This window comes from Asterias rubens, chromosome 10, assembly GCF_902459465.1.
Source record: "Asterias rubens chromosome 10, eAstRub1.3, whole genome shotgun sequence".
Classification (NCBI taxonomy): Eukaryota; Metazoa; Echinodermata; class Asteroidea; order Forcipulatida; family Asteriidae; genus Asterias; species Asterias rubens.
Genome location: NC_047071.1, coordinates 3533321 through 3674265, shown reverse-complemented (window position 1 = coordinate 3674265; position 140945 = coordinate 3533321). Strand labels below are relative to the sequence as shown.

The 140945-nt window shown below is 36.8% G+C and overlaps 13 protein-coding genes and 3 long non-coding RNA genes across 20 annotated transcripts in view; 7 read left to right on the top strand and 9 right to left on the bottom strand.

The window, feature by feature from the left end:
• Window positions 1-17285, top strand: part of LOC117295730 (insulin-like peptide receptor) — a 28666-nt gene extending 11381 nt beyond the window's left edge. Inside the window, exons 6-18 of one of the 2 annotated variants that reach the window (XM_033778449.1) lie at window positions 558-769; window positions 1505-1675; window positions 2018-2204; window positions 8354-8652; window positions 9098-9351; window positions 10063-10216; window positions 10530-10641; window positions 11489-11562; window positions 13000-13207; window positions 14485-14629; window positions 14909-15198; window positions 15313-15447; window positions 15630-17285. In XM_033778449.1, coding sequence (XP_033634340.1) covers window positions 558-769; window positions 1505-1675; window positions 2018-2204; window positions 8354-8652; window positions 9098-9351; window positions 10063-10216; window positions 10530-10641; window positions 11489-11562; window positions 13000-13207; window positions 14485-14629; window positions 14909-15198; window positions 15313-15447; window positions 15630-15966 — 2578 coding nt within the window. In that variant the 3' untranslated portion in view covers window positions 15967-17285. Of the gene's footprint in view, window positions 1-557; window positions 770-1504; window positions 1676-2017; window positions 2205-4958; window positions 4992-8353; window positions 8653-9097; window positions 9352-10062; window positions 10217-10529; window positions 10642-11488; window positions 11563-12999; window positions 13208-14484; window positions 14630-14908; window positions 15203-15312; window positions 15448-15629 lie in introns of those variants that run through there. The other variant, XM_033778450.1, reaches the window with a different exon arrangement.
• A 6295-nt stretch (window positions 17286-23580) lies between these two features.
• On the bottom strand, window positions 23581-37329 carry LOC117295472 (N-alpha-acetyltransferase 35, NatC auxiliary subunit-like). The gene is made up of 16 exons (XM_033778141.1): window positions 37239-37329; window positions 36278-36354; window positions 35779-35875; window positions 34875-35064; window positions 34088-34255; window positions 32861-32971; window positions 32607-32657; window positions 32070-32153; window positions 31234-31369; window positions 30499-30677; window positions 29705-29941; window positions 28990-29088; window positions 28180-28358; window positions 27814-28021; window positions 26989-27252; window positions 23581-26513 (listed from the first exon to the last, which is right to left on the bottom strand). Exons 1-16 carry the CDS (start codon window positions 37301-37303, stop codon window positions 26373-26375), a joined length of 2286 nt encoding a protein of 761 aa, XP_033634032.1. The 5' UTR covers window positions 37304-37329; the 3' UTR covers window positions 23581-26372.
• A 152-nt stretch (window positions 37330-37481) lies between these two features.
• Window positions 37482-39644, top strand: LOC117295268. The gene is made up of 3 exons (XM_033777823.1): window positions 37482-37756; window positions 37973-38091; window positions 39074-39644. The coding sequence occupies exons 1-3, from the start codon at window positions 37648-37650 to the stop codon at window positions 39296-39298; spliced, it is 453 nt and encodes a 150-aa protein (XP_033633714.1). The 5' UTR covers window positions 37482-37647; the 3' UTR covers window positions 39299-39644.
• A 2369-nt stretch (window positions 39645-42013) lies between these two features.
• LOC117296020 lies at window positions 42014-55916 on the bottom strand. 2 transcript variants are annotated; one of them, XM_033778861.1, is made up of 18 exons: window positions 55734-55916; window positions 54736-54951; window positions 53774-53869; window positions 53355-53436; window positions 52833-52962; window positions 52213-52384; window positions 51544-51739; window positions 51015-51188; window positions 50568-50670; window positions 50040-50130; window positions 49505-49625; window positions 48588-48714; window positions 48185-48305; window positions 47114-47465; window positions 46576-46710; window positions 46016-46136; window positions 43965-45383; window positions 42014-43623 (listed from the first exon to the last, which is right to left on the bottom strand). In XM_033778861.1, exons 2-18 carry the CDS (start codon window positions 54879-54881, stop codon window positions 43541-43543), a joined length of 3669 nt encoding a protein of 1222 aa, XP_033634752.1. In that variant the 5' UTR covers window positions 54882-54951; window positions 55734-55916; the 3' UTR covers window positions 42014-43540. The 2 variants fall into 2 exon arrangements, with proteins under 2 accessions (XP_033634752.1, XP_033634751.1); XM_033778860.1 differs by having other exon boundaries at window positions 54736-54892.
• Window positions 55917-56157: 241 nt separating this feature from the next.
• LOC117295277 (succinate dehydrogenase assembly factor 4, mitochondrial-like) lies at window positions 56158-57851 on the top strand. Its single transcript, XM_033777833.1, has 2 exons — window positions 56158-56258; window positions 57014-57851. Exons 1-2 carry the CDS (start codon window positions 56165-56167, stop codon window positions 57322-57324), a joined length of 405 nt encoding a protein of 134 aa, XP_033633724.1. The 5' UTR covers window positions 56158-56164; the 3' UTR covers window positions 57325-57851.
• A 1606-nt stretch (window positions 57852-59457) lies between these two features.
• LOC117295366 (semaphorin-1A-like) lies at window positions 59458-80042 on the top strand. Its single transcript, XM_033777973.1, has 19 exons — window positions 59458-59634; window positions 64454-64563; window positions 66506-66663; window positions 67999-68073; window positions 68865-68966; window positions 69242-69347; window positions 69832-69975; window positions 70328-70473; window positions 70763-70871; window positions 71166-71223; window positions 73780-73930; window positions 74326-74524; window positions 74966-75048; window positions 75660-75841; window positions 76297-76334; window positions 77021-77140; window positions 77441-77617; window positions 78072-78169; window positions 79479-80042. The coding sequence occupies exons 1-19, from the start codon at window positions 59618-59620 to the stop codon at window positions 79536-79538; spliced, it is 2133 nt and encodes a 710-aa protein (XP_033633864.1). The 5' UTR covers window positions 59458-59617; the 3' UTR covers window positions 79539-80042.
• A 756-nt stretch (window positions 80043-80798) lies between these two features.
• Window positions 80799-83989, bottom strand: LOC117295365. Its single transcript, XR_004519682.1, has 2 exons — window positions 83651-83989; window positions 80799-83612 (listed from the first exon to the last, which is right to left on the bottom strand). It is a non-coding gene; the product is annotated as an uncharacterized LOC117295365 (long non-coding RNA).
• Window positions 83990-84222: 233 nt separating this feature from the next.
• LOC117295777 (probable 39S ribosomal protein L24, mitochondrial) lies at window positions 84223-88377 on the bottom strand. Its single transcript, XM_033778526.1, has 6 exons — window positions 88292-88377; window positions 87242-87634; window positions 86951-87046; window positions 86313-86416; window positions 85293-85429; window positions 84223-84746 (listed from the first exon to the last, which is right to left on the bottom strand). Exons 2-6 carry the CDS (start codon window positions 87452-87454, stop codon window positions 84610-84612), a joined length of 687 nt encoding a protein of 228 aa, XP_033634417.1. The 5' UTR covers window positions 87455-87634; window positions 88292-88377; the 3' UTR covers window positions 84223-84609.
• An 847-nt stretch (window positions 88378-89224) lies between these two features.
• On the bottom strand, window positions 89225-91854 carry LOC117296032 (multiple epidermal growth factor-like domains protein 10). 2 transcript variants are annotated; one of them, XM_033778881.1, is made up of 4 exons: window positions 91335-91854; window positions 90798-91031; window positions 90076-90203; window positions 89225-89798 (listed from the first exon to the last, which is right to left on the bottom strand). In XM_033778881.1, the coding sequence occupies exons 2-4, from the start codon at window positions 90986-90988 to the stop codon at window positions 89668-89670; spliced, it is 450 nt and encodes a 149-aa protein (XP_033634772.1). In that variant the 5' UTR covers window positions 90989-91031; window positions 91335-91854; the 3' UTR covers window positions 89225-89667. The 2 variants fall into 2 exon arrangements, with proteins under 2 accessions (XP_033634772.1, XP_033634773.1); XM_033778882.1 differs by lacking the exon at window positions 91335-91854 and adding an exon at window positions 91259-91325.
• LOC117295550 (stimulated by retinoic acid gene 6 protein-like) lies at window positions 91748-101171 on the bottom strand. Its single transcript, XM_033778247.1, has 20 exons — window positions 101073-101171; window positions 100629-100714; window positions 100204-100346; window positions 99818-99950; window positions 99676-99724; window positions 99300-99441; window positions 99110-99179; window positions 98818-98873; window positions 98639-98700; window positions 97502-97652; window positions 96691-96766; window positions 96452-96527; window positions 95833-95881; window positions 95053-95176; window positions 94149-94268; window positions 93781-93944; window positions 93447-93669; window positions 92968-93124; window positions 92335-92456; window positions 91748-91868 (listed from the first exon to the last, which is right to left on the bottom strand). The coding sequence occupies exons 1-20, from the start codon at window positions 101169-101171 to the stop codon at window positions 91748-91750; spliced, it is 2223 nt and encodes a 740-aa protein (XP_033634138.1).
• Window positions 101172-102574: 1403 nt separating this feature from the next.
• Window positions 102575-113985, top strand: LOC117295830 (stimulated by retinoic acid gene 6 protein-like). Of its 2 annotated transcripts, none has more exons than XM_033778600.1 (20): window positions 102575-102973; window positions 103587-103689; window positions 104236-104321; window positions 104904-105046; window positions 105787-105919; window positions 106249-106297; window positions 106509-106628; window positions 107089-107195; window positions 107582-107640; window positions 107938-107999; window positions 108253-108403; window positions 108613-108688; window positions 108807-108882; window positions 109202-109250; window positions 109551-109668; window positions 110019-110150; window positions 110434-110597; window positions 110976-111131; window positions 111407-111594; window positions 112376-113985. In XM_033778600.1, the coding sequence occupies exons 1-20, from the start codon at window positions 102933-102935 to the stop codon at window positions 112706-112708; spliced, it is 2346 nt and encodes a 781-aa protein (XP_033634491.1). In that variant the 5' UTR covers window positions 102575-102932; the 3' UTR covers window positions 112709-113985. The 2 variants fall into 2 exon arrangements, with proteins under 2 accessions (XP_033634491.1, XP_033634492.1); XM_033778601.1 differs by having other exon boundaries at window positions 111407-111604; window positions 112376-112503.
• Window positions 113986-114781: 796 nt separating this feature from the next.
• Window positions 114782-120785, top strand: LOC117296177 (armadillo repeat-containing protein 6-like). Its single transcript, XM_033779063.1, has 6 exons — window positions 114782-114984; window positions 115677-116333; window positions 116897-117042; window positions 118751-118882; window positions 119140-119277; window positions 119630-120785. Exons 1-6 carry the CDS (start codon window positions 114864-114866, stop codon window positions 119837-119839), a joined length of 1404 nt encoding a protein of 467 aa, XP_033634954.1. The 5' UTR covers window positions 114782-114863; the 3' UTR covers window positions 119840-120785.
• A 99-nt stretch (window positions 120786-120884) lies between these two features.
• On the top strand, window positions 120885-125317 carry LOC117295712. The gene is made up of 2 exons (XM_033778428.1): window positions 120885-123138; window positions 123450-125317. The coding sequence occupies exon 2, from the start codon at window positions 123455-123457 to the stop codon at window positions 125297-125299; it is 1845 nt and encodes a 614-aa protein (XP_033634319.1). The 5' UTR covers window positions 120885-123138; window positions 123450-123454; the 3' UTR covers window positions 125300-125317.
• An 878-nt stretch (window positions 125318-126195) lies between these two features.
• On the bottom strand, window positions 126196-133563 carry LOC117295549 (MAM and LDL-receptor class A domain-containing protein 1-like). The gene is made up of 13 exons (XM_033778246.1): window positions 133542-133563; window positions 132864-133013; window positions 132072-132263; window positions 131685-131825; window positions 131200-131336; window positions 130647-130728; window positions 129842-130003; window positions 129175-129437; window positions 128700-128781; window positions 128281-128397; window positions 127672-127803; window positions 127277-127393; window positions 126196-126504 (listed from the first exon to the last, which is right to left on the bottom strand). Exons 1-13 carry the CDS (start codon window positions 133561-133563, stop codon window positions 126218-126220), a joined length of 1884 nt encoding a protein of 627 aa, XP_033634137.1. The 3' UTR covers window positions 126196-126217.
• A 2998-nt stretch (window positions 133564-136561) lies between these two features.
• Window positions 136562-137164, bottom strand: LOC117295394. Its single transcript, XR_004519684.1, has 3 exons — window positions 137023-137164; window positions 136784-136868; window positions 136562-136647 (listed from the first exon to the last, which is right to left on the bottom strand). It is a non-coding gene; the product is annotated as an uncharacterized LOC117295394 (long non-coding RNA).
• Window positions 137165-137944: 780 nt separating this feature from the next.
• Window positions 137945-139163, bottom strand: LOC117295530. Its single transcript, XR_004519688.1, has 3 exons — window positions 139129-139163; window positions 138335-138413; window positions 137945-138017 (listed from the first exon to the last, which is right to left on the bottom strand). It is a non-coding gene; the product is annotated as an uncharacterized LOC117295530 (long non-coding RNA).
• Window positions 139164-140945: the final 1782 nt, after the last annotated feature.

Sequence of the window (140945 nt, the reverse complement as noted above, 5' to 3'; positions counted from 1 at the left end):
TCATACTATTGACTAATTTTAATATCATTTAACCCTTGAACTGTTTTCAAAGTCCTGCCCGAATGTTATAATTATAAACTGGTATACTACAACCAGTTCATGTTATTTGAAAGATAACAATACACTTTTGTTTAAAGACAGTGTACACTATTGGTAATTGTCAAAGAGCAGTCTTCTCACTTGGTGTATCTCAACATATGCATAAAATAACAAACCTGTGAAAATTTAAGAAAAAACACCCTTGTCACACTAAGTTGTGTGCTTTCAGATGCTTGATTTTGAGACCTCAAGTTTTAAACTTGAGGTCTCGAAATCAAATTCGTGGAAAATTACTTCTTTCTCCAAAACTAGGTCACTTCAGAGGGAGCCGTTTCTCACAATGTTTTATACCATCAGTCTCTCCCCATTACTCGTTTCCAAGTAAGGTTTTATGCCAATAATTATTTTGAGTAATTACCAATAGTGTCCACTGCCTTTAATGGAAATTGTTTCAAGAAAAGAAACAGATGGTTTTGTGTGTTACTAAATATTGATGTTTTTGTTTGGATTGAGCGTAGGCCTCATAAGAATGTAACAGCTTTAGACGGTGAGGATGCTTGTGGGACTAGTATGTGGCAATCAGTTCTTGAGAAAGCAGAGAACAGGATCGCCATTGTGGTTGGATTGGAACCTTGGACACAATATGCAATATTTGTACGAGCTTACATGATATCATCGGCTGAGCAGGGAGCTCAAAGTGAAATAACTTACATCACTACCAAGGAGGATGGTAAGATCTTGATATCATTTTACTTTATGTCCTTCCCGAACTGCTCCTCGCCCCCCCCCTTCCTACCCCTTCACCCTCCCTCCTCCTTCCTTCTCACCTAACCATCCTTAGTCATATCAAGCCCAATTTCATTATTCTGCTTACCAACAAACTCTATGCTTAAAATCACCATCATCCGCTTAATTTGCAAGCCGCCGAACTTCTGCATTAGCTTTGTAAGCGGGGAATGCCTAGTAGCGTGGAGTACGCACGCACACAAGCATGAGTTCCCTGCTTACCTGTAAATATGCTTGACAGAAGCACAGAATTTCCTGCTTCCGTAAGGGCTGATTCTTTGCTTACGGTAAGCAGAGCCATGAAATTGGGCCCTGTTCACAATTTGACGAAGCTACTAAACAGAAAACAATATCTGAACTTATTGGATTGCTAATTCCAATAAAAGAGATGTTGTCAACAGCTTACAAACCAAAACAAACCTACGATTTGACCAGAGTCTTTTTCAAATGTTAATATTTTTTGATGATTACCAACCAAAACAACCCTACGTTTTTACGAGAGTGTTTCTCAAATGTTAATATTTTTTGGTGATTACCAACCAAAACAACCCTACGTTTTGACGAGAGTGTTTCTCAAATGTTAATATTTTTTGGTGATTACCAACCAAAACAACCGTACGTTTTGACGAGAGTCTTTCTCAAATGTTAATATTCTTTGGTGATTACATTTTGTCCATAGAACCAGGACCACCGTCTGACCTGAGAGTCCGAGCTAACTCATCCAGTCAACTCATGATTTCATGGCAACTTCCACAGAAACCTAATAGTAACATAACTGCATACCAGGTACGATGGATCAAACAGGAGCTTGCACTCAATCAGTTCAGAATGAGAGACTTCTGCAGAGAAAGTAAGTATTGACCAAATAGTGACCAAATATTGGCTAGTACAGTAAATAATATTAATAATAATAACAACCCGTTTTTATATAGTGCTTTTCACACCCGGAGAGCGTCCCAAAGCGCCCCACATTATTACCCCTGGTCACTGGGCCTTATTTCACTCATTAAACCATCTCAGCTCCATGGTGTGGAGTGAATAAGTTTGCTTTTCTGAGAGTCTTTGGCTTCATAACCAGAATAATTGAAGTGAAATGAAATGAAATGAAATTGACACTGACACTGTAGATACCAGAGAGCGACTACATCCTGCACTGACACCTAATGAGTTAAGACGTTATTTTGTTTTGTAGAACCACCAATGTTACAGACTGAGTTCATCCCTGAGCCAGATGAGGAGGACTTTGACATGAATAAGACGTGTAAGGAAGGATGTTGCGCCTGTCCTAAGGACAAAGAAACACTCAAACGAGAAGAAGAAGAAGCTCGCTTTCAAAAAGAGTTTGAAAACTTCTTACATAACAACGTCTTTCATCAGAGGTAAGAAAAACAACCAACGTCTTTAAAAGTTTTGAATTTTGTTGCACGTTAACTTCAGCTCTCTGTTGAGCAATAGCAGGCAAAGTTTTCATCATTAGCAGCAAGTTTGAACAATCAACTTAAGGCCCTTTTTTGAAACCACAGCTTCGACTCAAGATTCGGTTTAGGTTAGCTTGGCCCTGCGTTTTTTTTTTTACAATTGCGCGTGCTTTGCCCTGTGTTTTTTTTTTTCTTTACAATTGCGCGTGCTTTGAGTATGCGTTCAGGTCTTCAGATGAGAGAACGGGGCCTGAAGCCAAATCCAAAGCTGAAGCCGTGGTATAGAAAAGGGCCTTAAATATCTTCCAAGTCTTTGTGATTTAAATAATAAGATAAAGATCAATCTTACCTGCAATTGGTATTACTTAAGATGAAGATTCTCAATAACAAGGGGTTCTCTGTGGGTGTAAAGTAACAACATTTAGTGAGAAACTTTGATAATGTTCATTCATGAACGAGTACCACTGCACTCCTCTGGAGGGATGTACTTATTGAACATTTAGTGAGAAACTTTGATAATGTTCATTCATGAACGAGTACGACTGTACTCCTCTGGAGGGATGTACTTATTGAACATTTAGTGAGAAACTTTGATAATGTTCATTCATGAACGAGTACGACTGTACTCCTCTGGAGGGATGTACTTATTGAACATTTAGTGAGAAACTTTGATAATGTTCATTCATGAACGAGTATGACTGTACTCCTCTGGAGGGATGTACTTATTGAACATTTAGTGAGAAACTTTGATAATGTTCATTCATGAACGAGTACGACTGTACTCCTCTGGAGGGATGTACTTATTGAACATTTAGTGAGAAACTTTGATAATGTTCATTCATGAACGAGTACGACTGTACTCCTCTGGAGGGATATACTTATTGAACATTTAGTGAGAAACTTTGATAATGTTCATTCATGAACGAGTACGACTGTACTCCCGGGAGGGATGTACTTATTGAACATTTAGTGAGAAACTTTGATAATGTTCATTCATGAACGAGTACGACTGTACTCCTCTGGAGGGATGTACTTATTGAACATTTAGTGAGAAACTTTGATGATGTTCATTCATGAACGAGTACGACTGTACTCCTCTGGAGGGATGTACTTATTGGAAACTAGATAGATGATGCATTGTCTTAATATTGCCATCCAAAGAAAGTAGTTTTGCACTTAATAAGAAAATAGCAACAATATTGTTGTTGGGTTTGTGTCACCATTGTCATGTCTAGGCACACTCTAAATCATTTCAGCTAAATGGCATCTAACCATGGATAACATGACCTTCTACCATTGCACATTGGGTTCACTGCATTTTTCATTTTCTGCAAAGTTTTTTTAAAAAATAAAACGAGTGGGGAAAAGGGACTTCTTTTTCTGCGGTGGAAAGCATTTTCTGCAAAGTTCTTCAAAAAAAAAAAAGTGGGAAAAGGGACTTCTCTTTGGGACATTCTGAAACAACCCTGGTGGTAAAATTCCCTTTCCTATCTCAGTTTGAATCACAATAACTTTTATTAACAAATATTGACCTAACACTATCGACCATGGATATGATTCTACCCAATTTAACCACTCTCTTTAACCACAGGTACTTACAAACTAATAATGTTGTGTTATTTGTATCCCCTCCCCTCCCTAACTAAGCCATGCATAGCGTTGTCAATAAATCATTTCATATGAAGTCTCTAGCAACAAAGAGAGGCTTACTAATGCTTGTAGGATATTCCAACCACGTTGGAGTTGGAAGCTTGGTGTCTCATTTCAAATTCATAATCACAGTCATGAATCAATACATTGACTCGGCTCCCTGCCTTACCCATGTTGACTGATTGATAAAGCCGGTTACCAGGGATTTATATTGATTATTAGGAGTTAATTATAATGTGTTTGGATACATTTTTTTTTAACAAGTTATTGTTGTCTATTTAAGCAAATAATGTAAACAACACAGTAGGAATTTGTTACAGCTGTTTTCAACACTTATTAATTATGGTAAATGATGATGTTGTTGCATTTTCTAAAGAAAAAACAAACAAAAAACAACATTCACAGAACCCTTTTTTTTATAGAAAATTAATGCCTTGATAACCTATTTTTAATATTCATGTTTTAGACAAGTTAGAGTTTGCTCTCATCCATGATTTGATGTGCATTGAAAACTTCTCTTTACTGACAGAATTTTTTTTATTTCAGAATCTCTAATTCCTTCTAGATTTTCTTATAATTCTTTTCCTGTTTGGAGTTTAAGTTAGGATTGAAATCATTCAACTTCATTTGAGAACCTTTTTTACCTGTCATTCCCGGAGATAATGAAACTATATTTGGTGGTAGTGTATGTTACAGTTACATTTCAACATCATTGGTTGATTCATCATTTGAGATCCCACAATCCTCATCTCCTGATTCTACCACAATTCATGACCCTGGGTATTCATATTAAATCTGAGTCAACGAATGTAGGAACTTATTATAGCACAATCAAATTATCAACATATATTGTGAATTTTATTCAACTTAAAAAAAAAAAAAATCAAAGACTTCATAAAAGCTGACTAACAGTTTGAAAAAGATTTTAAATTTAACAATTAATCGCTAACAATTAATTGATAACTAATCAGTGAACAACCTAACAGCTTCACCTTTTTTCCTCCTGGGCTTCATTCCTTCCCACCCTTCATCCACAAACCTCTACCCGTCATGTTACTATTAAAGGATTTACTTCAAGTTTAACGAATCAAACACAAGGTAAGGTTAAGGGTCACTATATCATGTCAACGGTCATTGAGTTGCATCCTGTACATTGAATGGTGTAGTCTGGTGCAGTATGTTGTATTTACATCAGAAGCCTTGAATGACAGAGCCATGCTTTTTTTTGCTTACCATTTTTTGCTGAATGCTTTGTATGTAATGCCTCGCTGTTGTTGTTGTCTCTGGAAGGGTCTCGCTCATTTGCATAACTTTGCATAACTTTGCATGTGGCCAGTGCAACACCTGCATGATATAGATGCACCCATTGATGATCAAGGAATTCCTACATGTGGTTATATTATTATAATGACTGTATTAATATAATGGGGATTAAAATTTGTTGAGATACTTGTTTTGACTTTGAATCAACAGGGACCTTCCTGACGACTCTATTTCTCATGACGCTTTCTACTATTACCATTATTATGACAATTAAGCTTTCAAAAAATTTCCCATTATCAAAACAAAAACTTTCCTTCCCTTAACTTAAAACTTTCAAGACTCTTTATCTCAAAGCACATCTGAATTTATAAATTCAATATTTTTGTTCCTTTTGTGCATGGTCGCACTTACTTTGAAGACAACTAAATCTATACACAACTTCATAGTTAGTCAGTAGTTGATCTTTTGTTGATTATTTCTTCTTTTTTTTTTTTAAAGACAGTGGACATTATTGGTAATTGTCAAAGACTAGTCTTCACAGTTGGTGTATCTCAACATGTGCATAGAATAACAAACCTGTGAAAATTTGAGCTCAATCGGTCGTCGAAGTTGCGAGATAATAATGAAAGAAAAAATATCCTTGTCACACGAAGTTGTGTGCTTTCTGATGCTTGATTTTGAGAACCTCAAATTCTAAACTTGAGGTCTCAAAATCAAATTCGTGGAAAATTACTTCTTTCTCGAAAACTACGTCACTTCAGAGGGAGCTGTTTCTCACAATGTTTTATACCACCAACCTCTCACCATTACTCGTTATCAAGAAAGGTTTTATGATGATAATTATTTTGAGTAATTGACCAATAGTGTCCACTGCCTTTAAACTGTAGTACATGTATTCTAGTTTAATGCCTGCTGATTCTGGTTTAGGTTGAAGTGTGTAGATAAAGTTGAAAGGGTGTGGGTAACGAGCCCTTTCTATCAAATCCATCTCCCATGTCACATCAGCCGCTGGTTTCACAAAACTGTGTGTGCGTCCACGTGTGCAACATTTATTGACTAAGTTGTTCACCACCTAAAATAAATCTTGCAAAGTTTTGTGATGCTACTTGGAAGGGAAGGGAGTTAATTGCTTAGGTAGCAGAGGAAAGATTCTCCTGCCAGTGTCACGCTATGTAGGGATCGAATCAAAGTTAACTAAGAGAGGTTCACGGCAACACCATGTGAAAATCTCTTTTGAGTAATGTTGGCTCTGTGAAAAGATACAAGGGCTAACTATTCAATGTCTCGATCAGTTTGCTCTGATCATCTTCAGGAGAATGCTATAGTTTGTATTCTTCTTGAAGTCTGAAACTAGTTGCCTGTGAAGAGTCACATGTGACATGGCCCTTACTTTCTTGCATTCGCTAAACACACCATTGGTTAGTGTGCTGTTGAGTTATGCAGTTGGTGCCATGTGAAAACTGTAGACTTTGCAGGAAGATCACCAGGTGTTACCAACTAGTGGTGTCTCTATGGATGTGTGACTATGATTAACTTTCACGGCTAGTTATAGTAAAGAAGCTTGACAAATATAGAGGCTTGACAACAATAGAAATAAATCAATTTAGAGTTTAGAATGTTTAGAATAATTGTTTTATTTTGGTTAGAGTTAATACACTGGATTTAGTAAAAGGAAAGCTGTCATTTTTTTAAAGGAAATATTTAGACCTGATGGATAACTGTGACATTTTAAAATAAACTAAAAAAAAAAAAAAAATTGAACTTGCTTCATAAATACTAAAGTTGTGTGTGGTTGGAACTTTCGGGCAGTCAGAAATGGATACAAATTTGAAATTGATTTTTTTTTTGAGAGTTTTGAAATCAGATTATTTGTCTCCAATGCTATCTTTTCCTGAATGATGAATTTTAGCTGGAATCTTGACCACAAATTTTGTTTGTATTTCAAGATTTCCTGCACATCAAGTTCCAGCTGTCATAGTTAAAAAATTTGAGTAAATAACACAAACATTCTTGTTTACAAAGTCACATTTGTGGACAGCAGTTTTCCTTTTAAATGATAACTGAATGCAGATACATACATGTATCTAAATAGTATACACATAATGAATGTTTATGAGTGCAATGGTGCGAATATGTTCATGAGTTGAAAGATGGAATGTTCTATTCAACGAGGCGGAGCCGAGTTGAATGGAACATTCCAGCTTTCAACGAATGAACATATTCGCACCATTGCACGAATGAAAAACATTCATTATTTGTTTTATATAACATCCAAGTAGAACTTTGTCATTTTGATTGAAAGAAACAACTTTCAAAACAAACAATTTCAACTGTAGAAGCCGAATGCTAGTAATTTTACTATGCCTTCTTGCAGTAACACCTGCTGCGTTACCAAAGACACGCGCACGCAGTGCTGTTTTTACTCAGCTTTTTCGTTCCATCCGAAAAGTACCATTGCACGCTGGCAGCGTGCCAGCGTGCAATGGTACTTTTCGGATGGAACGAAAAAGCACGGCGAGTGACTCAGCGTGCAATGGTACTTTTATTTGCTATCACGTGACGGACAATCCTCCAATCAAATGGCAAGGATCTGCTTGGGTGTTATATAATAGGGGATATTAGTTTGTAAATACATAGTAGGGGATATTAATAAATAGTTATATTCCTTTGGTATAGTTATTATCAAATCCTGTAGTAGTAGTAAAAACCAAAACCACCCATTATTTAATATTGATTGTCAATATACATGTATGTTTTAAATATTTCAATTGAGGGTGTGTTTTTAAACGTCAATGCGTGAGTGAGTGATTATGTAATGCAATATATCGCACCGCTGTATACTTTTTTATTGTACTGCACTCTTTCACTTGAGCTCAATTCATTCAAAACACTCGACTACACATTTATTGGATTTAAAACTGTGTAGTTTGATGTCTGTATGCATTGAGTATATGGATACTAAACAAGTCTGTTGTGTTTTGTGAGAAGCAAAGATATCTGTGTGAGATTGTATTGTCCCAAATAAGTTTCTTTTATTGCTTGATTTTCCTTCCCTCCTGAGACAAAGCTAAAGGTAATGTATTACTTACAGATGTACATTCCGTTTGAGTTTTCATTCCTTATTAACATGTTGATTTCTTGAGTGTATTTTAACATATCTTGTCTTTCTTCACTCAAAATTTCTCATCTCTTCCTAGACCTGGTTCAAGAAAACGTCGCCGTCGTGATGTCCCAGATACTCCTAGAGTGACCCTTCCATCCCTGACCACCCCACCCACTGCTGGACTAGGCAACGACAGTACGCCTAATCTAAAAGCTCCTATGGGTACCTCACCCGCCCCTACGCCCTTAGCACCCAAGGAAACATACGTCTTAGACACATCAGTGGTTCTGAATGATCTTGAGCACTTTTCAGAATATATGATAGAGGTCCGAGCGTGTAATAGTGAGCACTGTGGGCTGCAGATGGCAACGTTTGGGAGAACGTTGGCAAACGGTGAGTAAGACTTCTGTCTTGATCAGGAATGGAGGGAAACGAAGTAGGGCGGTTTAAGCAACCTGGGCCCAATTTCATGGTTCTGGATCCCGCCAATATCTGCGCTTACGACAACCATTCTACACTTACTGTGCAAGCGCTGAATTTCAGCGCTAGCTGTGAGAGTTACGAATGCCTAGTAGCGTGGAGTACACACGCGCACAAGCAAAACTTCCCTTCTATCCTGTGAAAGTGCAGAATTCCTTGTGTCCGTAAGCACAGATTCTTTGCTTACTGTAAGCAGAGCCATGAATTTTGGCTCCATCTCCACGGTGTCACCGCATGTTATGTTTGTTGCCTTGCCACCTTTCAAATCTTCAAGTCTTATTTATAAATTCTCATTATAGAGTTTCCAACTGCAGTGAAATCTTGTGTTTAACATCTGTGTGTTTTATTCTGTTCTTAGCTGAAGCTGATGAAATCCCGTCCCCAGTGACGGCTAACTCCACATCTAAGAATCCAAAAGATCGCAGCGTCAAGTTGACATGGGAAGAACCAAAGAATCCTAACGGCATCGTCATCGTACATGAGGTGGAATTCTCTAAGGTGGATAACACCCCCAAACAGGGTAGTAACTCCATTGAGGGTATATCAAGCAGAGATGCCAATGGGGAAACTATCTCAAACGAGGTAGAAAAGAAGATTGTGGTGCAAGATACTGTGAGTATTTTATCAGTGAGAAATATGGTTTTTGTCGGGGTTGTTGCAAGATGTGCAATTAAAACAATGCTTTAGAAATCATATTAATTTATTCAAATATGTGCAGCAATTGTTAATTTATGCTAATATATTCACTTTAGAAGCATTGCATTTTGTGTTGATGTGATTCAAAGGTATAAATTTGTGTTATTTATGATTGTTGACTAAAAAAATAAGAAAGTGGTAACTATCCACAGGTATGAAAACTCATCAAATTTGGTAAAGATGTATGGCATAAATTGTATCATCAATTTTCAACTTTGTGAACTTGATTTTTACCAATTGTTCATATTTGTTCACATTTCATATGAATTGTACCCATGTAATATGATTTGGTTTTACCCATACACCAATATGTGTGAAGCACTGTATACACGTTTGATTCTTGTGGGAAAACAAAACCCACCCAGGTATATTACTCGGGTGAGATTCAAACCCAGAACCTTTGCCATTCTAGATCAGGTGTCTTTCCCCTTGATCACCGAGCTAGCCCGATGGATAGAGGCAGTTCCAATCCTATCCTTTATCCATGCTGAAATATTACCATGTCATAAATCCATGTTATTCCCAGTGTTTAACAGAGCATCAGTTTCTCAAGGATCCAGGCAGTTGGAAACCTATCCTTAATTCATGCTGAAATGTTAACATCTATTGTATCTATGTTGTTCACAGTGTTTAACGGAGCATCAGTTTCTCCAGGATCAAGGGTACGAATTGAAAGCTTTAGATCCAGGGAATTATACGGCTAGAGTTCGAGTCATCTCACTCGCTGGAGAAGGACCATGGACTGAACCGGTTTTATTCAATGTACCTGAACCTCTTAAAGGTGAGTGGAATCCTTCAGCAGCAATCTTTGTTTTCTGTCAAGCTACCTTTCATCGTGTTTTGAGATTGTCCCTGGCTGGTCTAGGACCTGGTTTAAGTCGCTGGCTGGTCCGGGGGTGGATTTCACAAACAGTTAAGACTCTAGTCTTATCTCCTGTTAGGACGAGTTAAACTTGGCACTAGCAACACGTTTCTTTAATAACTTTAAGATTCCTCGGATTAGTCCTAAGTAAGGACTATCTTTGTGAATCGACCCCAGTGGTGGATTTCACAAAGAGTTAGGAACATTGATAATTTTCTTGTTGACTTTTCAGAGAAAATCAATGATAAAGAGTCGGGTCTGGGTGCAATGGGAGCTACTATTGGTGTGTGTGTTGCTGTAGTAATCATCTTGGTATTCTTCATATGGTTACTGGTTAGATGGAGGTAAGACAACTGGGCATCAAATCATTAAACAAGAGTGTCAAGATTTACTATCAGCAAAGATTATAGAGCGCCGCAAGGCGCAAGATGTGGAACTCGGGCTGAAATGTGAAATCCCACTGGACGCCATTTCGGCAAGTAACTCTTTTGATACAACAATAGATCAGTGCAGATCGGTGCAGACAATGACCATTCCTATCAATGGGAAACAAAACATTCACTTGCTGAAATGGCGCCCATGCGTATTTCACGTTCCAACAATAGATAAAGCTTCAGTTCCGCATCTTGCGCCTTGCGGCGCTCTATAATCTTTGCTATTAGTGAATAGTAGGCTGTGTTTGAATTGGCTCTGGCTACAGCTAAGGGTGGATCATGTGTTGTAGTATAGGATGTCTTTAAATACACTCTTAGCAACAGCCATAGCTGTAGCTGTCACTAGGGATGCAGCTCAACATTTCAACATTGTCTTTAACAAAATAATGTAGTCAATTAATTTTTGATAATTAATTAAGTTGTTGTCACTGGTATTGATTATGTATCATTTAATAACTCTGCTCTTCAAATCCTTTCCATTGTTTTGTTGTCGTAGATGTACATAATTGTTGTTATATTTTATTGAGATTTTTCTGTTTGTGCCATTTAGAGTGTAGAGTCTCTTTGACGGACACGTTTTCTGGCAATCCATTGTTCTCTAGCTTGTCCAACGTTATTATTTTTTTTTTCAATTTTACTGTTTACTTGCCCAATTAATGAAATATTTTATGGTGATTGGGTGCCCGTTGTACGCATTGCAATGAAGATAGTTGTAGGATATGGAATGATTATTTATCGATTGTTTTTTTCTGATCAGGTACAAGAAGAACCAGATGCCTGATGGTGTCCTGTATGCCTCCGTCAATCCTGAATATATGAGTACCAGTGACAGTGAGTACCAACTAAATTTATTATTAATAATTTATCCAAGGTCGGGGAATAGAGAAGTGTGGACAGACTCGCAACTTTGCGTCGGATCAGCAGATTTCCTCTTTTTTATTTTCAGTTTTACCATTCGAAATTGAAAAATACTGTACAAAATCATTGACATTTTGTTTGTAATTTCCTGTTTTTTTGGTGAAGTAACAGTTGTATGCGTGGGCTTGAGCTAGGATCTAAATTGTTTGTTTACTTTGTTTCCATGACAATGCCTGTCTAAATTGCTCGTTTACTTTGTTTCCATGACAGTGTACGTTACTAATGAGTTTGAGTTTGACTGACTGAGTTTGATCTAAATTGCTTGTTTACTTTGTTTCCATGACAGTGTATGTCACTAATGAGTTCGAGTTTGACTGACTGAGCTTGATCTAAATTGCTTGTTTACTTTGTTTCCATGACAGTGTATGTCACTAATGAGTTTGAGTTTGACTCACTGAGTTTGATCTAAATTGCTTGTTTACTTTGTTTCCATGACAGTGTATGTCACTGATGAGTTTGAGTTTGACTCACTGAGTTTGATCTAAATTGCTTGTTTGCTTTGTTTCCATGACAGTGTATGTCACTGATGAGTTTGAGTTTGACTCACTGAGTTTGATCTAAATTGCTTGTTTACTTTGTTTCCATGACAGTGTATGTCACTAATGAGATTGAGTTTGACTCATCACTGAGTTTGATCTAAATGGATTGTTTACTTTGTTTCCATGACAGTGTATGTCACTGATGAGTTTGAGTTTGACTCAGCGAGTTTGATCTAAATTGCTTGTTTACTTTGTTTCCATGACAGTGTACGTTGCTGATGAGTTTGACTGACTGAGTTTGATCTAAATTGCTTGTTTACTTTGTTTCCATGACAGTGTATGTCACTGATGAGTTTGAGTTTGACTCATTGAGTTTGATCTAAATTGCTTGTTTACTTTGTTTCCATGACAGTGTATGTCACTGATGAGTTTGAGTTTGACTCATTGAGTTTGATCTAAATTGCTTGTTTACTTTGTTTCCATGACAGTGTATGTCACTAATGAGATTGAGTTTGACTCATCACTGAGTTTGATCTAAATGGATTGTTTATTTTGTTTCCATGACAGTGTATGTCACTGATGAGTTTGAGTTTGACTTGGCGAGTTTGATCTAAATTGCTTGTTTACTTTGTTTCCATGGCATTGTACGTTGCTGATGAGTTTGAGTTTGACTGACTGAGTTTGATCTAAATTGCTTGTTTACTTTGTTTCCATGACAGTGTATGTCACTGATGAGTTTGAGTTTGACTCATTGAGTTTGATCTAAATTGCTTGTTTACTTTGTTTCCATGACAGTGTATGTTGCTGATGAGCTTGAGTTTGACTGACTGAGTTTGATCTAAATTGCTCGTTTACTTTGTTTCCATGACAGTGTACGTTGCTGATGAATGGGAGTTTCCAAGGAACCAGTTGGATATAATCTGTGAGCTTGGTAAAGGTAGCTTTGGTATGGTATACGAAGGACACGCTAAGAAGATCATTCCTGAAGAAGACGTCTCAACAGTTGCTGTCAAGTCTGTACAGGCTAATGCATCAATACGGGATCGCATTGAATTCTTAAATGAAGCATCGGTTATGAAGTAAGTTTTTCAGACGTTTTTTTCCCTGATTTTTTTTACTTTGAAAAAATTAGAAAAACTGTGATTAAATAGCCCAAAAGTCCAGTAAACCCTACTCCTTAGGAATAATCAGCAGCCCTTGTAGAAGATTTTCCAACTTTTTTTTTCCAAGAACCAAATATCCTGCCTTTTTTACCAAGTCATCTCGTTATGTCAGCCCTTGGACTCTAGTAGATTTCCTACTTTTTTCCAAGGACCAATTATCATGCCTGGTTTTAGTCACCAAGTCATATCATTAAGTCTTATTAATGAGTTCGGCTTGGTTTCATTTGAGACAGTATCTGGTTATTGGTGATTTCATCTTTGTTTTCCTTGTATGCTGATGTTCATTGTTTGCTATTGTGTTGTTATTCATTGTATATATGTTATTGAATTGTTATTCATTGGATGACATTGTATTGTTATTCATTGTGTGATTGATTGAAAACTATTGTATTGTGACTAAGGTTAAATTGATTTAAAATGTTTATTTGTTTGTTATTTTCACAATTTGCTTTGCACTGGTATTAAGTTTGACAAAGCTTTGTGATTTCAAACTGTCCTTTCATACTTCCCCTCCTTTGATCTTATTCCACTCATTCCAAATATTTCTCAACAGGTACAATCTAAAGTACATTTGTTTTAGTAGATGTAGGCGTAGACTTTGTGTTCCTCGTACAAACATTACTCTTTTGTTTTAAACTCTGCTCATTTATTAAACCCGTCAGCTGTAGGTAAATAGGGGTACTCATTTGTAGGTTTGTTCACTACAGGTTTTCAGTCCGTTGTAAATAGTTTGTTACTTTTCTTGTATTTAAGTAGATGTTATTTGACTGTATATTTCTGTCCTTTTAATCCTCATAACTTTGTTGATAATTTATTATTGTTTACAACCCAATAACTATTTTCAACTAAATTCAGTTTGTATTAAGTGCCAATGGAAACTAAATTGCCATGTTTTGATAATGCAGAGTATTTCTCGAAGGCTAATTCTATTTTCTCACTAAACTTCTAAATTGGAACCTATGTATTTAAATTTGCATTAAGAATATGAAGGTTAAACGACATTGAAAATCTTGAGTACTACAAGACAGCAAGTTGTTTTCAACCAGACTTTTAAATTGGTACTTAAGGTCAAGTGACAACAAATATGTGGAGTGTTACCAGGACTAAAAACCCAGTTGTTTTGAGTTTTGCAAACGCAAATCTTGAAAACGGGACTAAAGACAATAACATTTCTATTTGCTCCTGCTTTACAGAGCTATCCATACCCACCATGTAGTGCGATTACTGGGTGTGGTTTCTAAAGGCCAACCTACCTATGTCATTATGGAATACATGGCACAAGGTGATTTGAAGAACTGGCTTCGAGCTCGCCGACCAGAGAACCAAGCTGATGTGGCTGTGAGTTTATATCAGGGTCATAATATATTGTTGGCATTTATTTCAAGAACTGAGAGTTGCTTGAGCACCAAAACTTGCTAGAATCCTTGATGTTGCAAGAGTACAGTTCATTGTCATTTGCATAAAGCTGGTTACTCTCAAAGTGTACTTTTAAGTACACTTAAAAGTGCTTCATCAATTTTGATAAAACTTGTCGATAAAATGTTCACAATGTAAAATGTTACTGATGTAAAATAAGTTGCTAACTTGTTTGTTATTTTGACTTGTACCTCTCTACAGCTTCATAACAGGAAGTATCCACCTACCCTAGCAGACATCATCAACATGGGAGCTGAGGTAGCCGATGGTATGGCGTACCTCACTGCTCATAAATTTGTCCATCGAGATCTCTCAGCAAGAAACTGTCTAGTATCTGAAGAAGGTACATGTAAAGTAGCTGACTTTGGTTTAGCAAGAGATATCTACCAGTCTGACTATTATCGGAAAGAGAAAGGTGGAATGTTACCGATCCGATGGATGGCGCCGGAATCAATTAGAGATGGAGTCTTCACTGCAAGCTCTGATGTCTGGTAAGAAACAATGGCAGATTCTTAGCTTCAATTTTAAACTTCACCCTTGAAACTACAATGTAACATGAGAAGATATAGACTGGAGGTAAAACGTTATTAGTGTTATTCTTACAGGTCATTTGGTGTATTGATGTGGGAGATTGCCACATTAAGTGAACTGCCATACCAAGGCATGTCAAATGAAGAAGCTGGAGAATACGTCAAGAATGGAAACGTCTTAAACAAACCAGACGGATGCCCAGATAAACTGTAAGTTCAAAGTTCAATCCCTTCAAAACATTCTCTTAAAGTGTGAAGCAATAACATGTGAAGACTTTGAGAAAGGTTATTATATGTAGGGGAGATGGTTTTGTTATGAGTTGATCAACATTTTAACTTTCTTTCGTCTTAGTTTCTTGAGTTATCTTCAACCTTTTTACTTTTGTTCTCAGGGATGAGATTATGGTGATGTGCTGGCAGTTCAACGAGAAACTCCGCCCAACCTTCTTAGAGATTATTCAGTTTGTTGAAGACACCAACATGGTGTCTTCTAAGTTCGCTATCAACTCCTTCTATCACAGCGATGAAAGACTTCAAGCCACTCATGATAAAATGAATGCTGAGGAGATGGAACGAGTTTCAATCCTTGGAGATGAGAAAGATGCTTATGAAAATATGGCGCCTAAGGAAAGGAAACGAACACCTAAAAATGGACTTGTGCCGGTAAATGGCCGTCCGGTTCACAATGGTTCAAGTGACAGCTCAATAGGCAAAGTTACTGAATGCTGAAATGGTGTCACTTTAAGATAAGTGCTCGTCGAGCAAACAGAGAAGTATATATTTTCGGGGTGTTGTTGTTGTTGTTGTTGTTGTTGTTGTGGAAATGGTGAACAAATATATGTATATTATGTATGTGATAAATGTTCAGTGCATATTTGTTGAATTTGACTCAAATCTGTGCAAGACTTTTTTGATGTTTGGTATTCAATGACTAATTCTTGTTATTGGAATAAATTGAGTAAAATGGTGTTTTTATAATCTGTATTCACACCATTGGCTTTTGATGAAATATTCATAAATTGTGCATCAATATTCATAAGTTGAATATGCAACTAATTAGGCTTATACTGAATTATTCACTGATCATGCATACCTAATGAATTATTCATGAATTACAAATGAATTTACAAAGTGGATTAAGAATCTTTTAAATTTTTCATGTGTGGGAAGTCAGTGTTTTAGTCATTGAAAAATACTGAATTATTCATCTTCCAAAATGGAATGAGTTATTAACGAATTTGCCATGATAAGTGAGAAATTGCACAATTCATGAATTATTCATGAATTTGACATTAAGCCATGATAGCACATTGAATATTCATGACTATGCTAATTCTAGTAGCAGTCCTTGTGCCTAGATAGTGACAGGTGTGGATACAGTAAAAGGTGCTGAGTGGTTGCAAAACAATCGATAAATTGATATGTAATCAATCATTTTCTACATTAAACATTGATTAATTGATAGAATAATTAGATATTTTGATATTTACTAAAGTGGTCATGTCTGATTTGACTCGGAGTACTGTGACATGATCGCGTAATTGTTACACAATCACTTCATACATCTTTAGCATCCCAGAAACTATTCCGATGCTTACAGTTCCTGCAAATAATGATAGCTAGGAAGATAGGTCAGAGGTCATCCAGTGTTGTCTAACAGCTTTGGCAGTGTGAGTGGCTATGTCTTTGTTGCTAGAATGGCCTTTTCTTCATCATTGTGACTGCAGCCATTGGCAATAGCCGTAGCCAGAGTCAGTTGATGTAGAGACAGCCTCGCAAGGAGGTACAGAGAGTCTAGATCATCCTCCTTCCCAGGCCTGAAATAGTACATGTCAATACTCCACTGTAAACCATACAGTCTTCATTGAGTTCAAGGTTGATACAGAACCTTATGCAGATATAAGTACTACAAATTATTGTCCTTTCTGTGTATACACAAACAATGATTATTCACAGATTGTTGTCTTGTTGTCTTGTTTTCTTTCTGAAGGCCGAGTCACACTGCAGCAATAACGAAAATGATAACGATCATGACGCAAAGAGAACGCATTCTATTGGTTAATTGCTCCACGCAGAGCTCGCACACGCACACGCTCATTATCGTTTTCGTTATCGCTACAGTGTGACTTGGTCTGAATACTCTCTGTACAACCGTGGAAGCTGTTGATAATACTGGATGCACCCCTCTGATGTGGATATGAAGAAAGTGGAAAGTGGGCCATTACGGGTTGAGTTAAAAAGAAATATATAATTGCAGATGTACTATAAGCCAGCCAGAAATTGCCAAAAGAATTATAAATATAATACTACCAGTGTTGTAGTCAGCACTTAGCCATATCATTGTGCATCTCAAACTTCATTAGGCTGCTTAAGCACTACATTTAGCTAAGCACAAATCAATTTTGCTTACAAGTTAGAAGGTTACCAGGCAAGTTACAATGTACACTGTTTTTGACTGGTGCTCTGCTTAGTTCACAGCAGAAGAAATGTGTTAAGTAGTTTTTTTTTTGAAGCAGTATTACGAAAACGATTGAAATGTCTCTTCAAACCTTAAGTGGTTGTTTGGAGTTTGACTAACAGATGGAATGAAACGTATCCCAACATACTATTGAGAAGTGAACACTATAACACTGGTCAACCAAGTATTAAACATCAGTACTTTCAAAAACACTTCAATTTGATTATTTTCCTTTTTGAACTTTTTACATTTTGAACAATTAGTTGACTCTTTGCTGCTCTTCGTTAGGGCGTTGTTTATAGAGTCAACCAAAAATATGATACCTCTTTTGTACAGATGAATTAAATATTCTAATGTGTAAGAATGATCAGAATTTACTAAGAGTTGAAATAAACTCTATCCGATATATTTGATGTTTATATAAAAAGCAAAAATAATGTGATATATTGTATAAGAAGAGTTTATTTTGTAAAAAAGGTTTATGTCTGTGTGTGGGTGCATGTGAGAATAAATCAACAGTACGTGTATAGTTAGTAAGTGTTAGAAATATGTAGAAGATTGGAGAACATGTTTTCGAAGGTGGGATTTTCTGAAGAAAAAATAATCTTAAATGTACACAGTGTATATTCTAGGTAATTTTTTGCAGACAATATTCATAAAAAATTTGATCACATTGAAGTTTTCTGATTTTATAAATCATGAACTAGAAACAAAATGTGAAGGGATTGTACATTATTGCTAATTAAAAACCCTTCACTGGTTTAAACAACTGGAGAATCGAAATGAGGGCAAAATCACGTTAATATCATTCATAAATGTTTCAACAAGTGGACTTTGAGAAACTAATATGAACGTAATGAATTTCAGTTGTGGAGTTGTATGAATTTTTTTAAACAAAGAACTTCAGTGAAGGCACATGTTTTCTGGAACTTATATTTTTAGAAAGAAATTTGAATGGCTCGTTTGACTTTTATTTTTATGTTCAATTTTAGTTTCCTTTATTGTAAGCACACTTTGGCAGAGTGTGTCCGATACTTTGGGGTATTTTTTTTGTGGGGAGAACATTTTGTTAGAAATATTTGTACATAGAATGAGACTAAGATTAATCTCTCCACAATATATATAATAATAGTTGACCATTGTGCTTTAAGGTTCAGTAAATATGTTTAACTGTGTGTTATATTTTGTGTTTGTGCCAAATGTGATGGAGTAATACAAGGCCTTCAGACAAAAATGCAAAAGCAGAATACTTAAACAATTGATATTTTCATTCCCCCCCCCCTTTTTGCTTTGACGGAGTAACAAGAAATACACCGTAGCTCTATCAGTTGAAACGCATCCTTGAAAATGTGAAGTACGTTGAAATGTCTTTATTAGCTGTTTCGTAGCGAAGCGCAGCGAAACAGCTCTTGTTTTTGTTAAAGTTTTTTTTTATTATTTCAGGTTTCTGTTTGTGGGATGTGGTAGGGATAAATTAGGTCTTCATTTTGTTTCGTGTGCGTGACCTCACATGACTTCTACTTCCGGTTGAAAAAGTGTCTAGCAAGGGTGGGCAGTTAAAAAAAAATATTGATGACGTCACAAATTGCAACAGCGCCCTCTAGCGGCAGGTTGAAAACTCGTCAAAATGGACTTTTTGAAGATGTGTGTGGTGAAATTTTTTGTAATCACTTCAAATTTTACACACACGTTAACTGTCAGGCAGCCATCATATGTGTGAAGTTTCAGATCAATGACGTCATCGGGGGTCACGTGACGCGGCCTTAAAGGTGCACTTTTTGAACTAATATAACTCCCTAAGTGATTATGCGATCATGTTGAAACTTGGTAAATTGTTGGATATTGACAAGTTCTTTTGAAATGTGAAATGACGTCATGATGACGTCATCAAATGATTTGTCATGATTTTTTCCATTTTTGCACCTTTAAGTCATAAAATGCTATCCGAACATGGTATAATCCAAATTATTTTTTTAAATAGACTGGATTGGTCATAACTACTTTGATGCAAAGAGAATTTCAAATTAAGTGGACAAAAAATTGAAAATTTTCTTAACGAAACAGCTCTGCATTTGTGCACAAATGCAACTATGTCTAGTTTTACTATTTATTTTTACTTGTTGAATTTTCAAAAATTCAAGTTTTAATTTTGGTTTTGTTTGATGTCATTAAGCATATTTAACAATAATAATAATAATAATAATATTAATAATAATAACAAGAAACAAAACAAAACAAAACAAAGAAAAACAGACACAACCAAATTAGTCCTTGAAAACCTGTGACATAAGATAAGTTTTGAGAAGAGATTTGAATGTTGTGGTACAAAGACAAGATCTAAGATTAAGTGGTAGAGAGGTCCAGATGCGTGGCGCAGCTGAAGAAAACATCAAGATGAATTCAATTTGAGCAGCAGATACAAATAATTATTATTAATAACTGAAGAGAACCAAGATGCTGCTTGCGTTAAAAGTTTGAATAAAACGTTATTTGGGAGACAAGTGTTTAGTTCCCTTATGATTGTAAAGATACATCGATTGTATCTGCTTAGTGACTATTAGCAGGACACCAGTGATGAGCACTGTACATTATAGTGTATTTTAATTTGGTACCCTGTTTCTACTAAGCAAGGCTTTTCTGTTCTGGGCCATTCTTTTGCCCAACAGCTTTATACAATTAGGCGGAGGAACCAATCTGATAAAGCAGCTAAGCTGAAAAATCTGCTAGACAATCTGCTTAGTATAGGAAAGTCACACTGAGTTGCCAATGTGGCAGAGCAGCTAAGCATACAAATCTGCAACGGCAGGTCATGTTAACAGAAACAATTTTAACCAATATTCCTCGACCATTTGATCCTTTACTAAGTCAGTTATGAATTTGCTTTAAAGGCAGCGGACACTATTGGTAATTACTCAAAATAATTATTAGCATAAAACCTTTCTTGGTGATGAGCAATGGGGAGAGGTTGATGGTATCAAACATTGTGAGAAACGGCTCCCTCTGAAGTGCCATCGTTTTCGAGAAAGAAGTAATTTTCCACGAATTTGATTTTGAGACCTCAGATTTAGAACTTGAGGTCTCGAAATCAACCATCTAAACGCACACAACTTCGTGTGACAAGGGCGTTTTTTTCTTTCATTATTATCTCGCAACTTCGATGACCGATTGAGCTTAAATTTTCACAGGTTAGTTATTTTATGCATATGTTGAGATATACCACCTGTGAAGGCTATGTCAAAGACTAGCTTCACAGTTGGTGTATCTCAACATGTGCATAAAATAACAAACCTGAGAAAATTTGAGCTCAATCGGTCGTCGACTTTGCGAGATAATAATGAAAGAAAAAAAACCTTGTATCACGAAGTTGTGGGCTTTCTGATGCTTGATTTCGAGACCTCACATTCTAAACTTGAGGTCTCGAAATCAAATTCGTGGAAAATTACTTCTTTCTCGAAAACTACGTCACTTCAGAGGGAGCTGTTTCTCACAATGTTTTATACCATCAACCTCTCCCCATTACTCGTAATCAAGTAAGGTTTTATGATGATAATTATTTTGAGTAATTACCAATAGTGTCCACTGCCTTTAAAGCCTGTATGCACTCAAACTCGCTAAGCACAGAATAGTATTGCTAGCAGAATCAGGCGCCCTGCCCAAATTACATCAAGTTGGCGTTGTTGTGGTGGTGCCTGACTTAATTTTTGTTTTCCTATAGCAAAGAAGTCTGTGAAGCAATATTTTCTGCTTAACAGCTTTATGAAATTGGGCCTTTATGTTTGTCTGACCCGCCCTCTGGGGCTTGATTGTTTGGAACTACTTTGTCAATGAGTGTATTAATATATTATTCCCACCGAGGCCCCCGTCCTGACTGTATTCCTTATCGTCATGTCAACCGTCATGTCATGGATGTTTATCAAATATCAACAAAGAATGTTGAATAGTGACATTCTTAGCAATCACACTAGGTTTGTCTTTTGGTACAATGTGTAGAACTACATGTAGTTGGATGTATTTGATGGAGTGTTGTTGGTTATGGCTTTGGCTGACATTGAAGTCAGCCACACCCTAAGCCGTTCATTCATGTACACTTGTTTAGTCAGCAATTCTAAGGCTGAGCATAAGCAAGATGAGTTCATTAAGTAGTTAGGTTACCAACCATGCAATCAATACCAGTGATAACCTATTTGACAAGAATCACTGTTTCATGTTTTTTTTTTTTTTTTTAATATCCTATATTTCAATGAGTGATCTCTGGCCTTAATGCATTGTTTTCATAAATGAGTCCCATAGTTACGAAAGGAAGTATTTCTCACTGTTTCCCAAATCCATATACAAATATCTCTTACTGCCATTTGATGTAATTATTTTATTTTTTAATTTATCAACGCAACTCATTAAATATTTTGTATTTATAAGAATATACAGTCTCTCACTGTGAAATAAACAATAACTGTAAAGCTTAACATTTATGATTGATTGTGTTTAATGGTATTTACACTATTGGCAATCAGTGTGTTGTATGTCAATATAGGATCCAGTTTTGTGTTACTGTAACGGATGTTTTCAATTACAAAAGTCAATTTTTCATGATGTATCAATTTTAACGAAATTTGAGATGGGACCAAAACAAGCCTAATATTGGCAGCTGACATATTATGTGTATTTTAAAATTAAGCTAAATTATCCCAGTAGAATTAGAAGACGTTTGTGGAATTGATCTGCCTAATGTTTATGTGTTCTGGCTTACACTGCCGGGCTACTCCTCCAATATTAAATTGTTCTGAATAACACTGCTGGTCCACTCCTCCGATATTGAAGTATTCTAGCTTACACTGCAGACTACTCCTCCAATATTGAATTGTTCTGAATAACACTGCTGGTCCACTCCTCCGATATTGAAGTATTCAAGCTTACACTGCAGAATACTCCTCCAATATAAAAGTATTCTGGCTTGTACTGCAGGCTGCTCTTCTGGTATTGAAATATACTCTTTTACACTGATGGTCTACTCCTAGATTAATAAACCGTCTGGCTCACACTGCCGGATACTGAAATATTGAAGTATTCTGGCTCACACTGCAGGCTAATCCTTCACAACTTTTACAAGTATCCATACACCAGGGACTATATTACCATAGAGGTAACTCACTTACACCCATCTTCATATCAGTACTCAGGTAATCAAATTGAATATATTAAAGAATTTTAAATGAACAGCTTGAATGAAAAATACTACAACTGAACTTATCTCCTTTAATCAGTTTAAAATCCAGCGTGGGCCATTCTGGGATGACTCAAGTGGGCGCCACATTGGAATCTTCAAACCAAGTTTCTACTTGGTTGATCTGGTTGTAATAGTACAAATAAAACTATCAGCAATTGGGGTTTATTTTGCCTGATTGCTTAGAGCTTAAAGTTGTTTACTACAGGTACTTCTAGAGCTTTATGTTTTTTTAAAATTAATTTGAAGAAAGCATGCACTTATAGATGAAACGATAAGACGTTGTCATGTTCAGAAAGTACAAGAGACAGATTGGTTGTTTCCCCACACCCAGAAGTAGTAATAGTACTAAACCCAGTACTGCAAGTTGGCCATGAAACGCTCAATAACAAATTGGAATGTCTGCTAAAGAACTGTGAAAATATCTGTCAAGAATTGAAATGTTAAGATCAATTCTGAGCGTTTTCTGAGATACAGGGTACTTAATGAGCCTCTATTTTTATAGTACTTCTAGTGCAAAGTGTTATTCAGCAGCAAATCTTGATCATTTGTTTCATACTATAAGATTGTCTAGAGACTTTGTCGTGAGGGTATCAGTAGTCAGTCAGCTGGTCTGGCGTTTGTAGCCAAAGAAAAACTAAAATCGCTCAGTACATATCATGTATGAATTTATTAAAGTAATTGCTTTATTTGACTTCCTGCGAACATATACACAGAACATGAAATAGAGTTTTCTCCTAAACGTCACATCTCTATAGCAACGTGGCAAATCCACCATTCTGAAGTACCAGGCACATTAATACACATTGGTTTCCAAGTTTAGGAATTGTACTTAAAGGCTCTGTAAATCTCAAACATTTATTTGTCATTAAATCTCAACTCGCCATTCAATTTAAATTCATACACTGAAGTTATTGATATGTTTTATTCACCTTTTGCAACAGGTTAAAGAAAAACGGAGACATATACAATTTCATGTAAAACCTATCGGCTTAGAGTCAAACATATTTCCTAAGGGTTTCTGAATTGGAATTATTTGACATTTACCAACTGCATTGATTCCAGACATCCTTAACTCAACAGGAAAAAGGTCATTCTGGTTTCAATGTGCGGAGCCATTTTGTTTATGTCACATCCAAATGCATACGGATCAAAAATAGTCTGGTTCTTTATTATGTACGTACGTTATTATCATTACCAGACACGGGGGATATGACAAATATACCTTTTTGGTCCATAAGATTTTCATGTCATTCATATGAAAATGACTCAGATTGAAACTTCCAATGCACTCAAGATTGATTGACATTTAAAACCATGGTTGCAGCTCTGGCTTAGGTTCCGGCTAAGGCTCTGGCTTAGGCTCCGTCTTGGGTTTCTCTGCCTGCTTTGAAGCCATGTACATAAAGGGCAAAAAATAACTAAGCTGAAGCCAAAGTTTTTGAAACGAACACAGACACATTTTGCTGAATACAGAAGTAGGTTCCTGCCTTTAGTGGTTTGGGTTTCCTGTTTTGAAAACAATCATTTAGCTTCAAAAATAGCTTAATGAAATCAAATCCTGTACATAAAACTCATCACACCCTTCCACCCTCAATTTGGTTACAATGACTTGAATGTGAGAGAAACAAAATGGCCGACGTTGAATGACTGTTGAGTACAATGATAGATCAACCATGCCTTGAGTTAAGTTATACCAGGGCCCAATTTCATAGAGCTGCTTAAGCACAAAATTTTGCTTAAGCAAACAAATCCTTGCTTAGTAAAATCAGAGTACCGGCCAAGACTCCACTCAATTGGTATGCTAAGTCAAAAACAGCTAAATACCACTCACAAGCAGTGTATTTTGCATGAAATTTTGGCCAGTAACATGTGTAAAATAAGCAATCTATTTTCGTGCTTAAGCAAGTTTTTTGAGCAAGTTTTTTTGCTAAAGCAGCTCTATGAAATTGGCCCCAGGTCTGATTGGTACATGATTAATAATATTGTGATGGATTTAATATCTGTTGTATATACAATGTATTTAGTCTGTTTGACATTGATGTACACCATTCTACATTACACTCAGCCCTATATGTCGAGGGTTGACCATTTTATGCCTAATTAAAAAACTGTTGTGTACAATTTAATGTGATTTAAATATTGTTTAAATTTTCAGATTTTTATGAATGGTGTCAAATTGGAAAGTTAAATAAAGTCATATTTATGCCAATATATTATTTCATTGGTTTTAAATGTTATTTGGTTTCTGAAAATAAGTGGAGACCTTTATTAGGTTTATGACTTTTTGTCACCGTGGTCCAGTTGTTAGACTGCAGGATTTGCAACCACACTGTAGTGGATTCGAGTCCTATCAAGCTAACTGCTGATTTCACAATAACTAGAATAGATAATGTTGTCTAGTTACTGAACCATTATTAAATGATTTGTGCAAATCATAATTATAGACGTTAACCAATATTAAGAGATTTTGTCTGATGCCAGGTTGGTGTTCATATCCCCTTGTGGGATAAACTACAAAAAAATTGCATTTTCATCTGGATGTTTTAGCAGAATTTTGACTGAAAACTATGAAGACATCTTTTACAAAGTCCATGATTAAACAAATTGATTTGTGACAATACAGACTTGATGTTTAAGTATCTATCCCTTTCACTGTGACGTGCCGTAGCGGTGTTGCTGGTCAGCAGAGTGTGGGTTCGAGTCCTGGTTGTGACATTTGGGCCCTTCAGCAAGACACTAAACCACTGTTACGTTGTCCTTTGAATAGGGCATAAACACACAGGTCCTGTGTGTTGTGCAATGCACATAAAATAACTCTTATACACATAGCTGAGAGAAGGGGTTTGCCATGTTGTTTGGTGGCATTTGTTGCAGATTGCTTGCAGATTGCATGTAGTGCAGCACATTGGCTACCGTTATAAGGTTCTACATAAATGGGTATGATAATTCAAACAGTTTGCATACCTTCATCTTTAACTTACTGCACCTCAGAAAAGTGAACTAGACTGTTGGTGCTTTATAAATACTTTATGTTATAGTTATCAACTACTTGTTATCAGAAAAGTCTGACTGAAACTTTTTGTTTTTGTTTACTTGCCATCTTTTTTACATATGAATGAAGCATGCACTATGCCATACAAGACTGTACACTTATTTCAGAACCACCCTGCAAATTGTAAGATGCGATTTGATGGTTCAAAATAATATGTTCGATGGAACTGAAGGAAGTCTAATCTTAAATATTGAAGATCTTAGGACAAACTTATTACTGCAAATAATTGTTTAAAAAGTCCAATGTGGAGGTTTTTCCAAAATAGATTAGACTAGGTTAGAACACTTTATCTATTAATAAAAAACATAAAATCGCATCTGAGTATTGTACACAATAAGCAAGGCTTACCCCTAGGGCAGTCATTAACAGTCACTTATGACCCCTCATTAACTTTTAGAGAGTTATTTTAGTTTAATGATGGGGAAGATGCCATGCATGCTGAAATCAAACTCAGGAGGGACTTTGGACTCTCTCTTGTGACCTCCCATCATTAGCTTGATGACAACTACATTGGTCTTAGCAACACGGATTAACGAACTCAACTGTTGATAAAAAAGAATAAACAATAAAGTGGTTAACATACAATGTTGTATGAAGCAAAATGTTCCACATCACAATTTAAGATGCCCTATTCAAAAATATAACTCACTTCACATTATTCCCATATTCATACATGACCAGGACAGTCTATCCTTTCTGATTGGTCGAGAGGGGATCATCCAGCCATGTTCAAATGTGACATATAAACATGGTGAGGAGTGTTTTACATGGCCTGGGGACATCAAGCCAATACAGGGACTTAATTTTAAGTTGGCAGGTCGCTTGTTTGGCTCTCACACGTTGGAAACTTACGTTCCATTAACAAAGATTAAGTGAACAAGTTTGAAACTTCCACAGGGATCAAAAGAGTGGTGACTCCTTCGTAAACTGCCATTTTAAATATTGCAGGATCGTTGCCATGCAATACGCTGTATCAATAAAGAACATTACAAATTGGAAAGAGTCCAGGCAACCTACCTCTGGCGTCTGGTTGGGGATCTTTTCTAGCATTGACGATGACTGCATGAAGAGTTTATACGCTGTGTAAAACAAATCTAGCGGTGTCCTATTAGGGTCCATCTTACGAATATCCGTCATCTCACAGAATGTCTCATATTGCACTAAAGGAGGAGTCAAAACGGCATTGAAGACGCTGAACCGATGCTCAAAGCGAACCCTTTCATTATCAAAGGTACAGTTGGGTCGTTTTAATTTGCCGTCCATTGTGAAACCGATGACCGTCTGGGTACAGAAGATAAAAAGAAGTCAAAGTTTTGATTTTGTATCTCTTGGGGAAAACCGTGCATTTATCTCTCATGGACTTAGTGTTGACAGTGCAGAGCTTTGATGAACATATCCAGTTAATTTGGTTTTATAAAGTACCTTATAATAAGCAGAACACAACAGCTGATAAGCCTGGGCTATCGCTAGCTCTCGTTCAAATGCTAAGTACCTTATAATAAGCAGAACACAACAGCTGATATGCCTGGGCTATCGCTAGCTCTCGTTCAAACGCTAAGTACCTTATGATAAGCAGAACACAACAGCTGATATGCCTGGGCTATCCCTAGCTCTCGTTCAAACGCTAAGTACCTTATAATAGGCAGAACACAACAGCTGATAAGCCTGGACTATCGCTAGCTCTCGTTCAAACGCTAAGTACCTTATGATAAGCCGAACACAACAGCTGATATGCCTGGGCTATCGCTAGCTCTCATTCAAATGCTAAGTACCTTATGATAAGCAGAACACAACAGCTGATAAGCCTGGGCTATCGCTAGCTCTCGTTCAAACGCTAAGTACCTTATAATAGGCAGAACACAACAGCTGATATGCCTGGGCTATCGCTAGCTCTCGTTCAAACGGTCGTGTCTTACGTCGCTTGTTCTTCTTCTTGTTGCTCCTGCTTTTAGCTGCAGGTTCAGTAAATGCAGCCTCATTGTCTTGTAGCATACTATCTGCTCTTGTGACTGTAGAGATAAACCATGCATACAGAAAGTCGGCCAGATACCTGAGATAAATAGAGAAGGGGGAAGACAGTTCAAGCAGAGTCAAATCAGACGTAATAGTTCGTTTAATTTTCTGTTTTTATATGTACTTTTAGATGTCTTTTAATGAACCAATTTATCTATCTTTAATGTATTCTTAGTTGCCTTAAGAGTTACTCACCAGTAAATATAATGATACTCATGTGTTGCATACAGCTCAAGTTCAAACCCAGAGAGAACATAACGTATCATGGTTCTTAGCGTATGGTACATAACCCAGCTCCCAAAGCAAGCTTGATGAGGCCATTTAGGATCAGACTTTGACATAAAGGATAAAACTCCAGCGTCGACTTTCTCTGCCTGTAGATTAAGCAAAATCATTCTGAATGTTCAGAGAGTCAGACATCGAGGGGTAGTCAGGTTGGCTTAGTGGTTTCTGTCCCTGCCTTTCACCTCTATGGACCCTGCCGTCGATTTCACAAAACTCTTCCTAACTTAAGACTAATCTTAGGACTTAGGACAAGTCCCAACCCTGCACTGTAGCATGCAGACCTTAAGATTAATCCTAAGTTAGGAAGAGTTACTCGTCCTAACTCGAGATAAGACGAGTCCTAACTCTTTGTGAAATCGAGGGCAGGTTCGATGCCCGGCCCGGTTCTTGGCTCAGTGGTTTATGTCCCTGCCTTTTAATACAGTGGATTTTCTCCCTCGTCTAGAACTGAAATTTCTTCATTGAATTATCAGAATAAAATTGGTGTTGTGTTTCCATTAGGATGCTTTGCCAATTATATAGCTTAAATTCAGGTTCAGATTCAGACTTTTATTGGTCGAGGATTGATGATGAATTTTCTGTGTGGATTGTGGGAATTTTACAATTTTTTTGCCAAGAGACAAGAGAGGAGAGAGGGGGTTGGAATTGACTTCAGGTGTCTAGTTGTGTTGTAACAGCAATAAACAAATATATTTTCGAGTGTCTTGTTGATTTTTTTACCTCATCTTGAAGGTTGGAGAGTTCTTCTAAGACTTGTCCAAGTTTATCTCTCTGTCTGGCTCGATTATGACCTTGAATCTGAATTATGGTACACATTGGCTGTAAAATAAAATATTGTAAAACCATTAAAATTGCGTTTTCCAAAAGTTTTCCTGATGACTTATCCGGACTAGAAACCTAAACAAACATTTTGTTTTCGTTCACTTGCAAAATAATACTAATATTTTAACAAAAGTTACACCAATCCATAAGCAGCGTCTCTCCTTTCCGAAGAAGTGCACCACAACACACTATGAAGCAACTAGTTTGGGAGCAGTTTTGAGTGGGATTTTATCTTGTGGGGCTGTTTGGCTCCGACCCTAACCCTAACCATGATGATAAGAGCACCAGACTCAAAATCTGAGTGTGGGTTGGAGGCCTTTAGAAAAGATGTACAGTGAGTGATCCCGTAATGCATGTTAAAGAACCCAGTGCACTTATTGTAAAGAGAAGGGGTTTTCCGCAATGTTCCTAGTTTGATTGGTTGCATATTATGCCACATCACCTTGTAAACCGTAAGGTGGTATGTAAAGTAACTGGTCTCATACTTGAAAAACTAGCTCTATAAAACCTTGCAGGAAAATACTGAATGTTGAAGCGCCTTATGAGTGCCACAATGTGATGGATATAAGTTTTATATAAGAAACTATTATTATTTTTCTGATTAACAACGTACCCTGACGGCATGCAGTAACAACGAATCGACCATCTCCTTAACTTGAGGGTTGTTGTAGATCGGTGACTTTTGGATAAGAGCGGGAGGATACACAAAAGAACGGATGCAATCTCGTAGAGACTCTTGAACTAGCTCAGTCCCAAATACCTTCTTATTGTTAAACGGAAGGAAGATGAGTTGAAGAATGGAACGAGATAAGACACAGGGACAATGTTTACTGAATTCACCAATCATATCCTGAAATAAATAAAAAATAACGGAAGAAACATTAGACTACAAGAATGTCAATCAGAAATAAGAAAGTGATAAATGAAAGATACAATTCAAAAGTTGGGTGAAAATATCATGTCACATGATTGATGGCTGTGGATCATGAGGGATTCATTTTCTTAGCAAAATTTCTGCACGGAGCAAAATGCTAAAAAACAACACAAGTATAAATAGTTGATTGATATATTGTGTTATTCCTAGGTAGAGCAGTCTAGCTCACTTGACTTGAGCTCTTGTGTTTCTGATCAGTAGAGTGTGGGTTCACATCTCAGTTTTGTCCTTGAGCAAGACACTAAACCATGATGCTTCGTCCTTTGGATGAGACGTAAAGCTGTAGGTCCTGTGTGTTGTGTTATGCTCGTAAAAGAATCAAGTGCTTTTATCGTAAAGAGAAGGGATTTGCCTCTGTGTTTATGGCATGGTGTGATAGTATTAGTTGACTTGATGAAATGTGAACGACAAACAAACATAACAAAGAATTTGATTTTCATGAATCTACTCTTAATATTTGAGAAAATTCTTACCATAATAGCATGGAAGGCGCTGAGATTTGTGACTTCACAAACAGATTTTAATCGAACTATGAGACCTTCAAAGTATTTGACTGCAGCTGGACGATCGATAATCTTGGAGTATCGAGGGAAGGTTGGAGGAAGTAGTCTCTGGTTGACAAGCGGCTCAAAACCCATGATTAATGGTAAATCTACAAGAAGTTACAATTGTAAAACAAATTATAATAAAAACAAAAGTAAGTCAAGTTTTGTAAACCGTTGTTATCATTCAAGTTGAGCATAAAACATAAAACTGTTTGTAAATAATACCTGTAAAGAATGCACACACCAACTGTGAAGACTAGTCTTTGACAAGTACCAATAGTTACAAATGTAACTCAAGTTTGTAGAAGTTTTGTAGACCGTTGTTATCATTGAAGTTGAGCATAAAACATAAAACTGTTTGTAAATAATACCTGTAAAGAATGCACACACCAACTGTGAAGACTAGTCTTTGACAAGTACCAATAGTTACAAATGTAACTCAAGTTTGTAGAAGTTTTGTAGACCGTTGTTATCATTGAAGTTGAGCATAAAACATAAAACTGTTTGTAAATAATACCTGTAAAGAATGCACACACCAACTGTGAAGACTAGTCTTTGACAAGTACCAATAGTTACAAATGTAACTCAAGTTTGTAGAAGTTTTGTAGACCGTTGTTATCATTGAAGTTGAGCATAAAACATAAAACTGTTTGTAAAGAATACCTGATGCTTTTTCTTGATCCCCTTGGCTCTCAGACTTAGTGGGTTGAATTCCTAGATGAATAGATTTCTTGATTATAGGAAGGAGATCACCGGCTTGGATCAGAAGCTTTCTTGCCTCCTCCACACCCTGCTTGACCTAGGTCAAAACAAAGGTAAAAAAAAAAGGTCAAAAGTCAAACAAAGATGAAATCATAACTTGGCTATTTAGCAATGTCGGACTTGAGTGAATAAGGGCTAGATCTATTGAAGTTGGCTTCTTTATTACTGTTTTAGGAAGCAGCAACTTAAAGGCAGTGGACACTATTGGTAATTATTCAAATTGTTTTTTTAGCATAAAACCTTTCTTGGTGACAAGTAATGGGGAAAGGTTGATGGTATACAACATTGTGAGAAACAGCTCCCTCTGAAGTGCTATAGTTTTAGAGAAAGACGTACTTTCCCACGAATTTGATTTCAAGACCTCAGATTTAGAACTTGAGGTCTCGAAATCAACCATCTAAACGCACACAACTTCGTGTAACATGGGTGTTTTTTTCTTTCATTATTATCTGGCAAGTTCGATGTACGATTGAGCTCAAATTTTCACATGTTTGTTATTTTATGCATATGTTGAGATACATCAACTGTGAAGGCTAGTCTTTGACAATTACCAATAGTGTCCACTGTCTTTAATTGACATAGCCACAATGAATTATGAACACATGGCCTAGAAGTCTGGTCTTTTGAACATTGCATAGAACAAGCAGAGAGTAGTTTCCAAATTACTATCAATCACAAGTTTATTTATTACAATGTCAACTCTCATTGTCCTTGTATTGATTGGATCTTGAACTTACCTCTTTCTTATTTAATGCCAAGAGTGCCGTGTAAAACATTCTGATAAACTTTATTCGACACTGAACGGCAACACACTGCTCATGCTGCAATCAAAATCAAAACATAAAAAGTTGATAAACATATTATTATTTAGTACCTTATTTGGAAGTACAAGTACAATAAATATCCCAAGGTCAGTTAAACAAAGACAGTCCTAATTTAGGACTAGTCCCAAGACTCTTTAGAAGTTATTAGAAACTTAAGGCTAGTCTGAAGTTAGGTAACTCGTCCTAACTAAGTCTAATCTTAACTGCTGAAATCCACTCCTGGACTACGACAGAAACAACTTCTTCACTACGGTAGTTTTACGGTAGACTTATAGTAATAATTGTTGTATTTTTACTCTTTGTTCATATGCATCCGCAATTCGGCTTTTTGGCCGCCATGTTTGCATTTTTAATAAACGAGTAATAATAATAAATAAATGAACTGTAACTTTGTTTTCTTGAAATGGCCCAAACCAAAGAAGTCATTTTATAAAGTTATTTCACTCTTACCTCTTGCTCAGTTGCTGGCTCTCTCACCTCTCCCTGTCTGCTTCTTGTACTCTGAGAAACACAAGAGAATATTGTATTTGTCATTGTTTTTAAAAACTGACATTGCCATGGTTGTATAGTGCCTCATTACTGTCAGACATTACAGGGGTTTCAGAAGGATTTGGGAATAATGTTGATAATTATGTGGTTACTCCCAGTCCAAGTTCATATATCAATATATTCAGATAACTGTTCAATATTTTTCTTTAACTGACCTTAATCCTTCTGTTGAATTCTTCCTCAACTTCTCTCAGCATTCCAGCTACTCTTAGATCTGTCACATTATGAGCGAGCTTAAACCCATACGTCATGGACTGAAAATCCTCCTGTCAAAATTCACATAAGGTTAGATTAATCCTGGCACAGATTAACTGACATAAATAACTAAATAACTTTAAGGTGTCAGTGAAAAGGTTTCTCGGGAGAGAGAATTGTAAAATCGCAATCTGTAAAAAGGGAATCACTATGAGATTGAGTTTGATAATATTATTATTCATTACACTCTGCTTGACACACAGTGGGTATGTCAAAAACCCTAGTGGGCAATTCCAACCCCATACCCATAATCTCTGATGGTGAATGTCCAACCCCATATCCACAACCCAACTAGTGGGCAATTCCAACCCCATACCCATAATCTCTGATGGTGAATGTCCAACCCCATATCCACAACCCAACTAGTGGGTAATTCCAACGCCATACCCATAATCTCTGATGGTGAATGTCCAACCCCATATCCACAACCCAACTAGTGGGTAATTCCAACCCCATACCCATAATCTCTGATGGTGATTGTTCAACCCCATATCCACAACCCAACTAGTGGGCAATTCCAACCCCATACCCATAATCTCTGATGGTGAATGTCCAACCCCATATCCACAACCCAACTAGTGGGCAATTCCAACCCCATACCCATAATCTCTGATGGTGAATGTTCAACCCCATATCCACAACCCAACTAGTGGGCAATTCCAACCTCATACCCATAATCTCTGATGGTGAATGTCCAACCCCATATCCACAACCCAACTAGTGGGCAATTCCAACCCCATACTCATAATCTCTGATGGTGAATGTTCAACCCCATATCCACAACCCAACTAGTGGGCAATTCCAACCCCATACCCATAATCTCTGATGGTGAGTGTTCAACCCCATATCCACAACCCAACTAGTGGGTAATTCCAACCTCATACCCATAATCGCTGATGGTGAATGTTCAACCCCATATCCACAACCCTACTAGCGGGCAATTCTAGCCCTGTAACCAAAACCCTTGTGGGTACGTCAAATTCTATCCACAGATCAAAGTGCCATCAATAGATAGGAGATTTACTTTCGGGGAAATTTCAAACTTCAAGCCATAATCAGATGTGTTATAACAAACACATTCTCCCTCCTAGACCCTGGAAGGTTTGGCTGGTGAGCCCTGGTCTTACCTCTTCAAACACCGAAGCTCTGACTACTTTATCTTTGATGATATCTACTATTTTGAGAGCGGCTAATGTGAAAGCTCTAGTACCTCGATCCTCTATAAGATCAGGATTATGAGTGTAGAGATTGGTGAAGACTGTCTGGGCAAGAGAATGACCTTCTAACCATGTAGCCTGAAACAGAAACAGTTGAACGCAATAAGGTTACAAAGGTTTCAAATAAACTACAAATAAACATTACTTTGATGTGCAATTTTTATGTCGTCTTTGTCCCTTTTGTGCCGTTGTTATTTTTATTGTCTGGATCGCCTTTAGATAGTGATTATTTTCGCTTTTTGGTTATCCGCAGGCTTGTTCTCTGTGTAGTCTTATTTTTTATTGCCTATTCTTTGTATGTATTGTTTGCCTGGAAATAAATAAACAAATAAATAAATAAATAGCACTTCTAAACAGAAATTCACTTTGGTACATAGATCATAAGCAGCGTAGTTTCTCTTCAGATTGGTATGTATACTACTGCCATCTAACTCCATCCCCACCCCTCCACCTCCTTTGTCAGTGCGTTCCATTCTCTTAAAGCCAAATAATACAAACAGATCTTTACAAACTTTAAACAGAGTTTAGACAATGTGTATAATAAAAGTACCGTCAACATAAGAAACGGAGTGTGTATAAATGCCTGTATACCAATTAAGCCTAGCTTTTCTTTACTCCTTGCTGTATCAGTTGACCATTTCACCCCCAACCCCTTCCCTGACCCCTATCGTCTTAAGACTTGCTAAGAGATACTTACAATACAAGCTAGAGTGTTATCGATGATCCCAATGATCTCATCCGGAGACAAGTCTTTAATCTTGAGTCCTCTGTGTTGTATTGACTGCTCCATACCCATGACTTGGCGTCCAGTTTGGTTGCACATCATTCCGGCATCCATCTTTGGGTCCATCATCTCAATGGCGGACATTGCCTCAAATAAACCAAAGCTAGGGTAGAGAAAGAAAGACAAAAATTATAGTTTCTACAAGGTAGATGAGAAGGGATGTAATCTCAATCCCAGACATTCCCATCAAACAACCATTCCTCCTCTGGCTCAACTTGAAATACTGCAAACTCCTCTCTATCCACCCTCACCCTAAGCTCCTACTGGGATATGGGTTTCTGGGTACCAATAACTGGGTACATTACTTTGCATCATGTAAGAGTTCCCCCATCTCAAGTTGAGATGCTGCTTCAGTGAATTCCTCTCTACCCACCCTCACCCTAATCCCCTACTGGGATATGGGTTTCTGGGTACCAATAACTGGGTACATTACTTTGCATCATGTAAGAGTTCCCCCATCTCAAGTTGAGATGCTGCTTCAGTGAATTCCTCTCTACCCACCCTCACCCTAATCCCCTACTGGGATATGGGTTTCTGTGTACCAATAACTGGGTACATTACTTTGCATCATGTAAGAGTTCCCCCATCTCAAGTTGAGATGCTGCTTCAGTGAATTCCTCTCTACCCACCCTCACCCTAAGCTCCTACTGGGATATGGGTTTCTGTGTACCAATAACTGGGTACATTACTTTGCATCATGTAAGAGTTCCCCCATCTCAAGTTGAGATGCTGCTTCAGTGAATTCCTCTCTACCCACCCTCACCCTAATCCCATACTGGGATATGGGTTTCTGTGTACCAATAACTGGGTACATTACTTTGCATCATGTAAGAGTTCCCCCATCTCAAGTTGAGATGCTGCTTCAGTGAATTCCTCGGTGATATCGACCCAGTTATACTTGATGCCTTGAGCCTCTGAAAAAAATAATAAACCCAAATACAAATTCGGTAAAGAATAAAGTTTTAATTTCATTCCTAATGAAACATAGAGAAATAAGCTGGTAAGCATTACACGTTTCTGAGAGCTGGTGTGTGGTACATTATATCATGATGCATACAGCTCTTTTTTTCAACACCACTGTCATTCTCATCGTACAATGGGTCATTGTAATGTAAGATTGGGTATACAATGTAAGCCTATAGGCCTCTATGACTCGTGAGTGAAAAGATTGTAGTCAGATGTGGAATCTTTGCCTTATGATCGTTTTAATTAATACTCAATCAAAACATTTTTCTGAAAATCGCAACTATTTACCATAACAACTCCAAGTTTAATCTTCAAAGTTCAATTGTTATGTCTAACTATAAAAGCCTCACCTCTCATTTCGACAATATTTGGCCTGTCATTGAAGTCACATTTGTTGGCAGGTTTGTCTTCTTGTTGCATAATTAACCTATTGAAAAGTGGAACACAATAAACAGTAAGAACAGTTTTGTACGACAAACATTTTGCAATATTTCATTGTTTGCCATCCTGTCGTAACTGTGTCGAACTCGTATCGTACAATCGTAGGTAGATAGCAAGTTTGCGAAGATCAGAACCCTCCTTGCATGCTGTTTGCCAGCGGTTCCCAACGGAAAGAAATGTTATGAGGCCAAGCAAGGGTGAGGGGATCGCAACTACACATGTCTATATAGTAGTAGTAGTACTACTCTAGGCTACTACTAGCGGATAACTTTCTGTATGGCGCCACCACTTTTTCACTCATTTTTACAAAAGGGATATCTCCTCATTGTCTGAGCCTCAATTTGAATGTAAATTAGATACTATACGTTTACGTTGGTACTCGGCAAAACCCTTAAGTGAGGACATAAGGCCAGGGGTGCTTGATTGTTGATGCAGTGCAGATCGGACACAAAAGTGTTAACTAACAGAAAAACAAAACTGAAGAAACTGAAGGTGATGAAGACAAAACAACTGGAACTCAACTGGTGCTACTGCTAGACAAAGTGCAAGTATTATTTCATATCTAATAAAAAAGTGGTGGCGCCATACGGACACTTTTCCCTACTGTACTAGCTAGCTTCTCTAGCTAGCTATGCCTACCAAACCTTACCATGCCTATACTACTGAAAGAACAAATAATATAAATAATATCGCAACTGGTCAATAACAAAATGTACACAACACAAAATTGATTTTGCTTGTGGATTCCGATGTGTGCCTCATCATGATGTGATGAAGTTGAATGAACCGATCGAAAACTAGACATCCTTTATCATTACACAGCTACACTGCATAGAACGGAACACACACAGAATAACACATTTGACTTACTTTTGATCAGAAGTCTGACTTGAACTTGCCGAAGATGACAAATCTAACTGATTTTCGTCTGCCATGTTGACCTCTCTCTCATCTGCAGAGACTGTTCGCGACGACTGTTGTTTGTAAATAAAACTACGGCTGTTTATTGTTGGATACTTTATTACTGACGAAAACTGTAGCGCCCTCTGTTGAAGCTTTCATGCTAAATTATTTGAGTTGAAACTTTTTGTGCTGCGCATGCGGGGGAGGACGTGTGCAGTATAAATATAAGAACTGTCCGGAAAACTTCTTTTTTAACAACTTCGTTAGATTTGAAACACTTATCAATAAGCTTCCGTAACGGATCCTTCCTTCATCGACATCGGGAAGAAAACAACTTAATTGTGAGGACCTCCAAAGGATAAAACTAAAGGCGAGAATGTTGAACGTAAGCTTTTCCCTTTTCATCGGATTGTTTGTTTGGTCGGCAACTACACTAGTTCACACAACAGCAAACATCAATCCCAATGACACTGTCTCAGACTCAGGTACGTAAAACACTGCCTTCTCCCTTCTGATATTTCTAAAGTGGTGAATAATTGTTTTTGCATATCTCTTTTGTGGGACTGTGGGCTAAGAATATAGTTCCAGTTTGGTCTTGACGTTTCTGGCAGGGGCAGGTGGAGGTAAAAATACTCTCTCTTTTAATGCTGTTTTGCAATAGACTAAAAACTTAAGCATTTCTTTCTGTGTTTGTTTTCTAGAAATTGAGTGCTACCAATGTGAAGGAACTCTGGGAGATGCAAATAATAATTGTGGGGATACATTATATCATGATGACATCATTAACACAACAACTTGTACCAACCAGACCGTTTGTGCTGTAAGTTCATTAATCAATTTGTCATAAATAAAAAAATATACTAACATAGGCCTAAGGATTCATTTCCTTTTCATTTGTGCTTGTCTCCAGAAGATTTAGATGAAGAAATACAAAACCTTTAACAAACCACTAGTTCCAGAGTGGCTCCGGTTTAGCCAGGATTTTGTACAACTACAAAATACAAGGGTCAAAATGTGATAGAAATAAAAAAAAGGGTCTCCAAATCGTTCACTTACATAGTACATTTACATGTAAATGACAGATAAAACAGGGTGTCCGAATTGAAAAATATGGTGTCCAAAAGTGTCAAAAAGACACCCAGGCACTCCTCTATCTAACACTCTTTTACTGATTGAGCTGACAGAGGTACTCATCTGTGTCCCATGAGAATAAATGTGAACCGCTACGTGAAAATGAGTCAGATGTTGACAATTTCAAGGATTTAGTTATATGCCTGGCTGGAAAGAACACACCAACAGCAGCAATTTGGTATATGTCTAAGCTTTGGGGTGTATCGCGTTGCTGAGTTACTTCCGTTTGAAATTGGCCAATACATTATTTTTTTCTGACAAACGAATTACAAGTAAAGTGATGTTTTATACTATCATTTTGCGCAAAAGGATACAAATTAGACACAAGTATGATCACAAAATTGTTTTACTCGTAGCTTTATTAACTAAAAGTAAGTGTTCTAAAGGTTAACCATGCAAATATAGATCTTAAAAAGTAATAATAAATAAAATAAAAAAAATACATTTTAAAAATATTTTCCACATTAAACTGTCCATAACTTAATAATGCATTGGGCGACATCTGACTCATTTTCATGTAGCGGGTCACAAATTCACAAGTTCCCAAATCCAAAAGATTAACGGTCAAATGCCACTTTGTTTAAATAAAACAATAAAATAGAAACGAAACATGTACAATATATCATAATTGTTTAACCCAGTGTCTTTTTCTTCTTCATCTTCTCTTAAAGAAAGTAATAATCTACATGATTGAACAGAAGATAACTATCGTCAGAGGTTGCGCCCCTCAATGTCAAGATGGATGTGTTAAAGATGAACAGCTAGCTAGCCATTGTTATTATTGTTGCCAAGATTATTTGTGTAACAATGCAGTAACCATCACCCGTAACTATGTAAAATGGTTCACTGTTTTCATGACAATTCTTCAAGTTCAAGCTTGTAGATTCTTAAATTGAGAATAAAATGTGAAGCCATGCATCTTATTTTGCATTTCTTGTATTGGTAAAATGGCAATTTAAGTGAAGACAACCAAAACATTAGCCATGATATCTATGTGTTCATGTGATGTTTTAAGTATTCTATATGTTGAGAAAGACTTGCCTAAATGACCCCAATTAAGTGACTTTTGAATTTTGTTTCTTATTCTTATCTATTTGATGAGCAAATTAACCAAGTTTTGAGATTTGGCAGGAAGTGTCTGTTTTTGTTTTTATGAGAACTGACAGGACGGAGTGTCACTTCATAACTTTTTTTGGCAAGTGGAAGCAGTTCCCACCTTGTTTTCATGAAAACTTGTTACTAACTGTGAACTTTTGATTAAATAAACAGTTTTTAATATCTGTTGTTTATTATGAGCCATAAGACTAGTTTCATAGAATTGTTAAGCACTATAGTATCTTAGTTGCTTCCATTCACAAAAGTTGTATGTCACAAATTTTTCTGAACGAACATTACATTGTGTTTTCTTTTAGCTAGCATAATGGTGTGATTAGAAGGGACCACTTTCATAAAGTTATTATTAAGCCAATTGCCTGCATTTTTTTATGAGCAGACAAATATGCTAAGCACAGTTTTCTGCTCACCACTTGATTAAATTGTGCTCAGCTAATTCTGTTTGGGTCAAAAGTTTGTTGTACCAAGTTTTCAAAAGTTGTACAAAAAAGGTTTGTTCAAATTTTCACCAGAATTATGTAACAACTATTACACTTGTATAGTGTGAAGCGAGAGTCTTTATAATCGTGGTCAATTTTAAAATCTTAATTGTTTAAAGTTACTTGTACAATCCGAGACTGTTAATAAATGGCGTTTCCAAAGCGACCTGGCTTTTTTTAACATCCGTTTGTCTTGTACAAGTTATGTATTGATGTATCTTCTTGGCAGTACTTTGGATTTAAATAAAGTGACAATTTTACATCTTCCAAGACTTCTCTGTAAATGCAGATGTTTCAAAAGTGATTCCCCCACCCCCCCCCCCAATAAAAAAAACCCAGCAATCTGTTTCCTCAATTTTACACCAATGACATTCATCACCAAACAATTACCATTCACTTCTCTTTCTTGTCAGTTCCATGTTGTTTTGTTTAGCTTAGATTTCATCTCTACATCTTCTCTTCGGTTTTCCTCTTCTTCTGTTTCCATTTCGTTGCCATTCAGTTTAGTCTCTTGGTCCATCTGTTGCCATCTTCTTGATATATGTCTCGCCTATCTCTATTTAGGTTCCTTGATCTTTTCTATGATGTCTTAGATCTAGTGAAACGATCGTTGCCGTGTGTTTGGTACGATCTTCTACCCATAATCTCTGTTGATATTTTGCAGGTGAATTACCAGGGGAGCGCGCGCCATTTCCGGGTGTGGCAGTTTGTGCGTCTGGACTGAATCGCGTGTAAGACACGCAGACGCACACGTGGTAAAACTAAGGCCGAAAGTCTGTTGCTCTCAACGCGCACGGAACGATTTTGTGTCGCGCGCACTAAATAAAAAAAACCACATAATACACAAAAATAATACTATGGGGATTTAGGAAGTTTGCATCAACGTTGTTCAAATTAAGTAACGGGTTTAAAATACAGTAGGCTCTCAAGACAAACTCAGGTGAGGTTTTAAATAAGTGGACGATTCTTTACAAACTGTTTTGTACTAACTACTATTGATGTTACGTTGTGTTCATCTGCAACTTCAAGTTGTTTTGACTTAACTTTGTCTGTCTATATCTTCATTTGTTTTCCAAGAAGGCCAGGTGTGCTCTCGAGATGGTGTTGCTCCTTCTAGGCATTGTCTTGTGCCTTGCTTCGGCAACTGACGCGAAACGTAAGGTTACTTTTTGATTTGGTCGATTGATTAATTGGTTTACAAAGTCACAGTTGATGAAAACTTATATTAATTTCAAAGTAGAATAAGCTTGATATTTTAACATTCCTGCTAAAACTTATTGAACTTCATGATTGTAATCTCAGAGACCGAGTGTTATTCCTGTAATGGTGTATTGGCCAGACCGCCAAACTGTGGCTCCGACTGCGACTTGGTAGCAGACCTTGAATACTGCGGCGAGATGTTAGATTTATCAGTTAATACACCACCCACAGCTGTATGTAACGGCATATGCATGGTAGGGTGACCCCTTCTGTTAATTCACTCAATAAACAAGATAACACCCAATATTATATCAACAATAAAACTTATCTTTGCTATTGGATTCCTTTTTGGTTCCAGTAACGTTTCAAAGTTTTGCTTAGAACTCTTTTCATTTAACACGTGAGACAGGAGACTGTGAACAATCATAACTTGTAGTTATTTTGGAGATGGAATACATTGATCTTTTTGGGGGAGGAATTAAATAGTTCTCGGTTTCGATTCACAGACCAAGAAATCGTACGTGATGGATGAGAAGTATTTCATGGATCGTAAATGTGTACCTAAATGTGAGGCTGGTTGCTGGTTGACCTTTGGTACTGGTGCCTGCATCTCTTGTTGTGAAGGAGATTTATGTAATTCAGCCAATGGGAGGACTGCTTCATTATGGTTGCTAAGCACCGTTACCATGGCAACTACTGCTATATGGTTACTGTTTTAAATGACAAGAAAACAAACATGGACACTGTCTTAATTCCAGAATGGATTATAAAAATTTGAAACAAAATCATCTGTTATCATTTACAAACTTAATGCAAGCGTAAAAACTCATTTATTTCAAATTCAGTTTTCAGTTTGGCCATACTATATTAAATCAATCCACACTTATGAAATTATTTTACACTCAACTGAGAAGTACAAAGTTAAATTACTACTCTGGAGAAAAGAAAATATGGAATAATTCTGTGGTTTTCAGTTAGACACATTCAACCATTTTAAAATAATTCCTAGTTATCAGAGTCTCTGAAATGTCACTTTCCTAAGTTTGGTTTGTTTTTGAAAACTTATCATTTTTTTTTTTTTACTAATGATATTTCAAAAATACCCTGCACTTCCAATCAAATACAATTTAGTTTGACAGCAGTTGTGTTTAACCATGGGGGAGAAGTCTTTCCTCTACGATTCAACGCTAAATCAGTAACCTTTTTGAGATATGATGGACACTACAGGTGCGCTGTTTGGTTTATGTGTATATAAGAAAAACCTCAAAAGGTCATAGGATTGCGTCCACCATATCAACAAAACGATGGCTCATGGAGCTGCTAAAATCTACGTTGTCGCACATACAACTGTTAGGCATTACGTTTGATAAACTTAACAGATCTTACCTATAGCCTTACTTTGCTGAAATTAAAGTGTAAAGCAATTCTTTACTGCTAAATAGCTTTTTTCAAATTTGGTCCAAGTGTTCACAGAACTATTTTGCCGAGGATAAATAAATTGCTTTTACTACTGCAGTTGATGTAACTAAATATCCAAAATTCATTACCAGGTTTTGGCATTTTTTTGTGACTACATAGGAAAAAGAGCATTAATGAAATTAAATGCCTGCTTAAAAACTAAATGAACTCGAGCTCACTAATAAACTAACAAGCACCAAACGAATGATGTGTACATGTACATTATTGTACAAAATAAATGTGTACAGATTTGCACTCTCACATTCTATCAGCACATATTAACTCTGTGTAGATTTGTCATAAGTCACTTATTATTAAAACAATGCATTGCATGCATAAACAAACTCACCACAAATTTAATAAAATATTGACAAATTAAAATAAGTGTGAAGGTGATCACATAAAACGCTTTCAATTGAATTACTGATGAATAAAGTCAAGTCGAAATAACTTGCTTCAGACATACCGACTCGTGTAATTATTTGGTGTCAAAGTTGCATAGAGTTATTTGTTTAACTGCAGCTACTTACATGCTTTTGTATATTATAGTGTATGTGCAATTATAAAACAGTTGATATGTCTTGAAATGTCCGCACAGGACGCCAATACAAAGGCCAAAAAAAGCTCCCAAGAAATGATAACATCTCTATTGAATGGTATCACATGATAAAGACAATCAAATGTCAATCAAACTCCCAATAGTTGAATTGATTCACTAGGGAGTGGTGTTACTATAACAATGTAATCAAGTGTGACACCAACAGAGGTCAAAGGTGAATCTGGATAAGAATGAGTAACAGCCAGGCTGAATATCAACATCGTTACCACAAATGAGATTGGTTGAATAAAGCTCCAATAAATGGGATTGATTGACCCATCCAGTCATAGCTACATTGAAGGAGAATCAATGTCCACTAGGATTCCTTGACCAAGAGCTGGCGAGGTTGGAAGCAAAATAGAATCATCTTCATCTGTATTGGAGACAAGAAAGAAAACATTTTTTAAATCGAGCAAACTGTCTCATGATTGCTATTAATGCTCACGAAGCACATCAAGGGGACAACTGAGCCTCTTACAGTTCAAAATATCTGCAATTTACTAAACAGATTGATTGTTTCCAAATTAAATTACAGAAATGACAAGTCCAGTGTTTGAATTGTAAAGCAACTTTTTTTAGTAACATACGTACACTGTTCCACATGGTACTCTATCGGCTTTAGAAAGACTGATTTTAGGAATTGATGAGGAGTCGTAGTTTGGGTATACACATTATCATTCCCTCTCCAAACAAATCAACAACAAAAATACTCACCTAGCAGACCAAAGTTCATTGAGGTATCAGGTGTATACCGATTTGGTGTGAAAGAAGACTGGGTACCAGACACTCTAGATAGATGTAAATTGGACAATTCTTGAAGCAGCGGTGAAGTTCCAGATGTCATCTTGATGAAATCATCTGTCTGATTCAAAGAAGGTTCGACCAAGGAACTATTCTTATCCCTGTGTGGAGTCACAGAGTTTCTCTGCTGTTGCATCCAGTTTGAGGAGTGTCTCGCATTGAGCTTTGGGGTCCTAGAAGGAGTGATTTCTGGAGAAATAGCAACCAGGAGATCATCCAAGGCCTTGGAGAGGTTCATGGAATAATCCTGACCTAGGTCAGAATCTGACAGAAGATCAGATTGTAAAGGGCTTGCGTAGAGGCCTTCACTGGGTCTGTCCTGTGGGGGAGGGGAGTGTGTAAGATAAACTTCACTCAGGAATGTGTTGGTAGCTTTCTCTGGGCTTCGGTGTTCTTCAATTGATCCATTGTTGGCCATTCCAAGGATTGAGTAGCCACTCGGCCTTGGCTGTCCTGCCTGGACATAAGGGTCATCAACTGATTCATGGTCATTGGGTGGCGTCATATCAACGTTTGACCGGTCAGGGCTAAAGTCACTAATATTAAAGCTCTGCTGGTCAACATGATCAGAGAAAGTCACACTCTTTTGTGAGCCACCACTTACTTGCCGAACCTTACTGCTACTCAATTCAGCTGAGGGCGTTGGATCCGGAGCCTGTGGTTGCTGAGTTCTTGTCTGTTTCTGCCTCATAATCCTATCTTGACGTATCACATCTAAATTTGGGGTTAGCCCTTCAATAATATCAGTGTCTCTGTGAAGTGTTAGTGGAGTTCCATGTGTGGATGAAGTCATTTCATCATCCTCTTTGAAACTTGGAAGTGGTTCCTTCTGCTTGTGAGCTGCAATCCTCGTCTTTGCTCGTGTTGATAACTGAGGTGTCCTGGTCTGGAATACTTCAGCTAGGGTTAGCTCAAGATCCTCAGAGAGTTCTGGCCTCCTTACAAGCAACGGGGAATCAAATTCATGATCAGTGAAAGATCGTTGGTCATCATCTGGTGATACTTCAATATCAAGATCAAGAAGATGGTTCTGGAGACGATTTGATGGCAGGAACGACGTCTCTCCTTGGGTCTCAGGTGACCCCAGGTCAAGAAGGTTACCAATGTGTACGCTGTGTCCCTCAGGGCTCTGTTCTTGGGACTCATGTGTATCTGTAGCACCCATAGGTTCTCTCCTCTGGCTTGTAGGGACATCAGGGCTTGAGTCTGAATCAAAGAGTGTTTTAGGGAGCCTGTCTTGAGGGGTATCCATTGACCTTGGGGTGCCAAGTGTACTCTCATCTAAAACAGGAGTCCTCGCCAACTTATCTTTGCTGATAAAAGCCTCTTGATCTGAAGTAAAAATATATATAATATTGTAAGTTATCACACAAGCGCGAGTGGAAAACGGAAAAATATAGCGCTTCTGCTCCATATGGGACGCAGACGCACTACATTTTCCGTATTTCAACTTGCACGCGTGTGATAACGTTTTTATCTTCAAGCAAACTTGTCGCGTAACCATAGAACACACAAGACGCAGGTAGTGATATTAGCGGTGCAATATAAGTTTTTATCACCACTCCATTCTGCGAATCTGATTTGAGGATTAGCGCGTACTTGAAGCCTTTTCATTTCACCATTAAGTTATAAGACAGACAATGACAAACAATAATACTCTATTTTGTGAGAGATAGTGCTTTTTGCTCTACGTGTCAGGCTTTGGATTGATGATACCCAAGCCTACATCCATTTGGACTGTAACGGGGTAACCTGTTTCAGCCCTAGGAGTAGGTGGCAACGGCCTCTGGAAAAAAAACGATTGTAGCCCACGCCTTGAAGTGGCCTTCAGGCCTTGTGTGAAATCATATTTCTTTGTAACATATTAAACTCAACAAAACCTGTACTCAAACTATACTTGTAACTTTTTCTCATGCTTGAGATTTTACAAACCATAATAGTCTACTTGATGAAACTTGACTCACCTAATCCTGCCACGGGATCCTGAAGAGCCAAATCTAGAGGAGTGTTCTCTTTTGATTGAGTCCTTAACATTTCCAAGAAGTCTGGTGTTATGTTCCCTCCATCCGTCACTGCATCAGCAATCTATTTGTCAAAGCAAGAAGAAAAGGATGAAGAACGAAACCGTTCTTAAAGGCACTGGACAGTGGACAGTCACACGCTAAGTAATTGTCAAAGACCAGTATTCTGACTTGGTGTATCTCGACATATGCATAACATAACAAATCTGTGAAAATTTGGTCGCGATTGGTCGTCAAAATTGCAAGAAAATAACCAAAGAAAACATGCCCTTGTTGCAAAAATCTGTGTGCATTCAAAGGCTTCACAGGCTTGAAGTCTTTCTTAGATTCAAATATTTTAGTGAGAAATTACTCTTTCTCCAAAACTATGTTACTTCAGGGGGAGTTGTTTCTCACAATGTTTTATACTGTCAACAGGTCTTAGTTGCTTGTTACTAAGTAAGTTTTAATGTTAATCTATATTAAAATATGTTAATCAAACTAGAATATGGATGACCTCTGACCTGATCCACAAGTAATTGATGAGCTCTAGGTGTAGTCTTAGGCCTCAAGGCGCTTGACATGACATCTCTCTTTATTGTAGAAGCTACTGGTGTATGTGATGATAGAGATTGGGATGTTTCATCATGACGTGATACCTGATGAGTCAAAGAGTTGATCAATAAATAAACTCACAGTTAGAATTTTTTGCTTCAAGGTAGAGTAATGCAGTACAATTTTAGGGTTACAGCTATTACTTTTTTTTTAAAGAATTCATTCAAATTCTTAAGTTTCAAAAAGGCATATCACACATCTAACCTGTAAAATTCCATAATGGCTGCACATTTCTTCAAAAATGTAACCCTAAATAACTTACATATTTGTTTTTATGTTCTTAAAAATCAAACGTTTTTTTTTGTAAAAAGTATTTTATCAAATTTGTGCTAGTTACCTAAAAATTACAAATTTCAAGCACTCGGGCCGTACAAATTAATTTGACTGAACAAATTTCTGATCTAATGAATTGAATTACTCCCACATATTTTAATTAGGGCATCAAACCTTTGTTTTTGATGTTTTCTTTCGTCTCCATGGTTTCTCCTCTATCAAGTCCTCTTTCCTATGATCCGTCATTCCTCTACTGACTCTACTCTCAGCCCCCTTCCTAGGTTGTGTCTTGTACCCCTGGGTCACATCCCGCTCCATCTTACCCACTCTCACACCCTTCTTATGGGATGCAGTACCATTGATCTGGGTGGCATTAGTTGCTTGGGTACCTAGGTGCCTGAATGGGGTATGTAGTGATGAATGGGTTGATGTGGGTACCACTTTAGATGGTGCCGATTTAACTCTCTTGCGGTGGTGGGTGGTCTCTGGGTATGTGGTTCCTATAGGGATGGGTAGCTTGGATGGGCTGTAATAACAAACATTCAGAATAAGGTTACTAGCCAAAATACAATATGATACACGCACAACATATTACTTAAGTTCTCGTTAAAGGCAGTGGACACTATTGGTAATTACTAAAAATAATTATTAGCATAAAACCTTTCTTGGTGATGAGTAATAGGGAGAGGTTGATGGTATAAAACATTGTGAGAAACAGCTCCCTCTGAAGTGCCATAGTTTTTGAGAAAGAAGTAATTTTCCACGAATTTGATTTCAAGACCTCAGATTTAGAACTTCAGGTCTCGAAATCAACCATCTAAACGCACACAACTTCGTGTGACAAGGGTGTTTTTTTCTTACATTACTATCTCGCAACTTCGATGACCGATTGAGCTCAAATTTTCACAGCTTAGTTATTTCATATGTTGAGATACACCAACTGTGAAGGCTAGTCTTTGACAATTACCAATAGTGTCCACTGCCTTTAAGGAGAAAGTTGTTAAGTAGATATTTCTGCTGACCTATACCTGCTTTGAACAACTGACCTGAACGACTGACCTGACTGACGTGACCTGACATTGTCAACATTACCTGACCTGACCTGACTGACCAACTGACCTGACCAAGCGACGAGACCAACCTGACCTGACTGAACTGACCTGACCTGACTAACTGACCGATCAACTGCCCCGACATGGTAGGGGACTAGATCAAAAAAACGCATAGCTACATGGCGTGTCTCACCCATTGGTCTGTTTCCTTAGGTCTCCAAGCATGCTTGTTGGTGTTCCTTGTATCAGTCCAGCGTGTCTAAGCGCATCGTTATTGATGGTTTCACTTAACATGGACACAGCCTCTGGAGTATCTGGTGGGAAAGTCACAAATTTAATTCAATGTTATTTATGGTTTAATTTTAACAGGATAACCCAACCAGAATAAATACAACTGCTATTCTTAAAAGCATGTGAAATTGAATACATGTGAAAGATTCCAGAGTAACAATAATAATACGTCAAAACTTGCACTTTAAAAATTGAAAATGTATGTACTACAATACTTAAAACATGATTATTGTTTAACTGATAATGTTATTTGTGCTGACCAAAATAAGTAAAACAAAGGACTCGGACAAAAACAAAATAACTACCTGTAGATGTATTTATCTTGAGAGATCCTGCAGCAGGTAGTCTTGTAGGCGTTTCATCTTGAGACCTCACAGCGGCAGGTTCAAATGAGACGGGTGGAGTAGGGGGCAGTAAGTCTAGACCTAAAGACTAAGAACATCTCAAGTGGTTATCAAACAGGTTATCTTGAGAGATCCTGCAGCAGGTAGTCTTGTAGGCGTTTCATCTTGAGACCTCACAGCGGCAGGTTCAAATGAGACGGGTGGAGTAGGGGACAGTAAGTCTAGACCTAAAGACTAAGAACATCTCAAGTGGCTTTGGGTTACTAAGAGAGGTTTGCGGTAACACCATGTGAAAATCTCTTTTGAATAGTAGAACCAACACTAATCAATAGAGATAGTCACATGGTGTTACTGCAAAACCTCTCTTAGTTATACTTCCACAATGCAAAGTTTCAAATCCTGGCTTTGAATTGACAAACAGGTAATCTGATAGAATCAGTTAAGGAAAAATCTATCCTAGTGTACAGTTTGTTTTGTTTGAAGTCATGTCTTATGTGATGAGTTTTATGCGGCAAATCAAAGAATTCTAAGAATGCTAAGTAAACAGAAGGTCTGTCTGCTGTGATGTCATGTCTCATTATAGAGAGGGGGTATGATTCATACCTCAATAACAACAATAACAACAAGCAACAAACCAACCTCGGTAGTCTAGTTGGTAAGACACTGCTCTAGAATTGCAAGGGTCGTGGGTTTGAATCCCACCCGAGTAACATGCCTGTGATATTTTTTCACAGGACTTGGAAAGTACCGAGTATATAGTGCTAACACACATCGGTGTATGGGTAAAAAACAACTAATACAAACCAATTATTGTTAATTCTTTTCCAATCATAATTTGCAAGGATTAGATTAGGGGAAATGAACTGTTTGTAACTTACACTGAGCTGAAAAGACTTGAGTGTATCTTTCCTGCTGGGTGTTTTCCCTTCGCTGACTTTCTTACGAAGTTGACTAACTGATGTCTTCAGCTCTGGTAATAATTCATTGATTAATGTGGATCTGTAAGTATCAAAGACAGGGAAGGAGAGAGTATGGTGATATTAGACAAAGAGCCTCACACTAAGATACATAGTTATCAATTCTCAAGGAAGTTTACACAGTTCAGCTTAAGTAAATGGTTGTGCAGATTCAGTGTCTCATTCAGGGGATAATAATAATAAGTTCAATAATAATAAGACGACTCTTAATGGGCACATATCCACCCTGCTGGATGTTCATTGTAGTTTTAAACACTAAACCTATGATTCATGTGCAAGTAACAAGCCAAGCACGAAACCACGCTGCTCCTATATGTTGTTGCAATATTGCAAAAGAAGTCCAAGCATTTTACAGTGGAGAAAAAATATATAAATATTCATATAGCTAGGTGATAGAGTAACTTATCACGGCTTTGAGTAGAAGAAAGTGCTTTACCTAACAGCCTGTGTATTGGCAAGGTGTGCATGATGAGTGTGAACTTGGGTTACTAACTCAGAAGAATACTCCTCAAATCTTGGCATTGGTGCTGAGGACAAAAGATAAGTAAATAGTACATTTTGAAAATCAATTCTTTATGTTAACGGTTCAAGGTGTAGATGAAGATTTTTCCCGAGAAGGCGTCGGCTGAAGACATCCTCTCGTTCAACTGATGAAGATTGCACTATTGGCTGATGCATGTACATAGGTTTGCTAAAGAGCATACATACATTTTAGTTCCATTATTATTTGTTTTGCTGTGTAAAGTATTCACTCTTTTTAAAGTATACTTGACTCAATTCGGCAATTAAGTCTTAACCAGAACCCACCTTGATGGATTTTCTCCAAGTAGAGATGAAGTGAGAGGTTCCAGAGCTTTTCACATACATTTTAGTTCCATTATTATTTGTTTTGCTGTGTAAAGTATTCACTCTTTTTAAAGTATACTTGACTCAATTCGGCAATTAAGTCTTAACCAGAACCCACCTTGATGGATTTTCTCCAAGTAGAGATGAAGTGAGAGGTTCCAGAGCTGGATCAGCGTGACTAGATTAAGTTGACCGCCTTCGTAAGTATTCCCAACATTACGCTGGAAAGAAAAAACCAACATGGAATAAAGTTACCTTCATTTTTCTCTGTAACTCCTGTCTGCTTTGTCTTTGAAGTTCATAATTAGGATCAAGAATAAGTTGTTTGTTATTAGTAAGGGCAAGCCATGACAAGTCTTGGCTTCATGCCTAATGTTGTTATTGTAGTATTTATTATTGTGTTCTGTTCCTGTGAAATCCTGCATCAATCCTGTTTTTGTCGATTGTTTCATTGACAACCAAATGAAACTAAACAGATATGGAAACTTTCTCCTTGGAGTATCTCATCAAAATAGAAAAAGGCCGATTTTACAATATTTGTTGAGAATGAAACATTTACTCTTACCCTCTGGAGTTCTTGTTGACATTCTCGAAGCAACATCTCTGGGACTTGGACATTAATCTCTCCTGCATCTAGACGGTATTTATTTTCAACCTCTTGTAAGACTGAGGTCACTACATCTCTCTCTGCTGACTGGGTGACATAGAACGAATCCACAGTTTTCCAAAGTTCTCTTAGCTATCATAGGATTTGGATAAATATTTGGTTAATTTCCTTACAAAGTTAAAATGTTAAATTAGCAACACCTAGGTACAATCACAGATACAAATTTTACAAAATACTAATCAATGTTGGGAAGTTAGAGCATTTTGCTGTACCAGCCAGGCTCCTAGTGGATGATACCCATGCTTCCATCCTTACGGACTGTTGGGGCAGCCCAAGGAGTAGGCGGGAGCGTGTCCCTGTTGACAGTTGATTTCAAGGGCCAATAGCCCAAATCAGTTCAGTCTCGCCCTAACCTTGAAGTGGCCGTTCAGCTCTGTGATTGTGATGCTAAGCAATATCTCATTCTGATGATGGGAACCAATCTTACCTTTTGAATCTTCTGAGTCCGTTTGACAGCATGCATATCTTGTTCTCCGGTCGTCATCCCACCCGATCTACGTCTCATAGTAACTGGACTTCCCCTAGCCTTGGCTTGATCGTAGGACGCAGCTTGGCAATCTCGGATCTCATGTTCAATATCACGTAGCTGCTTAGATAACTGTCTGTGCTCCTTCACAAGCTCACTGTTATAACATCAAGGTTACTCAATCATCTTAAAATTATCTTCAATATAAGTTAAGATTCTTCTGCCCAACTAAACATCTATTGCCAATAAATATAAGCCCCACCCCACAAATAAAAAATGACCCTTTCCCCAACAAATACTTTATGTAGACAGTACACTCTTGGCATTTTTCCCTAGGTGCACTCTGCTGCTTGGGATTGTGCATTGTATGCACATGCCCCGAGCCTTTGGAACTGTCTCCCCCATCAAATTCGTTTGGCATAGTCACTTGAAGTTTTCCAAACTTTCCCTTTCAATGGTTGATAATTGTCTTTCCCATTATTAGTGCCTTTATTTATTTGCTTGTTGTATAGTTTTTTTTGTAAAGCGCTGTGGTACCCAGTGTAAGAGTGCTCTATAAATGACGTTATTATTATTATTAGCTTATCCGGAACGAAGAATTGTCTCTTTTGCATATAACCTAGATCTTACTTTGCATATTGTTTCCACTCTCTATGCAGTAGTACCATGAGTTGAGCTCTCTCTAGGAATCTCTTTCTATGTCTCACAGTAGCTGATTGGGTCGTCTTGAGCATGATATGCCCTAGATGAGAGACTGACGGTAGTAACTTAGGTCTCTGTAGCATGTCTCGCTCTCTCTTACCTGCGAAAGAAATCAGTTTATTTTTTTCTCACTTGACCCTTGTAGTACTGATTGTCACTCGTAGAGTTCTGCATGTTTGTTTGTTTTAAAGCCTTCTGTTTACTCTGTGGTACTTGTTTCAACTGGTACTCTATCTTACCAAGTTTAATTTATGTATTTTAACTGACCCCGTGTAGTTTCAACAAGAAGCACTTCTCATACTAAGACTAATCCAATCCAACAGTATTTCAAATTTTAAAACTGTAAAACCTTAACAAGATACAGTAGGCAAAGCCTACCTTGCTTAGCAGGCATAGCCCTACTAGCTTAGCAGGCAAAGCCAGGCTATCTTAGCAGCAATCTCACTAACCAAATAAAGTAAAAATGCCCGATTGCATTTCATGAGCTAACAATTTACGTGTTTACTGAAACAAAACCCGAAATACTTGAGCATAAATAATGTTCTTACTGTTTTCCTGTCTGATGACTTTATAGAGGACATACTGAGAGAAATGTAACAGGAGGAAGTAGAACCTATCACCACCCGGAGACATGAACAAGGATGGTACGATGCGGGGTAGATTGGCTACTGGATCCTCCTAAAGATGCAAACAATACAAAGAAAACAATCAAATTATATTCCAATTTGAACAAACCTGATCATCACGCCTTAACATTGAAAAGTTCTCATGTTACTTTGGGACTGAAACTAAGAAACATTTCTGAGAATGGGGTTTGAACCTGCAACATCCGGGCTGAGTTAGCTCTCTCTCAACTGAGCCATCTAGCCCTAATGATGGTGGTCTCCTTATTTTGTCTTGTTTGGGCGTGCCAGTCAAAGTGCCTTCAGCTGATCCCTCTGCTTCACAGGTTGTATCACAAACTTGGGTGTGATCCCTGGCTTTACTGGGGTCACAGGTTTAAACCTCACTTCAGTGCACTTGGGTAAATTGTTTAGTGTTCAACCAAAAATTATTTCTTTTATACTTACAGCAGAAATCTCAGAGAGTTGATTGCTTACAGCTTTTCTGAATGCCTGTTCCTGTTTCTTATCAAAGATCGGCCAACAATCTCTGCAATCCAGAAAACGCATTACGAAAAACAAGAAGAAATTATCAAATGGATGAATGAATAAAACACCATGTCAATAGATATGTAGGTTTACTACCATGTGCATTTTGTAGGTTTACTAGCTGGGTAGTGTTTATGTTCTTCGGAGAACTTGTCTTTCTTTATAAGAAAATTTAAACATATGATGACAACACACACAAACAAGTTTTGAGTGTCACTTAAGTTTGGATACGATCAGCTTTCTGATCAAGTGTTAGTGAGAAAATAAATAAAATTGTGTTAGGTTTTTTGTCCGACACGTTGGATGATTTATTTGATTGATTTGTTTTTGATACTGACCTGAATTTTTCATGAGCCATGGCTGGATTTAGTCGATCAAACAAGAAATGCATGACAACTTCAAATGCTTTCTTGTTTGGAAGAGCAAACATATCTCTGAAAAGTGAAATAATAATAATAATAATAATAATAATAATAATAATAATAATAATAATAATAATAATAATAATAATAATAATAATAATAATAATAATAATAATAATAATAATAATAATAATAATAATAATAATAATAATAATAATAATAATAATGGACACTTAATAAAGCGCCGGTATCCGCCGCAAGCGGCGCTACTCTACAAAAGAACAACAAGCAATGAAAGTAGCAAACAACAAAAATAAGAAAATAAACTTAACAAAAAGCTTCTCTATGAAAATGAGTTTTTAAACTGTTCTTGAATGTGTTGAGTGATTTGGATAGTTTTACAGTGTCCGGGAAGGAGTTCCAAAGCTTTGGTGCTGCGCTCTGAAAACTTCTCTCCCCCCATACATGTTTAGTTGTTTTTTTCCTGGAGGAGTTTGTGTTTTGTAGACCGTAAGCCACGATGTCCTGGGGTGTATATCTGCACAAGATCACTTAAATATGCTGGGGCATCACCTTGTAATATCTTGAAAATAATGAGGCACAGTTTATACTTAACTCTTTGAAAGAGAAATGAGTGAGAGTTATTAGTATTTCATCTTGGCCTGTCTCTGAAAAAGGTCAACTTTAAAAATGGTTCACAGATTATAAATGTTTACCATCTGACTACAAACACTTTCAATAAAAAAAACTATAAATAATAAACATACAGATGTAAGAGACAATGTGTCTCTTTTTTGACCCTCTTCTAATTTGCCATTTATTATTTAAAACTAAAGAGTACTTGGTTCAAGAAGATCATGATTTTTGCTGCAGATTATGATTTTTGCTAAAAATCCATGACTCAACTTTCAAAACAGTTTCCTGAAATGTTTACAAACCTGTTGAATGGAATTTTATGTCGCCTCTCAGCTTCTTGAGGTTCAAATCCAAGAAGCAATAAATTGGTGAAGAAGATCTCCCTAGACTCCAACACGTCTGGGATGTTGCTGACTGACGCATGACTGCGACTCTTTTTCTTACTCATCTTTCCTACTACTTCAATTCAAGACAAGATCCGTTAGGTCAGATAATGTGTTGTGACTTTTTAGTTGACTCTGTGAATAACAAAATGTAAGTAAATATATATTATAATAAAGAAGCGTTAATTCTTAATCAACAAAGGAGTGTTTTTTTTAGTGATATCCTCTAAGATCAGGTAAAAATCACAACAATAACATGGCTAAGCCTTTTTATTTGAAACTAGGTTCCCAGGTTCTACAATTATTACTGCCTGGACCATTATAATTAAATTACGGTATTATCATCTCAATGTGACAATCACAATGCCGTATCTATTTTATTTACCAGTTTCTTTCAACGACAACATGTTCAACTTCAAGAAAGTTTCAAATAAATTCACTGTCTAGTCTCTCTCTGAGCTGACTCTGAGTCTGACCATGGAGGTAGAATTAGATTGTCATCAGTCAATTCATCATTGGCAGCTTTTCAAAAAGTACCCTTTTCAAGAAGATTTTTTTTATTAATTCATGATAGAATTAGTAGAGGCAAACAAACATGCACATATATTTATATAGTATATAATAATAATATACGGACATGTCAAATCATGGCAAATTATGACTGTCAAAACAAGACTTGTGTATCTGTATCTGTATTGTTGAGCCGGCAAAAAAATGTCTAAAGACACTTCAAACCTGTGTCGACTGCAGTGCAGAAAAACTCAGATGAATATAATTTTTGATTATAAATAATCATTCAAAGAGCAATAATCCTGGATCAATTCTGAACAGATATTCTATGATTTATGAAAACTAGTTTTTTATTGCCCCACATCCATCATGCATGGGGTCATGGTTTATTCCTTTAATACACTTACTGTTCGAGAGGCGCCGAGGTAACATTTGCATCGCCACTTTACACTAGATTCGTTCTGATTGTTTGTCAAGCAGCTAAACTGGCCAGTCGATCGGTATTCCGGTTTTACTTCATCACTACCGATCAGTTTTGCCGACGATCACTCGTTTCCCGATCTTCTTCGTCAAGTTCCTACTTACTTCAATCCACCCGCCAATGTTAGTCATCTTTTTTAATGAACAGGCATTGTGCGAAAACAAAAATTGAGATTAAATTATTTTATCTCCTAAAAAAATAGTTTTAGTATTGAGAAACTACTCTGCTATATATTTTACTTGTAAAACGGTGTTTATAATTTATTTAAACGTAATTTAAATAAATTTACAAATTTGAAAAATGTCATGAAAATAGATTTACATTTTACCCATGATGCAATGAAAGTTTCATAACAAGATGGCGGCGCCCGTGGTCTATCGAAGTTTCGTCAATTTTAGGCTCATAAAAAGTAGTTTGAGTCAGCCCATGATCATTTGTAGAAATGTCAATCGTAAGTTTTATATATTTACAATATTTTTGTTTTAAATATTTACATTTACAAACTAGAAAACACATCGTTCGTTCGAGAAAGCAGACTCTGCTAACTAAATCAATGAAAAGTTGTTTCAATCAAAATGGTTTACCACGTAACGCCATAGCCCCACTTGTGTGGCCAATCAAGGGTGGGGCTAGTATTAGTAACGCCACAGAAAATCGTGTAGTGTGGTGCGTGATTCATATGCGTAATCTGCATGGATCCAACTGCATTGTGAGTGTTGCATTGGATGTCAATCGTGCGTAAGGATTCCTTCATGAAAGTCACACACACGACACAGTCACACAGGTGGTCTCTGACTCTGTTCTTTTGCTGGATAACTTTCCGTACGGCGCCACCACTTTTTTACTCATTTTACAAAAAGGGATATCTGAATAAATGTTGATTATCTCATAATAATTGAGGTAAATTAGATACGATTTATTTCATATTGAATAAAAAATTAGTGGCACCATACCGAAACTTTCCCTGATTTGTTATTTTAACTGCAAAAAGGTAAACAGTTTGCTAAGTCGACGCAAACGTCGCAAGAGAGTACAAAATGGCCAGGTATGCCACCACATTATATTTCTGGATTTTTTTTCCCCCCACTTTATTTGTTATTATTGTTTTCAACACATGACATGCATATATTCATAACAATTTTAATAATATTATTTTATCAAGTTCTTAAAATATTACTTTTAATTAATGATAATTTGTCTTTACAGATGCAGTCAACATGGGTCAGTTCAAAAGAACTCCTTCTCTCATGATCCCTGGCAATCCAAGTCTGCTACAGAAATTCTACTCACAATCCTCAAACGACAGCAGTAGCAGCAAAACACCACTGAAGAAACCATTTACTCCTTTAGGGAAACATGATGGGACTTCAGAAAGGCATCGAGATGGAGAGAAGGAACCTCTAGAAGCTTTTCCTGATGATGTTAATCCGACAACCGGAGAGAGAGGCGGACCAAGAGGACCAGAGCCAACTCGATATGGAGATTGGGAACGTAAAGGCCGCTGTATTGACTTTTGATTTATTGGATCAAAGTTGACAGATATGAGATGCTGAATGAAGCACTATATGTGTAAATACTGTATTTAAGTCTATACCAGTAAAAAGTAATCTCTTTGTAAGTCACTCTTTTATCAAGATGGAACATTAGTTCAAACTGTTTAGACAGTCACCTGTCGGCAACTAATGTTACAACCTGCAACCAAAGCAAATCTCTCTGTGCTGTGATGTGTGTTTAATTCGACATTAAATCTAATCCAATGAAGAAACATGTCCATCTAGTAGTAGGTCATCAAATCATTTTTACACCTGTTCTTTATAATGTAAAGGTGTAATAATTTTCATTGGCCATTGACTGCATGGAGGTGTTGCCGTGTTGGTAATGTATGCTTCATTTTTCAATATTGTCACCTCAGGCTTTTCTAGAGTTATTCTCTGATAAATCATAAGACATAAACCATCACTTATAATTATGCAGGCCTGATACTTCACGCAGGCAACGGAGGCGATTGCCTCCGTTGCCCCTTGCCATTGCCTTGGTGCCCTTGAAATGCTCCAGTAGAAATTTACAATTTCCTCATAGGGTGCCCTTTGCCAAAAAGAAAATGCCTTGGTGCCCTTGCCCTTTCAAAAACGAAGCATACAGCCCTGATTATGAGTCATTTTTGTCTGTAAAGACACTCAACATTGCTCATTTGCTGTTCTTCCTCAATGTATTAAGAGACATATGACAATTTGACAAATTAAAAGTGTTAAGAGATGTTAAGAGTGTTAACATTTTTAAAGCTTGACATTGGGTTCTGAATAGTTTTTCAGTGTAAGGTTATTTCAACCAATAAAAAAGGGTTTGCAAATTGCTTTAAAGACATAATCTTGTTGCCTCACTTGTATTTCAAAACATTTTTGCACTGTTAACTGTACAAATATTGGAAGGATGTCTCCAAAACCAATTGTTTATACCATTATACCATTAGTGAACAGTTGTTAGTTGCATAAAAAGGTATTCATATGGTAAAAGTCCTTTGCAAAAACACTATAGACGGTTTATTTCTGTATGCAGGACATGTTATGTGTGGGTGCCTTTTAAATTATTTTCTGTACTGAACCCTTGTTTAAAGTGCATAATAGTCCCAATTATTAGTATATTTATTTACACTTTTTCAAAATGTATGTGAGCTTGGATAACAATAAATCTCTAGGTAAAGATATGAATTTTCTTGGTTTAAATTGTTTTTAATTATACCACTTTTTGTTTCTTTTTTTGTTTATATTAAGACATAATGCCAATCGAATATTATTCAAATTTAAGTAAATATTTAGAATGGGATGTATAAGGTCCGGTTGGATTGAAAGCTAAATACCCTACTCATTGTTATTATACACATAATGAATGTTTATGAGTGCAATGGTGCGAATATGTTCATGAGTTGAAAGATGGAATGTTCTATTCAACGAGGCGGAGCCGAGTTGAATGGAACATTCCAGCTTTCAACGAATGAACATATTCGCACCATTGCACGAATGAAAAACATTCATTATTTGTTTTATATAACATCCAAGTAGAACTTTGTCATTTTGATTGACAGAAACAACTTTCAAAACAAACAATTTCAACTGTAGAAGCCGAATGCTAGTAATTTTACTATGCCTTCTTGCAGTAACACCTGCTGCGTTACCAAAGACACGCGCACGCAGTGATGTTTTTACTCAGCTCCATCCGAAAAGTACCATTGCACGCTGGCAGCGTGCCAGCGTGCATTGGTACTTTTCGGATGGAACGAAAAAGCACGGCGAGTGACTCAGCGTGCAATAGTACTTTTATTTGCTATCACGTGACGGACAATCCTCCAATCAAATGGCAAGGATCTGCTTGGGTGTTATATAAAATGGGATATATAGATTATCACATTATTTGGCCTGTTCGCAAGTCAGAATAATGAGAAAGGAAGACTTGAATTTAATCAGTAGTTATGAGATTAAGTCATAAAGATTTGTTTCTCTCTCCCGATGCCATTTTATACTATTTCGCTAGTCATTGTATTTTGTATAATGACTGCTTACAATCCAGATTTCAAGTGAGAGCAGAGACGCGCGCTTCACTCATTCAAAATAGCGCCCTCTATTTAAAAGGATATTATGCTTTATTTCCGGGAAATGACGTCCATTGTGCATGTTGTGTACCAATCTCGGAAGGACATGAAAACATCGAAGTTTGTGTCAGTAAAGTCAAGATAAATAGACTTGATTAGCTTTGAGTGTTTGGTCTTGGAAATCCCCCTTCAGAAGTCCAGGAGGTCCAGTGCGCCATATAAAGATGGGAAGGTTGAGAAGGTAAGTTAGAACTCGGAAAATGTGAGCGAAAATGTGCACTAAAAAAAGTAAAAAACCCAACTTCCTAGAATCCTACCGAGTCGTCACGTACTTATTTACTCAATATTTGTTATTAATATAAAATATTAGTTTTAGTTTTAATATGTTTATGGTACTTAATTTTGATATGATATTTATTTATTTATTTATTTATTTTATGGTGGTTGTCAAATGTGGAATCTTTTCCTCCAGTGTTCTCCCCCTTTTCCATCGTCATTTTAGCGGTCGCAACCGAGATTCCATGCACAACGTCTCGCCAGAGGTGTTTATCCCTCAATCATGTTTGGAAGGTCCATGATTTCAGCCCTCGTATCTCTCCCGATCACGTCGATGTAGTTGAGTGGTCGAGGTCCTCTATATTATGGCACGGTAGTCTCCAGCATAACACGTCGGGAATGACCTGGTCTTTGGCACGAAAGCAGTGACCTGCGAAGCGGACTCTGCGTTGAGCAACAGTAGTAGAGATTGGTGGAATATCTCCGTAGATCTGTTCTGTGGTCTTGTGCTCACGCCATGAGATGTTCTGTACCCTCATAAGAAGCCTGGTGTATGTGCCGTCGAGGCGATCGTGAAACTCTTTTTTCATGGTCCAGGTTTCCGCTCCATACAGAAGGATGCTCTCTACACAGGCTCTGAAGAAGACCAGCTTGGTTGTATTCGCTATGTTTGAATGCCAGATGTTATGAAGCTTGTTGCAGGCATTCCAAGCTAAACCCTTGCGAATCAGGAAATCCTTCTTGCTATCGGCAATATAGGACCCACGGTACCTGAAGTCGCTGACATCTTCGAGCTGTGTGCCATCCCCCTTTTATACCTATAGTTAATATTGTAGCTTAACCCTAATTTTAATATCATCTTTACTATTGTTACATTTAATAATGCGTATAGCAAAAAAATGTAGTCTAAGCTCAGTTAACAGTACAACTTTTTACAAGGCAACCAATACACTACGCTTTTATACTAGTCACACACAAATATAGCAATTTTGCAACTGGTGCCTTTTCTATGGGATTTTTATGACTTTTTGTTGGTAGTCTTGCTGTTTTATATTTATTACAGTTTTACTGTAGAAATTAAGTAGTGAGAAGAATATTAATTTATAAATGGACTGTCAAATTTGATGCCAAACAAAGCCAAGAGGAACCCTACATTGTGAAACTGCCAGTGATGTTCAAAATTAAGTAGTGAGAAGAATATTAATAAATGGACTGTCAAATTTGATGCCAAACAAAGCCAAGAGGAACCCTACATTGTGAAATTGGCGATGTTCAAAATTGAATCCGCCACAGTCAGGCTCTTCCTCCAACATGGAGTCCATGAATGCATAGACCAACCTATTAACAATAGACCTCCCTCCAATACATGTATGCATGCACAGTACAGTGTATTATAACTGCGTACCAGATGCTATCATTTGTTATGCTAATTAGGGACAGTCCCTGGTTGATGGTGTGTTTGAATGCCATAAACATTGAGACATTGTGATCACGAAAAAGCTTTCTGTTGTGATAGAGAAGGTGCCATGGAGACAAGCCTAAGGGAAATTAACTATTTTAGGTGTCAGTAAAACTGCATTCTAGAGTGTGCCTGCGCATGCTTATTATTAAAGGGGAAGTTTTGTTGTCACTCTTAAAACTAATGGCAATACAGCAAACTGTTAGGGAAGCCAACCAAATTGTTCAAAAGTATAGCATTTTGAGAAACAATTCACTTTGAAATGTGGTTATAAATAATATAATCCATCAGTTTAAAGCATCAATGTTAAACACATTATTTGAACAAATATTTCCTTTAACCATGGAGGAAGAAATGTTATTATTGTTGCCGATGGTGTTGTAGCTACCACTACCAGTACACAACAATACACTGGTCACACTTCAGTGCTCAATAAGGCGTGCCGAGTGGTACATGTATTTGGATATTACAGTTTGAAATGTAGATTATCACGAACCAAACAGATGTTCTAATCATGCGGTTATAATGTAGAAAGAATTTTCCATAATTGTGGTGTTGTTTATCATCCTATGATTACGTACTATTTCTACCTCCATGGTACATTGTAAATTATAGGGCCTATAATTAAATCATAACTTTGTACAGTCTCACTCTCAATTCTTTTTTAATCCAATTGCCAAAATGAAGGACTCCAAAAGTACTATCCCATTAATCATTGCTTATCACTAGGTCTGGCATTCCATCATGGAGCAACACACTCACAAAAGAATCTCTAAAATAAAGCCGCCATAGAGGCAGGACAAAATACACAAAAAATAATTTATGGACAAATGCTTACGTGGAACTATTCTTGGTGCATGTACAAAGTGGAAGTTTCCTCATGGAGGAAGGTTTCCTGCATTGTGTCATATGCTTCTTTAGTTCTCTTCACTTATTTAAAAACTTGCTGTAAATTCATGATTGATTCCATTTTCATGAGCACTTTTATAATGAGACAAATAAGCACAGTGCATTGCCTATGGGCTTCTTGTCATTGATGGAGCTCACATGGCCCGAACTGAGCGCTTTGCAAAAAACTAAACTAAACAAAAACAAAACAACACTAAACTAAACAAAAACAAACCAACACAACATCGGTTTGCAGGAAACATGAGATTGTAATTTGGATTGAGTTACAACAAACTAATTGCATTAAAATCAAGGAATGGAATTCTTTGTTATGGTCTACTCATCATGTTACGTTTCCTCTCATGGTTTTCAGTAAATTCAATATGTATGTTGACATTTAGTTATAGTTGGCATGTATCAGCTATCAAAAGTCCTGACAATTTATATGACCAAGCAAAAGTTGTTATCCTGGGAGAGAAAAATTTACTAGAATAATGTCAGTCATTTGTAACTGATACCCTTGGTGCCCAATTATCAAAGGTGGAAATTGTTGAGAATTGTATGAGATACATATACAACACCTTGAGATGCAAGCAAGGTGAGGTGATGCTAAGCACAGGGAATGAAACTTTCTCACAAGTGGCATACAGATGTAGTTCAGCTGTGACTAACATTTAATTTTGCTTCACGACTGTTACCAAAACAGACACCATTAAATTAGGTGAAAAATAAATGTTTTTTTACCCCCCTTCTTTTCAGTGAAAAAAAATTAAATATTGTTAGTACTTGTCTGACCTTCATGTATAGCCTAGTGCAATGAGAGCAGTTTTGTTATGGCAACATGTGTGGCTGGATGTCTTTAACTTTGCTCAACCTTGGTTCAACCACAGAAAAAGGCGAACTGATGGCCTCTAATCCAAATGTAAAAATAGCAAGGAATGATTGATAAATGTGTTTTTGTACGGTGGGGTCAGGAATGTTTAGTGTCAACGGTTAAATGAAATAAAGTTTAGTAACTCTTCACTTGGTTTACGAGAATGTTTACATGCATCAGGTTGAAAGGTCAGACATGTACTGCTTATGCAATGAAAAACATCTGATTTGGGGTCTGATAAATTTAGATAAAGAATGGCTGTTAAAATAATGTATCACATCATGCGTGTACAAGTCGTGATTACTGTTTGTATCTAGGCAAGTTAAAGGGAACGTATACGGCTGGTGATTGCTACAATGTAGCTAATTATGTAGCTGGTGTGTATTTCAATCATTGATATAAATGGAGACCAAGAATGAGTCCGTGTTAAAACCCTAAATTACTTTTGCCCCCTGGATACAACACATTAATAACACAGGACAGATTTTGTATTACATACAGTAGCTGGAGAGCCATTATACTGCATGTTTTGTGCAAGCAGTCGCTGACGCACTAACTAATATTTTCTGGGTGTGTCTGTTTCGTCACTGGGGGTTTCCCAGTAACCATGGTTACTACAAAATAATACGTCAATAGAGCTTGATTGCTGTGTTTTGCCATGGATGGCTAGTGTACAAATAGGCCTAAATGTATGTGCTTACTACAAATTAGCATTATTATATTGTTTTTCAGTTATTTTGGTACAGTTATGTTTATGAGTATTCTTGCATTTAGTTACTTCACATCAGATGACACATTGTAATGTAAGATTCACCCCCATTTCCCATGAAAGCAGGAAATTCTAGTGCTTATGTCAAGTGTTATCCAGAGGTTAACTTATTGCTAACAGTGCGTGTGCATACATACTCCACTTTACTAGGAACACAGCTAGCCCCCAAATTCAAGGCTTGCCCTGTTAGCAAAGATTGGTGATTGTAAGTAAACATATAATTTAGCTGTAAGCAGAGCAGTGAAATTGGGCCCAGTTTGTACAATGGAGAGTTCCATGTACATCAAATTAACGCAGCTTCTCAGATGACTTTAAAGTCTCATGTAACATGAATGTTAGTTATATGTCATGCAGTCTTGCCAAACATTCTATGAGCCTATTGCAATAATACTGAAGTACTCATGTGTCCTTTTAGTATGGCATCATTGGTTACATTTCCGCCATTTTAGATGTAAAATTACCTCCGGTAATTACAATGCAGGACTGTTGGCATAGTAATAATAACAGGTATTTAGAAACGCTCTCCATAGAAAACTATATCACAGCGCTTACAAAAACTGAAAAATAAAAGCACAATTAAACAGTTACAAAAACTTAGCATGAGTTGAAATCATGAACAAATGTGTTATAAACAATAACACCATTCATCTAATTATAAGTTTAAGTTTTTTACAAAATGTTTAAAATCATCACTTGTTGTTTTAACCGTTTTCAATTATGTACGATGTATCTTCCAGTTCAAAGTGCTCAATGAATAATTCCACCTGTTTCCCTTCATGTTTTTTCTTGATCAGGATGTACACCTGTTTACCCAGCTTTGTTAGCTTGGTGTTTATCACCCTTCCTGTTCTGATGACTGCTATGAAACTAAACAATAATGACATCAGGACTGTAGATGTGACAGGTAAAAACAATCAACACTTTCAAATGTCAAACGACCTTTGTGTTCAAGGTGGTGTTATTAGCATTATTTACTTGAAGGCAGTGGACACTATTGGTAATGACTCAAAATAATTAGTACAATAAAACCTTTCTTGGTGACGAGTAATGGGGAGAGGTTGATGGTATAAAACATTGTGAGAAACGGCTCCTTCTGAAGTGACGTAGTTTGCGAGAAAGAAGTAATTTTCCACGAATTTGATTTCGAGACCTCAGATTTAGAACTTGAGGTCTCGAAATCACCTATCTAAACGCACACAACTTCGTGTGACAAGGGTGTTTTCTTCTTTCATTATTATCGCGCAACTTTGATGACTGATTGAGCTGAAATTTTCACAGGTTAGTTATTTTATGCATATTTTGAGATACACCAACTATGAAGGCTAGTCTTTGACAATTACCAATAATGTCCACTGCCTTTAAAGGTATTATAAAGGATTGGTAAAGATAAAAAACTCTTTTTGTGTATGAATACTTACCATTTATTATGAGTTCATACTGGAACCCTTTTTTCTGTGAAATATTTATCTCTGAATCATGGGAAATAAAGTTTTATTTGATAAAACTGTATCTAAAAGTTTGAAACCTTGTAAAAATGTAATGTCAGCTGATTTCAGTTGTTTCCTAAGTTTAGAACAAAATTGTGTTTACATGCTGAAAATGTTGCATGAAAGGACAGATTAAGTTAAGCCAACATTGTACAAGTTTGTTAATTCATTTTAATTGTTGATCACACAAAAAACGAACACTGCGCCTTGAACACCCATCAGGGTAGATATGTGCACATTACAAGTCTTTATTATTAATAATTATTTTAAACACCGTCTATGACTATTTGGTCAGCTTTACCAATCCTGTTAAACCTTTAACTTCTCTACAGATAAAAAAAGAAAAAAAAGAAGTAGCACTTCCTCAACGTTGTATTAACCTTTAAAACAATTTTATTTCCTTTATTGCCCTCAAATGAATCAGTTATTAATGAGGGAATTTATTACAAATTAGTGGTGATGATGTGTAAAATGGTGGTTTAAAACTGGAAGGGCTCTGTGATTATGACAAAACGTTTGTCAATGTTTGTTTACATCTGGGAAAGACATAAAGGGAAGAGTTTTCGCAGTGAAGTTATTGGTTGATGCTTTATAGTAGATCAAACAGCCACTTAGAGGGTAAAGCTGTTTAATAACAAATACATACCCAGTCTACCTGCAGTACACTAATCCCCACTGTTATTTATCTACTTAAAATTTCTCTACTTAAAAATTGAGTTGTACCGATTTTTTAAATACATAACGACAGATATGCTCTTTGTCTCAATTTACTGGTACATTATTTTGGTTGAGACTTTCCAGAAAAGGCCGAAAAAGACTGAATTTCAGAAGCCCTTTGCACTAATTAGTATTCAAACCGAGGTCACGCATGAAAAATCACGCCTACTCGCGCAGATAAATGACAGAGGAGACTTATTAAATCGAGTGTTCTGCGGGTGGACTGTCCCCAATCATAACTACCTACCCAATCAGAAATACCAACCCAATCAGAAATATCTACCCAACCAGAAATATCTACCCAATCAGAAATACCTACCCAATCAGAAATACCTACCCAATCAGAAATACCTACCCAATCAGAAATACCTCCCCAATCAAAAATACCTACCCAATCAAAAATACCTACCCAAACAAAAATACCAACCCAATCATAAATACCTACCCAATTAGAAATACCTACCCAATCAGAAATACCTACCCAATCAGAAATACCTACCAAATAAAAAATACCTACCCAAAAGGATAGCCTTGAGGTATTTCTTGTGGTGACAATAAGATGATTTTTTATCATTGAGTATTGTACTGGTGGAGGTTATTTTGCTATTTCTTGAACGGTTGTTTTGCTGATTTAATTTGCAGATTACGGTGGGGTCAATTTTACAAGTGAAACAGATGCTGGTCAGCAGCCATCATATCGGCTCTTAAATAAGATCGATGGTTCCATCTACTTTGGGGGAAATGAATCCCTTATTAGAGTGTTTCTTGACAGTGAAACTAAGATGTTTAAGAGTATAACGGTAAGTTGAAAGAAGTTTCACTGACAATTTCAATCTGCTACATAATTTTAAATTTAATGTTTTGTGAGATTTTATTAAAAGATTTGGGTACTTTTTCAAAATGTCCATCGATTTACATTAAACTTTACAGGGTTTGAAGTTAATGATAGTGGAACTTCCCTTCAAATCTTACTCACTGAGGTGCTGTAGTTTTTGAGAAATGAGTAAAACAATGTTATACATTTGTTAATGATTAAGATAATTCATTTCCCAAAAACTACAGCACCTGAGCACGTAGTATTTTCAGGGAAGCTTTCTGATATCATTATCTTCAAACTGTGTAAGTTTAGTGTAAATCTGTGTACATTGTGTTTTTTGTCCTACAAAAGTTACATTACATAGACCCTTTAAAGGCAGTGGACACTATTGGTAATTACTCAAAATAATTATTAGCATAAAACCTTTCTTGGTGACGAGTAATGGGGAGAGGTTGATGGTATAAAACATTGTGAGAAATGGCACCCTCTGAAGTGACATAGTTTTCGAGAAAGAAGTAATTTTCCACGAATTTGATTTCGAGACCTCAGATTTAGAACTTGAGGTCTTGAAATCAACCATCTAAACGCACACACCTTCGTGTGACAAGAATGTGTTTTCTTTCATTCATATCTCGCAAGTTCTATGACCGATTGAGCTCAATTTTTCACAGGTTCGTTATTTTATGCATATGTTGAGACCCACCAACTGTGAAGGCTAGTCTTTGACAATTACCAATTGTGTCCACTGCCTTTAAGCGGTGACAAGTTGGATTTTAAACTTTGCATAGTGGAAATATTATAAGAGTTTTGCGGTAACACCATGTGCGACAATCTCTTTTTCCATAAGTGTTGGTTCTGAACACCACCGGTTCTTTTCAGAACAAACCTCTCTTAAAGGAACACGTTACCTTGGATCGGACGAGTTGGCCTATAAAAAAGCGTTTGTAACCGTTTGTTATAAAATGCATATGGTTGGAAAGATGTTTTAAAAGTAGAATACAATGATCCACACAAGTTTGCCTCAAAATTGCGTGGTTTTCCTTTTACTGTGCGAACTAACACGGTCGGCCATTTATGGGAGTCAACATAAACGGCCGACTGTGTTAGTCGACGAGGTAAAAGGAAAAATGTGCAATTTCGAGGCATGTTTGTGTGGATCATTGTATTCTACTTTTACAGCATCTTTCTACCCATATACATTTTATAACAAACTCGACCAACTCGACCGATCCAAGGCAACGGGTTCCTTTAAGTAGTGACAAGTCATTTTAAATCTTGTACTGACTTTTTTGCCTTCTTCTATTTTTAATTACAACAGACGACGCTTGTGACAACAAATGCAACACAAGAGCTCGTCCTGTCTTGCACAGTTCTCAACTCTAAAACCAATGAAGTAGGTCTACTTTATATACATTTTAGAAAATAAATGTCCCAGAAAAATAACCCAGTTATCTTTTAAAGGAGCATTTCGGTTAATAGTTTTACTTTATTTAGTGATGATACATATACAATAATATTTTAAGATGATTGGTGTAAAACAAAATTAACAATTTATATTTATTTTACATAATTAACAAGAAATGTTCTAAAAAACAACAGAAAAAGTCAAAGGACAGCGTAAATGTTTTTTTCTTGCTGTTGCAACTGCCAAATCTATGTGACATTATTGTGCAAAGTTTCAAGTTGACTTGAATGTTTCTAAAACGAATGGCGTCAACATCGCTGCATCTAAATGTTCAAATATGTGTGATGCGCGTAGCGAAATTGTGCAATCCCTGCCATTGCAAAGCATAGTGTTTTAGAAATGGTGCTCAGATAATGTGTTTATGTCTCGCTATCTCTGTGCACCTTGGTATCACCCTTCCATTGCACAGACTCATTGGATAGGTTAAATACTCATTATTATGTGAAATACTCATGAGAAATTGTGAACAAAAAACAAATACAGTTCAATTTGGTGTAGTAAGTAAAATTTGCATAGCTTGAAGAAACTGACTCCACACATCATTTGGGTGATTTAGACGAACCAGAAAAAAACCCAGTTCATTTTAGGTGATTTTAACCCTCCTCCCAAACAGCGGGAGGAGGGTTATGATTATCGCAACTACCTTGCTCTGTGCTTAGCCATAATTTCAATACAAGCCCAGCAGTTGACACATTATTTCTCTCTTTTTTGGCTTCTAGACTGTTTGTTGGAACTTCATTCGCGTTGTCGAGAAGCTTAACCAGCCTGATAATGAACTGTTGGTGTGTGGTACCAATGCATTTCACAGATTGTGCTACAGGGTACGTACTTAGCAAATATTCTATCTCTAATGCTTGTATAAAAAAATGTACGCTATAATTTCAAAAATAGGAATAAGTATAGTGCTGCACTGTCAAATACATATAATACAGAATAAAAATATGAGCAGGCGTAGCAAGTTGATTTAAAATACACTTAAGTTATTAAAGAGTAAATCGAATGGAGTAAAAATTGCCATAAAACAAACACACTATATACAATAATAACATAATATTATATTTTCTCATGGTTTGATTGACTGACTATTTCTTGACAGTGTAACACTACTGACTTGTTAGAAATCACCTGTACACCTGGAACTGTTCCCCAGTTGAACTTGGTACCCAAACTCCCCGATATCAGACCATCTTCAGCAGTATTTGGTGAGTACATCTCTACACATCAATATCTCATCATCTTTCTAGCTAAAAAACTATCAAGTCATTTGCATTATTCAGCTCCAAAAGGTTATCACTCATTATGCTGAATTAGTATCCAAGCGCGATATGAGGGTAGATGGTATCCCCCACACACCCAAGTGTCTATACGCCTGCAACCGGGGACCTCCTATTGTCCCTCTTTTGTTTATATTTTTTTGTTGCAACAGCTCCCATTGGTTTTGAAGTTGTTTTCCAACTGTGGACTTTTCCCGAAGTGTGGACCCTATTGTCCTCTTTTGTCACAGGTCCCCGGTTAGAATGTGTATACCGAATCACACACCCACATTCCTGTATTTTCACACACTATTTTAGAAGTACAAAAATTCTTTGTCAGCAGAATTTCTGTTAGTTTGGAAATATGATGTTAAATTCTGTGCTGAAGGCAGAGAACCTTTACTAAATGATCTCTCGATTCTTGCTTTCCCAGGCCCAAGTCCAGGGGATATGGATGATGTATTATTTGCTGCACTTACTGGTGATGATTCAACCTTACAGAAATACAGAGTACCCCTAGAAGGGGATCCTGTATTTGAGCTGGATACAGTGACCGTTGGAGGCAGATTTATTCAAAGTAAGTTTTAGAACCTTAATATTGTATTTATATTTACACACAGATACCAAGCTCCTCGTATGTGGGGGTTCGCCTCGGATCGCTTGTCATGTATTGCAAATGGCTGGATTTGGGTTACCGGTTATCCAGGGTACCAGTCAAGCCAGACTGGTTTATTGCCAAACAACACTTACATTTACACTAACAATAACACTAGTCGTTACACTTTTTGCCAACGTATGCATAAAACAACAAATCTGTGAAAATGTTGGCTCAATTGGTGATCGAATTTGCAAGAGAACAATAAACCGATTGATCGAATTATTTAAATAAATGTCTAAACTGATTGATTTATTTCTTTGAATCCTAACAGAGGATGTAGTGTTTGTGGGACGTCCATTTGAGTACACTGACCGTACTACTGGAAATACGTATGTATTTAGTTTCTACCGTGAGCCCGCCTTGGAGTATGAAACTCATGGCAATAAAGTCTACTCTAGGTTGAGTAGAGTGTGTAAGGTAAGTCCTTCCCAAATCTTAGTTAAGAATGTCCGAACATCTTGAAGAATACTTCTTTTCCTTTTCTTTTGTAACAGCAGTTTCTTCAAAGTCATGAGCATTTTGTAATGTCATTGTTTATCTTGTTTTTTTTTTTGTCCTTGTTTCGTCATACGCTGTTTGTTTGTTTGTTTGTCTGCCTTGGAGTCCATTCATGAATGTGTGGCGCTTTATAAGTCTTATTTATTATTGTTAGTATTATTATTAAAATTTCAAGGACTAATGTTGTGTATTTTCTTATATTCTTTAGAATGATACTGGGGACAGCAGTAAGTCGGATAAACTTGCAACTTTCATCAAAGCTCGAGTGAATTGCTCTCTGCCAGACCTTCTTCTTCCATTTTATTACGATCTCATTCGTAAGATTTTAACCATTCATAATTTCATGATACTTAATACTTTGTATTAATACTAACCATGCTTACTAACCATACTCAACAATGTATTAATTCATCGGTAAATTGTATCAACACTGGATTAGAAGTCTCCCGAAAATCCAAAATCTACTCTGCGGTAGTAGAATATACAGCAAGACAGTTTTCATAACAACAAAATCTACCTGGCAAGTAGACACACACACATGGTGTTACTGCAAACCAACTAAATTGTATCAACTTATTAATAACAGTGCATTTTTTTCTTATGTTTTCTAGAGGATGTGATTTGGAAAGAAGATACAGAGGAAGTATATGCAGTATTTACTTCCCAAGAGTAAGTTCATTGTTGGGCTCTTTTTTAAATTATTTTTATCTTGGAGCTTGTGTCCAGTGGGCATCATGTTTCATGAAATCAATCAATCAATCTATCAGGTATTTGTAGATTTGTAATAAATAATAATAACCAAATTTATAAAGCGCCTTTTCCAAAGTATGCAAAGCGCTAGGGATAATGCAACCAAAAACCCAAAAGAGAAAAAGACTAGAATCAAAAACACATTAGATGGAACGATTAAACAGATGTGTTTTTAAAAGTCATTTAAACTGTTCTACAGAAGAAGCGTTCCGGATGTTTGTTGGGAGTGAGTTCCAGTTGCGGGGACCAGCGATGGAGAATGCACGGTCTCCAAACTTCCTTAAGGATCGAGGTACTACTAGATTGGATTGAGATCAAACACCTTCACGTTTGGGTTTGCTGAGATCTAGTGTGTCTGAAATGTAGGATGGGAAAGTATTGGATACAGTTTTGAACATGTTTAGTGCCGTCTTAAAATTGATCCGCTGGTCGACCGGAAGCCAATGGAGATCCGTGAGCAGAGGTGTGGCATGGGAATACTTTGGCTTCTTATGGATCAGTCGAGCGGCCTTGTTTTGGAGTTTTTGTAAGCGGTTGAGATCGTGTTGCTTCAGTCCAGTGAGAAGGGAGTTGCAGTAGTCGAGGCGTGAGAGTACCAGTGCACGAACAACAGAATGACAGGTGTCATAATCCAGGTATTTGCGTATCATTGTGATGTTGTGTATGTGATAGTTAACGGATCTGCAGAGACCAGTGACATGTTGACTCATTGACATGGAGTTGTCAAAAGTTACTCCCAGGTTCCGAACGGATGCGATAGGATTGATGGTTGCGTTTCCTATGGTGAGGGTTAGTAGCTCAAGACGTTTGTAGTGATATGGTGACGATGCTATGAAAAACTCTGTTTTGTTTTCATTCGGCATGAGTTTGTTTGCGAGCATCCAGGTTTGGACATCCTGGATACAGTTGGATAGCCTAAACAAGCAGCCCTCGGCTTGTTTAGCAGTTGTAGAGCACCATTATTCTAGTTGCCTTTTTGCGAGGCACTTAAAAAAGTGAAGGAAAATATGACAACAGAGTTCACAGTATTTCATGTGGATGTGATAAGTCTAGTGGAATATACAACCTGTGCTGCCAAATTTGTAGTGCACTAAGCTCAATCAATCAACAAGAATCATCTCTGCCCTCACAGGTACCCATTTACCCTTGGGTGGAGAGAAGCCATTATAAACTGCTCACAAAAAGTAAGGAAACTTTTTCATTCCAGTATATTTGTTATTATTTAATACTCTCTTTGTATATGGTATATATCAATGCAAAGCTGAACTGTTCCTCTTTAAAATGATATCACATTTGCAATGATTACATGTTGCTGAACTTGGCTACACGAATAACAATGAGGCAAAGTCACAAATCAAATGTGCCAAAATTACCGTTGTCTGTGAATGGTCAATAGGTAATGCTCAATAATCAAACCGATCAAGCTTTTCAGAACCATTAATGGCTTACAAAATGATTTGCACCGTGAGCTCATCGGACATAAACCCTCATCTCATGAAAAACGCCTTGTTTGATGGGTATTTGCAAGAGTATATTCTACAGCCGAATGCAGTCCCATACTTGCAGACTCTTGGACCAAATGCCATCTTTCAAGATGACAACGCTCGCCCCCATCGAGCCCGACTGGTGATGACTACCCGAAAAATGTTGGGGTGCACCTGATGGATTGACCCGCTAACAGTCCAGACCTGAATCCCATGGAACATCTGTTGGACCAGCTTGGCCTCGCTGTCCTCGCCAGAACCACCAACACATCAACTGTGGCTGACCTAACCAGGTTCCTTAATGAAGAATGGAACGCCATCCCTCATCATTAGCACATCACAAGACTTGTGTGCAGCATGAAAAGAAGGTGCCAGCTGTCATCAACGCCTTCGGATCATCCACCTGTTACTGAACTTTTTGTATCAATTAAGTGTATTAAGATCAGTAAGTTGTCTTGCTCTAGACCAAATTTCTTGTCTCAATAAAGGTGATTAAGATCAGTAAGTTGTCTTGCTTGTTTGAATTACAGTGTCAATTTGATTGTTCACACAGTAACACAAAATTGCTAATTTTGGCACATTTGATTTGTGACTTTGTCTCATTCTCATTAACGTGGTAAAGTCCAGCAACATGTAATCATTGCAACTGTAGTATCATTTTGAAGAGGAACAGGTCAGCTTTGCATTGATATATACCATATACAAAGAGAGTATAAAATAATAACAAATATTCTGGAATGAAAAAAGTGTCCTTACTTTTTGTGAGCAGTTTAGTTAATTGTCTTGCTCCGGGACACAAGTGTCAGAACGGGGACTCAAAGCCACACTCTGCTGAACAGAAACACGAGAGCTTGAGTTTGGTGTTCTTATCCGCTTGGCCGTGACACCCAAACTATGACACCCCAATGATGGTCTTAGATTTAGCAAAACTAAGTTGGTGTAAAAACAATTGTTTTATTTGACTGATTTCTTGATTGGGCTTTGCCTGCAGACTTGGACCAGCGGCATCAGCACTTTGCCGTTATAGAATGGAAGACATCATGAAGTTGTTTAATGAAGGAAAATTTAAGGATCAAGCGGGGCAAGTTCCGACTAAACTCTGGCTGCCTCTCGATGCGGATCCAGTTCCGAGACCTGGGACGGTGAGTACTTCATAGACTCGGTCAAGTTCAACTCCTGTAAACTTCCCATATTTATAAATTTACATTCAAATTGGTTTTTAATTTAGCACAAACTATTTAAATATGTTGGCAATGAAGAACTGGAAAATAACACACATTTGCAAATTATGCTTCATTAAAGAAGAACCTGTTTTACCAACAATGTCAGATACTGGGATATACAGAGCTTAATGAAGAACTCCTAAAGACTTCACAGATGAAAAACAATTGAAATCAATTGTTTGATGGAGTAGGATCTCGATCGGTTAGTTGGAAATACAAATATAATTTGTGACTTAGTTGAATATTTGTCTGGTTTTTTAATCTGAGTATAATAATCTTTGATTTGTTTTTGTTTGTTTTGTTTTTGAATTTAGTGTGAGAATGTGCACTCCGTTAGTTACCCCCCGCTTCTTGATAAACTGGTACCCAATTATAATCCAATTGATCTAGCTGCTACTAGTACAGATTTTCTACCTACATCTGCACTACCTACCCTCTACATTAATGGGTTGAGGTTCACATCTCTGACTGCAGATTTTCAAGGTGACAAATGTGTCTTCTTCTTTGGTACAAGTAAGTAAAGATGGAGTCAGTTTTAACAAAACAAACCCATATTAGTGGGAGACAGTGAGGAATGCATGCTGGCTTACCAAGTAAATCAAGTATTTTGAATGTGCGCACTGTTTCACGCAAATGGTGGACAATTACTTGGATTGTCTGCTGCCACCTAGTGGCCAAAAGTCCCTATTGCTTGCGACTCACTTGTAATATCTTGTGTGGACGGCCATTTTGTTGCTCCTTATTCTGGTGATTTCTTCTAGGTTATTGACTACTATCAATTTAGAAGTTTTGAGATTGTTTCATGACCGTCAATGCATCAAGTTTTAGGGACCGCAAGAAAAGTCAGACACGCTCTGGGCTCTGAAAACAAGTGAAAATTGTTTTTGTATGGAATTTTTAAATAAACAAAATCAAATCAAGCATTAAACATAATTTTGTTGTTTAAACTATCAGCAACTGGAGTTATTTTGAAAGCATACAAAGATGACTGTTCAAGTGCAACTGAGCCTTTTAAAGCAGTCAAGCTCAAATTCATGGTAAGCTAAATATCCTTTTTCCATCACCTACATGTATCACCTGGTAAAACCCTTATATAACTCTAGCTTATTTGTCACCAGTGGTTCTTGTGGAATAATTTAAATGAGTCCATTAAATCTTGGAGGATTTTTTGTGAGGTAAATTAGAATAAATTCAAGTTGTCACGATCAATCCATCTTCCCAATCACTTCAATTCTGGCACTAGAGGTAACGGTTAACCATGGAGAGACTGTTTGTCTGAGTAGGGAGAAACTGTGGATAAGGCGCCTTCAGACCTTTCATTCCCATGACCTGATATCCAAGAATAAAATGACCAATACTTTTTTCTCTTCTTAGTCTGCTTCATTCACATAACCAATTATTTGTCTTCCATCTTCCAACTTTTAAGTCCTTTGTATTTCCATCCTCTTGGGGTCTAGCCAGCCTCTACCCCCTCCCCCTCCCACCCCCTGTCACTCTCTTCATTGTTCACCCCTTGCTTTTCCTGCATGCTTTCTGCCGGTCTCTTTCCATCACTTTCTATTTGACTGATTCGTTATAAAAGTAAAAGTATATCTGTGTATCTGCGTTTTGTAGTAATCATTAAATGTGCATTTCCCCTTTCTCTTAGTCAGAGGCTGTCAATGGAGTAGGTCTATTGAACGATAGTGATACTAACGTCCTGGTTGTTGCAGGAGCCAATGGGCTCCTGGATTGGCCAATTACTGACAATTGTGGATTAGCTGGAATAGAAAGTGAATGCAATACTGTTTTTGGTCCGTATGGTAACTGGAACGGTAGCTGGTGTGTAGAGTAAGTAAGGTTACCTTATCTACTAGCTACATGTAGCATGACAAATTTAGGCTCAATTGGTCATTGAAGTTGCAAGAAAATAATGAAAGAAAAAACTTCTTCGTTACACAAATGTGTGCGCTTTCAGATGTCTGAGAAGTCTTTCTCAGATTCAAATATTTAAGTGAGGACAGCTCTCCATTGCTTGTTACAAATTTAATTTTGATGCTTATATATATTTTGAGTAATGGTGGCAAATGTGTCCAGCCGTCGATTTAACCAAACTCTTCCTAACTTAGGATTAATGTTAGGGCTTAGGACGAGTTGAGTTCCGTATCCAAAGATGTTAGGACACATTGGACCCATCCTAAGCTAGGACGGGTCACTCGTCCTAACTCGAGTTAGGATTAATCCTAGAGTTTCGTGAAATCGGCTGCAGTGCCATTAAGTGATTTTTCTAATTTTATTTTTAACAGTCCCAGTGGAAATCCTCGAGATGGTTCTCCAAAGTCGGGTAAGTCAATGAATCTGGGTTGGATTTAACTTATCTTGAGTAAGGATGAGTTACTCGTCCTAACTTTGAACTAGCCTTAAGTTTTTAATAACTCCAAGAGTCCTAGGACTAGTTCTAAGGTAGCACTATCTTTGTGAAATCAACCCCAGGTGCGTCTCCAACCAATGACTGTACATTACAAAATGCCACCGTGACAAAATGTTTAAATTCTTACATGCAGTGGTGGAAAATGTTCTCTACGAATGAAACTGATGAAAATGGTTTGGCCTGTTAGTTCCTCAACAGGACTATCCCATATCATAAGGTTGAGATTACTCCACAAACTGCAAGTCATACCAAGTGAAAATATGATTACCTTACAGATTGAAAATCATTTGTTAAAATAAGATAATCCCAAAGATTGAAAATCCTATTCGTAGTTGAAAATGAAATTACTCCACAGACTGCAAATTTTACCCCGTTAATATGAGATTAAAGTGTACGTACCCTCAACCTGAATATCCTTTCCATTGAAAGTAAGAGTTTCCCATATACTGACCAGATTCTGTTCATTGAAAATAAGATAACCACACAAAGTGCAAATCCTATCCAGTAAAAATGAGATGTTTAGAATGAGATTATCCCACAAACTGCCAAATCCTATTTGATTAATAATTTTTGTTGGTTAAATTGTTGTATTTTTCCAGCTATTGTACAGCCAGTTGAAAAGTCTGTTAAAGTATGTGGGATGGATAAGATAGTCCTGTACTGTGAATTCGACTATGGAGTATTCAACACTGAACAGTTAAATGTTAGTTGGACCAAAAGTGAGTGTTTGAACAGAATTTTCTTTTGTTATCAAAACAGTTGCTGGCAGTCTAAGCACTTCATGTAACCCACCAACTATATACAAATGCAAGTAACGTGTCTGTTTGTGTAAGAAAAACTCCAAGGTGCCTGTATAGACCGGGCTGCAAATTTTCTTACGGAATTTTTAAGGTCCAGTGATGATCATGCTATGGGGATAAACAATGTTTTTAGTTTCTTTCTATTTCAAAATTATCGTCTTCTTATACTATCATCTTATAATCAAGATTATTTGTTTTGTTTATTTTTTAACTCTTTAGCTGACAATGCTACCTTCATTGAGAATAGCAAACACTTAGTGAGATTAACTAGGTATTCATCTTCATTACTTGAGATGGAAGTCACGGTTATCAAAAATGTTTCTGATGGTAGTTACAGCTGTAGTAGCAATCATGGGACTTCATCCACCTTCAAAGCGGTTGAGATAGAACACGAAGGTAAGGACATGATTATACAAAATAACAAGAGTCGTACACAATGCAGACATTTGTTCCCCTATGTCAACCCAGAAAGTCTTGAAACTGCACCCTTGTGGAGCATTCTTTTGATCTTTCCTTTGTCCCTGCCTTTAACAATTTCCCATAGACTGTGCGTAATTGCCACACTAGTTCTCTTAAAAGGTCTCTGTTCAAACCCTATTGGTTGAAGCTGCTTTTTTTAATCTGCTTATTTGAATATTGTAATTGTATCTTTCTTTCATTTTATATTTTATTGTGCTCTTATGCGTTTAGAGGCTTGTCGCATTAGGCGCTTTGCAAATGTCTCTATTATTATATTAATATTATTATTACTACTTTTACACTCCTACTACTGCTTCTTCTTTATTTTAATTTTTTTTATTTGATATTCCACAATCCTCTTCTGATTGTATTTTGAATGTTTTGTCAACAGATTGTCTGACTGAGGACAACTTGGAAGAAAGATGTGGTCTTCATAAAACACTTGAAACTGAGAGTAAAAAAATAAATGAAGAGTTTAAAGATGGAGAGGTAAGTTAAGATTATTCATTGATATTCATGCTTCTTGATTAAATCCAAAGTTTAATTCATGTAAGTTTTGGATGATTTTTTGTTACAAATTACAATAAAAAATTAAGGTAGTTTCCCCTCCAAGATTATTTTTCCAAATTTATTTGTTTCTATAAAAAAAGCTATATTGAGTTCCCATTTTAATCTAATAGTTTGATGGGATAATCTTAGAGGATTAATTAACGACACTGGACACTATTGGTAATTGTCAAAGACCAGTCTTCTCACTTGGTGTATCTCAACATACGCATAAAATAACCAACCTGTGAAAATTTGACCTCAATTGTTCGTCGTAGTGGCGAGATAACTATGAAAGAAAAAACACCCTTGTCACACGAAGTTGTGTGCTTTCAGATGCTTGATTTCGAGACCTCAAATTCTAAATCAAATTCGTGGAAAATTACATCTTTCTCGAAAACTACGTCACTTCAGAGGGAGCCGTTTCTCACAATATTTTATACTATCAACCTCTCCCTATTACTCGTTACCAAGTAAGGTTTTATGCTAATAATTATTTTGAGTAATTACCAATAGTGTCCACTGCCTTTAAACTCAATAGCTAATGCTTTAAATTGGAAGCAACAAATTATTAATTTTAATGCACTGTATTGAAAACTTACCATTTGTGTTTTGTGTTTGTCACTTTATATTATCTGTATTTCTCATTGTCTTATTCTTAAGTGTTTTATTTGTTAATTTAACATTTGAATAATTTTGTGTCTTTTAAGCAGATATTTGAATATACCAATGTTAATTGTTATTTATTGTTAATATATGACTATTAACTAATGTTTTTACTAATAATAATTGTTATTATTATCTCAATATCAAAGTATTGTATATAACTTTGTTTTTCTGTTTTGCTCATTTAGTTTAAACCCCTTCTTTATGTTGCCCTTTAAGTAGTTGATAGCTTGATGAATATTTATATACAAACACAAATGTGCAGTTCTAGATTGTCAACATTTTTGGACCTGTTCTATCATAACACCACTCACGTGTGAAGAAAATTAATTTGTCTATAGTATTTGTGTGCATAACTTACATAGGCGTCGGGGTTTGAGGCATTGCATGATGAGGTATCAATAGATATTTGGTTTGCATTAACACCACATATGTATCTTTCTTACGTAGGCATTATCTAAATGACCAATGTAGATTTTGCAATGAGAACAATATGATTTTTAAAATCATAGACAATTGTATTTAGTTTGTTTCAAATATTCTGTTATTGAATTGTTTTATTTGTCCATTTTGTCTCCCAACTCAGAATTGTTCGCTTGATGTTAAGTCGTGTGACACATGTCCTCATGGATCTACTACTCCATAAAACTGATAGCGTCAACTTGAAGAGTTCATGCATTGGAGGAGACGATTCTATGAAACGCTAGTTGGATGATTGTCCAAACTATTAAAACCTGCACTGTCTCAGTTAAATATGTAATAAATAATCGGGTTTACCCTTACACTGTGTGTATTAAGCACTGAATACTCATTCCCCGAGTTTGTGAAAGAAATCCACTGGGAAATCACTTGGGTTGGATTCGAACCCACAACCTTTGCAATTCTTTATCAGTGTCATACAACTAGACCACCGAGAATGCTTGGTAGCTGGAGGCAGTTTGAATCCTATGTGTTAGCCGCGGGTATCACATCGATTTTATAGATGTTGTTTTTGCATCGGGGATAAATAATAAAATATGTTTTTACTCGTCGTTGTGTTGTTATTTCAAGACACAAACAAACTATTCTTTGAGACTATTAAAAGATTGTGAGGCTATTAGCACATAAAATAATAAATACTAAAAAAAAAAAAGGTATGCAAATTAATTGACATACTAAAAAATAAACTTTCTCAGATTTGACGGATTAGAAGTGTAGACAAAAAATCAAAACTTGCGATATTACTCAAATTGATTGTGTTTCGAGACGACTCAAGAATAAAATGCACTTTAGTAAAATCACTTTTGGAATTTACATGGTGTTACGCAGCATTACTGTGAGTCCTATAAGACTTTAAACAAATCTCTATTTTGTAAATTTTTTATAATATTTTGATGTTGAAGTTTATAACAGCTAGTGCAGTGACAAGCGATTTGGTCTATTTTTTAATAAAGTTGTTTAATTCCAACAAATGTAAAGGTTGCTAAGAGATCAGCAAAATATAAAAATGTGTTTTGTTTTCTTGAGAGTGGAATGAGGTGGTACATGTAGTTGGTGTTTTGTCTGTAAAATTTGAAACTCTTAGCCAGTATGATTTAATCACTTTAAACAATATTATGAATGCATTATATTTTAAGTCTTTTAGTTTATCATTGAGACAAACTTCTTCATAACTTTTTGTAAAATTTATTTGAATATTAGTTTGAACCCAGAGTGCATGCAAGAGTAAATACCTTTGGTGTTTGGTGTTGGAATCGTTTGATGGTTTTAATCCTATATAAATGCAGATACATACATTAAAACTAACCTGTGGAAATGTTATTACATTTAAACATAACCACATTACTTTGAAGTGTAGTGATTTTCAAAATGCTTTATACCCCAGTAAGTGTTTATTGCCATTAATTTAAAGAGTGATGACCAAAAGTATACCTTCCCTATAACTAGAAATATCATATCTCGCTCCAAAACCAAGGTACACTTTGGGTTTTGAATTTGTTTTGGTCGGACTCCATTTTACACATCAATATTTGTCTACGTTAAAAAAACAAAAAACAGATGGCAACACTAAAGGTAATAGTTAAACAAGTCAATTAAGATAGCTTTGTATATCTGTTGATATATAAAAATGTAGAAAAGTTACAATGTTGTTAATGTGGTTTCTAAGAACGTTTTCCTTAAAAAAAAGACCAATATCTTTAATTTAATTTGTTTGCTTTTTGAAACATTATTTATTACTCAGAAAATGTTATTGATTTATTAACCAAGATTACTCTATTATAAAAGAGCTTTCATTTTGTTGCAATGTTGTGTAACATAAGAGATTGACAAGGGTAATACACCATGTGACTGCCTGTGACATCACATGTTTAAAAGAGCAACCAATCATGGAGTTGCTGCAGGCACGATTAGTACACAGCCAGACAGCTCGATTGAAGAAAACATAAACTTTATGGAGATTTATGGAGATGGAGACTGTCTGATTTGTATCTACTTTTGATATAAAGAAAGAGACATCTCAAACTTTCTTCAGCTGTTGAATTTGTAGAAATTACTACATAAAGTTTTCCATATGACCTGTGTAGTAATTTGCCTGCTGGAAAGGCTCTGGAATGTCCAAGTCGTGGTCTATACACCTACAGGGGCCGATCTCACAAAGGGCTAAGATTGATCTTAATTGTGCATCACTCTTAATTGCTTAGTGTTGTCACAATATGCTTGAACTGTGACATCATATTTTACTAAGCAATTTAGCGTGATACTTTCTAACAATAATTTTTGACAACTAATCTTAAAGTTTGTCTTATATATTAGTGCTTTGTGGAATTGAGCCCAGCAACGATTATTGTGTAATAATAAGAGGGCTTTCTCATTAATGCTGAATATTCCTGCCTAAAATGTTGAATCGTAATCACTTCTTAAAAAACTTGTAAGCACTTATTTTGAGCTATTTTTTTCTTCCTGAACTTCAGTTTTAGTTAGCAGATAGTGTCCATTATTGTAAATACATTTATAACTAAGCATTCATACCTCTACACTATGGATTTATAACAATATGAGGTGTTTTGCTGTGTAACCATCGGAATATATCTTGTAGTTAGTAAAGCTGGGTTAGTAAATAACTTTTCGTCAGTTTTTGCTCTGGTTGTCTTAAAGGAATCAACAAGTTTCTAAGAGATGTTCTTGGAATTCCACCATCTTCTTGATTCATCCCAAACTTGTTCCTTATCGTAAGTAATCAGGGGTCGATTTCACAAAGAGTTAGGACTCGTAAGAGATATCAAAAGTGTACAGCTAGTCCTAAGTTAGGACTAGTAACTCGAGATAAGACTAGTCCCAACTCTTAATGAAAACCACCACAGAGCTTTTTAAAAAGGATCTTGACTTGAAACAGTTATAAATAATGTTTTCCTTATAAATGTCAAGTGCCAAAAGAAGTGTGCAGTAACTACCCACATATGTTTGAACAAAGTTTAAGATTGATTTTTTTGTGTGCAACAGTTGTAGAACTGTATTTCAAACTGTAACCTTTGTGTGTAGACCACAAGGGATAACCAGAACATAGGGGTGTCAGAACATAGAGCAAGCAACCTCAAAAACAGTGTGCGTGCTATGAGTTGAACATTTTACCAGAAAATTTTTTTTCTGATGTTGCTCCAGGAGGGCGTTTCAATGCAATTGGATTCAATTCAATTCAATGAACATAGGGTCAGCAAGATAATTTAGCAAGCGTGCAGTTCGCTTGACTTAAGGATTTCTCACTTTTGCCTATTTGTATGAAGTCTGGGCTAACACTGAATTTGAAAGTCAGCAGTAACATCAAAGTGAATAGATGGCAATTTGCATTCGGGGATAAAGAATATTAATTTTGGTTCAAATTTGGTTCAGGTCTATGTATATAGAATATAGATTGGATCAGTGCCTGAAAGATAAATGTGAACAGTTATCATTCTTATTAATGCTGTGTACATCATAGTTTTATTACTTCACATTGCTGTTTTTATCTAAATTCAATGGATTTAAAAGTTGCATATTATTTTTTGTTTCATGTACACCAATTTGTGTGTAATTATCCATTATTTGTAAAGCGCTTAGATAATTATTGCTAATTATTAGGCGCTATATAAATCGAAAGTTATTATTATTATTATTGTACAATGTATTTTATAAAGTGAAAGCAGCTGTTAAATTATTCCACATCTTGATCTGTTGTTTAGTTTGGTGTGAAATGATTAAATTTGAGCTTTCAGAAAGAACTTTGTCCGCCGATAACCATCCTCCCCCTTGACATCCGAATTGACATTCCATATTATGGATCTATCATCTTAAGGTCATTTAGCCTTCGAGAAAGACTCAGCTGGGGTTGAAACTTCAGGCCGTTTAATTTGTTTTGCATGTATATTATATGTCCTTTTGGTTGGTTAGCAGTTTGCAACAGCCAATTCCCCTTTTAGTATTAAGTATCATCAATTTGATCAGGTTGATCAGTAGTTTCTTTCTATGCCTTTTGTGAACACTGGTTCGAATCCCACCTTGGACCAGTGCAGCCTTGCATTTAGAAATGGTGTTTCATTCCCTACCTGGTTGCGTGGGTTTCCCCCCTGGGTATTCCTCACACATCTAAATGGCCTCTCTGTGGTTGACCGAGAACACACTGTCGGTCTTAGTTTCCGATAAAAGGTATAAACAAAGAAACACAAAGGAAAGAAAATCAATATTTGTGTACATTTCTTTAATAAGACTCATCTTACGAAATCATGTATACTTTTCTTGAAGTACATCATCAAGCTGCCCGAAAGATAGACTGATCAAGTCTAGGTTTCTCAATTACCAATCAATAGGGTAATTAGATCATGTTGTTCAAAAAACAATAAAATGATTTCAATGACATTTAGCCTTCATCTGTGATGACTCTTGAGCAAGGTACTCTACCATAATTGCTTCTCTACACCCAGGTGTACAAATGGGTACCAACGAGAGCTGGGAGTGACCTATCATTTGAACTGGCAATCTTGTCCAGGTGGAAGCAAAAATATTCTCAGTCGCTTAAAGGAACACGTTGCCTTGGATCGGACGAGTTGGTCTATAAAAAGTGTTGTAACCGTGCATATGGTTGGAAAGACGTTTTAAAAGTAAAATACAACGATCCACACAAGTTTGCCTCGAAATTGCGTGGATTTCCTGTTACTGTGAGAACTAACATGGTCGGCCATTTATGGGAGTCAAAAATTTGACTCCCATAAATGGCCGACCGTGTTAGTCGATGAGGTAAAAGGAAAACCGTGTAATTTCGAGGCATGTTTGTGTGGATCATTGTATTCTACTTTTACAACATCTTTCTACCCATATGCATTTTATAACAAACGGTTACAAACGCTTTTCAAAGACCAACTCGACCGATCCAAGGCAACGTGTTCCTTTAATGCAAATGAAACCAGATACAAACGGTTGCCTGATGAGCCATACACTGGGTCGGACAGATTTGAATTTACTAAAAGCCATCATCACACTGACTAAATGCCAGACTGGTCAAGTCTAAATTTCAACTTGGTGAAAATAAGTTTACACTGCCTGGTGTCCATCTGGTATTTCCACTTGTCGCCAATTTGTTAGTTTTTAGCTTGTGTCCATTTAATGTGAAGCCTTCAACATGAGCTGGCAAAGTGGTGGACAGAAAAGTTTTGTTGTTCCCGATATAAAAGCACAAAAACGCTTTCATCAGAAGTTTAGCTGTCCGTTCAGTACCAGTATGTTTTAGCTGTTTTCCGTGTTTCTACGATGTTATTGGCTTCCATTAGATCTTCTTCAACAGTCTTTAATGATGGCTTGTATGTTCTCTCACAAACATCCTTCAGAACTGTGTCTTTGGGTTGCTCTGCAAAATGGGAGAAAACGTCAAACAGAATTTGTCAAGTTGTTACCCTTCAAAAGTTTCCCAGTGACTTTAATATTTTCCAGTGGAAGTGCTCTTTGCAAAATGAAAATGGCCTTGACCTCTTTTTTTTACGGCCTGAAAGACTAGGCAGTTTGGCTGGCATGTGGCCTAAATCCTCCACTATCCTCTTCTCCTATGTCACTACATATCAAATGGTTTGGACTTGGATGAAATGACTGATTCCATGATACGCAATTGTTATGTGGGCCTCATCAGTCCTGAATCCTTCCTTTTGGCAATTGGGTATAGAAGGAGTTGGAGCTGTGAGGGTTTCATAAACCTCGCCCAAGTTGTGGAGAGCTCTACCATCTTCTCTTAGAACAGCTGCTACCATGGAAAATTTTCAAATCTCAAAACCCTCCTTTTCCAACTTGCATTCACTCATTATCTGTAACTTTCAGTGTTGTCAAGCGCATTGAGATTTCCTCCAGTTATGTTTTGCACTATATAAGATTTATCTATTATTACTAATGCTTAGTTTCGTACCAATATAGGATTCCTTTGTCTTGTAGTCTTTATGTTCGTTAGCGGTGGGTGGGATGGGTATAATTCTTCCAGTGCGTTTAGATACTCTTACTTGATCGCCAGCCTCTGTGAATCGAAAATCTATCTCTGCTGGTTTGCTGTAAGAAATATAATGGAGAGATTTAAGTTGTATAATACAGTATAATGATCTGTGAGTGTTTTGTCTAAGTCTTTCTCGTCAAGGGAACTCGCAAACTCCCACAAGGGGATATAAACACGAAGCTGGCAACAGCCAATCTCTGTTGTACAAACATTGGTAATGAATTGCACAAATCAAGAAATTGTAGTAACTAGAAGACAAAACTTGTTCTAAATTGTGAAATCAGCGTTTAGCTTCGTACAGCGTTTTATTTAAAATAATGTTGGGTTGAACAAAGACAAATTGACTACAGCTATATTGAATATGCAACCCCCGGATTACCTTGCCAGCCCTCTACTGACTGACCCATTTAGCCCGTTATGTTGGCGGTCTCACTATTTAGTTTTGATTAAAGCCATTATACACTTTCGGAACAGAAGAAAAAATAAAAGTTCACAGATTTACAAATAACTTACAGGGTTTACAGAAGGTAATGGTGAAATACTTCTCTTGAAATATTATTCCATGAAATGCTTTACTTTTTGAGAAAACATTAAAACAATTATCAATTCTCGATAGCGAGAATTACGGATTTATTTTAAACACATGTCATGACACGGCGGAACGTCCAGAAACAAGGGTGGGTTTTCCCGTTATTTTCTCCCGACTCCAATGACCGATTGAGCCTAAATTTTCACAGATTTGTTATTTTATAATATATAAGTTGTGATACACGAAGTGTGGGCCTTTGGACAATACTGTTTACCAGAAGTGTCCAATGGCTTTAAGACATAATTTTGAGGTATGTTGTGGATGATCTTTTCCCCAAGAACCAATAATGGTGATACAGACATCTCTATTAATGTGGTCTACTTTAGAAATACTTCAAGATTGCAACTTACTTATCTGATGGATCAACTAGTCCGACATCATGAATATTCAAAGGTGCTTCACTAGCGACATATGTTCCATTGTACCCTGGCATCTTACCAATGTATCTATAATGCTATAAATCACATTAGAAAGAAATAACACATTATCACACAGCATGGACTATGTGAATGATAGAAAAATTATTTTTAGAACTTTTAGAACAAACACCCCTCTTGCTAGCTAGTTAAGTTCTGTATCCTGGTTGGTTGAAACAAGGTCATGAGGAGTTTAACTAATATAGGCTAGTTTATGAGATTTGAGCCACTGTGAACTAGACACGCTTCAATTCAAGACCAATGTTCAAGACATCGTGCGTGTGTAGTCTAAAGCGGGCAATAGACTTACAATTTTTGACTTGTTACAGAACAGTTTCTTTTCTTATTTCATATTTTGGACCGATGTGTGTAATTGATCACTCTTCTAGCCACTCACAGCCCCAAGGGAGGGGGGGGGGTTGAAATGCTCTAGTGACCTGATCATGCCAGTCCGTTTATGTGTATACCATACCAAAGAGGTTTTACAATCATTATGACATCACTTATGAGCCAGATTATTTAGTTTGTTTGTAGAGATTTGGAAGTATGTTATTAATTAATGTTGTACTTACACAGTTCAGTCCCTCAACGACGACCCAGTTCCTTTCTTTAATGACGTCGTTAATGATTCCTTGTTTACCGGCATCTTTTCCTTTCAGAATTTGAACCTGTAGTGACAACAAAGATATTATAAATACCATGTATGTACTTAAGAAATTCCCAAAGATTTAAAGATCAATTACAAAATAAATCATTTGATTTCATTTCCTAATCCTCTGACATTGCAACGATATTCAATTCATACATGTCACTTTGAAATACTAGTTTACAAGCAATCCTCTTAATTTAATGAATGGACTCACAAAATCTCCTTTGAAGAACTTCCAGTCTTTGATTGGTTCAACTTGAACCTTCTTGCGGTCTCGTCCTGGCATATTAGCAACTTGAGATTGAATTGTCCATGGTCGCGACATTCCGTAGCGGAAATGTCGATTTATCTTCTCCCAGGATGGTTTGTCCTTTGAACTTGAAGAAGCACGACGAGCCATAAGAAGTAGTTGTGTCAATCTCACCATGATGAGGTCACTGATGAGGCACTGTTGAGGTCAACGATGAGGTCAACTTTGAGGCCACTGATGCCCGAGGTCACTGGAGAGGTCACTGATGAGGTCACTGATAATTGTACGGCCACAGATGAGATTACTGATGCATGATGGGATCACCGATGTCTGATGAGGTCCTAAAGTAAATAGATGCTTTTGAAGGGGGCACAGACACGTCGTCTTGTTAATTTTATGTTACCAGATATAAAGAGTAATACATGTATAGTATTGACAGTCCAGTAATAAAATTTTTACTTTTATTAATAAATTAAATTTAAATGTTTATTTGGGGTAATGACAATGTGGTATTACTGGTAATGAATTACCCTGACAAAGTGGTGTCATTGGTGTAATGTTCGAAAGGTTACTCTTTATAGTTAATATTTATTTAATAAAAATTGTAAAATGCATCCTGCAAAATGATTTCATCTGAAAAGCCCCCCCCCCCCCACGCCCATGTCAGATAATGCATGATAGTTAATGCGAGTTTTGCGTTAGTGAGTTGAGACTGAGAGAAACACACTACATCATCATCCAACCAGAGCAAACCCATCTCGCATTTAGTTGGCAGAAAATATGGATAACATTCCGTATGGCGCCACCACTTTTTCACTAATTTTTACAAAAAAGGATATCTCATTGAGGTAAATTAGATACTTTATTATTTCATATCGAATGAAAAAGTGGTGGCGCCATACGGAAACTTTTCCGAAAATATTTACTTTTGCCTACAAACATTTTAATTAACTATCTTCTTCGTCATCACAATTTTCTATTTAGAGCCCAATACACATTAATTAAACGACTTACTTGGATGATTTTCGTTCATCAAAATGAACCAGTCTTCGCTCTCCTGACCTGGTCGGGGGCAGACGGCAATTTTTTTGTATGTCAATAGAGGGCCACACTGAGCTTATTTATTTTTGACCACATGGGGGCGCTTTCAAAGGCGAATTCCTTCGACTTTTCATCACTTTAGCTGCCCGGTGTTGTTATAATTATTGTATCAATTATTTTGGCAAGTAACAAATAAATTTAACAAGAGTAAACAAAAATACCATATTATTCTACTTGTTTTACGTAAAGTTGGTTCAAACACGCACTCACGTGGTCAAAAACTGCCAATGGCACAAAGAGCCCCTCCCCCCCGTTTTTTTTTTATTTATTTTTTTAAAGCTCTGTGGGTTGTTATCGGTCCGTCTTCAGGAGCGCTTTACAAAGTCTTTGTCTGTTCACACCTTGTTCATGGGAAGTAATGCTTTCATTTCAAGCTTATTCATTCACCAATGTTGAAACTTCACACCGAGTCAAAAGCGACGATAGGTCCAGTGCACAAGGTTGGGGCAGTGATGGGACGCGCCTCATGTATTCCAAAGATGAAACCAAAACTTTTAAGTGGTCTTTTAATGTAATTTTATGTGCCGCAATTTCCACTTGGACTGTCATCATTCAGGTGACCAGTTCAATCAAAATATTTAGATAATTGAAATTGAGGCCAATATAATAACCTATATTGATTGTTTGCTGGGGTGGGGGGGGGGAGCAGGCTACATCAGATGGGACGGGAGTCTGGGCGACGGGGCCGGGTGGGGAGGGGCGGAGCGGGCGGGGTGGAGGCGCATTCAAACCTTGTAATCCAAGAAAAAAAAAAAACCCAACTATGAAAATGATTACTTTATTTACACACCATCATTTAAATATGGAGAGTTGTCACAAGTTTTTTGAGGTGTTTATAATAAATAATTTTATTTATTTGCCAATATTCCAATACTTCCACTTCTCATTTTGGGCATAGAATACTTCCCGTTTAACTTGGGGTCATAGGCCATCGTGAGCTTGGACTTTAACACTGATCTTTTAAAAAAAATTTACAATTTGTGTTATTGTGAGTCAGTGCAGCCCTAATTTCCGGAATGATGAACTTGTTGATGATTTCCCATCAACCTCATGAAAACAGAGAAAAGAGCTCCAAGTTGCAGAGACAAAATTGTTCTTGAATTATCATGAGATAGATGTGGTAATTTTGTTCCTATGTACAAACACGGTAGTATATAGGAAGCTCATCTTCGTTAATGTTAGTCGTAGATACGGGAAAGGTACCAGACTAATTGAGCTTCCATCAGCCTCGGTTTGGTTACATGTGATTGCATAGAAGATAAATCCAAGATGGCTGCACAGTGATGAGTTTATTGACATCTTGAAGGGCAATCTCCACAGTCGGTACCAATCGCACATACTGCATCAATGGACCCCGGTCCACCATCATTACATACGTCATTATCCCTGTGTACCAGGCAGGAACGGCTGCATAGTGGATCTAGGGAGGAGGAAACAAGAAAACGCAACTATTAGTCAACTATAGGCAACACCTCAATAATAAATCTTTGGTGAGGTGCATTCGGGAATTTGAGAATCAAATTAATATTCCAATTAAAAAATGCTTTGCGGGGAAAACTCTAATAATTATATTATAACAATTTGTTTGTACTCCCCCTTTTTTTTTTACACAAAGGGCCTAAAAAAAGAAAGATAATTTCCAAATTAGAGTTTGAATTGACCTGTGACAACTCGACCTAAAACTTGTTCTGACTTACCTCCCGGTGGGCAGCTATCACATGTTGTACCAACCCATTGACCGCTGCAGGTGCAACTGAATTCCACCGTGCCGACTATTGCGCCTTTTTTAGATACGCACTCGGCTCCATTCAAACAAGGACTTGAACTAAAAGGGAAGAAAATGGAATAATAATTTAAAGCGCTTCATATGTGTTTCTAAGTGCTTTACAGAAAGAAAAAAAAATTTTTTTTTTAAAGATCGCTTTATTAAGTAGATTGTCTTAAGTACATTTTGTGCATAATATTTCCATGCAAACTTCTCTTGACTGTATATGCATTGAGAATAAAGAACAAAGACAGAAGAGCAATAATGGTTACTTTTTATAAATAAATTGGTGGCAAGGTATAGTGTAAGGGAAAACTTTCTGTATCCTGCCACCAGCAAAAAGGAATACCTCATCTGGTAATTCAATTATAATATTTGATTTCTTAACAAGTAAAAAAGGTGGTATGATGCGGAAATCTATCCAAACATTGCCTCTTCGTTGTAAAGTCCACGTGAAAGAATAACTTTTTAAACAAAGGCAGGTAATAATGAACAGTTGATAACTCTTTTTTGAATAACTTTCCGTATCACGTCACCACCTTTTCACTAATTTTTACAAAAAGGGATATCTCATTGAGGTAAACTAGATTCTATATTATTTCATATCAAATGAAAAAGTGGTGACGTGATACGGAAACTTTTCCGGTACTATACCTGCATGGACAGTCACGGAGCGGGGTCCTTGGTGCGGGGGCGGCAGCTCTTCTTACCCGATGATGTTGCTGTAATGGCCGGTAGTAGTGACCGGGTAAAACATGGTCATGCTGTAGTACACCATTACTCACTTGAAGGAAGTAGAACAAACACCATACTAAAACGATCGACGTTGGCTTCATAAGATACATCGTGGATCAAGAAGATGAAGTCAATAACTGTTGTGTTCTTTTCCTGAGATTAGTGGAGAACAAAACAAAAGTTCAATATCTCAGATCAGTATTCTCTTTCAAAAATGTCTACTTTTAAGATTACAATCTAAAGAGAGGCGCATCATGCATCGAGATACGAAGGGAAATCCATCGAAAGTGACTTGGTTGGGCGTTTTATAGAAATCCTGAATGAACGTAATGATTGGTGTCCTCGTGCGTTTAGATTCTTGCAAACTTAACGCCCCTTACCAAAACCACGCATACTATCTTAAGAAATGGGACAGAAACTTAAAAATCGGAGACCACCATATGCGAGACGTCTTACCTTTTCTTATACCCGGCCTCGGACTGCCTTGTGCTGGGTGCACGTTTGATGGGCTGACAGTCAGGAGAACACATAGCACTGGTTCCACAAGAATTCCTTCATTCATCAATCAATTATTATGCAACCTAAATTCCTCAGATTTTTTTTACACAAAGGTGTTTTAGATGTTCACTCGGAGCATTGTTTCGAATTCAATTCTTTCTGTGGGTTTCCTCATTGCGGTTAAACATTGTTAAACAATCACCGTAACATTCAGTAATTCGTGATCGTTTGACCTCGTAGAATTCCACACATATCAAACCATCACAGTAGCCCGTGATTAGTTTTGTTTTGCATCTTCTCTCAAACGAACTCTCATTTTCAAATAATGCACTGTAGTACTTATCTTTCACAAACGATATCCTTGTCAGCCACTATGACGTTATGACGTCATTCATGGAGTTGAACTGGGCATGTAATGCTGTTATATCAACACCAACTTTGCGTGAAGAGTGCTCCAATGGGTTTGTCATTACATCGGCTTGATTAGTAAAGCTACAAGTTGAAATAAAGATCAAAAGATTCCAAATGTGGCGGGAAGGCTGGCTCGTGGCTCAAAGAGAAGGTAATTTAATACACGACATGGATAAAAAAGGGATTTCTCAATGAGGTAAATAATTAGGTACTTTATTTAATATCGAATGAAAAAGTGGTGGCGCCATACGGAAACTTTTTTTCCAAGTTTTGATTGCAGAACTCGCTGAAAATTGTGTTCGGCCATTACACAAGGTGGACGAGAGTTTGTTATCATCTCGAATACATATAAATGCATTCTCTTTCATAGTTTAAACCCATCGAGGTCGACTGGTATCTTGTGATGTATATCCTGGTTTCGGGGTAACAGTTGGGCCACTTTTCCCACAGACTTTTCCCAGAACATGATGGTTTGTTGGAAGTTTTACTTGAAGGACGAGGTACAGATATGAACCCCCTTTGTTGAGGCTGAGGGCGAGCCTTTTACACACTGACAAGGATAGACATGCTGTCTGTATCCTTGACGTCTTGAGCAAGAGTCTTGCTTCCCTCTGCATCGAGTGTCGAGTTTGATCCATTTGAAATGACTGTTGTGGAGACGGCTCCAGTCTGGGAAAACAAATGACCATAAGACCTATTATTATTAATGATTAAATACAAAATCTGTTTCCTTTTAAAAACATTTTTTGTTCAGTCACCATAACCATTCACGAAGTTTAAAACGGTAGGCTACCTAGAGAGGGAAAACACGTTGGACTACTCATTGAACTATGAGTCTAAAAGGAAATGCATCCTTTTATAATTATATGTATAGACCTACATAGCCCTAGCAATTTGTATTACGATTGTTGCAATGAAGGCTTGTTTGTCAGTGTGGATTTAAGTGTTTTTCCTCCTTCTGCTTGTTCTTATATCTTCTACGTTGGTAAAAGTCTTACGCAAACGGGTTGTTCTTCTCATTCTCAGAGTTTGATAAACCTGCCATAAAAAAAATGAACCCCCTGCAACGAATTTTTAGCCCAAATTGTTCGCCAATTATTTTGATATTAACTTGAGATGTTAGTTTTTAGATGGTGGTTCGAAAGGGTGTAGGGATATAGAAAGGGCTATATGCCTATACCTGTTTTGCTCGTCTTTCCTTCTCAATATCTTGCTTGACTTGAAGTAACTCTGGAGCAATTCTCATTCTCGCAATGGTTAAGGAACGATTACGCATTAAGGTGATTGCTACAAACCATTTATTACGTGGCCAGCGAGGCTTTTGACGGCACCCTCTTCTTAGCTCAATGGCCATGCTTCCCTCGGAACCTATAAACCAATTAGTTGGGTTGTTTAGCCAAATAATGCTTATTACAAAAAGCTTCATTATCTCGTGTAAAATTCATTTTGGAAAATCATGATCTGAGGACGAAATTACACAGAAAAGTTTAATTTAAAACACTCCAATAAATTATGGCTTTTATTTTGTATAAGTTGAGTATCTAGTGGAGCATCTTTTAATAATTATTATAAATTTAGTTACGAGAATAAGCACAGTTTTGATGGTTTTATACAAAATCAAAATTAATTTTGTGTTCAACCCAATTAATTCAAAGTTACCCAGTCACTTTCCCTTTGTGGTTTAAAACTTGATTTATACAAGTAAAGTACACATGGTGAACATTACCTTTCTTGGTTTGTACTTTTCTCCAAAACGCAATAGATGCTTTTTCTTCTGCCATGTCCTTCCCGACTGATTTCCACAGAAAATGACAGAATGTTACAAGAACTGGATGTGTATGGGCAACCTCTAGCTCCAGAAAACCCATGTAAGATTTAAAACCTGAATAGGAATGAAAGAACAACAATTGAATACTCGATATCTCTTCTTTGCTGTAGTGACATTCTCTTTAAATAATTAGGATTGTATCCGCAATTGGTCCATGATTCTTACCTGGGTCCCATAACTCCCAGCCTCTCATAAGGGTCGATCGATCGATTCTCCCGATGAAGAGTACACCAAAGATAACAGCCTTGACGATCCTCATCAAACAAGACACTAACCCAACTATGACGTTCACAAATAAAGTCACGTAAACTACAACATGAAACATTCGCCTGGTGAAATAATAATAACGGAATTAGGAGAGTAAATGAGAATACAATACGGCCGTTCGTGGTAGTTGTATATTAATTTTATTGAAAGGCTGATTAATTTGTTCAAGGGTCAAGATTAATTTATGTCGAACACAAACGGCTTTTTTCTTTCAACTATTTTTGTTTTTACAAAGGTTATAGTTTGATTACTTTGTTCAGAATTACCTATTGTTGAGGCTCAAATGGACTTTATGCCTTCTCTTTTCTTTCTCTTTTTGTAAGAAAGCAATATGAGCCAGAGCAACTTGGACGTAGTAAAACACGATCCCCGTTACGAACGTTAACCTATACAGGGTAAAAAGAATTAGTTTATTTTTTTACCACGGTATCCCAATGATTACCTGGTTACCCAATGAAAGTTAAAAATGAGCAAAGATCCACACAATTACAGAGTTATTTTGTAGAGAGTCTAACGAATAACACTCAACTTGTTTTACTTTTATTCTAACGCAAGAAAGACCTTGGTGTTTCGACCACTTGACAGAAGAAACAACAACTTGTTAGTTATATTAAAGGCAGTGGACACTTTTGGTAATTTTCAAAGACTAGCCTTCAAAGTTGGTGTATCTCAACATATGCATAAAATAACAAACCTGTGAAAAATTGAGCTCAATCGGTCACCGAACTTGAGAGATAATAATGAAAGAAGAAAACACCCTTGTCACACGAAGTTGTGTGCTTTCAGATGCTTGATTTCGAGACCTCAAGTTCTAAATCTGAGGTCTCGAAATCAAATTCGTGGAAAATTACGTCTTTCTCGAAAACTATGGCACTTCAGAGGGAGCCGTTTCTCACAATGTTTTATACCATCAACCTCTCCCCATTACTCGTCACCAAGAAAGGTTTTATGCTAATAATTATTTTGAGTAATAACCAATAGTTTCCACTGCCTTTAAGCACAATGCCTCAGGTATCAAGTGACTGAATCATATCCTAAATTTCATCTTGTTTCCAAAACAATGATTCTCCACGAAAACCGTGATGGATATTAAAGAGCCTCTTTCATCGAGCTATGTTGATATTTACAAATATAAATAATCAATTGAAATCAACAAATAATACGGCTTACCAGTATCCCTCGAAACATTTGAGAAGCCATGTTAATTCTTCATCAGTTTTCTGAAGTTGATAAATTATAAAATACACAACGAAGAACAGTACGAGCCAGGATACGACTTGGGTTATGAGAAACCCTGAAATAAAGAACACAGAGATGGGGAGAGTGTTGAGATTAGTACAAGTTTATATGCATCTTAAAGGCAGTGGACACTATTGGTAATTACTCAAAATAATTATTAGCATAAAACCTTACTTGGTAACGAGTAATGTGGAGAGGTTGATGGTATAAAACATTATGAGAAACGGCTCCCTCTGAAGTGCCATAGTTTTCGAGAAAGACGTAATTTTCCACGAATTTGATTTCGAGACCTCATATTTAGAACTTGAGGTCTCGAAATCAAGCATCTGAAAGCACACAACTTCGTGTGACAAGGGTGTTTTCTTTTTTCATTATTATCTCGCAACTTTGATGACCGATTGATCTCAAATTTTCACAGGTTAGTTATTTTATGCATATGTTGAGATACACCAACTGTGAAGGCTAGTCTTTGACAATTACCAATAGTGTCCACTGCCTATAAAAACACCTACAAAAATGACTCATCTTGCACTTACGGTCTCTATTATTTTCACATTATTAATCTGGGTTATAACAAACATACTCAGTTCTACAATCTTCTCTTTTGTGGACTGACTTTTTATAAATTGAACTGGAATTCAACCCCCCCTGTAAGATTTGAGGCCGACAAAAGAACTTTAGTTTACCAATAACAGACTGGAGTAGACTTACCCCATGCTGAAAATCCGATCGCATATCCAGAAAAGCGAAGATTTGCCACCTATCAATCAAAGCATTATTCACATCAGTAAATCAATTTATACAAACTAATTTCATATCAAACATGCTCCGGAAGTGTCGTGGCCGAACGGTTAAGAACACCGAGTTCAAACTCTGGTGTTTCTGATCAGCAGAGCGTGGGTTCGAATCCCCAGCCGTGACACTTGTGTCCTTAAGCAAGACACTTAACCATTGCTTCGTCCTTCGGATGGGACGTTAAGCTGTTGGCCCCATGTGTTGTGTAACGCATGTAAAAGAACCCAGTGCACTTTTCGAAAGAGAAGGGGTTCGCCCCGGTGTTCCTGGCTGTGGCTGCTGTATGCGCCGTAGCACCTTGTAAAAGGTGCTAAATAATTGGGTCTCAAAACTCATCACTGCAATTACCTATTTTTCTGAAAGTTTGTATATACTCAGCGCCTTGAGTACCTTGTTTGGTAGATACGTGCGCTATATAAGACTTCGATATTTATATTATTATATTATTCTATTGGTCACACCGAGAAAACTGCTGGTAATTGGGGGGGGGGGCAAATAAGGGCAAACAAAACACAAACGTCACACAATATCTTACCACTAAAGATGGTAAATGGAACTTCTCTTTAGGACAGAAGTCTCGGTTTCCTCTCCACAACTTTAAGGTGTGTTCTCTAGAGGAGAAATAACATTTAACAATTCATAACTGATGAGTGACTCCTTCAAGAGTGTTAACCATTTTGCAATAGATTTGTTCATTTGAATCACAAACAGTCGTCGGACTATTGTTGACCTTCAAGCCTCGCTTTGGTCCATATACACGTGCTATAGTCCTACCTGTAACATAGCGGCATGTGTAGATTGTACAGTATTGACAGAGGGATGGCAAAATAACAAGATGCCCAGAACGTATCTGTTAAAAGAAGAGCAGTTTCATATTAGCCAGAATGTAACCGATAGAAGATTAATGGGTAACAATATCCGCTAATTACCACGGAATACTGCGCTTCTACGTCTCATGATTATGTGCTCTACATGGCTTGATAAACTCAGAATTCATCGGTAAACAGAACCATGCCATTGGAACATGGTAACAACAAACATAATACAAAAAAAGGTGCACGCTGTGACGGGGTCCATGGCGTTTTGTACACTCGAGGGAGAAAATGGAACCCGAGGCGAAGCCGCCATTTTCCCTCGAGGGTGTACAAAACCCATGGACCCCAGTCACAACGTGCATGCAACAATTGTTTTGTTATACCTTTGTATAATTGTTATTCCTCTTCTCGAAGTTCTGTTGTCATCTTCAAACATTATAACGACGGACTATATATTGTTTAATAAGCAGACGAACAAGAAACAATTCCCTCGAACCCGCGGTTGTTTCGTACATACACAGCGCGAAATCGACCAACGCTGGGAACGATCAAGGTGATGTACACCGGTGTACATCATCACTTTTCATGTTACCCGGCCCGTCGAGCCATGTAACATGCGTTTTTGTTGCGCGTCACATGATTGTTTCTCGACCAATCAAACTTCACAATTTGTTACCGAGGTATAACAAGGCTATTTGATGCATGGTGTAAACTTGTTATTGTTTTTTTCATACTAAGCACATCAATCTTGTCACTTAATGTTTACAAACCTTCAGCGATTTTGAAGAATTCTCTAGCCTCAATGATGAACTCTGTAGCATTAAACACAGCAAAAGATTGATACAGTATTCCTTTATCATCAAGTGCAATAGCTGGATACGTCCAAAGGGTGTACAAATTCGTCAAGTATAGAAGACCAACCTAGAGGAAATCAATTAGTGTCAAACTTCAAAAAAGTAATGACGATGACTAGAGCAAGCTAGTCTAGTCAAAACGTTGAGACCAATTCAGAACTGACTCCGCGGCAGTACAGTTAATTACGATCCTATAAGCTAAAGTAGTAGTCCAGTCTAATTTCTATACCATCCGCCCTGGTAATAGTTCAAAAGCAGGACAGTTCTTTTCATAACTGAGAAGTCTCCCGAACCTCCGATTATCTACTCCACGGCAGTAGAATAAAGCAAGACAGTTCCCTAAGAACAAACTATACCTGGCAAGTAGATACACATAACACATGGTGTTACCGCAAACCAAATCTACATTGATACCTCACCATGCAATGCCTCAAATCCTATATAAGATAAATATTTATTAAACTTGTTGGCATCTTTGACATGAATTTCTTTTTATAGGCTACAGTGTTCTATAGTGACTAGTCTTGGCCCAAGACTATGGTGCTTGATTCTGGATAGTGTACTACGCGCGGTTGAATCGCCAAAGCGCGCCCGCCACGGTATGATTTAGTTAGCTAGACGGCTTGAAATCTAGACTACACTCTGCAAGCTAGTCTAGATTTCAAGCCGTCCAGCTAACTAAATCATACCGTGGCGGGCGCGCTTTGGCGATTCAACCGCGCGTAGTACACTATCCAGAATCAAGCACCATAGTCTTGGGCCAAGACTATATAGTGACCAAAAAGAGGCAACCATTTCAAGTTTCTCTCAATTATGTTGTTACTCTTATTAATAACAATAATTCATAAAGATCTCTTTATTTTATGCTGAAAAGCTGCTTTCTTAAAGTTTTTGTAGCATTCCAATAAATGAGTTATTGTATGTCTCTTTGTATTTTAATACAAAGAGACATAGGCAATTATATAATATAGGCCTACCAAAGAATTGTAATACATGATGTCTTTGTTTAAAATTCGACGTTGTACATCCCTGTACCTTGGTGAATGTTCGTACCTGGTACGTAGTTAACGTCGCTAGTACCACTGTGCAGATAACTCTTGCTGAATATCTGAAACCTGAGCAACAATTACAAAGTTGTTTCAAATTTGCAAACATTTATAAAAGTGACGTTCCGCATCATATTATGTTCTTGCTTAAGGCACTATTACAGGACGCAGTATTAAGAAACTTACCAGGAGCATCAGAGTAAAGCTTTCTTCTGAGTCGGACTGAGAAACTCACTTCTCCCCTGCAAACAAATGAAACTTCATGATATAAAAATTATAAGGGTAAGACAAATTAGTGTTTATCAATATTCTTCTTGCAAAGTCGAGGTTGACAAAAGCATATTGACCTGTCGATTGTAGAGCATTGTAAGCAGTTTGATGAAGACGAATGTTATTCTTTTGACGCGCTGAATTCTTTAAAGAAAACTTTCACGATTGAAGGATAAAACCATTTTTGTTTTCTGCAAATAAAACTTACTCTTCTTTGAATGGAGTCAGTAAATATTTGACTCTCTCGTAGTAGTGTGTCTTCTTAAAGTCATCTTTAACTTCTTCATGATCATGTTCGTCTCTCTTAACAAACAAAAACAGAATTTGATTATTTGGTGAGAAAATAAAAACTCGATAGAAATAATATATTAAGAAAAGCAATATATTTTAAATGGAACCATTTGGAGTTAACGTAAGTGACTTTACCTTGCATGTTGCCTTTTTTAGTTGCTCGTAAAGCCCATTGCCAAAACGTATCTCTAAGAACATGTAACCAATAAACACTGGTACTGTTATAGCAATGGTCGTCCTATCTGCAAGCTGGATGGATGTACAGATATTGGAAAATCATTGTTTAATTCAGTATAATACTTTTCATGTATAAATAAGCATGTATAAGTTTAAACCCGAAGGTTTTTTTGTGTGTCAATTTCCAGTGTTTCATGGTAAAAGTACCATTATATATGTACAACAAAGTAAGTTACAAATTTCATGATTTGTTGGAAATAAAACAAAATTAATGAAAGAAGGGAATGAGCATTATAATCAACTTACAATTTCGATGTTTTGGCAGAACAACATTATCATGAGATAATACGTCATCCTGTGAATCATAAAAATCAACACGATCAACACAAATCAGTCATTTTATAAATGTAGATTTGGATAAATTTAAGTTCATCTGATGAACACTTACCATGCTGTATTGAATAGTAACCCGACGATATTTCCAATGACTTTGTGTTGCGTTCTTAGACAGATTAACAATGGATAGAATATCGCACATATCAATAAGACATTCGCTAACCCGATGAAGATGCTCACTGTTCCTGGATCAAAAACAATTTTAAAACATAAAATAACAATACGAAAGAAAACCACATTGGTGTAGTATAATATAAAGCAAGACAAGTTCTCAAAAGAACATAACCTACCCAGCAAGTAATACACACGTAGTGTTACCACAAACCAAATTGGGTGTGTTGGTGTACGAACACTTCCGAATACATGCAAATATTTAAAAATAAAATCCCCCCATAAAAAGCCAATAGAAAAATAGTAAATCAAGTATTGATTGATTACCTCTAAGCATATTGGGTATATAATCGATATTTGGGTTGTAGACCCACTGTCCGCTGAATAGGAGTAAGATACTGGTTGACATTACAGCAAAGGCGCTTGAAAAAGACCAACGATCGTCATAAGAATCCACTAGATTTACTGGACTATATCAAAGAAGAAATTACAAAAAGGTGCATCAACAAACAAATGACAAGATATTTGCACTGGCATTCTCTCTGTGAACATTTAACTGATCCATGTTCGTTAAGTGGTACATGTTTAGTGATTCATGTAGTTATTTTAACTCTAATATTGGTGCGTTTGGGGTGACACAGTTTTTAGGCGAACCACCAATCTTTAAAGTCCATCACCTTATATATATGGTATCTTCGTTTCATAATTTGATATAAATTTACACTTATTAATAATAACATTAACAATCTTACTATGGGATGCCTGGTCTCCGATTACAGCAGTTTGGCCACAGACTCACTCTAGCCTCCAGAAGGGAGAACATTACTATTATTGATAGCTGAAATAATAAAATGTAACTTTAGCATAATTGCATAATCAATGAAGTAAAAATCCAGTGTCTAATGTGAACGAGTTGTTCCTTGTATTTCAACATCACTAATTAATTTGGCATGACACCGAAAACGCCGGCGCAAAAATCTTTTCAAAACAAATTTCTAATTCATTCTGAAAACAATTCCAACGCTGAGATGATTAAAGGCACATGAACCTAGCTTATGTGTAGAAATGATGACCTCGACATTCACTTTTCAGAGTTCCTTATAACCTTCTAAGGCCGATTATTGTATGCGAAAACATAGAATGTAAATTGAAACCACACTCCTGATAATTATTTGAATGTTGTTTGTTTTACTTACCGAGACTGGTAAAGAAATATACGTCCAGTATTCCAATTCCAGTTCACGTCCACAGAATGAAAAACTTGATACATTTGTTGAAATGAAAAACTCCGCCATTTTGCTTTGAAGAAATTTAACCTTTTTAATTAAAACAGAAGATGAATGGGTGCAAATGGCGTCACCAGTCGGATAGATCAGTTTTATCATGAAAAGATTTATCCATGTTATCCAAAAAAACCTCCAACCAAATTCCCGATGGATGACACGACCGAGTTCCAAATAGAACCTATAAATGGTTCTTTTTGGTATTATAAGCAGTACCGGGAGACACCCGATGGCCATTTACTAATCAAAGACAAACTGTGATTTTTCCATGGGAATAAACACTGACTGTTAATAATTAAACAACTTTGACACATACTTGAATGATTGGACTTTAGAATAACCTTTTAAAACACTCACCTCTTCGACAGGAGGTTTTCTTTATTCCCCTTGTCGGCAACCTTGTTTTGACACAACCCATAATCAGTCTTTCCGAGTTCCCTATGAAAAATGTGACACTTTGGTCCCTTTTGCGGCTGCAACTTTCGCCTAAGAGGAGGACTTTCATTAGATTCGCGGCTATTCTTAGATGATACTTGCTTGTCAGTTGTTTTGTTAAAATAACTGATTTATTTGTTTGCAAGCATTAACACTAAACAGACGTTTTTGGACCTATGACTTTCTAGTGACTTCGTTTTAATCCTGGTATTGACGGTACAATTTTTCTTCTTCTCTTCTTCTTAAGATAGAGTCTCGTTTCAATGCCGTCTTATATAAAATGATTGATGGTTGATTCAAGTTGGCCCCGTCATGTCTGTCTTACAAGGAAACGTGGATTAAATCAGCAAATACTATCCGTCCGAAGTCTTTACTTCGCCATATTATTGTTGCTGCTGTTGTTTTTTTTGTTGTATGCTGTTTGTTGTTGTTGATGTTGTTGTATTGTAAAGTCATGCTGTTTTGTCTTGGAAAAACTTGGCGTCATTATGGGGGACGTACAAGATTCCGACAGAGATGTTGGTCGACTAATATAAAGCAATTATTTAAACTTTACAAAAATACAAATAAGTTTATTTTTATTTTAAATCTTCGGCCAACAAAAAAATTTCCGAAGATTGAAAATAAAAATAAATTTATTTGTATTTTTGTAAAGTTTCAATAATTGCTTTATATTAGTCAACCAACATCTCTGTCGGAAGATTATTTTACGGAGTACTACTCAATCGAGTACTGATCGTGCTTGTCTATACTGTGTGTTTGTTATTCTAAATTTCCCGTTTCCATAAAACCATTTTTCAAACTAGGCTTTGGACAAAGGGCCACATGTCAGTTCACGCTACAGGGTCGTGTCTAGGAATTCATAATTGACAATAATATACAGGGGGTCATAGTTCACTAAAGGGAAAGAGATTTATTATTTGTGTTTACACACTGAGTCAGTGTAAAGGTTGGTAGGAGGCCTATAATAATAGGCCTAGTGTATAGGGTTCAGTATGCATTGATATCAGGGGTTGTTTGCAGAAGGCATAAATGCACGTAGTTTCTTTATCACCTCCATGATCATATTAATCTGCAAGCTGTGTTGACATGATACCGAAAAGGTGGACGTTTGTTCCAATTTGTGACGACTAACTTCACATTTAAAAGGTTCACTTCCTTGTTGCCGTGAATTGAGGATGACCCTGTTTTCCTGATCCATTAAATTGTTCTACTGAAGTGCTGACTGTCAGTTGGATGTTGATGGTGGACACAGTTACCATTATTATAGGTTATTTCAAGTGAGCATGGCGTAGACTAGGCGCCACTATCTACATATTCTCTCAGGCCTATTGCATCATGGCGGATTTATTCAATATCACCGGCTTATTTTCCCAAGGGTGAGTCTTTGTTTGTCTTGGATTCGCAATATTATTGTCTTTAAATGCTTACAATGTTTCAACATTATGGTCTTTATTGTAAGAATGGTTTCTTGGCAGGTCGGGTAAGGCATATGCATCTGCCTTTGTAGTAATTGACGTCACGTCATTGAGATAATTTCCTGTCATATAAAAATTATTAAAAATTGTCAGGGCTAAGTTGAAGAACTTGATGTATAAATTGTGTCCATTAATATATTATGAAATAACTCATTATAGAGAGATCATGGCTAGTCAAGTTCATTATTCATAAATAGTGGAGCATCCGGGCCTGAATTCATAGAGCTGCTAAGCAGAAAAATATTGCTTAGCAATTTCCTGCTACCCAAAAAGTGAGTAGGATACCAGTCACAAAATGGCACATGTATTTTGGCCGATATATTCTGGTAAGAATAATGTTGTTGTTACAGGCTACCTGTCCTATATGAAATTGGTACCTGGACATTATTGTATGCATGGATAGTGGATTGTTATATTATGCAACGAGGAGGGCATCTGGAAATTAGAAAGTCAAAAAGCCAATATTATATTGTAATGATACAGCTATTTAATAATCGTGTGATTTTTTTTTCAGGGAAATGAATGTGACACCGATACCAGATGGAGGAGGTGGTACCGTGTGTGAGAATACAGCATATGATATGAAATACTGGATTCAGCTTAGTGTTATACCATCTGTAAGTACATTAATGTTTCATTCGTGATTAAACCACAATAAATGGACAACTTTAGGTTTTCGTGCCTAGCATCATACCACAGAGTGAACAAACTAAAAAAATAAAAAAATAACACATAATTGTCCTCATATTGATGAACGAGGAAGACAATCGTGCCTATGACCTGCATATCTACACGTAGTGAAAGTGTAAACAGGTGTGGTTCAAAGAGAAAACAGTCCATTGTGCATAGCTCACGCTCTATCTAGCCTTCTATCAGAGTGACATAATGACCTTATTGAAGAGATCATATGAAAAAGACTGCGTTTATATGTGCTTAGAATCTTGTTTCATATTCTTTCGCCAGCTTCACCCACACATGATGATTGTATAAACAATAATTACGTCAAAATAAACATGCTAGATTATGGTTGAGAAAAATTGCTGGTTTTACTGCCAGTATTTTGAACAGAATGCAAATTATTATATAGGCCCCGTCCGATCGTACTTGAGGTTATCATTTTGTTTAATATGTCGGTGGTTTTTATTGCCTATTATTTTGTATAGATCATAATTATCATCGTGTTTTCGTTTCTACAACCAAGAGTTCGTCTTTGGCCGAAATGTTGCGCTCAAAGACCGAGTATTCCAGAGTAAGTGAACAGCTTCATTTAATTTTTTTTTTTAGAATATTGGTCAATTACCAACGTCTTGGTTTTATGAGCCTATTGATGTAAACACACGACCCGAAAATTGAGATTAAGGATTCGAGAAAGTTGTTTTAGGTATTAGGCCTATTACGGAAAAAACGCGTTTAAGTTAAATAAAATAAACAGATTTGTCGTCAAGTTCCACTTAACATAATAGCCATTGTGTTATTGTACATCTGTGGGACTATGCAAAAGCATTATGCAGTATTCATTACGCTCACGCATTATGCATTATGTTTTTCGTTTTGGATCAGCAACATCTGTTAAAATTCGCTTTTAACAAAAAACCTTTTTATTATTATTTATAAATTCGCTCAAAGAAAAAAACATAATGTATGTAAAATAAAACTAGACCATGTAACTTAAATGTAAGACTAGACGAATGCACGAAAACATTGTATCCTTGATCTGTGATAAAAACAGGAAGTAATTCAATTCAAACAACCTGTTTTGCTCTAGTCAATTAATTATCTCTCCAAGTGATCAGATAAACCTAACTCTAAATGAATTGTTATCTACCCACAGACCTTCTAACTTTATCGATGCGTATGAGGATCGATTATCCTACGCATGCGCATTTGCTGCCATGTCAACGTGTGTGGTTCTTTTATTCACTGGTGATTGGTTCTTTAATCCAGATATAAGTCACATTCCTGGAGTCTTCCAAGGTAAATATTTATATTTTAAAGTTTTAAACAGTTTCACCTCGGATGTTCAATAAAGGCACTAGACATCTCTGGTTATTGTCAGAGACAAGTGTTCATACTTGGTGTTATCATGGTGCATCCCAACATTATGCATAAAATAACAAACCTGTCCAAATTTGGACTAAATTAGTAACAATGAAAGAAACAGGCTTCGGGCCTAAAGTCTTTTAATACTGAGTGGAAAATTACTTCTTCCTCAAAAACTACGTTTGACTTCAGAGGGAGACGATTCTCACAATATTTTATACCATTGGTAATTGTCAAAGACTAGCCTTCACAGTTGGTTTATCTCATCATATGCATAAAATAACAAACCTGTGACAATTTGAGCTCAATTGGTCATCGAACTTGCGAGATAGTAATGAAAGAAAAAAACTACCTTGTCACACGAAGTTGTGTGCTTTCTGATGCTTGATTTCGAGACCTCAAAGTTCTAAATCTGAGGTCTCGAAATCAAATTCGTGGAAAACTACTTCTTTCTCGAAAACTATGCCACTTCAGAGGGAGCCGTTTCTCACAATGTTTTATACCACCAACCTCTCCCCATTACTCGTCACCAAGAAAGGTTTTATGCTAACAATTATTTTGAGTAATTACCAATAGTGTCCACCAACAGCTCTTCAGAATCTTTTTTTTCCTCGACATAGGCTAGAACACAAGAAGAAACTAATATAATTTGTTTTCTTTCTTTTTCTCAATAGGAACTGTTTTAATATTCATAGCGATTGTCAACGTGTTTGAAATCAGCGTGGTTTACTATCCAATCCTTCTGTGTTTGAGTACTGAACATAAATTAACTGGCAATGTTATTGGTCTAATCTACTCTACTGTCTGGTAAGAAAATCACTTCATTTACTTTAAACATATCTATATATATTTCATCACGACAGTATGATTGCTTGCTTGATTGACTGATTGACTGATTGATCGACCAATCGATCACTTACTTGATATTGATTATTGATTGGTTAATTCATTGAAGTAACTCCAGAATGAGTAATGTTATTAACTTATTATGGACAAGAATATAACTTATGTTTTTTCCTTTACATCGATGTACATTAAACACTGCTCAGTAAATTCCTGAGTTCTTTTCCTATGCAACAAATACATTTTGTGGTCAAATACATCATAAATTAAACTTTGAATTTGTTGTGTTACAGGAGTTTCTATTACGTAGCTGTTCTTTTAGCTTGTCCCAAAGAGGAAGGGGTAAGTTCAAAAGCCATCGATACTTAAAAACACACATTAGATTCAATGTGTCCTTGTCCGAACTGCCAGAAATGGTCTTTGACGATCGTTAAGTCCAAACCACTCTCAGATAAAATGGATGCCATGACAAATTCTTGCTCTTATAAATGCTCGTATTTTGTTCTCATTACAATGTTTAATGTGATCTTCAATTTCTATCTGTTAATATTAGATTGTAGGTAAGATAGTAACGGCAGTGTTGGGTCCAGTGTTCATATGCTACATAGGACTGGAAATCCGATTCGGCTATGGAATATACACAGATTTTAGAAGATTAGTATTCCAGGAAACGGTGAGTTTCAAAAGACTTATGTTACCATGTGAATGGGTTATATATTGAAATATCCGTTGATGCATATTTTTAATCGCCAACTTATTCTGTGTTTGGCTGTTAGGGTGTTTAACTTCGCCCGATGTTTTTTTTTATGTTAGGCCTTGTGTTAATTTTTAGTAATTTTCTTTCCTTTTACTACGGGTCTTCTGCTAAGTCTTATGGTTTAAACAAATAAATTAATACAAATTCTGAATTTGTTTGAAACGACAATTTAGTTTTGAAATCTTTTACAAGATAATATATTAGGCTACATTGCAGGTCATTTCGAAAACCAGTCTTTGAATTTCGGCTCCTTCATTGGTCCGTCCACTGTTTTTAAAACACATGAAGAAGTAGAGAGGATTTCGAAACCTACAGACCAAAGGCGTGGTTTTGAAAAAAATTCCCAAACACCATTTATTATAATTGTACTCGACAGGATTCGACGATGGATAAAACCGCAGTAGACAGCGATATCGACGAGGAATTTAAGAAGACTCATTTCTACGAGCGAGTTCAGTACCTTCTAAGAAAACCCACACCAGAGTAAGACTGCAGTCTTACACGAGACTGTACATCTTTACATACAAACTCACCTTTATGCTCAAAACATCTCTAATGTCGTCATGGAAACAAATAATCCTTCCGAATTTGCTCATCATCAAGGATGCTCAAATTTCAAGAAACTGCGCGCATGTTATCTTTTCCAACAAAAGTGTATTGTAATTAATTTCATGAAACTGTCTGTACTTCATTCGAACTATTTTATTGTGTTGATTTTGGTACTATATATAAATGTTTTATAATTGATTGATTGATTGATTGATTGATTGATTGATTGATTGATTGATTGATTGATTGATTCTATGAATGAAGATATATTATTTTAAACAAGACACTCCAAACAAGTTTAAACTTATTTGATTGATTAGGGTAGGGGAGCCAAGCCTCACAGTCAAATGGAGAAGAAAGTTGATAGATGACGCACCAGGTAAGTTATACAAGATCAATCAATCATTTACAATTCAGTTCAGCAAATTAAGAATACTTTTAATGCTAAACCTTTTACCATGAAATCTTAATTGCACATCGCGCTTGGTAACACTTTTGGTTGGCAAAATGGAGGAATCTAATTAGCATAAAGTCATTTAATTAAAACAAAAATGCTAATTCAGGAAAGTATGATGAAGCCTTTTAGGGAAAATCTTTTTCCCCCACACTTTAAGGTAGTTCAATGACATCGCCCTTTTTTCTATAAACTCTCAAATTATTTGTTTGTGTCATTCAGGCTTCAAGTTTTCAAGAAGAATTGTTTGCACCTTTGTCCTGAGCTCTCTAACCACATACCAGGTAAGCTGACAATTTATATATTTATTACAAATTAATCCTAAGTTAGTTCATAATTGTAAATACTCAGTGTTTTAGAGTACAGAATCAAATACTAGCCTATTATTGACTACCTGAGAGCGATTGTTGTTACATTTAAATAAAAAAAATACAAATCATAAATTATGCTAATAATAAGTTTCATGTTGTTTTTGATAATAATGTTAAAAGTTCCTTAAAATGAAATAAATGTGACTCCTGTTTTGTTCTTGTACAGCTTGGTTTGGTTTACATCATGTCCTTATCCAGCGTCTGGGAATCTGCCAATGCATCTCTAGCTATTAATGGATCTGTTTATAATATATTTGAGAGATCAAATGAAACAGCGACTTTCTACGAACTCAAGGACTTCTTCGATATCGCTGAAAGTAAGTATGACGTCATTATGACCTAATTTTGTGTCTAAAAATAAACCGTACGATTGTTGAACTTAACAGTAAAAAAAACTTTGTGGTAAACAAATGACGAATTTAAGATATTGTTTGGCTCTCCTTATTTTCATAACATTCTTATTCGATTGTCAATTATTTTGTTGTCTTTAAATTGTTATTTTAGTTTTATTTGTTATGTATTACAGGTACTTTCTGGGGGACCTGTTATTTCGCCATCGTAACAACTGTACTTTATTCCTTCCATATGCAAATTTGCTACAGGTAAGATTCCATCTGATGGTGTGATACGAAAAGTTCAAATTATTGTTTTATTGAAGTAAATATTGCTACCAAAGTTTTGTAACTGCTACCAGTATACCATTCTTGTCTTTCAACTTAGGAAACATACTCTTCGTCTTTGGAAAGGAAACAAAAACTTCTGCCCCAGGGAAGATTTCAGTTTCGACTCGTTGGTGGTGAGTTTGCATGTTTTAGCTCTGAAATAAAATAACAATCTGACGTTCCAATCCTCATTGAAAGAGACACACTCGTTAATCTAATAGTGTTTTTTGTCTATCAAACATTTCCTGTTTATAATAGGAGACTTTCCAACGCTAGATGGCAGCAGACATACCGGGTATATTTCCATTGTTTACGTAGTTCTGAACATGCGCATAATTCTGAGAACAATGGATTTACCCGGTAAGTCTGCTGCCCTCTATCGTCCCAGAAAGTCTCCCATTGGGCTTTTATTTCTACATGATGTGCCTTGTTGTTTTTCTTCCTGTTCACCAGGTTGCTAATTTACGATATTCTGGATATCATATCGGATTCTCGGCCTGGGGTAAGTACAGAAGTACAAAGTCACTAAGTGTGTTTCTAGTAAGTTACGATACCCGCTGCTAAATAAGTTTAGAACTGCCACTAGCTACCGGGCAATCTCGGTGTTCTATAAGTTGGTTAGAAACTGCTCTAGAATCGCAAAGGTGGTTCGAATCCCACCCGAGTCATTGCCGGTGATTTTTGTTCAAAGAGCTCGAGAAAGTATTATTGGTGTAAGGGTAAAACCAAAAATTAACATTCTAATCGTCTTTCTGTTTTCTACTTTCCTTGACTAATTGATTATATGATTTACTCCCTCCAGGTTTCTTCATTCTTCAGATTGTTTCTTGGGCACTTGTGTTTTTCGTGACGTATGGAATCATTTACCCTTTAAGTAAACGTATGGAGACTGCGCTTCTCAATCTACTCAATGACTATTGGTAAGTTTTAATAACATATAGCACTTGGTTTGGTATGGTCATTTAAATTGTTTGCCAGTTTTAAGCAAAGCTGTGTGCATTTATTTTTGATTTTGACAATTTTAAATTTTATTTTAAATTTTATTTATACATTATATTTCAGGACAAAATGACATACTATGTCAATAGTTTTCAGATTCAGTATTAACCCCAAAAATATTGTTCATTAACTTGGATGTAAATATCGATTATGTAATATCTTGTTGACTTTGTTGAAGCCTCCTCCCTCAGTAGTAGACGTTTGTTTTAGTGCAGTAGCTGGTATGTCATTGTGTATTTATCTTTTGATTCTCACATGGTTATCTACGCAGGTTGAGCTTTGTGGTTGGTCTCATTTTGTACTACGCCCAAGTATTTCTGTCTCGATTAGCTTTTCTTCAAGCTGACAAAGAAGATAAAAAGAAGAAGAAAAAGAAGACAATACATTTGAGTCTGAACAATAGGTTAGCGAATTCTTGATATATTTTGGCAAAGTACAAACTTTGTACCAGACTTTGGGGCAAGTGACCCAGCCCTGAAACTGATATTATTATGTTGACTCAGAAATGGGTTTGTTCCACATTATTTTCGTGTAGTTTTTTACATTTTCTGAAAATATTTCCTTCTTTTGAGCATTTTTTTATTATAACAATTTTACAGTTTTTTTATATCAACTGTGTAGGATTCAGCTGGCAACAATAATTATGAAATAACTTTGCAATAACTGTTGTCACTCTCGTTTTTAAGGCGAGCCTTCAACGTCACTGTTTACATCACGCTGTTCATGAACGTCCTTCTTGGTCTGATATCCTGTCTTATGAGGATTCTGAAGGCAGTAGTGTTCGGCGTTTTGTTCATTGGTCGGATCGATCGGTGCACCTTAATGCGTGGATGGGAACTTTGGGATCCAGGTAAAGCATGTTTAGTCCAAGGAATAAGAACCCAAATAAAAGTACAGACACTAACCTTAATCGGACTTATTTGAAATACACTGCCACTGTTGAATGAAAACTGGCAAGTGAGAATAGGGAATGAATACAAATTGAAAAAGTTCTTTAGAATGTGGGGCAAGGTGTCACGAGAGAATGGTCATGTGACTCGCAAATTTCGTATCCACTTATACTCCCAAATAAATATCAAGTCAGGATCATCTTTTGTGCACCACAACCGGTGTATTCAATTGGTTAGTTTCTTTGAAAACTCAAATGTTTCTAACTTTCAAACTGCCATATCGATTCATTCGTTAAGTAGTGAAGATTTCTGTTTGATTCGATTTGTACCCATTGCAGGTTTTAAAGCCTATATTGGGTTTATTCAACTGGAGGTGGCCCATACCCATCCTGTGGTGGTCACGTTTTGTCATTTATTATGGAAGTCCATTGGCAAGAACAAGTTCACATCAGCACAACTCACAAGTTACAAGACATTTGACATCGTAGAAGAAGGTCAGTTAAGAGGCAATCGGAGTGGTTTTTAAGTTTTAAGTAAACGGTTGGTTTTATTGGTAATATAGGCAAATTATTAGCTGTTGCGACCGCTGTACCAACCAAAAGAACATTATTATGTATAAATGCAAACAAAAAGACAAAGTTAACGGCCTGACATTTCGACCTTAGCAGAGGTTTTCTCGAAGGCTAAAATCAGAGAAAGACCCTACAAGGTCCGAAACGATATTGTTATGTGTTGGTAATAACTAATAACAACGACATTTTAACTACAGGTCAGAAAACATCATCTCCAACCAAAAGCACATCTGAAGTGAAGTCGCGTCGAGCCCGCAACCGTTGGTTTGTTGCCATCACACTAATGAGAAACAGAGCACTGACTATCAATCGGGTGCCTATTCTTCCTGAGCTTCAACAAGTGCAAGAGGAGTCAAGAGATAAGACTGATCATGGTTTGGTTAAGGTGAGCCAAGGTAAAGTATGGATATTTTATTTGTCTTTCTGCTGATTGTCTGCTTGCTTCATTAGTCTGCCTGCTTCTATCTGCAATCTTGGTGTCTTGGACGTTGTCTTGCCTGTATCTGCATGCTGTGGAATTGTGTGAGTAGTATAAATTCATAACAACAAAAAGAGCAACCAGAAGCCATTTTTGGCCTTGCACAAAATTGGACTCCTCATTTGCATGCTAACTTTAAATACCTCGTTTTTCTGCGGTTGTTAATTTCTTCTTAAAATGTCCTGTTAAGCCTAACTGCACGTAGGCCTACTCAGCATCACAATCTTCTAACAACATTCGAATTACAGCCACAATATTGGATAGTGCATTCTGTCTATGAGGATTTTAAACTCGGTATTAAGGCTACTTGCATTGGCCGTCAGTGAGAGTGCTGTTTTTGGTCTTGTTACGTCATTATGAAAGGGCGGGTCTTTTGCTGCATGGGCTACGCCTAAACTTAGTTCTTGCTCTAACTAATCGTAGCCTAGACGCAAATGAATGAAAACTTTGATACGCTTCCGCCAATCAAACTGACTTTACTTTTTCGTTGCGTGATCGTATACAAGTTTTTGTGTCACATCATTGTGTAGTTATTGGCTCGGGTTCTAGAGAAAAGTGAAGTGAAAAGAAAACTTGTAGGCTTGTATTCCTCAACTGTACGGAGCACAAAATCTACGCTTGATTAACCAACTTAATTTTGTAGTCAATTATTTCTCTGCATATAATGTCTTCTTCTCCCTTGATACAGTATGCTTGGCTGAACAAAACGTCTCCTCCAATGTATAAATCCGATCGTGATCATTTGATGACAAATCAAGAAGCAGAAAAAGTGCCCTCTAGCGTTCCGATCGAGACGTTCGTCCATATCAAACCCCCAGCCAAGAAAACGGTACCTAAGGAAACGGACTCGTCTGACGTCACATCTCCGAGAAACTCGCCCCTTTCTCCGAATGAGAATGACCCTCTTCTGGTAGGAGCATCTGGCAGGGATGGTGATAAGCAATCCGCCAGAAGGACTGATATTAACTCTGGTGGTGTCGTCTTGAAACTTGAAAATAATAGCACAGAAACAGATATATAATAATTGGTGTTGCTTTTAATTTTATGACAGTTGGCTAATGAGCTGTTGAGGAAAGTCTATTTTTGAGTATTAGTGGTAGATCTGAAAATACGGTGGTTGTTAACTCAATGTTTCGATCAGTATGCTCTGACTGTCAACCACTGGTTCTTCTAGAACCAAAACTACTCCAAAGAGATTACACATCGCCTAATGATACTCCCACAATGCAAAAAAATTCAAATTCTACTTCATGTTTAGGGGCCTACTAATTTTGTTATTGTTTTTTTTTTTTTTTTAAATCAGCTATGGGTGTGAATTAAAAAACAAAGTGTAACCGAACATCTCAATCAACATGATACTTTAAAATTAAATTAAGACATTTTGACAAAAAATGATTTCCCTATTTCGGACATGTATACAATAGTATTGCATCATGATGACTCCGAGTTACACGCGTCTCTTCTCATCGTAATATGGGATTCGCCGAACTCTTTATTTAGTAGCCATTTAGAAAAGGTTGGACATTCATCCAAGCAAGTTGATTATGCTAGGGATTCTGAGGTGCTTTGCAGAATAATGTGTTATTTTGTTTAAATTTCGCTGAATACTATAACGCTTTACAAGAAACTACAATTCTTCCATCAAATAAGTTGTTTAGGTCTACTTTAGTTTCTTCTATCGTCGCACAAATAAACAAATAAAATGTTTAGGTCTACTTTAGTTTCTTCTATCGTCGCACAAATAAACAAATCAGTTGTTTAGGCCTACTTTAGTTTCTTCTATCGTCGCACAAATAAACATTAAGAAACCGAGGCTTTCAGGTGGTTCAAAAAAAGTGAATTAATGACAAACTAATGTTTACAACGTCCTGCTTGTTTATTTGTTTATGTATTGTTTCATTTATACAGAGTATATCATGATTGATCATGACTAAAAACTCTTTACAAATTTACTCAGTTGTTAAATTTTAAAAGAACTACATGTCTCAAAGTCTTCAGGATAACTTCATCAGGGTCACAAAAAGTTTATTTTATGTTATTAAGCGCTTTGTTTTTACAACATTCTTATGGATATGAATTATTATTTTGCAAGAAGAAAACCATCAGCCAATAGAAAAGACGCGCAACCATTGTATTCCACTCAGTGAGCATTATTCTTCCTGCTTACTATTATTTTTCCATTTTCATTTTGTTTAGCATGGATATTTTATCCCGTTTATAAGATTGTGCATTAATGTGTGTGTATTGGTCCGACACGGTATATGAATTTTATAAATAAAACTTAATGTGTAAGCTTGATTGTTTGTTTGTTTGTTTGTTTGTTTGTTTGTTTTTTATTTCCAAATATCACAATAAATATACATAAAACATACAAGAAAAACGAACAAAGGGTGAAAAAAGAGGAGGGCACCAGGAAAAAGCCTAGGCTTGTACAAGCCTGGACCCTGGATTGTATGCTATTAGTAGCTTTATTTCTGGGTTTGAATAGGGCCTACTGATAATTATAGACCTCTAACTTCAAATTATTAGCTTTTTACAAAAATTCAAATCTCGCAGCCCAGGGGCCGAATATAGACCTACATCTGAATTGAAAAAGAGGTGAGTGAAAGTAGTGACGTGCACAAGTCAATAAAACAAAGAATAAAAGATATCTACTTAATACAAAACGCGTAATGATAAGAATGATAATTGGCTTTTTGTATCTTTCGGTTCGACAAAGAGGGATGGTACGTTGGTTGGAGTTGCAAAGATTTTCTACACGGAGGAAAGCATTCTCTGTGCCCAACCCAACGAGTCTCCCCTAAGCACACTATGATGTTGGCGCTCCCAGGGGACCAATCATTTTAAACATTTCTGACTCCTGAGTCGACAATATTTGTTGATAAAATTTGTAAAAAATCAGCAAATGATGTTTCGCCATAGTCAAACTTTATGAGTGAATGGTGGATGTTATCAAAATGCCTGCACATAACGTTTTTTTCTGGCCTAGTATAAAGGGTCATCGGATGGAAGTTCCTGTTGTCAGAATAACATGAGGACTATTCGCCAAAAGAGGGCGCTTTCCATTATTAAGTAATGAACTATAGGTGGCGCTGTTAATGTTAATTGTACCCATGCAACAGAAACCTCGAATTGAGTAAAGTTAGACACAAAAAGTAACATAAAATTGCTTTAAAATGACCGCCAAGCGTATAACACAGGATACCTTTGATGCTGTTGTGAAGGAGAACATCGAGGAGTTTGAAATGTCACCAGAGGAGGCGTTAAATGATGCAGTGGAACAGTTCAAATCACAAGGTGTTTATTTATTTTTGGATGAGCCAAAAATTACCTAGTCACGATCACCCCAGTCAAGACATTAGGCTCGCGGCTGCACTTTTTCTCTCACAATTTTGACATCTGCGGTCGTGTGCTTTACTAGCTTAAAACTACTGGTAGTAACTACTACCACTACGACCACAGACGTCAACATTTTGGAGAAGGGGTGCAACGCCCCAGCCAGATACATTGCTAAATAGTAATACTAGTCTAGACTAGTGTAGTATAAACTGGTTGTCAGAACTTGATGTTTATTATTATAAAGCTATATTATAAATTAATTGGAAAAGTTTCCGTATGGCGCCACCACTTTTTCAATCGATCTCAAATAATATAGTATCTAATTTACCTCAATGCGATATCCCTTTTTGTAAAAATGAGTGAAAATGTGGTGGCGCCATACGGAAAGTTATCCAATTAATTAAACTGTACAGTCCATTTCATTTTCCCGGTAAAAACTGCTCCTTGCACTGTCTTCAATGAAAATTATACTTAAATTAAAATACCTAGTAAAGCTGTACAAGTTTTCCCAAAGATATTGTGCTTTCTCTGTGACTGGGTGTGAGGTTTCTATGATAATTGATATTTACAATAATAATGAAACAAAGGAAATACTAATAGTAATACTAGTTACATGGTTTGTTTTGTATTTTTTATCTGACATATTGCAGGTGTTGATTTAATCAACATAATTAAAGCAGTTCCAAAAGCGGACGGTGAAAATGGTTCATCTAGCAGACATCCAGTCCTCCAATCCTTAGATGAGCTCAATGAAGTCTTACAAGGAGTCATTACAGATGAGAAAACGATTCAAGCAGCTCTTGGCAAATTTTCATCAGAATGTAGCATTGACATTTCTCATCGTATTGCGGCAGGCGGCAACAAGGCTTTTCCAACGATGAAGTATTTGGTGCAGAAATATCGTAAGGATGCGACGATGCTGCCTATTGTACTAGATACCTTGTCTGCTTTATTGAACGGCCAACCAGACTTGATGGATACAGAGGGAATCGACATGCTGTGTAACATCCTTAAAGAAGATGTGACATCAGAAGTAATCACCAAATCGTGCGTCAGGACTGTCCGCCTCTCATGCATAATGCATGAGATGAATCGGAGAGGTTTTGTCAAAGCTGATCTTATTACATTATTAATGGGAGTAATTCAAGATAACAATCAGTCTAAGGAGGTGATTAAGGAAGCTTGTGGAGCTCTGCGTGTCTTGACCAATGATGATGATGTTCGTGTTCCATTTGGCAAAGCTCATGATCATGCTAAGATGATAGTAGAAGCTGGAGCGTTAAAAACAATTCTAGACACCCTGAAAAGTAAGTCTACTTGGCTCTCATCCTTTATAAATTAATACATTGTTTTTAAGAAAGACATAAATTGAACTTGGCGAGCACCTTCCGATTAGAATAACTTTAATCAGAATACTTTTGGTAGAGTTCTGATGTGGTCTCTGAAGGTTTTTTAACGGCAAATCTTAAGAGAGCATAGCAAATATCATTTGAATTAACTAGCCTTTGAAAGTACAAATCTTAAGAGAGAATAGCAAATATCATTTGAATTGTACAGCCTTTGAGAATATGAAAATTTGGTTAATGTAACATTCTACTTATCAAGTTATAAACCACAAGGGAAACTGACTGGGCATCTATTAACAAACTTTGGATTGAACAAAGGTAAATGAGTTGAGTCGGGTTCGAACCTGCCACCTCCAGAGTAACGTGCCAGCACTCTACAACTGAACTATTTAGGCCGAATGTTGGGGATCTCCTTTTTTGTCAGTATCTTTGTTCAGGGGTGTCAGTCCGAAGCCATCCAGACTGTTACTGCTATGTAACTGGCTATGATAATTGTTTACGTCTAATTTAATCTTTTGATACAGTCCACGTTGGAGACGCATCTGTTGCTGGTGACCTGAGCTTAACTCTTGGGAGGTTAGCCGTACGTAATGAATTCTGTCAAGAAATCGTTGATCTTGGAGGATTGAAGCTCGTCCTACAAGTATTGAATGATCACATCAATAGTCGGGTAGGTGTTGGTTTGAAAAGACCCGTCCCATGAAATATGTAAATTGCACATAGCGCATGCGTTCTAACGTTTTGGTTGGCAAAATGAGGGAACATCGCGCTGTTTTGTACACGGCTAATGGATGCGTGACGCAGACGAAATTGCGCGTCTGCTTAGTGCACAACTCTATGGCGGGTGCCAACCAACAGGGTCTGTACGCATGCGTGAATGTGATTAGCATATTTCATGGGAAGGGTCCATTGTGGGGAAAGTTTTTTCGATTTGTCTCATTGATTAATATTGAAACTTTTCCCAGACATGGAGCACACTTTACAGACGCCTATACGGTCCACCATTATGGGAGTCAAAATTTACTTAAAGGAATTGACTCCCAAAATGGCAGACATGCTTTTTTGGGAGCGAGTTGTGCAAGGGATCAATAGAATAAAGTGTGAAGCATTGTTTCTTTTTGTAGGCGCCTTGAACAGGTTTTCTGGATAAGTGCGCCATATGAATCTATATTATTATTATTATTATTATTATTATTATTATGCTAAATGTTGTACCTATGTACAATCTATTAGAGTTTAACTACTATTCTTTGTCAACTTACTTATAAGTGTAATCTATTTTCTTTATGTTCTTTGTTGACATGGATATGAACAAAGTGAAATAATTGGTACAGTTGTTTTGTTTTCATAATATTTTGATTCTTGATTACTTAGCAATGTAACTTGCATTGTACCTGTGAATTTTTAAAATTTTATATTTTTTTGAGTTTATGAAAACAACTGTCTATATTGATGAATTGAATTGAATTGAATATGCATAATTTATGTTTTATTTTGTTATGTATTTTAAAATGTTCCGATGGATACCAGCCAGTACATGTTATGTGTTTAATGTACTATGAATACTGTGTGATTTTGATTGTCTTAAGATTTGCATTCATCTCTCTTTGAATTCCCCACTCCTGACCTGATGATAATTTGTTGTATTTGTGTTTATTGTATTACTCTATTTAATACAGTGTTATTTGTAATAACTATTGTCAATTGTTTGTAGGCCTAGTCATGCATTTTATGTATTTGAAAATTGACTGTATTTGTTTACATGTGTTTATGCTTAGACTCACTAGTTTGTTCCACTAAATGGGGCCACCCGTATGAAATAAACAACACAGAGTGATTGAATGTTGGCCCTTTGCCAATAATAGTTTTCACATTTTGTGTTTTAACTCATTCATTCAAGCAATATAATTTACTGATTTTACATTTTAAAGGGTTAAAGGCAGTGGACACTATTGATAATTGTCAAAGACTAGCCTTCATAGTTGGTGTATCCCAACATATACATACAATAACAAACCTGTGAAAATTTGAGCTCAATCGGTCATCGAATTTGCGAGATATGAATGAAAGAAAAAAACACCTTTGTCACACGAAGGTGTGTGCGTTTTGATTTCGAGACCTCAAGTTCTAAATCTGAGGTCTCGAAATCAAGTTTGTGAAAAATTACTTATTTCTCGGAAACTATGGCACTTCAGAGGGTGCCGTTTCTCACAATGTTTTATACCATTTAACCTCTCCCTATTACTTGTCACCAAGTAAGGTTTTATGCTAATAATTATTTTGAGTAATTACCAATAGTGTCCACTGCCTTTAAATAAAAGTTAAACAAACGTACTACATGTATGTTAAAAAAAACTAACTGATTCTTTCACTCCTAGGCTATTGTGAAGCAAGTTATGAGCATGCTGAAGGCTATAGCTGGGAATGATCAAGTCAAAGTTGCCATCATGAATTCTGGAGGAGCTCTAATTCTTATACAAGCTGTGAGTCGACATATTAAACACGCAGGGGTAAGTAAAGTGTTTGTGTGGTTTTTTTTTTCAATATGCTTTGATCGTCTTTGGGATGCTCGGACTTCTTCAGATCTCTTGATTGAAACGTTGAGTTGTCAACCACCAGTTCTTTTCAGAACCAACAATACTCAAAAGAGGTTTACGCTTGGTGCTGCCGCAAACCTCACCTTATTATACTCTCACCATTAGTTTAAAACCCTAGTGTACTCCCTAGTAGTTTAGAGTGATCGATAGTGTCTTGTTTTCTTTCTCAGGTTTGTGAGGCAGGATTTGCTGCCTCGGCTGCTATCACTCTAAGAAACCCATTACATTGTACGATGGTAATGGAAGCTGGATGGGCACCAGTTATTATACAAGCAATGCAGATACATCCTAAGGTACCAGCTATGCAGGTAAAGGAATTCAATTGAATACATAAGACACTGTATACAGGCGTATCAGATGTCTGGTAGTGTATCAATAGACATTTTAAAGGAAATAAATGTGAGTTTTTAATCGAACTGAATAGACATTATAATCTGCAGCATCTTCTGTTCTTTGCATTCAAATCAATTGATCAACTATTGACTGATTGATGAGTGAATGATTGATTGGTTGATGATTAATTGATTGGTGATTTATTGATTGTTAAATAAACTATTTAAAAAAACAAAAAACTATTAGACACACTGAGACACTGTCAAGTAAATAATATGGACTATTTTTGGGGATTTAAGTAGTTGTTGTATTTGATTGTATTTACAGAAACAAGCGTGTATGGCTCTGCGTAATCTAGTAGCCCGTTCTCGAGAGTATTGCTCTGCGATCGTAGCGCTAGGAGCAGAGGCTTTAATCCAGGCAGCTAGAGCTAACAGTGACTGTGAAGATGAAGCCAAAGCTGCTCTAAGAGATCTTGGGTGTGCTGTAGATCTTAAAGAGCTATGGAAAGGAGAGAAGGCCCCTATGAATAAGTGATGAGGTAGGAACTAGATTACAGTACCTGGAACCAGACTAGACCTTATCTTATGTGTGCCATTTTAAACACCATTGAAAATATACCCTGAACTCCTCAGAAGTGTTGGGGGGGGTAATTATAATGCTGTGACTATCAATAAGCCATGTTTTAAGGGGTCAAAAGTCATCGATGAAGGGGTTGGACGTGTATAACATCAAAAGGAAAATTAAGGCTGTGTCTTTAATAATGGCTTGGACAGTGGCAGTGTTCTCGCTTAAAAGTGGTCCGCTGGCCAGATGGCAGATAAGACACATGAGGACCAGTCAGAATTCTCTCCAATTGATCCTGTCTGCTGGCTAGTTCAGTGTTAAAAAAAAGCATGCCTATTCAATATGAATTATGAACAAGTGCAAAAGCTGACGGACCAGTAAAATAAAGGCTAAATGTTGGATATTTCTCTACTCTGACTAAAAATATACTGAGTTTGTCTTGAATCCATTCATTCTCAGGATGGAGACTTTTGTGATGTATTGCAATTTAATATTCATCAACAAATGTATAAGCCAACCATATTTTACTAATGCAAAAGATTGGGCCACTATGTATGAGGTTAAATAGCAGGTCTTAGTCTTTTACTGAAGAGTCAAATTGTTTGACAACATGTCTGATGTTGATTTAGTACTGGGTAAACACAAACTCATTTTGATCAGTAGAAAAGGGTTACCAGCCAGAAATATGATGTCATTGGTATTGTTGACTGGTTCCCTGCTGATATATACGCAACGATTAGTTTGTGAAACTGGTACACGTATTTGTCCTGAAAGAGCTAGCTCTATGAAGTTAAAATTGATGTTTGCTTGTGCTGCTCTAATACAGGTCTCAAAATATGAGTGCATTCGATTAGCTTCCCTGGGTCGACCCTGGTCTGCCCCCGGGGTACGTTCGAATAGCTTTGATGTCATTTCAGGGGCTCACCTGGGTCAGCCCCCAATTGCCCTGCTTGTGGAACGGGTCACTTGGGGCTGGCCCGAGGTGCATGGCGTCACCGCTAGAGGGCGAGTGTGATCGTTCGATTAGCTCTTGTCAGGGGCTCACCCGAGTGAGCACCGCGGGGTCGACACACGGAAGCTAATCGAACGCATTATATATTACTTCTATCAACGCATTTTATGAAATACTAAATAAATTTTTATATATCAATAATTTGTGTTTATATAAAAAGTGTGAATCTGTTTGTTTATTTTGACCTTTTTATTTGACCTTGCTGTGTTGTTACCTTGTTGCTCTTTGTCGCCAGAAATAAACTACATGTATGTATTGAAATCTTATAACCTGATGGGTAGAAGTTCATTTAATGACACATTGTGTTACGATCAGTATCTACTGTGTGTTAATAGTATGCAAGATGTAAAATAAGGACACCTTATTCAAGACAATCTGTTTCCTTTATGGTATTGAGTAGGCTAAGATTGTCAGTATTAATGGTAAAAGTGTTCAAGACGCTTCACACAGTACGTTGGCTCACATAGATCGTGTTTAGGATCAAGAGATTTTTAAAATGTTGCTAAATAAATGTTCCATTATGTATTAATCAGTAAATGTACAACAAATGGCAAAATCAAACATCGTACGCGGCGCTTCACGATCTTTGGGCAAAACTACCATATGCGCCAAGGGCAACAATCGCGCCTAAATCACTGTGACCCGTAGACCGTGCTGACCGACATCTGATAAATCTCAACTCTTTCTTGTCATCAGTGTCACGTGTATTCTTGGCGAATAGTGGTTTTCAATTTGATAGTCAAACAGGAAGAAGGAAGGAGTAAGGTGCAGTTGCAGACAGATAACCAAAATGACTTGTCTAAAAAAAGACAAATATTGTTCCTACTTCACATTTCGATCACAACAGTCTTTCCCTACAGCTATTGAAAAAGGCTCGCAATGGGTCGCAGCGTCAGGCACCTTTCGCAATTGAATCATGAGCTGTGGAAACAGGGTCAATGGTCTTACCATGTTGGTAGTGACCGCTAAAAAAAATGTGATTTTTTTTTTCCCATTTCGGAAATGCCCTGTAGGTTTTAAATAATTACAAGTTCATGTATATCCAAACATTTGGATCTCAAAGATTCAAATGTCCGTGGTGGCTGCGTATAACCCCTGCGGCTAGAGATGCGGTTGGTACCATACTGTCACCTCAGAAACGTGGATATATTTCACGTTCTTCATGAAAATACAGTGGCTAATTTTACTGTTTACTCATCAAGTAAACACAGTATTTAGAGGAAACTTATGTTTAACTGTGACCTTTAAATTGTGTTTTTGTTTATAATTTGGCATTAAAACAGCATTATTCACCTTGACCAAACTAGACTTGAAATACTTTGAAATCTTTCCGTAAGTGTCCCAGCGGAAGAGATGGGAGACACTGAGTTTTAATCCGGCAATCACGAGTTTGCCATGACGCTTCCGTGTAATGGTTCTATTTATAAGAAGACAAACTGGTTCTTTAATTAGCCGCACATTGGGCTGGATTGAAAAGCTGAAGGCTTGACACGTACAATAATTAAAAAAATGGGAAGAAGATAACATAAAACAGAACCACAAAGTTTTGCATTTTTTGGAATGAAACGCCCAAAACCACCGGAAATATTTGCGTCTAAATGTTAGTTTTTGTGAATTAAAAATTACAAAATGAATGATAGAAAATGTAAATGGTTGTTCCTCTTTTTCATTTGGTAAAAAAGCCCCTTTTACCCAAACTAGTTTTGGACTCGCCGCATGATGGAATTACATTGCCTAAACACCCTTAAAGTATATTGTTTGTTTGTCTCGCCAAGGGATGTTTTATTCCTCCTGGTTGTGATGCAATATCTATTAATAGTTATCGTAAACAGTTCTGTGCTGTATCCTGTTTGCTGTGTCCTGCGTTATCCTGTTTGAAAACATTTTTCTCGAAACCAAAACAAACCATTTGCAATAGACCACACCTATAATCATTGTGACAAGGAGTAGTATCGTAGTATCGGCAACCAATACTGTCGGAAATTGTCTGTTTGATTACAAAAGTAGAGTCCTTTAGTTACAGGAACTTGCTTAGAAACTACCACAAGGAAGTTGATGGTCACATTGTTCCTTTGAAATTAAAACCAACATCGTGTAATACAAGTGTGTTATGTTAAATCTGATTGAAATAGAATAGACACTCCAGGTTACCAATCACTTCCACACTTTTCTTAGCAGGAGCACTTGTCTGATTGTTCGAGCTACTTCTTACTTCACTAATTTGTCTGACTTTTTTGAGCTTTTCGATTTTCTTAAGGTAAGATTGATTGTTTGTTTTGTGTAAAGGCAGGGTGTGTGGCATGTTAGCCTAGTTTAATACATAAACACACTGCTTAGAAATGCATTGTATTTATGATAATGAAAAGATTTTTTGGAGGATGTAGACGATAATAATTAACTGACGATGTTGGTCGTACATCTATTCATAAATCTACAAACCCCATCCTTTTAAAAGAGCATCCTTACCGTGCTACACACATATTGTATTTTCACTTCATGTGCATGCAATCATAGAGCAAGCTTGCTCTATGATGTATTCATTCTTTCTTTGTCTTTTATTTCTTGAAGACACGATGGATGCAAACATAGCTGATTCAAATCTTGCGGATTCCAACAAAGAATCAGAAAGTGCTACATCCAACCTTCTTGCACAAACCTTCCCAAGTAATGATGTGACACCAGTTGTAGACAATTCCACCATGCAAGTTACACGTGGTCTGATTGTGTTGTTTGTTACAGCGCTAGGTATCTCGGTGGCTGTTGATAGTACAATCTCAAATGAAGAATTCGACTCATGGATGATTTTCATGCACGCACCAAGAATCGTCTACGCTATCTTCATTAATACACTCTTGGTTTATTTTATCATTAAAAAGGATACTTGGCATCGTCTTGGTTATGTTTCTTGGTTTTGCTCCAATAACAATGAACATATTGAACTTGATAACTTGGTTGGTGATGGGAACCAACGCCAAACTGAGACGCATGACGTTACAGTACCTTCTGACGAATCATCGATGCTGATTACTCTATACACGTTTGGCATTGGGAGCTGTGTGTTTCGTTCACTTGAGATTGCCAGTGATGTTCACTGCATGTTGATTGGTTTTACTAAGTCAGTCCCTCTTGAATGGGTTGTGATTGTTGATCACTTCACCAACTTGGTAGCTGTTTGCCTTCAGTTGATGTTTTTCCGAATGTATAGCAAGGCTGTGTTTGCTAACCGTGTCTTGTTTCATTTTGCTATAAGTGCAATAGTAGGACTGCAGGCATGGTGGTGGTTCGGTAAACTCGTCTCTCCTTTAATCACGATATATGATGTTGATGATGTAGATGTGAATTGCAGTAATACCAATACTAGAATGAGTTTCAAGAAATGTTGCGCAAATCACAGCCACTTTGTTTACGTAGTTGATGAGGTTCAGTTCTACCTGAAGGGTTTATACACGGAGTACGCGATGGTGTCGATAGGTGTTCTCGCCAACCTATGGCCATCTTCCCAACAAGCACAGACACAGAACAGTACCTTGAGGGAAAGAGAGAATCTTTCAAACAATAATCCAGCTTCTTTAGACCTTGGACGAAGCAATGGCCACTTTGAAGGATCGGGAACTTATCAAGAATCAAGTTTCATCTCGGAGACCGCCAAACCGGTTAAAAAGATTGGCGGAAATTATGGTTCAACTGCAGTTCCGCATTCAAAGGTGACGAGATATACACTGTGCGAAAAATACAGTAATATTATTTGGTATTTCGTTTATCTTATCCCATGTCTAAGTTTACTGAAGTTGGTTTTCAGCGGCCATTACATGGGACAAGTAATAACAAAAGAAGCCAGTGAGTACTTGCAATATTACTCGCTCATCCCGACCTTTGTGACCCTCCCTGTTGTCATGGTGATGACCCGGAAGAGATTGAAACCTAGAGTTGGGTTTCGTAAGGATGATCTCAGTGTTGTTGATTATGTTTTGCTCATTACGGCCTGTCCAATCTTTCTGATATCATTTTTTCGTATCTGGGCATCATTGGGGTTTATGTTCACTTCGAATTCGGAAACCAATGAATGGACACTCGCTCTGGCAATTATCTTTGCTATAACAAACATAGTAGAGGCATGGATACAAACAGAGTTCCTCATTAATATCCAACGATTTGAAGTCGAAGGCAAATCCAGATCATTTGCTCGAAAAGTTTTAATGTATATAATTATTGCTAATGTTCTTCTGTGGTTAGTTGACAGTTTAATAAATGAATGGAATTCGGTTATCTTTGTGCCTATTATTGACGGATGGTATGGTAACCATTCACTGTTAATTATGGCGGTTGTTTTTCCCGCCAATACTTTGTATAGGTTCCAATCCGCTGAGGTTGCATTCCATGCATGGACACGCCTTGGAAAAGTTCACAAATCACAATGAATGCCTAATTGTTTTGATGCTGTATGATATGTAACATTACAGCATAGTTTTCCTTTAGATATATTTGGACACTATTATATGACTTTAAAGTATTAATAAGAATCTTATTATTTTCGATAGTTTATTTATTCATCTGATGGTGTAAAATCTATTCGGAGACTTTTTGTTAGAGTTCCGAACGATTTGTACATAAGTTGTGGAACAACGTGAGGATGAAACTCCAGAATTCCTTAAATCTACTTCGCGGTAGTAGAATATAGAAAGACAAACCAAATGTATGCAAAGAAGAAACTTGTCTCAGCCTCTTGTTAAGATTGTACATAGAAGAGGAGGCAAAGCGGTCGTGTTGTAAATATTTACTTAATGCTTGTGTAATTTCAAACCAAGAGTAAATCGTGTGTTTATCAGAAACTCTCGTAGCTCGTGTATCCTCCATTTTTGTTCACGAAAATGTGAACAAAAATCACGGTTATAGATTAGGAATTAGTCAAATGGTTTTAGTTTTGATAAGAAAGCCACGCCCATTGTGAATGTGATGTGTCAAATCACGTGATATTATCCTGTGGCAAGGTGTCTCACATTCTCCTTTATTGATACACACACTAATGGATCTAAAAACATTGTTTGGGAAGCCTTTTTTTTTTTTTTAGTTAGACCAATAGTGTTTTTTGTATAAATTTAACGTGCGCAAGTTTTTAATAAACAGTTTTTTTTAAATTTGTACATGGTACTTGAGTGTTGAAAAACTTTGACCTAAAACCATTCTCTTATAAACCAATATCAATCTCACTAGGAATCGTTCAGTCGTTGTTTTTAAACAATGTTTCTCGAGTCTTCTTAGTTGGCAGTGTAAATAAAAAGCACATTTATTTTAAAAGAAAATATGAGACCATAATTATAACTCATTAGATTTTAATGTTAATGATTAATATTTTCATCTGAGTTCGAGTCAAGGACCTCCATTTCAAATCCTCCATTCATGTCAGATTTTGAGCTTTTCTTTTCCGGAGTTTCAGAGTCATGTTTGTCTGTCTCTCCCACAAAATCATCTCTATCATCACCATCTACACGTTCATCACAAAATGAGAAATGACATATAATGACCAGTAGAGCTACCGATAGGCCGAGAAGAAATCCTCCCACGTAGGTTCCAACTAGGACTTTCTCTGTGTAGGGTGTTATACCTGACTCCACATCAGACTTGTCTATAGACAGAACAAGAAAACAAACAAACAAACAATCTATGGTGACTAAAAGTTACTTAATAGATTGGCAACGGTCGTGGGTTCGAATCCAACCCGAGTATGCCTGTGATGTTTGTTCACAGAACTCGGGAAAGTACTGAATATACAGTGCGAACACACATTTGGTGCAGGGTAAAACCAAACCAAGAGTAAAAACTGATTTGTTTCATAATGATACCAGTGATCACGTTTGGACACAACATGACAAGCGTTTTCGATAATTGTTTCTTTCCTGTTGAAACCAAAACAACTGATAACAAAAGTAATCATTATTGCTCTATGTTTGTGTAACTGGTTATCAATGTCCAAGTGTGCGATTATATTTCAAGTATCATTGAGAGATAATGACTTGTACATTATGACTTTTATAGGTATTTGAGTGCTGATTTTATCATTCTGTACAACCATGCATTTGCAAATTGGAAGTCCTTTCTTCAGCCATTTTGAATCAGCTTGTGGCAATCCACTGTAGCTTCATGCTGCTGCACAATGAAGGCATAATAATGCAACTTTTCACTCTCAGTTAGTTTCAGTGCCTGTTTGTGGCGTGAGCTGATGATCTAAATGTTTCGGCAGTGAGTTTCAAAATTGGCTGACGTTAACGTAACTGACCCATTAACTGAATGTTGGTTTTGTGTAGTAGATTAAGAGGTAGACTCAAGCTGCTCTTTATGTACAAGTCATGTTGCAATTTCTTATGACGAAGGAGTAGGCAACTTGTTTACATACATACCTCTAATACACTGTCCATCAATGGAGTCGATGTAACCATAATTACATATACAAGTAAATCCATTGTCATTCTGTAGACATGTCTCATTATCACGAGTACAAGGATGGTTTGAACAACCTAGAAGACAAAAGGAAAACAAATTATGTTAGGTCTTCCTTTAAGTTTTATGTCTCTGTACAGTCTGTTATGTAAAAATGTTTATTATGTCTTAATTTAATTTGTGTATAGTATTTTTTGTAGCTGCTGGGCACCTTTTAAAAATAGTGTTTTGATGAGAAATAAGTCAATTAATGATCGAACTACATAATTTTGTGATGTTTATCTGATTAAAGTTCTTTAAATCTTCAACAAGAGAACAAGATGTATGTTTTTTTGTTTGCTTTTCGTGAACTTACCTTCGATGCATCTTCCTTTAAATTCCATGTACCCTGGCTTGCACACACACTCATATCCAGGGGACTTATCTTGGCAAAGTCTCAATGGATCGTAACTGCAGAGTGAGGGGTCGAGGTTGCACTCGTCGATATCTAAAAATTGGGAAAAATTAGAAGATGATCAGTTTTTACGGCGATTGAATCGTGTACTCTTTGAAGTTTACTCTTAAAACTCTCGGGTTTGACCCATTCCCGGTTCAAGGCCTGACTCATTTCTGGGTCAGGTTGACCCGGAAAGTGCTAAAAAGATTCCGCGTCAGTTTGACCCATTTATTGGTCATTTTCATGAAGACTGGGTCACACTGACCCCTTGCTCAGGCCCCATGGTACCCATATATTTGGGTAAATTTTTACCCGGAAGTGCTTGGAGTGTGTCAAGCTTAAGGCTTTGTCTTGAACATGGCTGTTGTTTTGACTCCTGTAACAACGATCAAGAATGCACAGAGGCATTAATGCCGTGGGAAGCATTAAAACCTCGTCTGTGGATATTGGCCGGGCATTTGGTGCAGCGTGATCGACCCCCCCCCCAAAAAAAAGGGAACGATACCGGTCGCGTTGGTCATCACTTACTGGTGCTACAGTCGAGTCCGTCGTATCCTTTAGCACACCCGCATTGGAAGTCGTCTTGTGACGTCTGGGTACACGACCCACCATTCAGACAAGGAAAACTTCGGCAAAAGTCCACTCCTATGCAAAAAAATATCGATAAAATGATGGCAGCTTTTAAAACAATAGTAAGAATCACTCTCTACAAGTTGCAGACTGAATATCCCTCTTACCGACTGAACTATAGTAATCTTTCGATATCTTGATTTTTCTATTGAAAATAGTAATATTAACACAAAAACATATTCTTTACTCAACAAAGTAGCTGTTCAAAGCCGTCTTTGGTAAATTGGTTCGAAACGGCCACACATAAACGGAACAAAGTCTGACATAGAATGGTTCAACAATCACACTATCCAAGCAGAATACATGATAAATCTTACCCATGCATTGACTGTGCTGAAACTCAATATCATCTAAGGCTATATCGCCCTCAGGTCCTGTCGCTGTTGCTTCAAATATAATCTAGTCGAAAATAAAGCAAAGTAGTTTAACAAAGTAAACATAGATGCCCATTTTTTTTCATCTCTGTGGAGACATCTTTTGTTCTTTCCCTTGTCCTTTTGTGAAGAACCTCCCATAGACTTTGTACACACAATTCCTTGGTTTCCCTTTTTTGTTTTGTTCTCGGTTTCCGTAAGGTGTGGACATGAAATCAGCTTGACCGAAATGAAATGTACACCTTTGAGGGGTGTCAACATTTACAGCAGTCTTAAAAATGTGTTCCTTTTTTATTTGATGAACAAATCAGGGGCATAAACTCATGGCCCCCTTGTTATGCAGGGGAAGGCAAGTGCCAGCATCTACCCCTCCAACTAACCATCCCCAATTCCAAAATGGTCCCCGTTTTATACTTACTCGATATCTTCCCGATACAGTAGATAAATCCACGTCATATGAAATCCAGTCATCTGCGTTTGTTAATGTGATAGACTCCATCAAGTCAACCGACTGGGTTGAGTTTATTCTTACAGTGAGAGATCCAAGATTAGCCCCTAGTGCATGGTAGTACAACCTGAGGGTACATGGTGTTTGATCACTCCATTTGTAATATTCAACACTCTGTAATGATGCTATCGATGTAGCAGACATCTCACTTGACTTTATGTATAAGTAACCACCTATAAACAAAATGGTAGACAATGACTTATCGAGATGATACTTATTGGGTGTTTTGTTTTTACAATATTACACAAAAACTTTCCTTCTACGATAAGTCAAGAAGGACGTTGCAGGTTCAGGATCGTCTATTGGAGTTTGGGGTCAGGAGCAAAACCCATAGTGTTCTTTGCTATTCGTGGACCTATTACTGTCATGATGTTTAGCATCGTGGCAGACCCTTTGTCCATCGTTTATATGCCCAGACTGTTATAATTCGCTTGATGGAACCAGTTATAGTTTACAATCATACAATGAAGAAAAGTAAATTGAGAAAGGTACTCGATTCCCTTTCTGGTTTATAGAGAATTCAAGTGACGTAAACACCTAATGAAATATTAAGCAGTTTGAAAACAAAGTATCATACCGTCTGCCGTGCCTAGTGTGTGATCTACCGACGGACCTGTCCCAGATGTGGGCGTGGCACCAACCCCCCTCGACCAGAAGTTATCATCACTCACTTCAATGAGTCCACAGTCATCTGTGAGGGATGTACCGGCTTCCTCGCAATCATACATTGATGGAAGAGCTGAATTTAAGCACAACAAACACAACTATACATTGGGATTTTTTTTTTTAAAGTTGCAATGAAAAGTCACAGCGCAGATAAAATCTCTTCACTCCTCCTAAAGGCCCGGTCACACAGGCCCAGATAACGAGAACGAAAACGATAACGATAAAAATGCACGCCCTCGATTGGTTGAATGAGCGTGGGCGTATTCTGCGTGGAGCAATTCAACCAATCGCGAGCGTGCATTTTTATCGTTATCGTTTTCGTTCTCGTTATCGTTATCGGGGCCTGTGTGACCGGGCCTTAACACTCCTTCAATGCTACATTAGCACCTTAGTGCGGCCATTTTGTTTTCTACAAACGCAGATCAACTGCAGCCAAACCGAGGTTGTGAGTCACATTTTGTGGCATGCTGTGGGTCAGTATTCAGTATTGCTATTTCACAATGAAATAGGACAATATTTTATTATGAGCATTGTTTATATTACGTTTTATTTTAAAATTGATCGTCTCTTAATTACTGTCGATGCCTACAATTTGATGGAGTTACACTTGAACCGCCATTGGTAATGCCTATAGTTCTTGGAAAAGAAAACACTTTGTGCAAGCAATTTCATGTGAGGATCGTTTTTCGTTTAAAAGGGGAAGTATTGTATCCTACCTCCTGAGCGTAGGACAATGTTATCCAGTGCAACATAGGGTCTGTCTACTGCACCAGGGGTCATTGTACTTTCAAACACAATCTGTGAAAGACAGTTACATACAGCATAAAACATTGTGTTATTCATATCTGACATTAGTCTCCCATTGTCTGAAAACAGCGCCATATTTTAGGCCAATACGAAGGGCTGTGCCGTTCTTTTTCTCAGGGATGCACTTCTGCCAATAAAAAAACTTAGCAGTTCCTTTTATACAAGCCCCCCTTTCTTTTCGTCACTCTTGTTATGCGATTAATTTCATCAAATAATCTGAGGTGGCGGTACAAAAAGAAACACATGTGTAATTGAAAAATAATTTTTAAAACACTGAAATAAGCATGTTACTCACTGTTTAACTTTTAATCTCAAAATGCCAGATTGCAAATTGGGGCGGGGGGGGGGGGCACGTACATCAATTAGTTACGTCACTGTATGAGAAGCATATTTTGTTTAGTATATTAATTGATTCCAGGGCTTAACTCCCATGCCAACCACAGCTAACGACCTGAAACAAACCTGGTAAGACAGTGGTGGGTGAAACTCCAAGAAGCGTACATTAATCCATTGCTCAGTTTCAGGGAAATTGTCTTCAGTCGACCACAAGGAAATACGCTCTTTATTTTCCATCAGCAGTTTAATACTTAGAATGCAATCTAAGGGGAAAAACCACAATATAGTAATTGAATTATTTATCAATTTTCTCAATTAAAACAAGTCAAACAATTAATTAGCAAGACAATGTGTTTTATCATTGTAGTATTCAATAGTATTCAAATGTTACACTTTTGAATTAACTACTACTTTTTTATTAGGTATTTAATATGTGAATAAATCACGTAGCAGCATACTTCCTCTTCTGTTGTCAAGGACATGACACTTCTAAGTGTAAAATGGTATATAAGTACGAACAGCGCCAAATTTCATGGAGCTGCTTTATGCTTAAACTTCGATTTTGTCGAATTCTAACTATTATACCATTCTACATTGTCTCTAGTACTTACCTTTTGGTTCACCACGTATGTAATAGTCCACATCCAACAACGCTACTGTTGTGACGTCAGTCCGGCTATGCATCATAGGAGCCAATAGGCTGGTCTTACCCATCGCTGTTTGGCTGTTCAAACGAGATATAGCATAAGCACCTACAAAAAGAACAAGCTCTGTGATTGGTCCAGTAGTTTGAATAATACTGTTCTCGCTCGCTGCATAGTCAACACATGTCCAGCATTGATGACTTTTAGATCGATGTCTTCACATGGATGATTTTTAATTGTATTTTCCAAACATCTTTAAGAGTAAACATCAAAGGTGTTCCTATTTTGCCGTTTTTGAAAAAAAACTACTCAGAAATTAAAGTAGTTTTTATCACAAAGTCTGTTTAAACTTACCTAAAAATGGTCCTTCTTCTTGTGTTAAAGCGTTCCAAACAATACTCCCTGGTTCCCAGTTTGCAGCATCGTTGGTCTCTAACTCCCAGTTACACATAAATGGAACTGGTGGACCAATAGGAGCATCAGGTTGGAAGTCACATTCAAATCCAGTAGCATTGGTTTCTGAAGCACGTGCTCGTAGATTAGGATCTGTGTAATCGACAACAAAATGATTGAACACTTATTTTGCAAGTTTGATTATTTCTTTTCCGTCTGAAATTTATTGTTCCATGTTTGCCCAAAACACTCGGTTTTTTTTTCTGTTTCAAACATTTCGTTTTCTGTCTGTCCCAAACACAGACATCTTGGTTGTCCCAAGACTGCCTGTGCTTACACGATATACATTGTGGGGTAATTTGTAGGTAGGAACTTAACTTGTTGGGTGTTTTGGCTTTGTGGGGTGCATCTCACTGTTTTTAACAAGAAAGATTAAAGAACAGGGATCGTATAGACAACACCTGGGGAAAGCACAATATCGCTCTATGTTGTTCCGGTTGGGCCACAAACACTCGGTTCTTGTTCAAATTTAAAACATTTTTCGCTATTTTATTTCCTGTCCACGCTATTTCACAAAAGGCCTTGGTTGTTTGTGCATACTGAAAGGGATGGTTAGGAATCATAATCATTGTCGCGACTCTTAAATGACTGATGCTTTATACCCCAAAACATCAAATATTAATTTGCAAGAGCCAAATTTTAGATTATCAATCATTTCCATCGAAAATACGGCAGGCACAAACGCCATCTTACCTACACCCATCTGTCGCTGAAGAAACTTCATCAAGACACGGTTTGGATCAGCATGGTCCATCTCACATGATGTACCCTCGTCTACGTCACAAGAATACGGAAGAAAATGGTCCTCTATAAAGCGTGTCACTCCGCTGGATGCTGAACTTCCTAATCAAAGAAACAAGAGCATCTTAAAGAGGCTCACACCAAGCCGGGAGGGGTGGGGAAACTATTCTTGCTACCCCCTGTTCCACCCAATAAGATTGGTTTGGTTTGGTTTATTAAAAAGCCACCCCAATGTGTTGCCCCCGCTTGACACCCAAAATGATACTTTCTATAGTTACTGTCCCAATCACCACAGCTCTGCATTCTGCTCATAGACCTTTAACCTTCCTATAGTTAAACCTGATTATGGTCAAGTATAAATTAGAACTTTGCATTTCATTTGAAATTATGGTTTAAATGGTTTCTGAAAAATGGACTGTAATCTGTACCATAAATCTCCAAAAAGACTGAGTATATATATTTGTTTTTAGCATGTAAATTGTTCAGAAAGATCGCAATGCAAAGGAAACGAGACAATTTTGTTGAACAAAAATATTGAAGTATCACAATTCTAGTGAGTGGGCGTTTTCACTATAAATGTGTTTAGTGTTAAGTTATTATTACAATATGGAACGAGGTAATTTAACTTACCAGTCATAGCCGAGACCAACATTATTCCAATTAGCCATTTGCCTAACACTTCCATTTTACGTTTTGGTTCTCATCGAAACAGAAACAGAAATTGGTATTCTTGCTGTTGTAAACCAAATCACTGCATAATGAGATTGATCTCAACAAAGATCAAAATACAGCGCGGTTTGTGGATTGAATGATTATGTTTCGTTAATCATTATCAATATTAACCACAGATAAAAAACAATAATGGTTCTGTTTATTTGTAGAACAGTTATGATATACATGTCAGATATTTCACCAGGATTGTAACACACAACGAATGTTGGTGTAAAACATGTAGCCGGTCACCCCCTTACCAAACCTTCTATTTCATAAAGCTGTTAAGCAGAAAATACTGCTTGGCAAATTTCTTTGCTAAGCAAAAGTTTATCGAGGCACCGGTTACAATGATTTAAATGTAATGTAATTTTTGCTGGTAACCTATTTCTGTTAAGCAATACTTTTCTGCGCTTAGCAAGTCTTTGTGCTTTACAGGCTTTATGAAATTGATCCCTGGTTGATAGCGGAGATCATGACGGAGTTAAGTTGTAGCATACTTCGTGGTAACCTGGTTGTTATATCAATTTATGACCCGTTCTCCTAGGAACCAGTGGACATTGTTTGCTCATTTTACTTTAAGTATAACAGATCATTATTTTGTTGAAACAACAGACAATGGCCTTGTATGTATGATTACTGCAGATATTCCAGTCCTGTGTATTCATGATTTGGAAACATGATTAGTTTTGAGTCTTATGAAAGGGTAATTTATAAAGGCCTATAGTTACTTTGATTGCAAACTCATAATTCTGGTAGAGCAGACCATCGAAAAACGTGTTCTAATAATTCCACCTGCAGGCATTTTCAACACATCCTTATTCGCCTTCCAAGGTGTCAATGTCATTTAACAGAATATAGAAACACACAAAGAACTGTTTCATAAAATCATTTGCTGCATGCTTTAATTAACAGAATCAGGTTCGATATAAAAATAAACAAATTCACATAAAATAAAAACGTACTTGTTGTATTTTTCTTAAAAAGTTTTATTACACAAAAACGATTCAATAAGTACTAATTATTTACCACCATCTCCTCGGGAGAATTTTTGAAAGCTCCGCACTAGAGGGCAGCAGACTTACCAGGCAAGGGTGCACAACTCCTATAGCAAACAATGGTAAATGCTTAACATTCAAAAATACTCAAAAAATATTTAGAAGTCTCTCAGTCTCTTGAAAATTAAATCAGATACATTGTCATACAACTAAACTTCAGATTTCTTCTCATTTTTTGGTAGGTCAGCATTTTGGAATTTTTGCTAATTACCCTAGAAGAAACACTCCCAAAACCTCATGCACACCGCTTGTTATCATAGGGGAACTCGTGTCCAGTACGTCCTGTTCCAGAACAGTTTGGTTTATGCTGGCATTGTGTTATGAGAAACAAAATACAGTTTGGCTAAATCTAAATACAAAATCAAAAACACGCAAAACACAAGGTATTTGCTGTCAGTGACCGTCACTCATGCTTCTCCTATTAGTAAGTTGTTGACATTACCTGGTGGAGAGTGCCCTCTCTTGGTGATTGGCAGATAGTCTAAATTTAACAATTGGGGTCCACTATAATGAGGTATCGTAGACACGCATACAAAATTGTCAGAGCTTTAACTTGTTGATTACTGAAAAATTGAAAAGCCTCTGAAAACTTCCTCAATTTTAGGTGAATGAAGACAATTCTCAAATTCTTGTAAGACTTGGAACTTTACACTTTGGACGTGAACCTTCCAAGATGACATAGGCCTGTTTGGGGGCTTAGTGTTGGGTGCATATATAAACTTAGAATTACTGAGAGTAAATGAAAATAAATTGCCTAAAACTGTGGTAATTTCTGCAGGCGGAAATAAAATGGAGATAAAGTTTTGTAAAGTTACTGTGAACGTTAAATAGTCTGAGAGTTATAATAAATCAGCTGAAACTACAACAATGCAACTTTTCTTAAATAAAAATCACCCAAGCATGATTTTATCAATAAAAGTTTAATATTGTGATATATTATGGTAGGAAAGGAAAACAGTAAACGGTGGCAACCAAAGTGCTCATTATATAATTGCATACCCCTGAGGTTTGGATCTGTGTTATTATACAATTCATGACACAAAATGATCTGCAAGTATATAGTTATCATGAAAGTTTCAGCCCAAAATTGCCAAGGATTCATGGGGGAAAAAACTGAGTGAGTTGTTTTTTATTCTTATGGGTTCTACTCTTACATATAATACATTAAGGACAACCTTCTGTCTTTTGTACAAGGCGACTTAAATTGGAGTTTGTACAAAGCTTCAAGGAACGAGACCATTGCAGCAAATTACATTGACAACATTTAGAGTAAACTTTAGTTTAAACTTGTCGGTGTTTATCGTCGGCTCCATCGCTAACATACCCTGTGTTCGTCATCGAAACACGTGTATTTTGTTTGTCATCTTCGTCACCATGTGATTTATTGGAGTTGTTATGGCAGCCACAACACATCAAATAGAGGGTGACTAGTATGATGATACCTGCTGCTACAGCCGCTGATACGATGGCTACAACAATCATCGTAGAGAGGGGTTCTTTTATTGGCTCTGTATCATTAGAGAATAAACAAGAAGAATACAATACATCGAAAGCATTGGTAAAGACACAATGGTAAAGTTGCAAGTTATTCATTCCATGTACCTTCAGTTTTGGTTTACTCATAGTCAAGATGAAATGGGGATAATGGTTAATATCCAATCCACGTTTTGGAATGTTCATCGACAGCGAATAACAAATAATATCATTCACTTATAGAATGAACCAAATCACTCACAATCAGTTTTTTTAACAATTGATGTTGTAGCAAATTGATTCTTGATAAAATGGCTTAAAAATTTCCATTAATTATTTAAAAATGGCTTATTTTTTTATAAAATCAAATTATACGATACCTCCTTCACAGTTTGGTTGAAGATAGCCAGGAATACAGTCACATTGGAAGTCCTTGTCAATCGAACTGCAGGTGCCACCATTCAGACAAGGATAACTTGAGCATGGGTCAATTTCTGAAATGATATGGCAAAGTCCAGGCTATAATATTACAATATGTATATTTTCTTGCTAACGTTAATAGTTCTTTAATGAATGTGACGCTTTATCTATGAAACAACCATTAAGACAGTATACAACTTAAGTACTAACCTATACAATTGTCTCCAACAAAGCTGACGTCATCAATAGCGATATCACCAAGGTTACCATCACCTCGTACACCCTCAAAGGTAATCTGAAAGAGAGTATGGGGGTTTATTTGAAATGAGGAATCAGTTAAACCATCTTCATGGGGAATGAACATGTGGCCACATTTGGTTTGCGAACTTACATTGACATGTTCCTTGATGCCAAGCTTCAATTCATGTATATATAATATTCAGTAGTACCTTAAATTCTCCTGAGACATCTTTCAAGTCGATTTCATATTTCTTCCATTCATCTTCACTGACCAAAGCTACTGCATAAATGTCATCCTCAATAAGAACGTTTAGTTCTCCAAGATGATCACCGTAAGCATGATAGTAGAACTCTAGTTGACATGTACCTCCTGATGCCTTACGTAACTCTAGACTACTAAGCATCGCCTTCTTTTCCTCTTCACGGCGTGTTGCTTCGATAAAGAGATAGTGACCTGAAGATGAAAGACGCAAGAATGATGAAAGATCAGCTGACAATTGCGAAGAAAGTGGCACTGCCTTTCAGTCTCCTTATGTTCATTACTCCCCATCACAATAATATTGAACAAACTACATATCGAATGAAACGAGCGTTCGAATGAAAGAATGTTTAAAGGCAGTGGAAACTTTTGGTAATTGTCAAAGACTAGCCTTCACAGTTGGTGTGTCTCAACATATGCATAAAATAACTAACCTGTGAAAATTTAAGCTCAATCGGTCATTGAAGTTGCGAGATAATAATGAAAGAAAAAAGCACCCTTGTCACACAAAGTTGTGTGCGTTTAGATGGTTGATTTCGAGACCTCAATTTCTAAATCTGAGGTCTCGAAATCAAATTCGTGGAAAATTACTTCTTTCTCGAAAACTATGGCACTTCAGAGGGAGCCGTTTCTCACAATGTTTTATACCATCAACCTCTCCCCATTACTCGTCACCAAGAAAGGTTTTATGCTAATAATTATTTTGAGTAATTACCAATAGTGTCCACTACCTTTAAGACATAATTATTGCCTAAAGAGTAATTATTTGTTTCCTACCATTTTCCCCATCGCCGAGAGTGTGATCAAATACAGGACCAGTGTCTAGAGTGGGCGTTTCTCCAAACTGTCTTGTCCAATCAAAATCATCAGATCCATTGCGTAATTGATCAAAAATGCAGAAATCACCATAGATACTGTTCTCGAAATCACATGTAGGTAAACTCTCTGATAAGAATAAAATAATAGACATTATGTAATTATTATATAACGATGGTCTGACACAAAAACCACTTACTTTCTTTATCATGGAAGCCTATGGAAATGCAAAGCTAACTGCACACAAAACAATTTGGTTACAAATAGGTGCATCATTCATATAATAATGTTTTCGGCTTGCTAAGTCATGTTGATTCGCTAAAGACTGCACACCCAAGCATAAAGCAAGGATCCGAACCCTTTTTGTACTGCTGAAGCTTTTGAAGTGGAGCTGAAATAAATACATAAATAAAGACAATGTTGTGTTTCAATTTCTAGAAACTTACTTTGGGTCTGAAGAGCAACATCGTCAAGAGCAACATACACATCAGATCCCATGCCTTCCACACTGGTCTCAAAGGCAATCTATTCATGTGATTATAACATAAAAGAACATCATGAAAGTTAATAACTGCATTTTCAGGACGATACTATACTTCGTGACACGGTTATTTGCCTGCTTAAAACAGTATGATCGATACGGGCACCAGGGACACACGACGAATATCATCTTGTTCAATAAGGCAATCTCTGAAGCACACTAACTTGAATTGTTTCAGAGGGCCTGCCAGCTATAATATGCCTTATTTACTTCTTTTGTGCCTCAGAGCCTTGTAGCAAACCTTTGATCAAGACACAATATAAAAGTTGACGGATTGAATGATTGATTTGATTGATTTGATTGATTTGATTGATTGATTTGATTGACTATTGATCAATTGATTCAGAAGAGATACACCTCTACAATGTTTATACCAAACTGTCATGTATCGTAACCATCATGACAGATCAATCAGTCTAAGGGCCTTGTCACACTTGGCAATGTTTGCACGAGGCAACTTGAAGGCAACCAACTGCACTGCCTGCTACAGTGACACTACAGGGTAGACAGGAGGGTAGCAAATGAGTAACTTTTCAAAACAATGTCTTATCGATCCTCAAGAAAAATATGTGAACATTGGAATGTGCATGGATTTTCTTCTTGGAGATTGCCTGGAACTGGTTGCCTGTAAATTGCATCGTGTGTGCACATGGCCCAAAGTTAACACGGAAGAAATGAAAGCAAGGTTTCGTGATTTACCTGAAACATTCCGGTATAATAAACTATAACCTTAGCTGACAACCACGGGTCTGTCTTCGCTAAGGCAACCCCACCCTCGGGAGTTCTCCATAGTAGAATCCTTGGTTTATTTCTATCTTCATGAACCAGGTATACAGTCAGATTGGCTTGGGTGGAGCCGATATGATACCAAAATGACAATCCAGTTGTAGGGAACTCTAAACTTCCTTTGAGTAGTGGTGTATAAAGTCGTGCAACGTTACCACCAAGGCCTCTTGTAGTGGCGTAGAAATCATCTAATGAGAATATCAAGAAGTTGAGCGCAGTGTATTTCTCAATGATCTATATAATGAGTTGTGAATTTAATATTTTGTTCAACAGCACCGAATGTTGTTAATTAGACTGCACATCTTTCCGAACACAAACAAACTATCTGCTGCATGATGCAGCAACAAGTTCTACAGGGTGTCATCAGTTTCACCAAAATAATAATCCAGACAAAATTAAAGGCAGTGGACACTATTGGTAATTACTCAAAATAATGATCAGCATAAAACCTTTCTTAGTGACGAGTAATGGGGCGAGGTTGATGTGATAAAACATTGTGAGAAACGGCTCCCTTTGAAGTGCCATAGTTTTCGAGAAAGAAATTTTTTTCCACGAATTTGATTTCGAGACTTCAGGTTTAGAACTTGAAGTCTCGAAATCAACCATCTAAACGCACACAACTTCGTGTGACAAGGGTTGTTTTTCTTTCATTATTATCTCGCAACTTCGATGACCGATTTGAGCTCAAATTTTCACAGGCTTGTTATTTTATGCATATGTTGAGATACACCAACTGTGAAGGCTAGTCTTTGACAATTACCAATAGTGTCCACTGCCTTTAAACTACACCATGAGAAGCTTTGCATCGTGGGAAATAAGACGAAGGCCCTTATAAATATAGAAAACTGAATAAACACACACAAAATGACACAATTATAATAGTAAAAATAAAGAAAAGCAGTATAAATTGTTATTTGTACCTCCTGAGTGGTCGTTAGTTGGACCAAACCCAAATAATCCACTCATCTTAGATTGGAATCTGCTGAATGATGCTGTAACATACTCGTCCCGAGCTGCATTCTCCCAGCCACATAGATCCAACGGTAGAAATGTACATTGAACTTGTGTTGAGCCACTGCTAACCTCAGCTGCTGTTCCTATGGTAGAAAGAAAATTCTTGTTAGCATAAAAACTTACTTGGTAACGAGCCATTGAGAGCTATTGATAGTAGAATATATTATGAGAAACGACTCCTTCTGAAGTACGTTTTGAGGAAGAGGTAATTTCTCATTCAAATAATTAAAGGCAGTGGACACTATTGGTAATTTGTCAAAGACTAGCCTTCACAGTTGGTGTATCTCAACATATGCATAAAGTAACAAACCTGTGAAAATTTGAGCTCAATCGGTCATCGAAGTTGCGAGATAATAATGAAATAAAAATAACACTTGTCCTCACGAAGTTGTGTGCTTTCAGATGGTTGATTTCGAGACCTCAAGTTCTAAATCTGAGGTCTCGAAATCAAATTCATGGAAAATTACTTCTTTCTCGAAAACTTTGGCACTTCAGAGGGAGCCGTTTCTCAAAATATTTTATACCATCAACCTCTCCCCATTACTCGTCACCAAGAAAGGTTTTATGCCAATAATTATTTTGAGTACTTACCAATTGTGTCCACTGCCTTTAAGTACTTCGGGCCTGAAGCCTTTTATTAGGCATGCCTATAGCAGATCTTTAATAAGTCGACTGTATTTAAAATGAATAAGTTTCATGATATTGCCATCGTTTTA

Excerpts from the sequence above, each read along its gene's own strand:
- LOC117295268 (XM_033777823.1), top strand. The coding sequence starts at position 37,648 with ATGTTGAACGTAAGCTTTTCCCTTTTCATCGGATTGTTTGTTTGGTCG. Across the intron at positions 37,757-37,972 it reads TGACACTGTCTCAGACTCAG|AAATTGAGTGCTACCAATGT; the intron begins GTACGTAAAACA and ends TTTGTTTTCTAG. Across the intron at positions 38,092-39,073 it reads CCAACCAGACCGTTTGTGCT|AAAGTAATAATCTACATGAT; the intron begins GTAAGTTCATTA and ends CTTCTCTTAAAG.
- LOC117296032 (XM_033778881.1), bottom strand. The coding sequence starts at position 90,988 with ATGTATCTTATGAAGCCAACGTCGATCGTTTTAGTATGGTGTTTGTTC. Across the intron at positions 90,204-90,797 it reads CTCCGTGACTGTCCATGCAG|TTCAAGTCCTTGTTTGAATG; the intron begins GTATAGTACCGG and ends CTTCCCTTTTAG. Across the intron at positions 89,799-90,075 it reads TGATAGCTGCCCACCGGGAG|ATCCACTATGCAGCCGTTCC; the intron begins GTAAGTCAGAAC and ends CCTCCTCCCTAG.
- LOC117295712 (XM_033778428.1), top strand. The coding sequence starts at position 123,455 with ATGGATGCAAACATAGCTGATTCAAATCTTGCGGATTCCAACAAAGAA.
- LOC117295549 (XM_033778246.1), bottom strand. The coding sequence starts at position 133,563 with ATGTTGGTCTCGGCTATGACTG. Across the intron at positions 133,014-133,541 it reads GTTGGTCTCGGCTATGACTG|GAAGTTCAGCATCCAGCGGA; the intron begins GTAAGTTAAATT and ends TTCTTTGATTAG. Across the intron at positions 126,505-127,276 it reads TGATGGACAGTGTATTAGAG|ACAAGTCTGATGTGGAGTCA; the intron begins GTATGTATGTAA and ends TTCTGTCTATAG.
- LOC117295277 (XM_033777833.1), top strand. The coding sequence starts at position 56,165 with ATGGCGGCGCCCGTGGTCTATCGAAGTTTCGTCAATTTTAGGCTCATA. Across the intron at positions 56,259-57,013 it reads CATTTGTAGAAATGTCAATC|ATGCAGTCAACATGGGTCAG; the intron begins GTAAGTTTTATA and ends TTGTCTTTACAG.
- LOC117296020 (XM_033778860.1), bottom strand. The coding sequence starts at position 55,764 with ATGCAAATGTTACCTCGGCGCCTCTCGAACA. Across the intron at positions 53,870-54,735 it reads CATAAAATTCCATTCAACAG|AGATATGTTTGCTCTTCCAA; the intron begins GTTTGTAAACAT and ends TTCACTTTTCAG. Across the intron at positions 51,740-52,212 it reads GAGTGGAAACAATATGCAAA|TGAGCTTGTGAAGGAGCACA; the intron begins GTAAGATCTAGG and ends ATGTTATAACAG.
- LOC117295472 (XM_033778141.1), bottom strand. The coding sequence starts at position 37,303 with ATGGCAGACGAAAATCAGTTAGATTTGTCATCTTCGGCAAGTTCAAGT. Across the intron at positions 31,370-32,069 it reads TGGCATTAAATAAGAAAGAG|GTCAAGCAGGGTGTGGAGGA; the intron begins GTAAGTTCAAGA and ends GTTTTGACCTAG. Across the intron at positions 29,089-29,704 it reads TGTTACTGCATGCCGTCAGG|CCAATGTGTACCATAATTCA; the intron begins GTACGTTGTTAA and ends TTTATTTTACAG.
- LOC117295366 (XM_033777973.1), top strand. Across the intron at positions 66,664-67,998 it reads AGATGTTTAAGAGTATAACG|ACGACGCTTGTGACAACAAA; the intron begins GTAAGTTGAAAG and ends TAATTACAACAG. Across the intron at positions 70,872-71,165 it reads ATTTTATTACGATCTCATTC|AGGATGTGATTTGGAAAGAA; the intron begins GTAAGATTTTAA and ends TATGTTTTCTAG.
- LOC117295830 (XM_033778600.1), top strand. The coding sequence starts at position 102,933 with ATGGCGGATTTATTCAATATCACCGGCTTATTTTCCCAAGG. Across the intron at positions 107,196-107,581 it reads CTAAGAAAACCCACACCAGA|GGTAGGGGAGCCAAGCCTCA; the intron begins GTAAGACTGCAG and ends TTGATTGATTAG. Across the intron at positions 108,689-108,806 it reads CATATGCAAATTTGCTACAG|GAAACATACTCTTCGTCTTT; the intron begins GTAAGATTCCAT and ends CTTTCAACTTAG.
- LOC117295550 (XM_033778247.1), bottom strand. The coding sequence starts at position 101,171 with ATGGCGGAGTTTTTCATTTCAACAAATGTATCAAGTTTTTCATTCTGT. Across the intron at positions 99,951-100,203 it reads TATACCCAATATGCTTAGAG|GAACAGTGAGCATCTTCATC; the intron begins GTAATCAATCAA and ends TTTTTGATCCAG. Across the intron at positions 92,457-92,967 it reads AGGAAAGACGAGCAAAACAG|ACTGGAGCCGTCTCCACAAC; the intron begins GTATAGGCATAT and ends TTGTTTTCCCAG.
- LOC117296177 (XM_033779063.1), top strand. The coding sequence starts at position 114,864 with ATGACCGCCAAGCGTATAACACAGGATACCTTTGATGCTGTTGTGAAG. Across the intron at positions 116,334-116,896 it reads AATTCTAGACACCCTGAAAA|TCCACGTTGGAGACGCATCT; the intron begins GTAAGTCTACTT and ends CTTTTGATACAG. Across the intron at positions 118,883-119,139 it reads GACATATTAAACACGCAGGG|GTTTGTGAGGCAGGATTTGC; the intron begins GTAAGTAAAGTG and ends TTTCTTTCTCAG.
- LOC117295777 (XM_033778526.1), bottom strand. The coding sequence starts at position 87,454 with ATGGTGAGATTGACACAACTACTTCTTATGGCTCGTCGTGCTTCTTCA. Across the intron at positions 87,047-87,241 it reads AGTTCTTCAAAGGAGATTTT|GTTCAAATTCTGAAAGGAAA; the intron begins GTGAGTCCATTC and ends TTGTCACTACAG. Across the intron at positions 85,430-86,312 it reads CTAGTTGATCCATCAGATAA|CAAACCAGCAGAGATAGATT; the intron begins GTAAGTTGCAAT and ends TATTTCTTACAG.